We start from the raw sequence: 135,322 nt of genomic DNA, 5'->3' as shown, positions 1-135,322 counted from the left end.
TTGTTTAGACCAGGCAGCTGAGAGAGCACTCTAGCAGTGGGTCTGACCACCAGGTCCTGGAGCAGGGCGCCTGTCAAGCCAGGGCTTGAGTCAGGAGGGAACGAGGGTCGGGCACCCCCAGACTGCCCGAGCAGAGTCCAGGTGGGTCGGGGTGACAGCTCATCGTGGGGGAAGCTCACGGGCATGGAGGGAGCTCCTCCCCTGGAATGGCACAGGCTCCGGGCAGCCACCCTGGTCCCCGACCCTGACCCATACCTGCGGCCTCATGCAGCTGGAGCCCGGCCATCGCAGGGCCTCTGTGAGGTGGGCCAGCAGAGGACTGGGCCTCGACCGGAACTAGAGGGTTCTTTACTTCCCTGGTGGCCAAGCCGGAGCTGGGGTCCCACTGTGTGCGCCCCTCAGCCCGGCACTGAGTCACTGGACCCTCTCTGGGGCACATGTGAAGTCCTGGAGGAGCTCGTCCCTCCCGGAGCTGGTGGCGAGGAGCCCGGCATGCCAGGGTGCCCTGCAGGACTGGGGGTCCCTGTGCTTTGAGGGGTTGGGGGGCATGCGACGGGTCGGGGCCGCGGCAGGACCCTCAACCGAGGCCCGAAAGGGTCTGAGGCAAAGCTGAGGATGTCCCAGCTTGAGAGCTCCTAGGGTGCATGCGCTCCCTGCCGTGTGAGCCTCGGAGAACAACTCCTTGGGCCCTGTCCCAGCTCAGGCCTAAGCCTGGCTCCCCAGCTCCCATCCCCTGGGCCTTGCAGCTTCCTCCCCCTCTCCTCGGGGGGCCTCCCCTCCAGGGACACCACACACCCTCGCACATACACAGATACACGGACACCCCCACACCCACCTGTGGCTCCCAGAGCCCAGAGACCTGCACTGGGGGGGCTGGACCCGCCGCGCTGGCCCCGCTCTCAGCCGGGCTGCCGGGCCCAGGGTCCCCGGGGACACCCGTCAGACTGGGGCCCTCTGGACCCCTGCTGGCCTCCACCTTGTGATGAGGCCCAGACACCAGGTCTGGAAGGGCTCCTGCGAAATCTGGGACCGTGAGTGCAGAGACCTCACCTGGCCAGGGGCCTCTGTGGGTGAACCTCAGTCTGACCAGGTGAAGGCGCGGGGCAGCCATGGACACGCCCCGAGCTGACCAGCACCTTCGCCTCCCCCGGGCCTCAGCTGGGACTGTGGCTCTCAGGCTCCCGGCTCCCCACCCGTGTGCAGCACCCCTGGGAAGCAGGACCACACCCAGGACCGGGGGCTCTCCCTGGCCCCGAGGCCCCACAGTCCCTCGTGGGCTCTGCTGTGGGCGCAGCCCTGCCCTGTGCCCCCCGCCCTGCAAGGCCTCAGTCTGTCTTTTCTAAAATCGCACTCAGGCTCCTCCTTGCCTCGTGGGTTCCTGCCCCCTCCTCTGCCTGAGGTGCCTCAGCACACGGAGGGGCAGGAAGCAGGAAGCTGCTGCCACAAGGACCCCCCACTGGCTGCCCAGGAGGAAGTTCCAGACAGGGTGAGGGAGTTGGGTCAGCATCCTGTTGTTGCCTTGAAAACAGAGAGGAACTGAGTGGCTGGCTGGCTGCCGAGGTGTGAGCTCTCAAGATCAAGCAAGGGGGAGGCAGGGTTCCATGTGTTGGCACTTGTCTCCCCCACCGCCCCAGCCTGCTGTGCGGAGTTGGGGGCCTGCCCTCCCTCTGGGCTCTGGGCAGTGGGCCCGGCCAGGCACAGCTGAGCACAGAGCCGGCCACCAGCACCATTTCCAACCCCAGTCAGAGGCCCTTCCGCCTGCCCTCGCCTGAGGCTGCCGTCCGAGCTAGACCCTTCCTGGGGTTGTGGGCAGGCCCTGGCTAGAGGAGTGGGGACTGCAGGCCGCACTTGAGGCCTTCCCTGGGCCTGGGGCTGCACCTGGGGGTGGGCATAGTCCAGGTGTGGACACGGTTGACTCAGGGCAGAGGAGCCCGTCCGCTGGGAAGCTGACCTGAGCTTGGTTCTCCCACCCTCTTTTCCATCCCAAATACATCTGCAGCTTGGCAGGCTGGACACACGGGTGCCCACTGTGTCCACCTCCTGACCTTGCCGAGCAGGGCCAGTGAGCTGGGACACAGCACGTGTGATGGGGGCTGCGGGGGAGGTTGAGACTCCAGGGGTGCCTTACTCAGAGGCTCCCCTGAGATCTGGAAGCAAAGAGGGAAAGGGTGAGCAGAGGCGATGGAGGCTGGGTGTGGCTGGAACCCTGGGGCTAACCCAGGGGCCTGCAGGGTGTGGGAGCCGGTGTGGCACAGGGAGGGTCCCCCGGAGGAGACTGGCCAGCGTGCGAGGGCCCCAAAGAGGAGGCTCTGGGCCAGGGCCAGTGTGAGCAAGGGCATCAGGCAGGGGGGCCCTGACCTCGGGGGCCCCGCGACAGGCTCCGCCGCAGCCTCTCCCTGGCCCGTAGGTCCTGAAGCCCCTGCTCGGGCTGATGGGGGAGCAGCGTGGCCAGGAGGTGGCGATGGATGCTACCCAGAGGGGGCACGTCCTGTAAGCCCCGAGCTCTCTGAATGGCCTTGGTCCCAGAACATTCCAGGGGGACATGGTCCCGCCCACCACTGAGGGTCCCAACACCTGGCCTCTCGATGCTCAAGGCAAGGTCGCCTTTGGGCCTCACGTGGAGAAGGAACCTCAAGGAGCAGTGGAGGCTCCTGCTGCCTTCCAGGGACGCCCCCCCCCCACCCGGCTCTACTGAGTTCTCTGTCCCTGGCAAAGTCTCAGCACGTGTCCACCACACCAACTCCAGGCCAGAGCTGACTTCCAGATTACAAGGTGGCACCACAGTCCACCCTGGCTGCGCCTGACCCGCCCGAGGGTCCACTCAGTGCCCAGGCTGTCGGTGCCAGCGAGCATGAGCCCCGGGCGTAGAGCTGGGCAAACGGTTGCCCTTTCATGCCAGACTCCTGGTGGCAGCACTGGGAGCCGGGGCCAGGGCTGGGGGCGGGGCCTGAGGCCCCGCTGTGGGCAACACGCACACGTATGTGCGTGCACCCACAGGTGTGCACACCCGTGGCCCTGTGGCTCCTGATGGCAGCGGCATTCCTGCCCTGTAGTGCCAAGCCATGGCAGACAGGCAGAAAGCAGGGCAGTCTGCCACTTCAAAAGGCTGAGATTTTTCATCCTGAATTAGCAGATCTGTGCAACAAGAAAGGGAACACATTTAAACGAGCCATTCCACGGAACGGTCTCTCACAGGCGTGTGGGAAACCACAGCCACTTTTGGACTGTGTGTGGGGGCAGGTAGGCCCTGCCATAGCCAGCCCTGGGGGCTCTATGGGGCTCATGGGGCTTGGCCCCCACCCTTTTTGGGGCAGGGCAGCATCAAGGGTGGGGGTGCTAGGCCTGGAGGAGTGGTCCCTCGAGAGGGCCCCCGGTTTCCAAGGTGTTGAGGGCCCCCAGGATGGTCGACCTCCAACACAGCCCCCCACTCCAGGGGCCGCGTGACGCAGGCCTGCTGCTCCAGGGTACCAGGACCCCCACCCACCTTTCTGCAGCCTGGATCCAGGCCTGCCCAGGGTCACACTGCCTGCTCTGGTCTCTCAGCCTCACCACCAGCACCAGTGGCTAGAGGCTGGGGGGCACCCGGGAGTGGGGTCTTCACGGCGGAAGCAGGAGGAAAGGACCCCCAGTGCCCAGGACAGCACCCCAACCCCCACTCTGGGCAGGTGAGGGACCTTTGTGGGCAGATGTCCTGGGAAGCGCTTCCGCTGGGCCTGGGGCTAGCTCTCAGTGAGGCGACAGGCAGGGGGGCACTGAGGCTTTGCCCAGTGCTGGGAGCCCCTCACAAGGCTGCTGGTGACCAGTCCGGCATGCCACCCGCTGGGGTGCCCCCCGCGGACTCTGCAGAGGCCCCCACTTTGGCCCCGAGGTTTCCCATGAGACAAAAGAGGAAGGCAGTCACATCCTGTGACCCCCTTATCCCAGCTCAGGCCTGGACTCAGCAGGTGTGACCTGGGACTCAGTGATCAGCTCCCCAGGCTCCATAGGACCCTCCAGGGCCTTTTAGGACCCCTGATGTTCCCTAAGGTTTTCTAGGCCCCTCCACTGACCCTCCACCTGGCTGAACTCTGCCCTGTGGGTCAGGTGAGCCTTACCAGGGATGGTTGGGATGAACCAGAGCTGTCCTTGCCATAATCTTCACCCAAGGAGACAGGGAGGTGGGGTTTGGCCTGAGGTCAGCAGAGGGCTGTCCTGCACCTGCTCTGGGTGTCCCGGGCACTGTGTTGAGGCCATGAACTGGGGTCCTCTCCCCAGAGGCCCATCCCAGGGGGGAGACTTGGGTGGGGCCTGGAGGCATCAGGCAAAGCTGGGGCAGAGGGCAGATCCCAGCTCTTTCTAGACGATCCCTACGGGTCTTAGGGTCCAGCCGTAGCTGAGAGACATCTTGGCAAAAAAGACAGCTGGGCTGGCTGGCGCTGCGGGGGTCCACACAGGTGACTGGGCTGCTGTGAGGACAAGCTGCAGCGGGGGCGGGGGGTCCCCTGCAGGATGCCCTTGGCTGAGGCGGTGTGCAAAAGGCACCCTGGAGCTGGGAGCTGGCAGGGTGACCCTAGGGGCTTGGGAAGCCTGGCTCCAGAGCGAGTGGCCCACATGCCTGGGCGGGCCCTGCTCCAGCACCCCAACTTGAGGGGCTTGCCCGGGTCCTAGTTTTATGGACAAGAAGACTGAGTTTCAGGGTGCTGGCCCCAGAGACTGCGCAGCTCCACACCACCATGGCAAGGCTGCAGTCAACTCCTGCTGGCCCAGGTCCCTGCCACATGGTCCTGGCTGTGGGGCGAGTGGCAGGAAACCCGAGGGGGGATATCCCACCTGCAGATGTGGCCACCGGCCGGCAGTTTGGGAGGCCCGTTCCGAAGGGAGTCCCTGTCCAACACCCAAGGCCGCTGACTCTCCGCCAACCCCTACCCTCTGCCCCAGCTGGGGAAGGAGGATGTGTGTGTGTGCGCGCGCGTGTGCGTGTGCATGTGCGTGTGTGCCTGTGTGCCTGTGTGTGTGCACGTGTGTGTGTGCGTGTGCGTGCGTGTGTGTGCACGCGTGTGCGCGTGTGTGTGCGCGTGTGCGTGTGCACGCGTGTGCGTGTGCGCGCGCGCGTGTGCGTGTGCGTGTGCGCGTGTGCGTGCGTGTGTGTGCACGCGTGTGCGTGTGCGTGCGCGCGCGTGTGCGTGTGCGCGCGTGTGCGTGTGTGTGTGCGTGTGTGTGTGCGTGTGCGTGCGTGTGCGCGCGTGTGCGCGCGCGTGTGCGTGCGTGCGTGTGTGTGCGCGCGTGTGCGTGTGCGTGCGTGTGTGCGCGCGTGTGCGTGTGCGTGTGCGTGTGGAGGGAGCTGCATTGTTGATGCCTGGAGGGGAGGTGGGAGTGCGTGTGTGCACACTGTTGGCATGTGAACGTGTGCCTGTGTACATGCGACTATGTACCCTTGGGCTCTGCATCCAAGGAGTCAACCAATTCCCCATCAGAAATACTAAAAAAAAAAAAAAAAAAAATTCCAGAACGTTCCAAAGAGGAAAACTTGAATTTGTCAAGCTGGCAACTATCTACAAAGTATTCACATGGTATTAGGTATTATAAGGAATCTAGAGATGATTTAAAGTAAGCGAGAGGATGTGTGTAGCTTACATGCCAATATTACACCATTTTCTGTAAAGGACTTGAGCATCCCTGAATTTTGGTGCCCACAGACTTCACTATCTGTGGGGGGGTCCTGGAACCAATCCCTGAAGTACCAAGGGACGACTGTGTGTGTGCATGTGAGTGCGTGCACACGTGTGCGGAGGGACCCTGGAAGGGTCACTACCACATCGTAGCGCAGGGGGCCGGGGGAGGCGGGGAGGAGGGGAGAGTCCTACTGCAGAGTCTGCCGCTGGGCCTTTCGCAGGGGGCCTGGCAGGCCACCCGGAGCCGGGTCCTGGGCCATGCCCTGACGCTGGCCAGAACCCACAGCCCTCTTGGTCTGAGTCCATCCTGGAAGCGTGTCCTGGAGCCAGCACGGTGCTGCCTGCCCCCTCGGGTGAGCCTGGTGGGCTGAGGGAGCCCGCAGGATGTGCAGGGAGGGTGGGGCCCTATCGTGTGTCTCTCTCAGCTTAGGTGCACCCAAGGGGGTGAGGGAAGCATCAGTTCACGAGGTTTGCTGCTGAAAACCCAGGAAGGCCTTATGAGGATGAACAGCACCGGTGAACTGTTTTAATTTGAAATGGTTTAAATTTCATCTCAACACCCTTGGGTTTTAATTCTAGGAGGTGAGGGAATTTCAGTTTAAGATCTGACTCTGACCTTGTGGTGATAAGCGGTGTCCTGAGAAGCAGGCTGTTAAAACGTTCCGAAGATTCCTGGGGTTTGAAATCCTTAGGAAATCTAATTAACGAAGTTTGTCTCTTTGGGGAGATGTCTTAAAAAGTTCAGAGGGATTAAATATACTAAACAGATAAGACTATAAGGAAGGCTGAACGCCAAAGAATTAATGTTCTTGAACTGTGGTGTTGGAGAAGACTCTTGAGTCCCTTGGACTGCAAGGAGATCCAACCAGTCTATCCTACAGGAAATCAGTCCTGAATATTCACTGGAAGGACTGATGTTGAAGCTGAAACTCCAAAACTTTGGCTTCCTGATTCGAACGAAGAGCCGACTCACTGGAAAAGACCCTGATGCTGGGAAAGATCGAAGGCAGGAGGAGAAGGGGAGGACAGAAGATGAGACGGTTGGATGGCATCACCGACTCAATGGACATGAATTTGAGCCAGCTCTAGGAGACGGTGATGGACAGGGAAGCCTGCCGGGCTGCAGTTCTCGGGGTCATAGTCGGACACACCTTAGCGACTGAACAGTGACAATGAAATACTAAGGAATAAGTGAGGGCATATACGAAGGTTGCTAGGTTAGTAGCCGTTTTTAAGCTGAGCTTTAAAGCTTTCTTCCTAAAGAAAACCCGGGGTAAAGGGGACACGAGGCAGGAGGGCGCCCAAACGGGGTGCGGGGCACGAAGCGGGAGCGCGCCCGAATCGGGGGCGGGGGGCGGCAGGAAAAAGGCCGAGGACGGAGGATGCTCAGGGGAAACCAGGTGGAATCTTTACTCAGAGAAAAGCGACAGAGCTAGCGGCTCACGCGGGGCAGGAGGGGCGGCTACAAGGAGGGGCCTGGGAGCAGGGGCGCGACCACAGCGACCACAGCGACCACAGCGGGGGCGGCTTCGGGCGAGGGCGGCCACAGGCGCTGCGAAGACAGAGCGAGGAGCGATGAGGGCGCGCGGGGCAGGGCGGCCGCAAGGGCAGCCCATCGCCCACCTGCGGGCGGGGACCGCCAGGCGGAGCTCCGCCCTCCCGCCTCCGGGTCACCTGACGCCCCGCCCCGCCCACAGCCCCGCCCCACGGCCCCGCCCCGCCCCAGCCCCGCCCGGCCCCGCCCAGCCCCGCCCCCGCGCCCCCGCCCCGCCCCCGGCCCCAGCCCGGCAGGCGGGTCTCCAGGGCGGAGAGCACTCCCGGGTAAGCCTCTAGCAGACTGGGCCGGAGTACCCCGGGGCCCCGGTCCCTAACCCGGGGCACACCTACGCGGAGCAGCTGCGACTCAGAGGCCCTCACTGGGGGGCTGGGGGCGGCGTGCTCCCCGCCACCTTCTGCGCCGCCTCCTTCTCTCCCTGCAGCGAGGCGTCCCCGGGGGGCTTCCCGGGGGGCTTCCTGGAGGGCTCGGTGACCGCCGCCGCGGCCGCCGCGCGGGCTTGCGCCCTGGACGCCTTCCTGGGCCCCTCCTTGAAGGCGTGGTAGCTCGCGGACAGCCAGGGGGTCTCCGTGCCGTGCTTGCGGCCCACCGGGTAGGCGCCGATGGCCGCCAGGAGGCTGCGGTGGTGCTCGGGGTCCAGCTCGGTGTAGTACATCTCCAGGGTCAGCGGGGTGCAGATCTTGTGCTGCGGGAAGGGCGGGTCAGGGGCGCGAGCGGGGCGCCGTGGCGGGCGGGGCCGGTGGGAAGCGCCGCGCCCCTGGGCTCGGGAGGCCAGGTCGGCCGGGGTGCGGGCGGCATGTTCCAGGGCCACCCGCGGTTGGGCGGTCACCTTCTGCTTTTAAGCAGTTCGATAATACTGGAGGCAGGGCCCCTAAATGCATTTATTTCTGCCGTGACTTCAAGTCACCAAGGGGCGGCCTCCGATTCAGAACTGAAGGCGCCACCAAGAGCCAGCCCCACACCGAAGGCGGGTGGCTGACCCGCCCGCATCCCGCGGGTCCCCAGGGTGTCCCAGCGAGTGCGGGGCGTTAGCAGCCTGGTGAACCCCTGGACGTGTAGTGAGGACTGGTGGCCACTGTGGGGTGCGTTTTCATCGTGGAAACCACGGGGAAAGGAGAAGGATTTAATTACTGAAAACTTCAGAGTCTCAGAAAAAATACACTGAAAAAAATCATTTCCTTATGAGGAAAGCTGATAGAGGAAGAGGAGGAAGGGGAGCCCCTTGCCAAGCGCAGGGAAAACTCTCCACCGCCACCTGCTTCCTTAGGCTTCACTGTTCAGAAAGAGAGAAAACTTCACTGTACAGGGAGAGAAAACTTCCTGCTGAAACACCTTTTCTTTGAATTTTTCTAAAGGTAAAACGTGACTGTTCCTGGGAGGTGATGTTCCCACAGAGCTAGGAACACCCATTGCCCTCTTGTTGGCAGTGGTGGGGAGGCCAGTCCTTCCCCTGGACTCCCCACGGAACCCTCCCTGGCACGGGGCTCCACGGCCCTTCCCAGGCCCAGTGCCCAGCACGCCGGACTTACCCGAAGCAGGAAGCCATCCGGGCAGCTGAACTGGTCGTACCAGATGGCCTTGTACATGATCAGGAGGCAGCCCATGAGCGCCATGGTGAAGGCGATCATCCGGCCCGTGGGCATCTGGGGGTGGACAGGTTGGAGGGAGAGGGGAGGGTGAGGCTGGGCTGGGGGCGGGGGGACGGGCAGTGGCCTCTCAGAGAGGAGGGCGAGGAGGGGCAGACCTGTCACTGCAACATGAGAGGCTCCAGAGATCACTCATCAGGCTGAGCGAACTCCAGGAGAGGGCAGAGGACAGAGGAGCCAGGCGGGCTCCAGTCCTCGGGGGCGCAGAGTCAGACACAACTCGGTGACCGAACAACAGATTATAAAAGCTGTCAGTAATAAAGAGCTAGAAACGGAAGGGAAAACACATTTGATAGATACACAGCAGGAAAAGTGGCTCTGCACCATACGCGGGAACCTGGGAGTCACGGAGGAAGAGACACAGGTGACCCAGGAGGGAGGGTCCGGGGCAGGAGCAGGTGGCACGTCTCAGGGCAGGACCTCCGCTGACGGCGGTGGCTCCCCCCGGCTTTACAGCAGCGGCCTCCCCGGCAGGAACCTGGTGCTGCCCAGAACTGACCGCACCTCTGATGGGGTGGCTCGCCGTCCAGCTCCTGAGAGCAGGACGCTAACCAGGGAGCCCCGCCCACCCACCCAGCCCCGAGTCTGGGTGCCCACAGCTGGCAGTGCCTGTCCAGGCCCCCTCCCCCAGCCCTGACCCCCAGGGACAGGCCGGGCGCTTACCCTGCTGTGCATGTCCTCTGGGCCCCCGCTCAGCTTCTGGCCCTCCAGGTCGGAGAACTTTGTCGATGGGTCCCCGGAGGACAGCTGGTATTCCGTCTGCGTCTTAATGACCACCTGTGGGAAGGGACGATGCAGGGGGCCCTGAACTAGGAGGGCTGAGAGGGAGGGGGCCAGAGGTCAGCGGGCTTGCAGTGTGGGTGCCAGTGGCGGGGCTCTGGTGGCTACCAGCTGAGGCCAAAGAGATGCTGGAAGTCTGCTGGGGCTGAGGCAGGCCAGGACCTGGCCAGACCATGGAAAGAGGCCCTCTGAGGAAAGGGTGGTTCTGGATGCTGGGGGAGCTGACCGGGTCACATGGCGGGCTCAGCCTGGCCCTTCCTCTTCTGGGTGCACTGTCTTGGAGGAGGCCATACCTAAAGCTGCCTGGCCCACCATCCTCTGTTTCAAGGGCAGGCTGGGAAGGAGCCCTTACCTGGTCAGCGAACGACGGCTGGAGCTGGCTGACGTCCAGGGGACTGATCAGAGGGACACTGTCCATGGTACCCCCGTCCCCAGAGCCTGTCTTCCCAGAGAAGCTGCAGTTCAGCTTCACCATGGTGGACGGCACTCCTTGTCCTGTCCAGAGGCAGACACAGAGTCACTGGCCACCCAGCAGAGGCCCACATCAGCTGGACATTGAGCGGGACCAGGTTAGCCTTGAGGCTCCTCACACCAGAGCTGGGACAGGTCGTGGGCGACCAGGCCAACCTCCTCAGGACGAACCGGGCGAGTCCAGCCACAAGATCATAGTCCCTTCTTGCCCACCCGACTCCTCTGAGCCCCACAGCCATGCAGGTGATAACGCTGCTGACTGGTGACTGCCCAGACACACACACCACAGTCTTCCACTGGCCCACGGCTCCAGGAACATTCTAAGAGTGGCAAGCAACAGAAAGCAATCCCAGACAGAAGCCCGGTGAGTCGGGTGGCCAGACGTAGCAAATAGAAGTACACGACACCAGGTCAGATCCGAATTTCAGATGAGCAGCGGATGCTTTTGCCTTTCGTAACATATCCATGTAATACATAGTACAGGACACACTTATACTAAAAAGTTATTCATTGTCTATCTGAAATTCAGATGTAACGGGGCATCCTTTATTTTATCTGGTGACCCTACTGGAGATGGGAAGTAACGAAGAGCTCCAGAAAGAGGCTGCTGGTGAATAAACCCGAGCTCTGGCCACATGGAGCGCGGGAATCACAGGGCACGTGGGGGTGGGCCTTCTGGGGGGCTGGGACCCCAAAAGGAGCAGGAGTGGCAGGCGGAGAGGACGGGAGGGCAGAGCTCCCCTGGGGAGGGCAAGTCAGCTCCGCCTCTGGGCTGACCGCTGAGGAAAGGAACACAAGAAATGACTGCTGACCGAGAAAGAGAAACACAAAGCATGCTGGGTCCATCAGAGAAGAGAGAAACGGCCCCATGTCCATCAGAAATTAGATCTGCTGCTAAAATCTTCTGACAACTCCAGGCCCAAGGAGCATCACCCCTGAATTCTTCCAATCACTTAAGCAGGAAACAATGCAAATTTCATATGAAACTCATCCAGAGGAAACAAGGGCACCTACCCCAGCTTGTGAGGCCAACAGCCTTGATCTCAGCGTTTGGCAAGGACGCGCGAGAGAGGAGGCTGAAAGCTGTGCCACCCACCAACGCCAGTGACAAGGTCCCAGATAAAAGGCAAGCACAGGGGATCGAGCAAGACAGACAAAGCCTGGGTATAGTTTGGAATTTAGCATCTGAAAAGCAATCAATAGTTTTACCACATGAACAGAATAAAAAAGAAAATTCATCTGGTCAATTTCAATAGTAGCTGAAAATGTATTTGATAAGATTCAACATTTGTTTACTATTTTAAACATTATTGGAATCCCCTGTGGTCCAGTGGTTAGTGCTTTGTGCTCTCACTGCCGAGGACCTGGGTTCAATCCCTGGTCGGGGAACTAAGATCCCTAAGATCCCACAAGCAGTGTGGAAAAACGTCTATTAGCACACTAAGAAAACTTCCTTAATCTGATCAAGATTATCCACAAAAACCCTACAGCACCCCTTACTGAATGTGATCAGAGAAAGCTCTGCTTTTAAAATTGGGTTGGGGACTTCTCTGGACCACTGCTTGGGTCCAGTGGTTAAGAGGCCATGCTTCCATGCAGGAGTTTGATTCCTGGTCAGGAAACTAAGCAGCCAAAAAAAAAACAAAACAAAATAAACAAAAATTGGGAGGGAGATACAAGGCCCTTTATTATCAGTTGTATAAATCATGCTGGTAGAGGTCTCATCCAAACAGTAGGGTAGGAAAAAGAAATAAGAGGTACAAGGCCCGGAGGAGATTAGGTAATACTCTCATTAGTCACAGAAAGCATCTTGTGTGTGTAGAAAATCCAAAAGAATCTGCAGAAAGTTATATGGATTAAAAGTGAGTTAAGCAGAGTTGAGTTTAAGACATTCAGAAATCAATTCTGTTTTTATGTATCAGTGACAAAAAAATTAGAATATAACTTGTTGAAAAATTCCATTAAAACAGTATTGGAAATAATGAGATGTTCATGAGTAGGTCTAAGAAGGCATTAGAAGGACCTCCCTGTGGAAAAACAGGAAACCTTCATCAAAACATTATTGACTAGGACCTAATAACTCCTAAATTCCTTGAACGGGAAGGACATGGTCATGGATTTTGGAAGGCTCCATGTTTACAAATGTCATTTCCCCTCAAAGTGTATAGAGTCAAGAAATCGGAATCAAAAGTCCAAGATGAATGTATTTTTGTGTGTGAATTCAACAGGCTTTGTGATTTTATATGGAAGGTAGAGGGACAAAGACACTCACGACAGCTTGGGAAAGTCCGAGGGGGTCGGGTCTGCCAGGCGGCCAGCTCATCACACAGCCGTGTGGTGTCGCCGCATAGAAGGCCCGCAGACACACCCCACACACGGGTCAGGAGGCGTCCCTGCAAAGCGAGGGCACAGCCACCTTTCAATAAACAGCGTCCACGTGGCAAACGGTGGACCCAAGCCCCACCTCACAACCACAGAAAAATCTACTCCAGGTTGAAAAGCCGAGGTGGACAAGCACCATGGAGACAGCTCAGAACACTTGCCTGGCCTTAGGGAGGGGAAGCCTTTCAGTGTCATGGATAAGCACTAGCCACAAAAGGAAACATCGAGAATAGAGCTACATTAAAATTAAGAGCAGAGGACGAGATGGCTGGATGGCATCACCCACTTGATGGCCATGAGTCTGAGTGAACTCCGGGAGTTGGTGATGGACAGGGAGGCCTGGCGTGCTGTGATTCATGGGGTCGCAAAGAGTTGGACACGACTGAGCGACTGAACTGAACTGAAAATTAAGAGCTCCTTATAACAAACTTATAGTTACCAAACTTGCTTATAGCGGGGGTAGGGGGAGATAAATTAGGATTTGGGATTAACATATACACTATCCATAAACTTTGGCCACCTGATGCGAAGAACTGACTCATTGGAAAAGACCCTGATGCTGGGAAAGACTGAAGGTGGGAGGAGAAGGGGACGTAAGAGGACGAGATGGCTGGATGGCATCACCCACTCAATGGCCATGAGTCTGAGTGAACTCCAGGAGTTGGTGATGGACAGGGAGGCCTGGTGTGCCACTGTCCATGGGGTTGCAGAGTCGGGCACGACTGAGCGCCTGGACTGAACTGATACCTGAACCAGGTGAATGGCAAGGGGCTTCCCTGGTGACTCAGTGGTGAAGAACCCGTTTGCAAGGATGCAGGAGACGTGGGCTTGATCCCTGGGTGGGAAGATTCCCCCAGAGGAGGGCATGGCAACTCACTCCAGTATTCTGGCCTGGAGAACCCCACGGACAGAGGAGCCTGGTGGGCTACGTCCATAGGGTCTCAAAGAGTGGGACGCAGCTGAGTGACTGGGCATGCAGGCACGCGAACAGCAAGGCCCACTGTGGCCAGGGAGCTCGACTCAGGGCCTGTAACGACCTATAATGGGAGAGAGTCCAGACAAGAACAGTCAGATACGTGTACAACCGAACCACTGCGCTGTGCGCCTGAAACTGACACCACTGTCAATTAGCTACACTGAGCTTCTGCCCAAAAGAACACCGCCTTCAGGGGGCAGAGATGGAAACTGGGACTAGGAGCAGATATCTCCAGCTCCTCAGACGGGCAAAGGCTCGTTTGTCCAAGTCCTTACTCTGGGCACATGTGGACGTGAGCTTATTTTGGAAATAGGGTCTCTGCAGATGTAATCAAGATCAGATGAGCTCACACTGGATTAGGGTGGACCCTGATCCAGGGACTGGCATCTTTATAAGCAGGGGGAAATCTGGCCACAGACACGCAGGCAGGAGGCCATGTGAAGATGGAGGCAGCTATTGGAGGGAGGCGGCCACAAGCCAAGAGATCCCCGGGGCTCCTGGGGGCTGGATGAGACGAGGAGGGGTGGGGGGCGCCTCCCGTGGAGCCTGGGAGGGAGCGCTGCCCTGCCAACACCTTGACATCCGCCTCCAGAGCTGTGAGTGAGTGCAGGCTGTGGTGATTTGTTACAGCAGCCCAAGGAAGCCAGTAAGCCTCAGACATCTAAAATGCAGAGAGCGTCTCAATGTGGTCAAGAAACACAGGTAACCCAAGAGAAAAACGGACAGAGGAGGATTTCAGAGGGCCCTGAGTCGAAGTGGGGCTCTGCCTAGGCTGTTGGCTCTGCGCCGGCCTCCCTCCTGCGTGCACACCCAGCAGGACACCCCAACCATGGGACGGCCTGTAAATAGAGCTCTGTTCCTGCGGTGGAGTGAAGGGAAGGAGCCGTGCAGCCTGCAGGAACAGCCCTGAATCACAAAAGAGCACTATGCCAAGCACAAGGGAGGTCGGAGAATAAGCAAGCCACCGCCTGGCTCAGGCCCCATCGGCGCTCAGGCGCTCGGGGGTGCAGCCGGCTCCTGGGTCAGCAGAGCCCCAGGGGCTGCTCAGGGGACCGCGCGCGCTTCTCGTCCCCAGCGGGATGCTGGGTGCCGGGGGCTCACTCATGACCATTAGGCTGCACCCTTGTTTCACGTCCTCTTCTGAGTTTGTTATATTTCAGGACAGAAAAAGTTAAAAACAAAACCAGGGGACAGCGGGCTGGCCACAGAAGTGCCCACACTGTGCCCTCGTCTAGGACTGGGCCCCCACCCTCCCGTAAAGGATGGACTGACTGGCTGTGCCCTCCTCACGAGGACCCTGTGGGGGTAAAGGGTACAACCAAGGGCTGCTGTCCACCCTGAACTCTGAATGTGGCTCCCCGTCCCCACTGCGGAGGATTTCAGAGGGCCCTGAGCGCCGAAGTGGGGCTCTGCGCCACAAAGACTGCCCGGCCTCCGAACGCCCACACTCGTGTCCTGCGAGACCCTTCTCAGGTAACGGCACCACCAGCGCCGTGGTCCTGGGCACAGGCGTCGGCTCTCACTCCACCGTCCAGGCCTTGCTGTGGGCTCCCATGCTGGTGGACCGGCGGGAACGAAGAGGTGGAGCCCCTGCCGGTGGCAGAGACAGACCTGCAGGGTGGTGAGTGGGAGATGCTGGACAGGGAGGCTCAGGCGGCCACTGTGGGGTGGGCAGGAAGCCCCCGGCCTGGGCTGGGAGAGGGGTCGCCCTGCCGTGGACTCCCCAGGCGCCCAAAGAGGAGGGTTTTCTTAGGGTCTTGAAACAGGGCCCTTCCCTGAGCGCCTCGCCTGGGCGGTACAGACCAGCAAAGCGCCCCCACTGCCACCCACCCCAGGCAGGGGGTGAGTGCTCTTCCTGATGTGTGTCGAGGTCTGGCCGGGGCTGGCCTGCGGATGACATGGGGGCATCTGGGCACCTGCCGCAGGGGGGCGGGCCATCTGTCCATCATTCTCCACCAGGACAGCGCTTACGTGATGTCCACTCTCCAGGAGGCAGAGAGGGCCAAGGAGCACCCAGTGCTAAGGGATGAGAAGCCCTGAGAGGGGCGGGGGGACAACCGGGGTGGCAGGGGAGGGAGGTGCGAGGTGAGGTCAGGGCGCCCAGGGCTTGAGGGGAGCGTGGCGGGGGCGGGAAGGGCAGCATCCAGGGGGGCCAGACTGTGGGCCTGCGCAGCAGACGCCCGGCCACTCTCACACCCAGCCCGCGGTTGAGGAGCGCTGTGCTGCGCAGAACGGCAGAGGTGCACCCCGACGCCTGCAGACTGCCGATTGCAGGTTGGTGGCCTCGCCCTCTGGGCAGGGGATGGCCGAGGTCTCCCCCTCGCCCCACCGGAGGTCCCTCCCCCCGGGAGACCCGCCCCTGGGTTCCCTTTCAGCCCCAACTCCTTTGATCGGCGTGACGTCATGTTACATCATCTGGCGTTTCCACGGCAATAGAGACAGGCAGGCCACAGCACGTCTTCTCGAAGAAAGGAAGCTTTGGGGACCCATGTACCCTCTGCGCCTGGTCCCAGGCAGAATGCTGGGGTAGGGCTGGGCGGCACGGGGAAGGCCGGGTCTCCATCATTCCTTTCCCAGGCGGAATCACGTGGACCCTCTGGGCTGGCTGGCTGGGCGCGTTCAGGCGACAGACAGAGCTCGGGGGAGCGGGAGGGCTCTTCCCTCTCCCACCCGCCCCTCCCTCCACCTTGCGGCGTCACTGTGCTTTCTGCAGCGGATCAGCTGCTCCCCGCTCTCTGCAGTGCTCGTCTCCTCTGTGAGACGCGGGGAGCGGGCACAGGATGAGCAGAGAGGCCGGGATCGCGCTCCGACGGGTGGGAGGGCACAGACCCTGAGCTGCCAGCCCCCAGGCAGCTCGGCTGCAGGCCGCGTCACAGACTCGCTCACACGCGCCACCCTGGGATGCTGCGTCACCCGGAGGCGCGCGCCGGTGCGCACCGCGCGGGCACGAGCGTCCTGTGCGCACGGGGCGCGCGTGTGCCGGCGGGGCGCGGGGGCTGCGCGCTCTGCTGGAGCCCCGCGGAGCCCCCCGCACCCGCCCGCCGCGGCCCCGGCCCAGGTGCTCTCCCGCCCGCTGGCCTGCAGGCCAGTGGTGAGCTCGGCTGCCCATTCAAGGGCTGGGGTCTGCGGGCGCCAGTCCAGCCCGAGGCCCGGGCGAGGCGGGGCAGGGAGCGGAGCCTTCCCAAGTAGCCGACACCTGTGGACCCCGAACCTGTGGCAGGTGGTTCAGAGAACTGCCCCTCGGCTTCTTGGCCACTGCCAGCCTTCCCGCAGCCTGCCTCACCACCGCAACCCCGTGCCGCTGCTGGCGGCTCTCCTCTGTGCCCTCGTGGGTCTGAAGCCCCTCCTGCGCCCCCCACCCCAGACCAAGCTGAACCGGCCCTGGAACCGGCGCCCCCTCCTCACTTTCGGACGCCGGCTCCCACTGGCTCTCTCAGACCCGCAGAGGTGGAGCTGGCTGGTGGGGAGGGGGCTGCAGTCACCAAGCGGTGGGGAGAGCTGATGTCCCAGCGGTCCAAGATGCCCCCCTCTACTGAGGAATCCGGCAGCACGTCGCGTCTGTGCCGGACACCCACGGCCCTTCCGAATGTCCAGGCAGGGACCTGCTTCCCCCCCGGGGGCTCCCGGATCCTCCCGGAGGCCTGACAACATCCTGCCCTGGGGTCAGCCGGGCCCCTAAGTGGAGGACCCCTGCTTGGCCAGCTGCCAGCGGGTCCGCCGCAGTGCCCCCCACCCCCACCCCGCACACACACCTCGCACATCCATGCACACACACAGTATACCTGCGACCCCTGCACATACATCACACTCCCCGCACACACACACCACGCATACCTGCGCCACGCACTTGCACACCCCTGCACACACTTGGCTCCACACCCCCACACCCAGACCCTGCTCCACAAGAAACGGAAAAGGCTCACAGGCGTCTCCAAGGGGCAGCTGCGCAGGATGCGGCGGCAGGACAAGGATGCGAAGGAAGGATGCGGTTCCAGACGCTTCTTCGCTGGGGCGGGGCGGGGGAGGGGCCGGGCCCCAGACCGAGGCTGCGGTTGCCCAGGAGACGCAGGCTGGGGGAGGGGGCACCGCGGTCTGCAGCCGCCGGAACCGGCCCGCGCGTGCCCGTCAGAGCCTGCAACGCGTCCCCAACCTGTCACAGACACACACCCACATCCAGCCATGCACACACCTCACATGAATGCATATGCCTCACACACACATCACACACACGCCGTTCACACACATTGCACACACGTATACCTCACATACTCGCACTCCAGGCAGGGTGGGAGGTGGGGTGGGGGGGTGCATACAGAGACCCTGGCCAGCCTCCCACACCGCAGGACGTCAGGCACTCGGGCACCACCTGGTGGCTGGCGCAGACTCGCCCTCTTGCTCCCTTTGGGCAGCTTGGTTCAGACACAGCTAGTTTGGGCCCCGGCTGCCCAGAGGGTCTCCTCCTCAGGTTTCAGTGTCTGAAGCCCCTGGGTGCCGGGAGCCAGCGTGAGGAACTCCGCCCATGGCAAAGGGCATGAGGAAGGGGGCCTGGCATACGCACAGGTGTGATCAAGCCTAAGGAAACCCCCTGTTCCTGAGCATCTACCCCAAATCCAGAGTCTGTTTCATGCTCTCACCTATACCTCTGACTTCCGGGGGGCTCTCCCCCATAACCATTTCTCTCGGAGAAGGAGTTAACTTGCAGCCCCAGTTAATAAAAGTTCCTGGGTGTGACAAGAGTGTTTCAACTTACAAACTCCTCTGAAGGTTCTCCAGCCTGCCTGAGCGGGTTCGTCCGGCCACATGTGATTGTTTACAGCCTCCCAACCGTGAGAGGCACGAGATGCTTTAAAACTTTCTAAATACAGACTCTTTTGAGAAGTTACAAAATTATTAGTATAGTATAGTGGGTTGATTAGGAATTATATTGGTGAAGGGTTTTTTCATTTGTCGTGCCAATAATTGCTGCTAATTCCCTGCCCTGGGTGTGACAAGGATGTCTCAGGTCAAACCTCTCTGCTGACAGACTAGCTTGTGTGACAACCTCTCAACCATAAACAGCACAGAGAGTTTGGAGTACTTTGAAAGTGGCTCAGAGGTTAAAGCGTCTGCCTTCGATGCGGGAGACCAGGGTTCAATCCCTGGGTCGGGAAGATCCCCTGGAGAAGGAAGTGGCAACCCACTCCAGTACTCTTGCCTGGAGAATCCCATGGACAGAGAAGCCTTGTAGGTTACAGTCCACGGGGTCGCAGTGACTTCACCTTCACCTTTCTCATTGTTGAGTCCATGATTGCCGCCAGGCCTCCATATCCTTAGGCACCTGGGAATATATTAATCAATGTATTTGGAATATAGAAAAGGAAATATAGTAGTTTTAAGGTTAGCAATACTAGGCTTTTTGAGTTAATGAATTTTCTCTTTTGTTATAGATCACTGTACTTTGTTATAAATCACTGTGTCCTTGCTAGGTAAAAATGTAACTTTATCACTATCTTAAGACTAAATAGATCTTAAGGGGAGCACTGGTGAAGGGTTTTCATTTGTTGGGCTGATGTTTGCTGCTAAATCTCCATATTCCCTGCCCTTATAATGAATACAACTAGCATATAGGAAAAATAAGTATTAACCGTTAAGATTAATCATGTTAAACCTTAGGCTAAGTAAGTTCCTTTCTTGACTGTAGCCCGCTGCACCCTCACAGTATTAACCGTTAAGATTAATCATGTTAAACCTTAGGCTAAGTAAGTTCCTTTCTTGACTGTAGCCCGCTGCACCCTCACCCTACAGGAATGCAGCTTTATCTGGTGCCTTCAGAGGGTGGCGCCTGGTTTAAGAAAAACACCCTTGGAAAAAATAAGTTTTTTGGTTATCAGAAAGAAAGGATCATAAAATGTCAGCAGGCCTCATGGCCAGAAGATGATGTAAAACCCATAAGACCTTTGTATAATTTTATATGAAGCACCTGATTGTGACAAGGGTCAGGTCTGCTGACCCCTGCGTGACTCTGTATTCATCCTTGTGTATAACAAAAGGTATATAAACAAACCTAAAAAATAAAGAAATGGGATCAGTTTCTGGAAAGGCTGATTCCCCCGTGTCGTTTTCTTCCCTTCTGGCTGAATTCCCATCTGTTATGTGGGGTACTCACCAAGCCTGCTAATTCTGCCTGGGCTTCTAAGATCGGACCGGGGAGGCCTCAGTGCCTCCTCTCCTTCGGGAAAACGGAAAGACGCCTGTGGCCTACGTAGGTGGTGATTGGTATTCCACGTAAACCAAGTTATTCAGCCTCCTTTTCTCCACTAATTTTCCTACTACACTATCTGTTTCTAATCTCTCTCTATATCTGTAATTAAATAAGTATTTTCCTAGGACGCCTACTCCGTCTCCCCTTCGAATTACCCTGGATCCACCGGGGCTGGACCCCGGCACCTGGGCTGCTTTGCAAGGACAAGCCTGTGGCCCTTGGTGGCTGTTGTGGCCCAGGGCCTGCACAGGGCCAGCCGTAGAGGGGACGCACTGTCTGGCTGGCTGAGTGAGCTGGCGAGCAAGGGCTGTGGTCCCGGGGCCCCCGGCCAGGGCCCAGGGCACCCTCGCACCAGGGTCGGGGCCCCACGCTCAGGCTCACAGCTGCTGAGCAGCGGCGGCCGTCTCTGCCGTGTCAGCCATTCTGTTGTGGGCACGCGCCCCAGGGCGTGTGCCCGCTTTATCTGACCAGTCTTTCTGGACTCGGGGACACACAATAGTTCCCAGGTGTGTCCGCTGTTGACAGCGTGGCTGTGGAGGCTCTTGGTGTTGGTGTGGACTTTCATTTCTCTCGGGCGGGTATCACGGAGTGGAACTGCTGGGTTGGGTGGCAGTTCCCATGAAGCTTTTTGAGAAAAAGGTAACCTTCTTCCCAAAGCGGCTGCACACTGCGTGTCTCTGCCAGGGACACGGGCTGAGGGTGGGGTCTCGGCTCCCGGCTCCCTCCAGGCCTGTCGCTGCCTCTCCTTTTTATCGCCGCCGCCCGTGTTCAGTTGCTGGAAGTGTTTGACTGTTAGCTGCTCAGCTGCATCCGACTTTGTGATCCTGTGGACTGTAGTCATCACTGAGCCCCGTAGACTGAGCGCCTTATACAGCAGGACTTGTCTCCTGGTGCCTCTGGAGGCTGCATGTCAGACACCAAGGTGCTGGCGGGGCCGGCTTCCCCGAGGCCTTTCTCCTCGCCTTGCCGGCTTCTCGCTTGTCGACAGGTTGCCTTCCCTCCATCTGATAGTGTGTTCTACACTCAGGATGGGTTGGGGCCCACCCATATGACTCCACTTCACCTTGAATACCTCTTAAAGACTGTGTTTCCACATACAGTCCCATTCTGAGGTCCTGGGGGTTAGGGCTGCTGCATGTGAGCTGGGAGAGGACACAGTCCTGCTCATGTCACTGGCCTCATACCCACGAGGAGGGGGACTGATGTCTCACTGGGGTTCAGTCTGCACCCTTAATAGCTCACGACGCTAACAACAACAAAAATTAATCAACAGTGGCTCTAAAGAAAAAATAGAGAATTTTATTCAAGCTGGCCTGAGGCTTATAACTCAGAAGATTCTGAGGGCTGTTCTGCTTGTTAAAGTGGAAGGGACAGCTATATTAATACAGTTTCAAAACAAGGGATTGTTCATCGAAACGACACTGACGTTTTATGCAAAGTTCACCGAAGATACGCATTCCAGGTCTATCAACACAGGTATGAATCGAGAGACTTCCCTGGTGGTCCAGTGGGTAAGAATCCGCCTGCCAACGCACGGGACACAGGTTCAGTCCCTGGTGCGGGAAGATGCCTCATGCTTCAGAGCAGCGAAGCTCGTTCTCCACAACTACTGAGCCGGTGCGCTGCAACTGCTGAAGCCCCCAGGCCGGGGGCCTGCGCCCCACAACGAGAGGGGCCGCCGCAGCAGGAAGCCCGAGTGCCGCAGTGCGGAGTGGACCCCCCTCTCTGCAACCAGAGGAAGCCCGCGGGCAGCACCAGACCCAGCACAGGAAAAGTACATAAATACGTGTGAAAAAAAAACCACGTATGAATCGAGCTGCAGGTCAGCTTGGCCCCTACAGAACTAGGAAGGGAAGGGAGAAGGGAAACAATTTGGTCTCCGTGGTGAGGCAGATGCTCTCGCTCTCGAGGGGTCTGGTGGACGCACGAGGCGGGCGGACGCGAGCAGGCCCAGGGCCGGGGGCGTTCCGCGTGCCCTGTCTCGTCCTGTCTCCAAACACCGCCTCTGCTTTATCAGTAGCTACACATCTCTCCGTGGGTTTCTTTGCCACCTGTATACGTTTGGTGAAATGTTGGCTTAAATGTTCTGGACTTTTTCCAGTTGTTTGTCTCCTTGTTACTGAGTTGTAAAACTCTTCATATATTCTGGCCTCAGAAGATTTGCAAATAGTCTCTCCCAGTCTGTGACTTAACTTTTCACTTTCTTGAGTCTCTTTTGAAGTGAAGTTTGTAATTTTGCTGAAGCCCCAGAAATCAATTTTCTCTGTTATCTGTCATGCTTTTGGTGTTGTGCTTAAGAACTGTTTCCTTAATCCAAGTCTATGAATATTATCTCATTTTTTTCTTCCAGTGGTTTTGTAATTTTAAATTTCGCATTTAAGCCTATGATGCATTTTGAGGTAACTTTTGTGTACAGTGTAAGTTATAGGTCTAATTTTTTTTTGCACATGACTATGCAGTTGTCTCAGGCTTCCCTGATGGCCCAGGGGTAAAGAATTAGGAGACACAGGTTCCATTCCTGGGTCGGGAAGATCCCCAAGAGGAGGAAACGGCAGCCCATTCCAGTACTCTTGCCTGGGAAATCCCATGGACAGAGGAGCCTGGTGGCTACAGTCCATGGGGTCGAAAAGAGTCAGACGTGACTTAGTAACTAAACAGCAACAACATTTTTCAAATATCTTGTTCACCACAGGCTATAAGTAAGAGCTGTGGAGCGTGCACTGTACGGGCTGGCGGCATGCCAAGCTGGTTGGTTAGTCTTGGTAGTTAGTGCTACGTGGCCTGGTTGGTTTGAGTGGAGCGCAGACACTGAGGTGGTGAGGAACGTACTGACTCCTGTTAGGCTGGTAGTGATGTCAGCTACTGGAAAGATGACATCACTGCAGCCCAGGAAGGGCTCCTGTCCCTCAAGGTAGAAAGCAAGTTCTGACAACAAGTATTTCCCATCTGAATGCAGAGTTCCAAAGAATAGCAAGGAGCAATAAAGCCTTCTTAAGTGAACAATGCAAAGAAATAGAGGAGAACAATAGCAGGGAAACACTAGAGACCTCTTCAAGAAAATTAGGGACACCAAGGGAACGTTTCATGCCAAGATCGGCACAATAAGGGACACGGGCCTAACAGAAGCAGAAGAAATTAAGAAGAGGTGGCAAGAATACACAGAAGAACTATGCAAAAAAGGTCTGAATGACCCAGATAACCACGATGGTGTGATCACTCACCTAGAGCCAGACATCCTGGGCGTGAAGTCAAGTGGGCTTTAGGAGGAATTATTAGGAACAAAGCTAGCGGAGGTGATGGAATTCCAGCTGAGCTGTTTCAAATCCTAAAAAATGATGCTGTTCAAGTGCTGCACTCAATATGCCAGGAAATTTGGAAACTTCAGCAGTGGCCACAGGTGGAGTCGTCTCTTCTGTTGTTGGAAGAGAGTGTTTGCTGTGACCAGTGTGTTCTTGTGGCGAAGCTCTGTTAGCCTTTGCTCTGCTCCATTTTGTACCCCAAGACCAAACTTGCCTGTTACTCCAGGTATCTCCTGACTTCCTACTTTTGCATTCCGATCTCCTATGATGAAAAGGACATCGTTTTTTGGTGTTAGTTCTAGAAGCTTTTGTAGGTCATCATAGAACCGTTCAACTTCAGCTCCTTTGGCATTCGTGGTTGGAGCATGGACTTGGATTACTGTGATAGTGAATGCTTTGCCTTGGAAACGAATAAAGATCCTTCTGTCATTTTTTAAAGAAAAACTCAGCAATGGCCACAGGACTGGAAAAGGTCAGTTTTCATTCCAATCCCAAAGAAAGGCAATACCAAAAAATGCTCAAACTACCACACAATTGCACTCATCTCACATGCTGCCAAAGTAATGCTCAAAATTCTCCAAGCTAGGTTTCAACAGTACATGAACCAAGAATTTCCATATTTACAATGGATTTAGAAAAGGCAGAGGAACCAGAGATCAAATTGCCAACATCCATTGTATCATAGATAAAGCAAGAGAGTTCTAGAAAGACATCGACTTCTGCTTTATTGACTATGCCAAAGCCTTTGACTGTGTGGATCACAACCAACTGTGGAAAATTCTTCAAGAAGTGGGAATAACAGACCACCTTACCGGTCTCCTAGGAAATCTGTATGCAGGTCAAGAAGCAACAGTTAGAACTGGACATGGAACAACAGACTGGTTCCAAATTGGAAAAGGATATGTCAAGGCTGTATTGTCACCTGCTTATTTAACTTCTATGCAGGGTACATCATGCGAAATGCCAGGCTGGATGAAGCACAAGCTGGAATCAAGACTGCTGACAGAAATAAGCTCAGATGTGCAGATGCACCAGCCTTATGGCAGAAAACGAGGAGGAACTAAAGAGCCTCTTGATGAAGGTGAAAGAGGAGAGTGAAAAAGCTGGCTTAAACTCAACATTCAAAAAACCAAGATCATGACATCCTATCCCATCTCTTCATGGCAAATAGTTGGGGAAAACGTGGAAACCGTGAAAAAGTTCATTACCTTGGGCTCCAAAATCACTGCAGATGGTGAGTGCAGCCATGCAATTAAAAGATGCCTGGTGCTTGGAAGAAAAGCTATGACAAAACTAGATAGAGTATTAAAAAGCAGAGACATCATTTTGCTGATGAAGGTCCATTAATCAAAGCTATGGTTTTTGCAGTAGTCATGCACAGATATGAGAGTTGGCCCATAAAGAAGGCTGAGTGCCAAAGAAGTGATGTTTTTGAACTGTGGTGTTAGAAAGGACTCTTGAGAGTTCTTTGGACTGCAAGGGGATGAAACCCATCAATCCTAAAGGAGATCAGTCCTGAATATTCATTGGAAGGACTGATGCTGAAGCTGAAGTTCCAACACTTTGGCCACCTGATTCGAAGAGCCAACTCTTCAGAAGAGACCCTGATGCTGGGGAAGATTGAAGGCAGGAGGAGAAGGGGACGGCAGAGGATGAGACGGCTGGATGGCATCATCAACTCAATGGACGTGAGTGTGAGGAAACTCCAAGAGAGAGTGAAGGGCAGGAAGCCTGGCTTGCTGAGGTCCAGGGGTCTCGCAAAGAGTCAGACACCACTGAGTGCCTGAACAACAGGGAAGGGTGGGGACACAGTCCTCAGATCCACTCAGACCAACTCAGGTAAGCCTTCAACATACTTGGTCTTTGAGTTAGGAGATTTATTTAAAAAGAGCACAAAGAAAGAGGCTGGGATCAGTCACCCTTTGTGACATTTTGGAACCTGGTTCCAGGAGTCCTGATGTCTCTGGTTCACACTCTCAGGCCAGGTGGCCCCTGGCTCCAGGATCTGTGAGCTCACCGTGCCTGGAGAAACAAGCTGTTCAGTTCAGTTCAGTTCAGTCGCTCAGTCGTGTCCAACTCTTTGCGACCCCATGAACCGCAGCACGCCAGGCCTCCCTGTTTATCACCAGCTCCCGGAGTTCACTCAGACTCACGTCCATCGAGTCCATGACGCCATCCAGCCATCTCATCCTCGGTTGTCCCCTTCTCCTCCTGCCCCTAATCCCTCCCAGCATCAGGGTCTTTTCCAATGAGTCAACTCTTCACATGAGGTGGCCAAAGTACTGGAGTTTCAGCTTTAGCATCATTCCTTCCAAAGAAATCCCAGGGCTGATCTCCTTCAGAAAGGACTGGTTGGATCTCCTTGCAGTCCAAGGGACCCTCAAGAGTCTTCTCCAACACCACAGTTCAAAAGCATCAATTCTTTGGCACTCAGCCTTCTTCACAGTCCAACTCTCACATCCAAAGCTGAATGGGTGGCTAATCTCCGACAGCAATTTAAGTCCATTAACGCTGTTATCAACTGTAGCAGTCAGTCACCTGATTCTGATTAATTGGCGTTCAGGGAGCACAGGTTGAGGTCAGAGGGAACAAGAAAGGGATAAAGTTCGGGGTGGAGAGATTAATCATGAGCTCAGGGAACTCAGCTTTAGGGGGACTCAGTGTCACTGCTAGGAGCAACTCTCCAATTAAGTTGATGGCTGTGGGCAGGGCTAGCTTTGCAAGTGCTGCTAATAGTCGACTATCTTTTGCCTTTTCATACAGTTCATGGGATTCTCACAGCAAGAATACTAGAGTGGTTTGCCATTCCCTCCTCGGGCAGCAGAGGATGAAGTGGTTGGATGGCATCATTGATTCAATGGACACGAGCTTGGGCAAACTCTGGGAGATGGTGAGGGACCGGGAGGCCTGGCGTGCTGCAGCCCATGGGGTTGCAAAGAGTCAGACACAACTTGGTGAGTGAACAATAACAGCAGTCACCATGTTGCCTTTAGTGGAGGAATGTTTATGCCCTGGGCTAAAATCCTGGGTCAGCTGTGAGTAGTTCAGGTCTTCCCTGGTGGTTCAGACAGTAAAGAACTGCCTGCCGTGCAGGAGACCCAGGTCAGAAAGATCCCCTGGAGGAGGAAATGGCAACCCACTCCAGTATTCTTGCCTGGGAAATCCCATGGACAGAGGAGCCTGGTGGGCTGCAGTCTGCGGGGTAGCAGAGTTGGACCCAACGGAGCATGCACAGAGTCCTTTCATGTGAGGCGAGGCAATGAGCAGCTCCAAGGGCCAAAGCCCATCTGCACCATCACAGCGTCCGGGTGAGGACAGCTACGGTGCGGTGTGGCCCGCAGAGGAGCAGCGATGAGCAGGCAGAGCTGTTATGACTACTCTCTGTGCGGAGAGTGAAAGGCCTGGGTCTGCTCTGCGTCTTGAAGGCTTGAGAGCTGCAGCTGCAGGAACCGTAGACCCTGCGTGGGGACGTCTACACGCACAGTCAGCAGTGTGACCCGCAGAGGAGCGCTTTCACTGGAAAAGCTCTCGTGCGATAACTGTGTGACAATATGGGATAGAGTCAGATATTGCTGACATTTCAGGAGTCCTGCAGCTGTGGCTGAGGGCCCAGTGGGCAGGGCGGGCTGGGATGCCGTCTGGCTTCCAGCCATAGTTGGCCCAGCTTGGGGTCGGAACCCCCCCCGCCCCCCGCCCCAGTGACAAGGCCTGCAGCATCAGAACACAGGCGGGTTGGGTGCAGGCGGTGCGGGTCCCAGCGTGTGGAGAGATGGGGCGGCAGGGCTGAGCCAGGTCTCAGGAGCAGGCTGAGAGCCACTCCTAGGGAGGGCCATGGGTGTGACCGACGGGTGGAGGGGGACCCAGTCACCTTGTCAGCACAGCCAGGATCCCTGGCCCCTGACCTGTGTCCAGTCACACCCACATGGGGGCCATAAAGCCTGAAGCGGCAAGAGCGGGAGGAGCGGGATCAGGCCTCTGGACACCCAGGCTGCCGGCTGCCTGGGTCTGAAACCGTAGGCCCCCAGAGCACCCTCTGCACCAGGAAGGCGGCCTGACATGAGAAGGTAACGCCCAGCGTCCTTAAACCCGGGTTCCCCCCCACACCCCGTCTAACCACAGCTTTGCTGGGCGGTCCCTTGGGTCCAGAGCCCCAGCACAGGGACAAGGCTCAGGGCACCTGTGTCCAGATCTCAGCTTGGTTCTGGACAGGGGTCCAGGCTCTGTCTGGCTGGCACCCCAGGCTCTGGCTCCTCCTGGGTGTTCCGGGCTTGGGGACAGAGCTCTGCCTCCTGAGTCACCAGAATGGTCGCTGTCCCCAGGGCTCCATCTCCAAAGGCCACCCCTGTGGTTCGGGAGCGAGAGCCCCTGTCCCTTGGGGCCCCTTGGCCCTGAGAAGCACCTGAGAGCCCCTGGAGGCAGGGGGGAGACACCAGGGTCAGAGGAGGCAGGTCTATGGCTGACAAAATGGAAACGGGGTTAAGAGGCTGAGGTAGGGCTGGAGGCCTGGGGGTTCCTAGGGGGGCGGCAGCTGGGACCCAAGGGCTCATCACCCTGGGAGCTGGGGTTGAGCCCGGGAAGTTCTGAGGCTCCTGCTGGATGCCCCCTCCTGTGGGCCCCTCCTCAAGTCAGAGCTCCCCTGGCTGTCCTGTCCTGGGGGCTCTTCCAGGAATCCCAGCTTGGACACGAGGTGGGCCCATCAGTGACTTGGGGACCTCCTGGTGTTCAGAGCCTCTGCCTAGGGCTCAGCGCCCAGGTCAGGCCAGCGCCCTGCAGACCAGGGCAGGTACCTGCCCTTTGCCCCCGTGATGTGCCTGGAAACCCCCACCTCGACGTGCTGAGTCACCGGAGGGGCGAAGGTCTCTGTGGGGCTGGAAGTGAAGCTGGGCATCAGGCAGGAAGCCTTGGGTCCCTCCCCAACCACGGCCCCCAGGCCTTTTCCAGGAGCGGAACGCTCCCTACACACGGACAGCTGAGCTGTGCTCGGCGGGTGAGACGGTCTGTTTATTGAAGTGAAACCCCACTGGAGTTTCCAGTCTGGGAAACTGCGCAGCATCCAGTCAGCAGACAAGGAGCTCGAGCGGCACAGAAGTGGAGGCCGTGCCGGGCAGCAACCCGAGCCCGGAACACGCAGCAGCTGCGGGCGGCCGGCGCGGCGGGCTGCTCTCCACCAGGCCTGGAAGGCAGGGGCTGCAGGCTGCCGCCCCCGCGGTGCTGGGCGATTCTGGACTGTCTGGTTCAGATTCTGTCCCGGGAGGGCCCAGACTGCAGTGAGGTCTCAATTCAGGGCCGGACACGACTGAAGTGGACACATGCAGCAGCAGCAACTCCACAGGCGCCTAGCGTCCTGAGGTTTAGTAACGTCCACGGGCGCCTAGCGTCCTGAGGTTTAGTAACGTCCACGGGCGCCTAGCGTCCTGAGGTTTAGTAACGTGAGATACCGGGGCACACACACAGCACACACGTGCACACGTGTGCACCCTAACACGCCTCACGCCCCTGCCGTCAGCCCAGCCCCCTTGAGTGCTCCGGCCAACTCATGTCCCCCGCACCGCCCGCGCCCAGCCTCGGCCGCGCTCCCCAGAAGCCCTGCTCGGGCTTGGTCTTTGAGCTCCTCAAGGTCAGGCTGCAGGTGTCCATGCAGAGCACCCCATCTTTCCTGCCCATGTCTCCGGGGCGGAGGGAAGTGCTGTCTGCCTCTGAGGAGCCACAGGGTATTGCCTTGGGGTGCCGTGGGCCCCGAGAGAGGAGCCCTGAGCTTGCACCTCACCTGTCCCTTGGCCCCAGGCCGAGTACGCGGTTCCAGAGCCGCAGGCAAGGCCCGTGGGAAACCAGGGCCTGCAGGGTGGGGATCAGGCGTGAGCCTGGCCTGCGTGTCTTGGTCTGTGACGCTAGCTGTGAACCTGAGCAGAACCCGCCCTGGCTTCCCTGGTTGGACCACTGCCGGCCAGGCCACGAGTCCTGCCTGGAGGCCACAGGGCAGGAGCAGCCCGCCCCTCACCCTCCCCTCTGTCCCCAGGCTCCTGCTGCTCGCCAGCCTGATGGCTGTGTTGCTGCTGGAGGCAGGCTCAGCCCGGACCCTCCAGGTACGTGTGGGCTCCTCACCCAGCCGCCCCCGGGGCTGGGCCTGTGGGCACTGGGGGCCTCAGCAGGGTCTGCTGGACAAGTCTCGATGACCCCAGGTGAGCCAGGTGGAGGAGGGGGCCTGGCGAGGCGCCCCTGTGCTGTGAAGCCCAGGACCCCTCCACGTGTGGGGTTGTCCAGGGGGCCACGACTGCTCGGACCATGTCCTCCTGCAGCCCCGGGTCCAGGCCACCCCGCCCCACAGCCTGGGAGTGTCCAGGTCAAGGGGGGGCTGCAGGAGGACAGGCACAGCTGTCCCGCAGCTGCTGGGCCCAGTCACTGCAGCGGGTCGCCGTTTCACCGGCTCCCCGTCCCCGTCGGCCCTGCAGGAAGCACAGGCAGAGGAACTAGCCCCCGTGCTCAGGCCGCAGCCCCTGTGCTGTCCCCAAGGGTCCCCAGAAACCGCAGGGCTTCCAGCCAGAGACCCGGGGCAGGATGGAGCCGGCAGTGCCTCGGGGGCCTCTGTGCAGCCCCTCCCAGCCGCCCCCCACCCCCGCACCCTCAGAGCGCTGCACTGTGCCTCACCTGCGGCCTCACTCTCCCAGGTCCACGTCCAGACCAAAGGCAAAGTCGGCGCTGAGCAGGACACACAGGAGTGAGTGCCCCTGGCAGTCCTTCCCATCCCCCAGGCACCTTGGTGGAAGGGGGGTCGTGTCCAGCTTTGGGGAGAGGAGGTACGGGAGCCCCTGAGAGCTGACCAACGGCGCAGAGCGCAGGCCTGGGGGGCTGAGCGGTCCCCTCACCGCCCCACCCAGGGGATCAGGCCCCTCAGCCCCCAGCTCCCTGGCACCCTCTAGGCTGGCGCCCGCTGGGCGGCCAAGGCGGCAGGCGGATGGCCGTGTGGGCCGGGCGGCCAGGCGGGAGGCCGAAGCCGTCTGCAAGTCCCGGGCTCCACTGACCTGCCCTGGCCAAGCCCCCGAGCCTCCTCCAGGGCCCACCCACAGGAGGGGCGTGGTGGCGACCCTGGCCTGGGGCTCTGGGCCAGGGACGGGCCTCCTGCTGTGCACGGGATGGGAACCTGCGCTCTGGCTCACAGGGTCTGGGACGCCCGCGCGGTTGAGTCTCCAAAGGATGACCAGCTCATCTGGCTGCTCATGGCACCCAAGCTCATGGCCCCCAGCGAGGAGCAGAAAGGTGGGGGCAGGCACTGCCCGCTGGGCTGGGGGCCATGGGGTCGGCTTGGATGGAAGGATGGCGCCTCGGGAGGGAGATGGAGGCCACAGCCGCTCTGTCTGTCCCCAGGTGCCAAAGCCCTGGCAGAGACCGATGACGCCCTGGGCTGCGTCCTGGGCCCGAGGGAGGGTCCTGAGCCCGACCAGGACAGCCTGTTCCATGCTGGGCCTGAGGAGGCCCTGGAGGAGGTGAGGCCCTGGGCCCGGGTGCTGCCCTCTCTCCAGGTGCTTCACGGGCCTGAGGAGGACCGAGACCACATCTACCACCCCAGGGAGCCCTGAGCGCCCTGGCCGGAGAGAAATAAAGCCTGCAGAGGTGGCTGTGTGTCTTCAAGAACAGTGATCGCGGCGTGCCCGCTGTCTGGGAGAAAGGGGCTGCAGGCTGGCCCCACACACGCAGGGTCCCCGCAGTGCAAGCTGAGACTGGGCCCCGCCCAGTGCCCTCTTGCCTGGCACTAGCTGCTCCCCTGGCCTCCCCGGGCGCTGGGATGGGCGGGGATGGAGCAGCATTGGAAAGTGGGAGGACTGGGAGGAGGGGACCCGGCACTGCTGGCTCAGGGGACCGGGCACGGGCGAGTGGGGCAGACAGGCCTAGGCTCCGCGTCGGCGGCTCAGCAGGCCCGCTGTTGGCCGTGGGCGCAGGTCACTGGAGCGCACTTGGCATCCACACGCAGGTGCAGAGGGCTCTCGCTGTGGCAGTCACGTTCAGGGTGTAGAGGGGCACACTTGGTGCCTGGACCCTCCCCACACCTGGACGGAGCCTGCTCAGGGCTAAGACACACTGAGGTGCCCCGCGGGGTCCTCACGTGCCCTAGAGCCAGCATGTCTCTCCCCCAGTTCCGAGCTCCTCAAGGACCCAAATGGTAGCCTCACCCCCAAATGCACTGCTCAGCAGCGTACAAGCCTCCCAGCCCCAGACGGGAGCTGTCGCACCCACATCACCGATGAAACCACGGCCTGGCAGTGCTCTGCTCAAAGTGAGAAAGTGAAAGTCGTTCAGTCACATCCGACCCTGCGACCCATGGGCTGACTGTACACTCCATGGGATTCTCCAGGCCAGAATACTGGAGTGGGCAGCCTTTCCCTTCTCCAGGGGATCTTCCCGACCCAGGGATCGAACCCAGGTCTCCTTATAACAGGTGGATTCTTTACCAGCTGAGCTATCAGGGAAGACCTGCTCAAGGTTCGGTCCTAACTGGGGCGGAGCGGTGCTGGTCCCCACCAGGCGCCTCACCACCCTCCAGTGGAGTACAGGGGCAGTGCCAACTCGGCGCCCTGCTCCTGCCCCAGAATCACCCAGGCCTCAGGTGGCCCTGAACCTCACACGGCCCCTCCAGATCACGCTGTCAGCGAGGGGACAGCCATCTCCAGTGAGAATACAGGCGATTGGGCACCACTGTCCCGAGGAGGGCAGACCCGGGTCCACACTGAGCATGGCCTTGGGCAGCCCAGGGGGTGTTTGTGGCCAAAGCTGCCTCCAGCCCTGCGGGAGCCTGGTCACCTTGGGCCCTTCCTGCACCGAAGGCCCAGGCGGAGAGGCAGCGGGCGCCGGGGGCCTCAGGGTGAGCAGGGGACACTGGCGGAGGCCGCGGGCTACTCAGCCCCGACTGAGATCCCGGGGAGGTCTGTCACCTGAAACGGCCGTGCCCTTTCTCCCTCATGGCAGTCGGGGTGGAGGGAGTCAGAGGAGCCCCCCCGGCTGGCTTCCCCTGCAACCCCCTAAACTCCCAGGGGCATTCGGGCTGCTCGACCGCCTGCGGGTGCCAAGTCCTTTGACTCTGAGCATGGTCACCTCCCTCTGCCCCCAGTCACGAGGCAACGCTTCTGCAGTGACCGTTGGTGGGGGAGGCACCCGGACACGGAGGGGACAACTGAGGCCAGCCCTCCTGGGAGCCACAGCCTCCTGCCACGATGCAGTGGCCCTGGGCACAGCACCCCCATCTAGGGACGCAGGCTCTTAGCCAGGCGGTGCCCTCCGACCCGCACCTCCACACACCTGCGCTGCCCCGAGTGGGGTGGCTGTGACCCGCGGTGTCACGGGGCATTGCTCCCCCGGAGGCTGTGCTCTTCCCCGAGTCTGAGCATTTGGTTGAACCCAAGAGTGGAAGCGACAAACAGATTCAAGGGACTAGGTCTGATAGAGAGAGCGCCCGAAGAGCTGTGGATGGAGGCTCGCGACACTGTGCAGGAGGTGGCGACCAAAACCATCCCCAAGAAAAAGAAATGCAAAAAGGCAAAATGGCTGTCTGAGGAGGCCTTACAAATAGCTGAGAAAAGAAGAGAAGTGAAAGGAAAGGAGAAAAGGAAAGAGATACCCGTCTGAATGCAGAGTTCCAAAGTACAGCGAGGAGAGATAAGAAAGCCTTCCTCAGCGATCAGTGCAAAGAAATAGAGGAAACCAGCAGAATGGGAAAGACTAGAGATCTCTTCAAGAAAATCAGAGATACCAAGGGAACATTTCATGCAAAGATGGGCTCAATAAAGGACAGAAATGGTATGGACCTAACAGAGTCAGAAGATATTAAGAAAAGGTGGCAAGAATACACGGAAGAACTGTACAAAAAAGATCTTCATGACCCAGATAACCACGATGGTGTGATCACTCACCTAGAGCCAGACATCCTGGAATGTGAAGTCAAGTAGGCCTTAGAAAGCATCACTACGAACAAAGCTAGTGGAGGTGATGGAATTCCAGTTGAGCTGTTTCAAATCCTGAAAGATGATGCTGTGAAAGTGCTGCACTCAATATGCCAGCAAATTTGGAAAACTCAGCAGTGGCCACAGGACTGGAAAAGGTCAGTTTTCATTCCAATCCCAAAGAAAGGCAATGCCAAGGAATGCTCAAACTATTGCACAATTGCACTCATCTCACATGCTAGCGAAGTAATGCTCAAAATGAGCTTCCAACGTACAAGCTGTATTTTGAAAAAGGCAGAGGAACCAGAGATCAAATTGCCAACATCTGTTGGAGCATAGAAAAAGCAAGAGAATTCCAGGAAAACATCTACTTCTGCTTCACTGACTATGCTAAAGCCTTTGACTGTGGATCACAACTGTGGAAAATTCTTAAAGAGATGTGAATACTAGACTACCTGACCTGCCTCCTGAGAAACCTGTATGCAGGTCAGGAAGCAACAGTTAGAACTGGACATGGAACAACAGACTGGCTCAAAATTGGGAAAGGAGTACATCAATGCTGTATATTGTCACCTTGCTTATTTAACTTATATGCAGAGTACATCATGCGAAATGCCAGGCTGGATGAAGCACATTCTGGGGGAAATATCAATAACGTCAGACATGCAGATGATACCGCTCTTATGGCAGAAAGTGAAGAGGAACTAAAGAGCCTCTTGGTGAAGGTGAAAGAGGAGAGTGAAAAATGTTGGCTTAAAGCTCAACATTCAAAAAACTAAGATCATGACATCCGGTCCCATCACTCCATGGCAGATACACGGGTAAACAATGGAAACAGTGAGAGACTTTATTTCCTCGGGGTCCCAAATCACTGCAAGTGGTAACTGCAACCATGAAATTAAAAGACACTTGCTCCTTGGCAGAAAAGATATGACCAACCTAGACAGCCTATTAAAAAGCAGAGACATAACTTTGCCAACAGAAGTCTGTCTACTCAAAGCTTTGGTTTTTCCTGTAGTCCTGTATGGATGTGAGAGTTGGAACAAAAAGAAGGCTGAGCCTTGAAGAATTGATGCTTTTGAACTGTGGTGTTGGAGAAGACTCTCGTGAGTCCCTTTAACTGCAAGTAGATGAAACCAGTCAATCCTAAAGGAAATGAGTCCTGAATATTCATTGAAAGGACTGATGGTGAAGCTGAAGCTCCCGTACTTTGGCCACCTGATGCAAAGAACTGACTCATTAGAAAAAACCCTGATGCTGGGAAAGATGGATGGCAGGAGAAGGGGACGACTCGGGAACCACCGAGTCGAGGATGAGATGGTTGATGGTATCACCGACTCAATGGATGCGAGTTGGAGCAAGCTCCAGATCATGTAGGACAGGGAAGCCTGGCATCCATGGGGTTGCAAAGAGTGGGACACGACCGAACGAGACCCTTCTGGTGGGCACAGGGGATCCCCAGCAAGAGCCTGGACTAACTGAAAAATGCTGTGATACGGCAATCTGTCATCAGAAACACGTTTGGTCTTCATCCCTAATCCTGGCACGGACGTCCTAAAACCCTTGGGACTTGCTGTGATGAGTGTGACCCTTCACTGTGCGAAAGAGGTGACTCTGGGAAGGTCCCTAAGGATGGGGCCAGTTACCCACCAGGAATCGAGGGTTGGAACTTCCAGCCCCACACCCAGTCCTGAGGGAGGGGAGGGGGCTGGGGGTTGGATCCATCGCCAGTGGCCACTGCATGTCATGAAGCCTCCAGAGAAAATCAGAAGGCTGGGTCTAGAGAGCTCTAGGGCTGCTGAGCCCGTGAGGAGGTGGGGAGAGTGGCAGGCAGGAGGGCAGGGAGGCACCGCCCCCAGGACCCACTCACCTGGTGGTTCCCGGGCCCTGTCCTTTTAGGGTGAACAGTGATCCAGGGAGTGGCTTTTTCCCTCAGTTCTGTGAGCTGCCTGAGGAAAGCAATCAAGCCCAAGGAGGGGTGGTAGGAGCCCCGAGTCTACAGCCAGTCAGCTAGAGGCACTTCGGAGTGGCATCTGGAGAAGGGAGTCGTCGGGGCGGTCCTTAGCCCGGGCCTGCGGGACCTGACGCAGCCTGGGCAGGCGGTGCCGGGGCCCAGCTGGACAGCAGGTCAGCCGCTGGGGCCCCAGGAGAGGTGGGGACCAGGATCGTTAAAGGCCGTGGTCCAGAACCGGCAAGAGCCTGACCACTCGTGTCAGCAAAGACAGCAGACAGAAGGCCACACCCCTCCAGGGGACGCTCGGCGTCATCAGCCGTCGGGGAAGGAGAATGAGGGCTGCAGGCGACGCCAGGCGAGTCCTGCCAGGGGGAACAGGCCCCGGGCCGGAAGGCGCATTCGCTGGGGCTGGGGAGGTCAACCTGCTCGGCGGCCTGAAACAGCCTGGGGGCTTCTTACAAAGTCACACACACACGTGCCCTACAGCCAAGCCTTCAACAGAGGTGCTTACCCCACTCATGTTCACAGCAAGCTTATCTGTAACAGCTAAGAGCTGGAAGCAACCCAGAGCCCCCCAAGAGGTGCCGGGGAGTGGCGGAACTCCGCTCAGCAGCAAAGAGGAATCATGGACTCACACGGCAAGCGCCCCACACAAGCATGCTGGGCACAAGTGGCCTTCCGCTTGAACGAAACTCTGCAAAGTGCACACCATCCTGGGGGGTAGGGATGGAGGTGCTGATTCAACACCCAAAGGAGTTTACCTGAACACGTTAAATGTGATCAGCCACTGCATGAGAATCCACCTCAATAAAGCTGTTTCAAGAGAGGCCCTTCTGTGGCTGGAAGTGGCTGGCTGTGGGAGATTAAGCCCCAGCGGTAGCGGGCCAGAGGTCTGAGATTAAGCCCCAGCGGTAGCGGGCCAGAACACAGTCCCTTCCCCAGGCTGAGTCCCAGATCTGCCCAGTGTGCCTGTCTGCCCTCCAGATCTACCAGCCCCGGGTCCAGACCACGGGAGCCTCCCCCGAGCCCTGGGGATCCCCGGTCACCCCAGCTCCCGCATCTAGTCCTGTAGTCTGGAGGAGGAAGGAGGGAACCCTCAGGGAGGGACCCTGTGCAGTGGCCAGTGGGACCCCTGCCCACCGTAGCTTGAGACTCAGTTTGAGAAGATGCCAGGAGGCTGTCGCAGCCTCACAGGCCCCCTTCCCCTCTGCCACCACCCCAGCCATCCCCAGACGCACTCAGGTTTGTGTGCGCCCAGTCAGTAGGTGCTTGACCACTGGAGCGGGAGCACGGCACTGCCCCCCACCAGCTGACGGTCTGGTCGGTCCCGAGAGCTTCCGGGCCAGCGCCTGACACCTTCCCTCCTACCTTTCGGGCTGAAGGAATGGCCCCAGCCCCCTCTTCAAGGACCACCTTAGTGCTTGCAGCCGAGCAGGGCTAGCGCAAGCCCACGCCCACTCAGGGCTGCCCGGGAGGCTGGCGCACCCCCTGCAGGCCCCCTGCCCTGCGCTGCATCACCAAGGACCCCCACCCAGACCCCCTGTGTGCTCTCCCCACTCACGGGTCTCTCTACCTGTGTGCACTCTCGTTCCACATCCAGGGACCTGCCAAGCAGGTGACCCAAACCTGCCGGGAGGAAGGCCTTACCTCCCCGCTGAGGATTCGCCGGGAGTGGGGGGGGTTCTGCTCTCTGGGGAGCCAACAGCCTCCCTTGCACTCAGCACCAAACAGGCCTCTGTGAGTCAGGAAACTGCTACTGTTTAAAGCTTTGGATCCAACGCTGGGCACACCACCGCCCTTCTGCATCATTTTCATAAATGGGATGACCCCGGCCCTGGTCAGCAGAGGCCCACGCAGGGTCCCGGTGGGGCGAGCTTTGGGTGCTGCTGGGGAGGGCCAGGCTGGCTCATCTGGCCACCGGACGGACGTGTCTGCTGGTGGCCTCGGCAGGCTCGGGGGGTGTAGATTCCTCTCTGGGTGGGTGGTCTTCAACAGGCTTAGCACAGGTCTTCAGGAGCCAGCACCCCCTTCTTGAGGATGAGATTCCCGTAGAGGGCTGTCTCCCTGCACAAGGAGCAGGCTGAGGGGCAGGCGGGGATGGAGAGGCCCCAGCTGCCCGGACCACCGCTCTGGTGCCCGCCCGGGCACACCCAGCAAACCCCTTGCCTCTCTCATTCCCTGTGGGGTGTTTAGTCCAGGGGCAGAGGCTGCATGGAGGGTGGAGAGAGCTCTGAGGTGGGGAGGGGTAGGGACCCTGCTTGGCAGAAGTAGCGCAACCCAGTGGACCCAGTGGATCCAGCCAGAACTCACCCTGTTGCCACAACAGCAAAAGCCTTTTTCGCCCGCTCATAAAACGCAAACCTCTCCACCATCCCCAGGGAGAACTGGAAGGCAGAGCGGGAGGGTTGAAGCTCAGGCCCGAGGGCAATGGGAAACTGCAGGCAGGGGCCCCAAGGACACTGGCCTTCTGACCTGTGCGGACTGGGCAGGCAGGGACACAGGGGGCCGTGGTGGCCACCTGCTTGGGGCCCCTGAATCACCTGAGCTGCAAAATCCCATCGGCAGAGGAGCCTGGTAGGCTGCTGTCTATGGGGTCGCTAAGAGTCGGACACGACTGAGCAATTTCACTTTCACTTTTCACTTTCATGCATTGGAGAAGGAAATGGCAACCCACTCCAGTGTTCTTGCCTGGAGAATCCCAGGGACAGTGGAGCCTGGTGGGCTGCCATCTGTGGGGTCGCACAGAGTCGGACACGACTGAAGTGACTTAGCAGCAGCAGCAGCCCCCAGGGTGGTGGGTGGTGGGGCTACTGTCCAGACCAGGAGCCCCGGGTCCTTTCAGGAAGGACCTGCCCGGCCCTTTGCAGGACAAGGGGTGACAGGCAGCATCGGGCCAGGCCTCTGGCCACAAGTGGGAGCCAGGAGTACCCTGCTGTTCTCAGGATGGGGTGTGTGAGGACCCCCAGGCAGAGTTAGATGAGGGTCCCGGGAGGGAGGGGGTTGGCCAGGGCAGGAGCTCGCATAACCGTGGGCCATAGTTCCGGGGCCGTCTTTCACTTCTCCTGGGCCTCCAAGGCACAGAGGGTCACTGGGCCCTTTCCCAGTGGGGATCTTAGGCTCACCTCATAGCCAGCCCTGGAAAGGACGGACTGGTAGCTCGTCCACACTGGGGCCAGCAGGCCATTCTTCCTGTCGCTGGGCACCGGCTCCATGACCACAGCCTAGAGACGGAGAGGCTCGGCTCTGTGGCCACCCCCCACACCCTGGGCGCCCTCAGGGCTCCTCTGGTTGGCTCAGCGCCTCGGGAACACGCGTCCTCCCCACCCCCATCAGGGCAAGTGGTCCCTGCGCTCTGGCAGAGGGTAAGCCGAGGCCCGGAGCAGCCTTACCGGGCTCTGCACGTAGGTGTCCAGGGGTAGCAGCTGCAGCACGGCCTCTAGGAGCTGGGGGATGCCCAGGCCTGCGGGCAGAGGATGGCCTCAGACACAGGCGCGAGTGGCCCGCCTGGGGACACTGACGAGGTCACACCGAGTCTCCCCGCCGGAGCTGTGGCCCCTGTCTCTGTCTGCCCCTGCCCATCCCACCTTCACTCTTCCACACAGGCCGTTGGTGGTGACCCCAAACACGTGTCCACCATGAGGGGCAGCCAGGCCACTTTCTTGATCCCAGGAGGCCCTGGAAATGACCCCCTGAGATGATAGTGGGGTCTGGAAAGAGGCCTCTCTTGGCTGCCGTCAGACCTGCCCGGCTTGGCTCCAAGGCCCTCTGCTCTCCTGAAAGTTGGTTTCTGATTGTTAAACTAGCGTGCGTTCACGTACAAAACTGGGAAATACAGAAGCCCGTGAAAAGAAAGGACTGTCCCACCCTCAGAACATCACTGGGGGTGGGAAGCACCAGGCACATCCAAGCCCAGCCCACCTCCATTACCGTCAGGACTGCAAACCCCTCTCTTTCGTGTCCCCTCCAGGACCTGGTCCCGACCCCCAGTCTCACCTCTCACTGTCCCCTTGCGCGACCTGCCCTCCCCCCCACCCCCCACGAGAAGGTGAGAAGGCCGTTAGAGGCGTGTGACTGTGCGGACACCTGGAACATTTGGGGCCAGGGCGCCAGTGCTGGGTGGAGAAGGAAATGGCAGCCCACTCCAGTGTTCTTGCCTGGAGAATCCCAGGGACAGGGGAGCCTGGTGGGCCGCCGTCTATGGGGTCGCACAGAGTCGGACACGAATGAAGAGACTTAGCAGCAGCAGTGCTGGGATTCCACAGCAGAGCACAAGCTGAGCTCCTGTACTGGGCTGGGCACCACCGCTCGGTCAGGCCTGTTTCCCCATTTGTAAGAGGCCACCAAGTGCTGCGTGAGATGGGGCAGGAGGCCCAGGCTCCCGTCTGGGGGCGGGGGCTGCGGGGAGAATCTGCTGAGACCTCTTGGGTCCCTGGGGCAGTTCCTGCGGGCTTGGTGGAGGCGGGGCAGAGCCGCAGCACCCGGCGGCCCAGAGCCCCGCGCACCCCCCGACCCACGCTGCGGCAGGCGGGGCTCACCGTCGGCGCGGATCTCCTCCGGGCCGCCTCTACAGATGGAGCTGCTGGGGAAGTTCGCGTCTGCAAGAACTGGAGGGCCCGCACGGCCAGACATCAGCGCTGGGTCGGCTCACGTTCCTCGCGCCGCGCGGGGGGCACAGACCCGGAGCCGCAGGGCCGACGCCTGAGGACTCGCCCCGCCCCGCCCGGGTCTGCGAGCGCGAGGGACCGGAGCCTGCGCGCCCGAGGACTTGCGGGGTAGCCGAAGGCTGGGCGGGCTCCGGGCGCGCGGCCGCGGTCCCAGGAAGAGCGACCGACGCACACGTCCCAGACCAGCCCGGGCGCCGGCGGTGCGGGCCCGAGGGCCGCGAGCGGACGGGGCTGGAGCGCGGGCTGCGGCGGGGCGTGCCCGGGGGCGCTCGGCCCGGACGCCGGGCTGGAGAGGGAACCGGACCTGCCCGCCCCCGCCCAGGCCCGGCGCCCTGCCCGCCTGCGGCTCGCGGGGCCGGCTCTCCCGGAGGCCCGGACCCCGCGCTCACCGATCTCATCTCCGTGCCCCATCCGCGCCAGGGCGAAGAGCAGCTCCGGGGACAGGAGCGCGGGGATGCCCTTGAGCACCACCATGGTCGCGGGCCGCGGGCTGGCGGCCGGGGGGCGGGGCTGCGCGGGGCGGGGCGGGGCGGGGCTGCGCGAGGGGCGGGACCTGGGGTGGGCGGGGTCTGGACGGAGGGTTCCCCAACCAAGTGCTGCGGACCAGGGGTCGTTTGGGGAGCGGTGGGCACCAGCCCGTCCCAGTGTTGCCAGAACCAGTTCTAGAGAAACTAAGAACCACACTCGGAGAGCTGGAGAACTCAGATTTATCATGTCAGGGGGCCCGGAGGAGTTAACAGTCCAAGCTCTAAGCCCCGAGCAAAGGGGTTACAGAGTTTTTGGAGACAGACTATAGTAGGCTTTCTGGTGGCTCAGACGGTAAAGCGTCTGTTTACAATGCGGGAGGCCTGGGTCCGATCCCTGGGCCGGGAAGATCCCCTGGAGAAGGAAATGGCAGTCCACTCGAGTGCTGCTGCTGCTGCTAAGTCGCTTCAGTCGTGTCCGACTCTGTGCGATCCCATAGATGGCAGCCCACCAGGCTCCCCCATCCCTGAGATTCTCCAGGCAATCCACTCCAGTACTATTGCCTGGAAAATCCCATGGACAGAGGACAGAGGTCTCAAAGACCGAGCGACTTCACTTGCCTACAGTGGGCTTTCCTCATGGCTCAGTTGGTAAAGAACCCACCTGCGACGCAGGAGACCTCGTTTGGTTCCTGGGTCGGAAAGATTCCCTGGAGAAGGGATAGGCTACCCACTCCAGTATTCTTGGGCTTGCTTCCCTTGTGGCTCAGCTGGTGAAGAATCCCCCTGCAATGTGGGAGACCTGGGTTCGATCCCTGGGTTGGGAAGATCTACCCACTCCAGTATTCTGGCCTGGAGAATTCCATGGATTGTGTAGTTGCAAAGAGTCAGACACGACTGACCGACTTGCACTCTTTTTTTTTTTTCACTTGATAGTGGGCAACACTAGCTGTTATACGCTGGTTTAAACTAAGGGAACATCAGTCAAGATAGGGAGGGAGAAGCCTGACCTTTACGCTGACAGGCATGATTCAGCAGGTTTGCAGGGGCTGGGCGATTGCAAAGAGCAGGACAAGGGTGAGTGAGACAGCTCCAGTTCCTAGCGTTGTGAGTCCCCGCTTTCTGAGACTGCCTGATCCAGACCTTGCGAGGAGCAAGCTGAGTCACAGAGGCAGAATGAGCAGGAGGCTATGTAAGATTCTAACTTTTCCGCTTTACCAGCAGCTGCCGGTTTTGGGGGCTTTGGGACCCCACTGGGTCCAGGATCCGGAACCCCACATTTGTGCTCAGAGCCCCCCAGTGCCTTCCTTGCTCCAGGCCTCTGTTCTGCCCCCAGGCCTTGCTGACTTGCTCCCCACCCCTTCCAGCCCACAGGTCTGTGACGCCCTGGGGTGGAGAGGAGGGGGTGGCGGCATAGGGCTGACTTCTTTGGCCAACCCCTTCACACTGGAAAGACCCTGAGGACAGGTGGAGGCGACCTCCTCCCAAGTGCAGAGAGCACCCCTCCTGTCCCCCAGGTCAGCCTGCTGAGACCCCTCAGGGGCCTGGCTTGGGGCAGCACCCCTGCTCTGGACAATAGCTCTCTGACTCCACTCTTTGGCCTGGAATCCTGGATGCCAGCTCTGGGGTCACCCCTTTAGGTTCAGTCCTTCAGAGCTGGGAGCACCTACCACTCCGCTTCCGCGTACGGTGTCTCCACCTCCTGTGCACCGTGCTCAGAGGCTGGGAGAAGACACCCATCACCCCAAAGGGGAGGCCACAGCCTCAGCCTCCAGGGCTGAGTCAGGACTATGGTCCTGAGGACTGATCTTGGCTGCTGTGTGTGGACAAAGAATGTCCCTGCCATGTTCCCAGGTGGCCCTGTTGCCAATGCAGGAGACGCAAGAGACACGGGTTCGATCCCTGGGTCGGGAAGACCCCCTGGAGGAGCGCATGGCACCCCACTCCAGTGTTCTTGTCTGGAGAGTCCCATGGACAGAGGAGGCCGGCGAGGTCCAGTCCATAGGGTCGCAAACAGACAAGGCTGAAACGACTTAGCACGCGTGCACACCGTGTCATTGAGAGGGTACCGAGGCCACCGAGCCTTCAGCCACTGCAGCTGCACCCGAGTTGCGCCCTGAGGGGGTTTACTGCGGAGAAGAAAAAGTGATCCTGGCCCTAGATAGCTGAAGTGAAGTGAGTGAAGCCGCTCAGTCGTGTCCGACTCTTTGCGACCCCATACACTGTAGCCTACAGGGCTCCTCTGTCCATGGAATTTTCCAAGCAAGAGTACTGGAGTGGGTTGCCATTTCCTTCTCCAGGGCACCTTCTCAGACTGAGGATCGAACCCAGGTCTCCTGGATCGCAGGCAGACGCTTTACTGTCTCAGCCACCAGGGAAGCCCCTAGACGGCTGAGGTGCATCTTAAAGGCATGATTCCGAGGAGCCCAAACGCTGGCATCTGCCCATACAGAGGCACTGAATGCATTGAGACGTCTGCTTTTCTTTATTAGCAATGACCTGCTGCTGCTCCAACTATAACCGGTTTTTTGTTTTGTTTGCAAAAACTCCCTATATACACTGGCTCCTCTTGTTACCTGAAAACTGGGTTCGCCTCTCAGTGAGGTCGAAAAGGCCCCACCAAGCTGGCAAAGACGATGAAAAGAAGAATTTATCACTCACAGCAAGTAAGGAAAGCACGAGGGATTTTTCCCACTAGCAAAACTGGGGAAGTTTTAAGCTAAGGGCACCACCAGAGGGGCTTGAGCAGAGAATTCAACATAAAACTGGAGCAAAGGTCAGGTCAACAGAGCCCAAGCCTTTGTTGTCTTAAGTCAGGAGGGTCAGCATCACGAGCCCACCCTCCACCTGGGCGGGAGCCCTAGTTCCTGCAGAACTCAGAGCATTGTCGCGTTCATCCCTTGAGAAGGAGTCCTGCATTTTCTCCGTTCCTGTGTCCCCTTGTGCCTTCAGGGTCACTGATGGCTGACCTGTTCAAGGGCCAGCACCATGACCAGGCCTAGATCACAAGGCGGCTTAGACCAAAACGGGCTGTCTTACACCAAGAATGCCTCTTATGCTGTGAAAGTGCTGCACTCAATATGCCAGCAAATTTGGAAAACTCAGCAGTGGCCATAGGACTGGAAAAGGTCAGTTTTCATTCCCATCTCAAAGGCAATGCCAACGAATGTTCAAACTACCGCACAATTGCACTCATTTTACATGCTAGCAAGGTCATGCTCAAAATCCTCCAAGGTAGGCTTCAATATTATGTGAATCAAGAACTTCCAGGGTACAAGCTGGATTTAGAAAAGGCAGAGGAACCAGAGACCTGATTGTCAACATCCATTGGATCTTAGAAAAAGCGAGAGAGTTCCAGAAAAACATCTACTTCTGCTTTATTGACTATGCCAAAGCCTTTGACTGTGTGGATCACAACAAACTGTGGAAAATTCTTCAGGAGATGAAAATGCCATACCACCTTACCTGCCTCCTGAGAAATCTATATGAAGGTCAAGAAGCAACAGTTAGAACTGGACATGGAACAACAGACTGGTTCTATATTGGGAAAGGAGTACGTCCAGGCTGTATATTGTCACTTAGCTTATTTAACTTCTATGCAGAGCACATCATGAGAAACGCTGGAGTGGAAGAAGCACAAGCTGGAATCAAGACTGCCGGGAGAAATATCAATAACTTCAGATATGCAGATGACACCACTCTTACAACAGAAAGAGAAGCTAAAGAGCCTCTTGGTGAAGGTGAAAGAGGAGAGTAAAAAAGCTGGCTTAAAACTCAACATTCAGAAAACTAAGATCATGGCATCTGGTCCCATCACTTCATGGCAAATAGATGGGGAAACAATGGAAATAGTTAGAGACTATATTCTTGGGCTCCAAAATCACTGTAGATTTGACTGCAGCCATGAAATTAAAAGATGCTTGCTCCTTGAAAGAAAAACTATGACAAACCTAGACAGCATATTCAAAAGCAGAGACGTTACTTTACTGACAAAGGTCTGTCTAGTCAAAGCTATGGTTTTTCCAGTGGTCATGTATGGATGTGAGAGCTGGACCATAAAGAAAGCTGAGCGCCAAAGAATTGATGCTTTTGAACTGTGGTGTTGGAGAAGACTCTTGAGAGTTCCTTGGACTGCAAGGAGATCACATCAGTCAACCCTAAAGGAAATCAGTCCTGAATATTCGTTGGAAGGCCTGATGCTGAAGCTCCACTCCTTTGGCCACCTGGTGTGAAGAACTGACTGACTGGAAAAGACCCTATGCAGGGAAAGACTGAAGGCAGGAGAAGGGGACGACAGAGGATGAGATGGTTGGATGGCATCACTGACTTGATGGACAAGAGTTTGAGAAAACTCGGTTTGGTGGTGGACAGGGAAGCATGGCGTGCTGCAGGCCGTGGGGTCACAAAGAGTCGGACACGACTGAGCAACTGAACTGAACATGGTATCAGTCAAGAAAGCCATTCCTGCTTCTTTCTCTGGGGACCCCCTGCCCCATCTACTTACACTCCCTCAGCTCTGTGGAGCAGGCCCCTCACAGCACTCTGAGAGGATGTGTCCAGGGCTGCAGTCTTCAGCAAGGCCACTGCATAAGGCACGATCCTCAGCTTCGGGCTGTGCACTCTCTTTCATGGACGCGCGTAACTGTCCTCCCCAAGTGGCAGCACCGCCACCGTGCTGTGCGTGATGTGCCTCCCGAGAAGCGGGTCTGCCTCCTTTCTTGAGCCAGGTGGGCCTCTGTGACTGCCTCCAATAGAATATGCTCTACAAGCTGCTGCCTGGCTTCTGGGGGCATGTCGTAAAAGGCAGTGTGGTATCTCCCTGCAGAACACTTGCTTTGGTGTTAAAATCTAATAAACTTGGCAATAATTTGTTAGGCAGCAGTAGCTGACTAATGCAGATGGCTCCTGTGCCAAGACGTCAACAAAAATCCTGCTACGCCAGCCTCGGCCTTCCTACCCCCCTGCCCCCCAATCCATGCGCTCAGGATAGAGGGCAGACCCCAGTTCAGATGCCCATGCCTGCACCAGCTGGGTCATACCCCCATTTTAGAACCCAGCACCTAACCTCACTGCCAGCCTGCAGACCAGCTTTTGCTCAGGCCAGCCAGCTCTCAGCCTTCCATGCTCGGGCCCCTCCTTACAGGGCTGGCTGCCTTGCTCACCTGAGGACTTACTGCTGTTGGCCCTGCAGGAAAGCCCAACTCAGAGCCTGGACAGGCCAGGCTCTCTCCCCTTGGGCCCCGCCCCTTCCACCTCATCCCTCAGTGGACCTCAGCCCCGCCTGTGGTGACGTGCCCAGAGGCCTGGCAGGTTCCGGGGAAGTAACCTAGAGACAACAGACACCCCACACCCACTGCCCATCCCTGAGGAGCCTTGGTGGCCAAAGCTGCCCACACACCAGCCACCCACAGTGGCCGACTGCACCAGCATGAGCAGTGCCTACTCCGAGGCCCGAGTGGAGACTCGTAGTTAACGTTCCCTGAAGCTTATTTTTTTTAGTAGAGATATAGGAAGGAAAAACCAAGTTTATGGATACATGAGAAGGAAGTTCTCAGCTTCAAAAACCAATCACAACCCAAAACCAATATGGGGCGGGAGGCCAATTAACTCAAGAGGGAGTGGAGGGCTCTCTGGGCCTGTGGTCCCTGCCATCCGCCTAGGGTTTGCCTGCTGCCTTCTCACATACAGCAAAGCACATGGTCACACGTGGACAGTCCCATCTCTGCCAAGCCCGGGGCCAGCACACAGCCCAAAGAGAAAGTTCTGTTCCCTGGGCCTGAGGGTAGGACCCATCCCTGCCACATTCTGAAACCCACACAGCCCTGTGGGTGCGGAACTTTGAGACACACACGGACACTCACGTGTGGGCCTCACGTCCAGCCCTTAGCTTCCAGCTGAGCCACTAGGACAAGGGTGCCTATGGGCCTTGGAAGGGCTCCTTCCACCTGGCCCCCAGCACTCAGGACTCCATTAGTCACAGTCAAATTTATTATTTGTTTGGCTGTGCTGGGTCTTAGTGGTGGCTTGCAGGATCTTCTGTGCAGCTTTTTGTTTTTCAGTTGCAGCATGTGGGATCTAGCTGTCCGATCAGGGGCTGGACTCAGACCCCTGCACTGGGAGCTCAGTCTTGGTAACTGGGCCACCAGCGTAGTCCCTCTAGGAAGCAATCATGAGGCCAGGTGCGACACGTGTGGAAAGTTAAACTAATGCATTTACTTCCTCAACGTGAAGCTCCCCCTGCAGATGCCTCTGCTGGTGCATTCTAGATGGCGCGTGACTCGCAGCTTTAGCACGTGAGTCCCCACGTCTGTCACGGTGAGGACCACCCAGCCGGGCCTGGCCTTCCAGCCCCAGCGGAGCCTGATCTCATCGTCCCTTTGCGCCTGCTTCCTCGCTCTCCATGCGAGGGCGACCCCATCATCCAGCACCTTCAATGACTTGCCCTGGCGTTCTGGCCCCATGCGAGCCGCTCTGCGACCCTCTGCCGAGGGGGACGAGGCTGCACCCCGGCCTGCCTGCTGCGTGTACTGTGAGGGGCTGGAGAGGAGGTAGCGGTTCTGATACATGACAAGACCCTCACAGACGCGCCTGAGCTGAAGTGCCAGGGTTCACGCAGAGAACGTGTGCCGCACTGTCACGACGGCGCTGACACGGGAACCTGGGCACGGTCTCAACACCCTACGCCACCTGAGCAAGCAGATCACAATGGACACACGCCATGAAAGACGTCAGGGCCACTGAAGAGAATGCGAGTAGGAATCATGTTCAGCCATGGAAAGAAATGGACTGTTACTGTTACAACCTGGGTGGACTTTGGAAATATTATATTCAATTTGCAACAGAAAGAAAGTGCAGTAAAGGTCCCCAGGACCCGGGGGGCAGGCGGGGGGCCAGGCAGGGAGTCAGTGTTGTGGCGTAGTTTCTGTTTGGGGCGATGAAGCTGCACGGAGGCAGATGAGAACGCTGAGCGCACCGCTGCCAGGCGTACATTTAAAAACGGATAAACAGCAAGCTTTCTGTTATCTATTTTAGAACGAAAAAGAATCACAGTCATGAAAGAACAGGGTGCGTTTGTGCGAAAGCAGCAGAAATGTTCATTTTCATACAAAGAAAACCGAGTTTCACACATGAGCGCATGGGCACAGAAAATCCTAAGAGCCAGGCAGTCCCCCTCAGACGAGGATGCGGCCTTCGCGAACCCTGTTCTGTTTGAATGCTGTTGCTTAGAATGACAGACGAAAGTGTTTAAAAAGTGATGGAACACTGAAGAATAGAAACGACCAACAAAAGGCCTAATGTGACCTGAGGTCTGTCAGTCAAGAGCATGTCTCTCTAGAGACCCAGCAACAAGGCCTTCACTCTGAGTGGCCATGTCCACCGCTGCAAACGACACAGTGGCCGAGCCGGGGTCCTGTGACCACTGGGTGAAGGCCACCTGCCCCCCGCAGGCTGTGAGCCCACACCACCCCGCAGAGCTGGAGGGAAGCCACGTGTCACCGACACTGCGCACAAGACAGAAGCATTGATCAGCTTCTGAAGCTGCTCGTCCTCTCGGATGCGGGGCCGAGGCAGAGGCCGCCGGCTGTCACTGGTCTTTGAAGTTGGCCTTTCTCTTCTCCACAAATGCGGCCATCCCTTCCTTCTGGTCTTCCTGTGAGGAGGAGAAGCAGGGGTGGACAGTGACTATTCCCGAGGCTAGGCCTGCTCACTGCCTGCCGGCTCCTCCCGCCCTCAGCCGTCCTCACCCCCAGGCTTTGTGGGGCGGTCACCTCAAGGGTGAATGACCCAAGTCCTTGACCAGCGAGGGCGGGCCCGGGAATGGGTATTTTCACAGTAAACACCCCTGCCCTGCCGTGGTGACCGTCCTTCGGGGGCCACTAACCTTCGAGTGGAATACACCCTCATCTAGAGAGCCTCAGGTCCACGCGCTTGGTCACTCAAATCATGACCTGGGTCTAGTCGTGGCCTGTGCCACGTGGTGTCCCAAGGGTTAGGGAACAGGACACAAGGAAAGGCTTTGCCTCGGCCCTCCTTCCTCACCCACGCACACACACGCACTCGCAACACAGGAATCCTCACACACATGCATGCACGCACACAGAAGTGTACACACGCAATACTCACACACATGCACACACACACCACACGCATGCACTCACACCACACGACTACTCACACACGCATGCACGCACACCACACGTGTGCACTCACACCACACTACTCACACACATGCACTCACACCACACGCGTGCACTCACACCACACGACTACTCACACATGCATGCACTCACACCACACGCGTGCACTCACACCACACGACTACTCACACACGCATGCATGCACACCACACGTGTGCACTCACACCACACTACTCACACACACATGCACTCACACCACACGCGTGTACTCACACCACACGACTACTCACACATGCATGCACGCACACAGAAGCGTACACAGGCAATACTCACACACATGCACACACACACCACACGACTACTCACACACACATGCACTCACACCACACGCATGCACTCACACCACACGACTACTCACACATGCATGCACGCACACAGAAGCATACACAGGCAATACTCACACATGCACACACACACGCATGCACTCACACCACACGTGTGCACTCACACCACACGACTACTCACACACGCATGCACGCACACCACACGTGTGCACTCACACCACACTACTCACACACACATGCACTCACACCACACGCGTGCACTCACACCACACGACTACTCACACATGCATGCGCTCACACCACACGTGTGCACTCACACACTACTCACACACGCATGCATGCACACCACACGTGTGCACTCACACCACACTACTCACACACACATGCACTCACACCACACGTGTGCACTCACACCACACTACTCACACACATGCACACACCACACGTGTGCACTCACACCACACTACTCACACACATGCACACACCACACGTGTGCACTCACACCACACGTGTGCACTCACACCACATGACTACTCACACATGCATGCACGCACACAGAAGCATACACAGGCAATACACACATGCACACACACACGCATGCACTCACACCACACGCATGCACTCACACCACACGACTACTCACACACGCATGCACTCACACCACACGCATGCACTCACACCACACGACTACTCACACACGCATGCAGTCACACCACACGCGTGCACTCACACCACACGACTACTCACACCACACGTGTGCACTCACACACTACTCACACATGCATGCACTCACACCACACGTGTGCACTCACACCACACGACTACTCACACATGCATGCACTCACACCACACGTGTGCACTCACACACATGCACTCACACCACACGTGTGCACTCACACCACACGACTACTCACACATGCATGCACTCACACCACACGTGTGCACTCACACGACTACTCACACACACATGCACTCACACCACACGTGTGCACTCACCACACGACTACTCACACATGCATGCACTCGCACCACACGCATGCACTCACACCACACGACTACTCACACACACATGCACTCACACCACATGTGTGCACTCACACATGTGTGCACTCACACCACACGACTACTCACACATGCATGCACGCACAGAAGCATACACAGGCAATACACACATGCACACACACACACATGCACTCACAACACGACTCACACACGCATGCACTCACACCACACGTATGCACTCACAGTACACGCATGCACTCACACACAAGTATACACACGCAATACTCACAACACACGACTGCTCACACACAGGCATGCACTCACACGTGTGTACACTCAGTACACGCATGCACTCACACACACGTGCACACACACGTGCACACAAGGCAGTCACAGTACATACATGCACACCACACACATGGACACACACCACACATGCACGCACACCACACAAATCCTCATACATGTACACACTCACACATGTGCACACACATGCATGTACTCAGACCACAACATGCACTCACATACAAGTGCACACACATGGACTCACACGACACACATGCACCCCCACACACGTGCACACAATGCACTTAGTACGTGCACGCACTCACACCACACGCATGCACTCAGTACACGCACACTCACATGTGCACACACACATGCACACACACAAATCTGCGCCTCAAGAACCAAAGTCACTTTAATCTCTTTCATGAAACACCTATTTATGACTTCCTAATAGTAAGAGATGAATTTTAGTGACTATTCAAAGAATGACTTCCTTCGAGTTACCAGCAGATACCCTAGGAAATAATGTGCCAAGGTTTCAGATTATGGTGTTAGAGTGCATTCGATCCCCACGCCAAGCAACTGGGACGATCTAGGAAGACCGTGGGTAAATAGGCTGCCTTTTAAACACAGGACTGCTATTCAAGTGTGCAACTCCTAAGACCTTTTGTTGTCAGGAAGCATTTAACAGGAGGCTTGCTATGCGCTGTTTTGGATCTGTCAGGAATTCTCTGTTCCTCAGGAATTAAGAGGAGAGGCAAGCCTCTCCTGGGGGCTGAGGAATCCAGGCATTTCCTTCGTTAGTTTTTCTATATGGTGATAAGCACCCTCTTCCTCCTTGTGAACCATTCAGTAAAAGTGATTGTTTACAACCCTCTCTCTCTTTAACATGGATCACCTATGTTTTGTAAGTCTGGAATTTAATCTTTATCTTTGCTGAGAATAACCACCTTGTAAGACGGTATATATGCCCACAGCATGTTGATTGAAACACCTTTGCCCATCAGAGCTCTGGTCCCCATGTCTTTCTCTCTCTCTCAGGCTATTTCTTTGGAGCGCAGAGGCCCTCTGAGCTCACTTTCCTGCCCGGGCTTCTAAGACCCTCTCGAGAAGGCGCTCTGCGCCTTCACCCCATCGAGAGGGCGCCTGAGGCCTCCATGAACAGAGCAAGCCCCGTGCCAGGGGCTTTATTGGCTTTCCGTGTAAACCAAGGAATATCAGCCTTTCTCTCCCTTACTTTCTTATCATCGACTCTGGACCACCAGGTTCCGGTCCATTAAAGGATCTCAACATTTTGTAATAAGAAATAAGTGTAAACAATTTTGTACTTTGAACTTCTACGTGCTGCGCCGTGTTATTTGCTCGGTCGTGTTCAGCTCTGTGCGACCCCATGGACTGTAGCCCGCCAGGCTCCTCTGTCCCTGGGATTCTCCAGGCAAGAATACTGGAGTGGGCTGCCATTCCCTTCTCCAGGGGATATTACTGACTCAGGGACTGAACCCAGGTCTCCCGCACTGCAGGTGGATTCTTTATGGTCTGAGCCACCAGGGAAGCCCCATTTATTTGCAAACATCACTGCCCAGCTACAGGGAGGCTATGAGCTCTGACCAGAGAGAAATGGTGATAAAATCTACAAGCAAATTCCAGAACTTTCACGGCTGGACCATGTGATTTCCCGCATGAACGAGGCTACTCACGGTGGCAAAAGTTGAGTAGAAGAGCTTCTTCTCCAATTTAACGCCCTCTGCTAATGTCATTTCAAAAGCTGAAAAAGGAAACCCTGCAGTGAGGAGCTGAGACACAGACTTGGGAGTGCAGCACTTTCTCCAGAGGCAGGAACCAGCCTGGGGACCGACATGCACTCTGATGTCATGGGATTAAAGTGTAGCCTCCTTCTCCAGGGTGTCGCCTCGGCTGCAGCCCAGTGAACACCTGCTCCCGGGCTCCCCTGTGTCCTGTGTGGGGACCGGCCTGGAAGGTGGGATGGAAAACTGTCCAGTCACGAGGGGGCTGAGGAAGCCCAGGAATGTGGACTCTAGAAGCACGACAAGTAAGTACGGACGACACCGAAAACGGAGGTGTGGGCAGAACGGAGCCAGGCCCAGGTTAAGTCTGCAGCAGAGGCGAGGGGGCGCGAGGCTCATGGAAGATTTTGCGGCAGCACCTGCAGCCAGGTCCCGTGACAGGCGCCAGGCGCTGACAGGTGCCCCGGGCCTCACCACACGCTCCATGCACTTAAGGGTGAGCCCAGGGAGCAGAGACAGGGTCGGGGCAGCGTGGCCCTCCAGGGACACTCACTGCCCTCACAGGTGGAACAAGCAAAGGGACAGCCTCACTCCAATGCTGAGATGAAATCACCGTGTTAACACGCAAGCGATTCTCAAGAGGGGTGGTCAGAGCTGCTCTGCTGGTCAAGAGTGGCTGCTGAGCCCAGACCCTCAGCCAGGAGGGCAGAGCTGCCCCTGGCTCACCCCTGGACGGTCAGGCGCAGCTGCAGCAGAGAGGAACTTCTTCCTCCCAGGTTCTGCAGGGGACTCTCCCAGGCTGCCTTGCTCGCCAGCACTGGCCCCCAGGCTGGCCCAGTTCTCAGGTCCTGCTTCCAAGAGGAGCTCAGACCAGTTCAACAGAATTTGTGAGCAAGCAGCTAGAGACTAGAACGCAACAAAGAGCCAAAATCGAAATACTGAGAACCCTAACAATTTCTGTCCAGATCAATTGAGACGCACAGTTCAGACCCCAACTGTCAAGTCCCACAACTGCCCCATGCGGCCTCCCCTCCCTCCCCTCCCCGCTACCTGCGTTCACCGACTCTTTGGCCATCGCTGTCACAATCTTAGAGTTGCTGGCAATTTTTTCTGCACATTGGATGGCTTCTTCAACCACTGTCTCAACAGGAAAAACTTTGCTTACAAGACCTACAACACAAAAAGGTAAACAGCATGTGGAAACAGCCGGCCCTAGTTCTCTGTCACAGCGCAGGCCTCCACCAGACACAGGCAAGGGTCCTCAGCGAGCCCTGGTGGGGCTGCCACCCTTGGCTGTCAAGGTTACGGGGCTCTTACAGTCAAAGGTCACTGAGGGGCCCGGAGCGGGCCTGCCTGCAGGGTCTTGGAGACCCCCCACCGTTCACGTAGGTTCTGAGAAGTGCGACAGTCTCACTGTTAGTCTTTAATCCACGTGGACATCTGAGCCACTCTGCTGTGCGTGGTGGTATTTCAAACAGACACAGGCAGTGAGTATCCTGGACTCGCAGGACGCCAGAAAGCTCTGTGCTGATCACTGTGGGAGTTCCTGGGTGAGGCCCTCCCCTCTCCACTCAGCTCCCAAGGGGGCAACTCCATGGGGCGGCCCCAGCCTATACCTGCTTGCTTGGCATCCTGGGCTGAGATCCGGTCACCAGTGAGGACCATCTCCATGGCCAGTGACTTTCCGACGGCACGGGTCAGTCTCTGGGTGCCCCCTGCACCTGCAGGGGCAGAGGGCTGCTGGGCATGCCGCACTGTGGCCAAGAAGCCATAGACAGGCTGCTGGCAAGTGTTTAGGGCCTGAAGACCTATAGCACTCGGCTGGGGGTGGGCAGAACTGGGGGAGACCCAGACATCACAGGGGAACCTCCTTCCCACACTCAGGCCTCTGCCTTGTGCCCTGGGCCCCTTGTACCAGCGCCTCTCGTGCAGGAGTCAGACTCTGGACGGATGCCTGGAGCTCACAGACCCTGACCTGACCCACCCTGGGGGGCAGCTGGGGGCAGCCTCCGATCACAACTGGCTCTGCTCCCAGAGTGGGACGGGGGCAAGGCTCCTGCCTCGCGGGCCTGGGGATGTGCTCCTCTCCCAGGCTCTTCGGGTGTCTAGCCCTACGTGGACTTCGCCTCCACGGGGCCTGCCCCCGCCCACGCAACGGCCTCTGACTGGAAAGATTGGTCTGCCCGTTCACCTGCCCACAGTGAACCCCAGGGCTGCCAGGGCGAGGTGAGTGGCCACCTGAGGGAGGCACCCACGGTCCAGCAGTCTCGAGCGCTACCTCAGCACGGTGGGGACCTTGGGCATTGGGACAGGGAGAGCCTGGTGGTCCCCTCAGCTGACCCCACCCTGCCCACTGCCTGGCCCGCTGGCCTGGGAGAGACGCTGGGCTCCCGGCTCTACACCCGAGGTAGAGACTTTGTGGGGACACAGCCTGTAGCTCTCGTCAGGGGGGCCGAGGGGCAGAGGCATCACTGTTGGCCTGCTGCTCCCGTCGCCCTCCCGCGGGGGATGTGCTTCCCTGCTCTGAACCTGCCGAGGCCACGGGTCTCGCTCTGGCCACTGGAACAGGAGCCCTCAGTGCTGGCCCGTGGTCTCCGTGTTTCCTTCTCCGAGCTGCTGACCTACAAGGACCCACCCCGGACGCTCAGCAGCAAGAGTCACTGCGGCTGGAAGCCAGCGTGCGGCCAGTCCAGAGGGGCTGGCAGGGCCCCAGGCCCCCAGGCCCCGCCCGCCCCACGGGGAAGGTAGCGCAGCCGGGCTCACACGACAGTCCCACTGTTTCTGTCTGACGCAGAGACAGCCCAGATGCCTGGCAGAGGGCAGATTTGGGCTGATGACTTGAAGAGCTGACTCGAGAGCCTTTACCTGGGATGGTTCCTATTAGAATCTCCGGCTGCCCAAACTGGGCTTTCTCCCCAGCATAAATGATGTCACACATCATAGCAAGTTCACAACCGCCCCCGAGCTGCAAAACAAGAGGCACCGCAAGAGGACCCCAGTTACGATCACTCTGTTTGCTCATTAAATTTTCTATAAAAAGGAACGGGGTCTGGGGTACAGCAGACGTCCACACAGAGATGGCAAGTCAGGTAACCGCTTCCATAAGCTACATGCACAGTCGATGCTGCGAGGCTTTCTGGCAAGGGCCAGACAGCAAATGCCTTTGGCCTTGCACGTCCTACAGTGTCTGTTGTGGCTACTCCACTCAGCTGAGGGAGCTGAAAGGCAGCCAAGAGCGGGGAGAACTGAGAGGCTGCTGCGTTCCACTACACTCTGCCCGCTGACCCGCTCACCCCAAGGAAGCTTTACTAAGGAACTGTGAGTTGAAAGGTCCTTCTCACTTCTGTACAAGCCACAACCAGCCCCAGGGCCTCTGAGTCATCCAGGTGCCTGCAGGAGACCCCGACACCAAATGGGGCACCCAGCGCTTTCAAGGGCAGCAGAAGGAGCTAATTTATAAGGCAGTGCAGGTTGGAAAGTCATCAAACTGCACAGAAAGCCAACACATGTGCCCTTAACCTTGCAGAGGGGAGACAGCTCCTGGGGAGCCTTAGGGACCATGCTAAAGACTAGGGGCTTTACTAACAGGGGAATCCAAAGGCCAGGAGCTGAACCCCCTCCCACAGAGCAGATGCCAAACGCTTTACAGGTCTTGCCTCTCTCGTTATCACCGAGAACGAGACACAGCCTCCTCCGCAAAAAAACTGGTGCTACTGTACACACACAGTTCCTTGGGGCGCGCTGAGTGCAAGGAGGTGGCGGGGGGTGGGGGGGGGGGGACACTCACGGCATAGCCATTGACAGCAGCTATGATTGGCTTCTTGACACGTGTGAGCTGGTCCCAGTGGCTCAAAAAGCCGCCAGAGTAACAGTCCTGGAACGTGTGGCTCTGCATTTCCTTGATGTCGGCTCCGGCTGGGTGGTGGGAAATGACGCTCCAGTTACCAGAGGCAACTGCTGAGTGTCCAGGGGTAAGCACTGGGCTCTGGGGGAGGCCACATGGACACACAGCTGGGCCGGGGGCACGGTGACGGCAGCGACGCAGAGGGACGTGGCCAGGAAACAGCAGGAGGGGCTCAGGGGAAGCGGGCTCACTCGCATCCCTCTCGCCCGAGACCTGCCTGCCTCTGAGCAGGCTGATTGTGCTGGCAGGGCACGCTCAACATTAATCAGAGAGGCTCCTCCAAGCAGCTCAGGGTTTGGTCTACCTTATGTAAATAAATCCTCAAGTTGCACAACCTGCCTGATGCCTTCATGGAGGTATAAGGCTGCCTGCCACGCCACAGGTGGGATCACATACCTCATGCTGAGCAGCTCACCTGCAAATGCCTTCTCCCCGCCTGTGAGGACAACGGCCCCCACGGCCGGGTCTTCCTCGAAGGCCTGCAGTGCCTGGTTGAGCTCCGCGATCAGGCCATTGCAGAGCGCGTTGAGGGCCTTGGGGCGGTTCAGCTGGATCAACCCCACGTTGCTGCTCTTTCCCTTCTTTGCTGTGATGATGTACTCAAAGGCTGCCCCTGGGAAGAAACGGGAAACCGGATTTCCACTAACAGAGGCATCAAACTGGGGGATGCATTCCGCCACGGCACAGGGCGAGCCCGAAGCCCGAGGGCCCCGCCCAGTCCCTGGTGCTGCAGCTCGCGCTGCGTGGGGGCTTCTGCAGGGCCCTCTGCTTTCACAGAAGCTGGAACGTTTCCCTAAGTTAAGACAGCCCCAGCAATGACCAGCAGCCTTCCTTCTGAATGCTTTGGTTGGCATCGCCCTGAACCTGTGCTGCAGATGCCTGGCATCCTGTAGAAACAAGAGATGAGGAAACTCTCTCTTTAAACAGATGCCAACTGGGTGACGTGCACACAGGCAAAGGGCCACTGCCAGACAGCAGGGGCAGCCTGCTCAGGCCTGGGAGCCAGAATGACCTGGTGGGGGAAGCTTAACCAAGGCGGCTGCCTCCTTGAACGGGGTACCTACCCGGTGGGCTTGCTGGGGAGTGGCTGAAATCACCCATGTGTGGGCAGCATCCCCCACACCCCACATACAAGCCCAAAAAAAGACGGCTGGGGACAGGCCAGGGTGCAGAAGCAGGTGGTCAGAAGGGACTCGGGGAGCATCAACACCAGGTAACAGCTAGGGTAAGCGGACACATAGGTGAAGGAAGAGGCTGCAGAGATTCGCTCCCAGAGATGTGGCCAGAGTTCCTGGGAAATTCGGGGTGGTGGAGGGGCGGTGGGGGGGGGGTGCCCGGCTGCCGGGGGTGGGGCAGGCAGACTCTGAAGGGAGGAGAAGTGGACCCGGGGAGGCTGGGCAGGAGGCACCACAGGACAGCACGCGCGACCCCTTCCGACGGCAGGTGCGCGGGCCGCTCGTCCGAAGTCTGAGGGCTTTCACAGAGGTCTTGCTGAAGTGGTCAGAGGTCTTGGCACTCAGCCCCGAGTCCCCGGGGTCGAGACGCTAGTGACCCCAGGGCTCCGCGCGCTCAGGAAGGAGGTGCTGGGCGGGGGAGTCAGGCCGGACGCTCCCCGGCAGGGGCGCGGTGCGGCCCAGGGGCCCCGGCCCAGGAAGAGGCCCGGGGACCCCAACCACAGCCCGCCCCCGCGGCCCCGCACTCACTCGAGGCGAAGGAGCGCTGCACCGGGCAGAAGAGCCAGGGCCGCAGCGGGGCGCGGACGCAGGCCAGCAGGGCACGTAAGGCGGCCATGGCGCTCGCGTGGACGACTGTGCCCTCCGCCCGCTCGCGCGGAGGGCCCGCCCCGCGGAGCCGCCCCCCGGCAGCGCCAGTCAGGGCCCGCCCCGCCCACCGGCCCGAGTCGCGAGACCACGCAGGTGTCGCGAGACCACGCAGGCGGCGGAAGTGGGCGGGGCGACGGCCCGGCGGTTTAGGGAGGAGGGGGCGGAAGAAGGGTCCAGGAGGAGGGGCGGAGGCGGCACAGGGCTGGGAGGCGGCTTTGGAGTTCAGGTCCTGGTCTTTCTCCCGCCTGTGCCGCCCCAACCTGTAGGAACTGTTGACTAAAAAGATGCACGATGTGAGAGTGTCAAGTTAAGTTTATTTGCGGCAAAATGAAGACTGCAGCTGGGGAGACTACCTCAGAGAGCTCTGAGGGATTGTTCCGGAGAGGCAGCGGGCGAAGGCCAATATCTGAGATTTTGGTGAACGGGGAGGTCCCTGCGATCAAGTGCTTACTTTACAAAAGGTTTTCTGTTAGTCATGAAGAGCTGATGTCAGGGTGAAGGGATTTAGTGCTTTTCTAGATATGAAGAGATGGAAGGACTGGGGTCATGAAATCAGTGTCTGAAAATATCTGTCTAAAGACCTGTTAGACCAGTTTCCCTGGAGCACAGAGTACTTCACTCTCCACCCTGAATGAAGGCGGGCAGCTGCAGTAGCACAGGGTTGGATCTCCGCAGACCCAGATGGAAAATGCCCTTGGCAAGTGCCCACTGGCAGCTGACAGAAGTAGCCCGGAAGATCTGAGAGCAGTTGCTCCGGAGCTAGCTGAGCCGTGCGGGTGGAAACTTGCGTGGCCTGCTATCCTCTGCCCCCCAAGGCCGGGGCCTGACGACGCACAGCTGGTTGGGACACCGGAGTGCCAAGAGGGACCGCCAGGGGCTTGTGCGAGTGCACCGGTCCACTCGTGCATGGTGCTGGCCCGCAGGGCTCTTAGCGGAGCTGTCCGCTGGTCTACACTACCTCGGTCTTCTCTATTCTAGGCGCAGCTGTGCCCTTAACCTTTGTCCCTTCCTTCTGTGTCTCAGGCTGCGGGACAGGCAGGGTGTGCCCACTCCTGAGTGACAGGACCTCGAGCCACAGCTGGGTCCTGGACTCTGAGCTGGAGGCAGTGGCTTTCTAGCCAAACCTGCCTGTGGACTTCCTGGAGCTGGGCGGACCTACTTGTGACCTAAAGTCAGATCTCAGGGCAATGTTCAGGTGTAACCAGAGAAAGCCAAACTCCCCGACAGTGGGTGTTTGCAGGACGTCAAGCAAAGGAGTTAGGGACAATCTCAGATCCACTCAGACCAACTCTGATAACCCTCTGACCAACTTGGTCTTTGAGTTAGGGGATTAAAAAATTAAGATTTTTTTTAAAAAGAAAGGTTGAGATTCATTTTGTGACATTTCTGAACCTAGTTTTAGGAGTCAGGATGTCTCCGGTTTACGTTCTTAGGCCAGATGGTCCATGGTTTAGGGGTCTGTGAGCTCATCTTGCCCTGGAGAAATAACCTGAGTTTGTACATGAATGATGTCAACAGCAGCAACTTTAGTACGTTAACCCCTTTATCGACAGCATCCATCTTAGTCATCTGACTTACCTGGTTAGTGTTCAGTTAGCACAGTACTGAGGTCAGAGGGCACAAGAAAGGGAAGTTTGGGGTGGAGAGATTAATCATGAACTCAGTAAGAGCATTTGGTTTTAGGGGGACTTGATTTAAATGTCATGGAGAATTCAGAGTTAATACTATTTTGCAGTGTGGAGGAGTTGAGAGGCAGATGTGCTTAGACAAGGGAAAGATAATTTATTAACAACATGCTTCCTTTTAGAGGCATCACGTAACTGAGTTTTCCCCTGCTGAGCACTGTGACAAACATCCACTAATACTTTCTGCTTTCCTTCCTCCCACTTCATGGGCCGGAGGCGCTCACGAAGCGTGTGCAGCATTAGTCGCAGCAGCTGCACTAAGTGGCTGAGGGAAGACTTGCAACATCATGAACAGTTCGTGTCACTCTGAAGTTCATGTATTTATAGGTCTAGACATAACACAAGTGAAGTGGAAGACTGACTCTTTACATTGGTAACTGGATACCTATTGAATGCTAGATGAGAATAGTTTTATTTTTATAAAATAAGATGTAACTGGTGGTGCTAGTGGTACTCTTGCCTGGAAAATCCCTTGGACGGAGGAGCCTGGTGGACTGCAGTCCATGGAGTCTCTAAGAGTCGGACACGACTGTGCAACTTCCCTTTCACTTTTCACTTTCATGCATTGGAGAAGGCAATGGCACCCCACTCCAGTACTCTTGCCTGGAAAATCCCGTGGACGGAGGAGCCTGGTGGGCTGCAGTCCATGGGGTCTCTAAGAGTCGGACACGACTGAGCCACTTCCCTTTCACTTTTCACTTTCATGCATTGGAGAAGGAAACGGCAACCCACTCCAGTGTTCTTGCCTGGAGAATCCCAGGGACGGGGGAGCCTGGTGGGCTGCCGTCTATGGGGTCACACAGAGTCGGACACGACTGACGCGACTCAGCAGCAGCAGCGGCAGCAGCAGGGGCGGCAGCAGGGGCGGCAGCAAGGGTAAAGAATCTGCCTGCCAGTGCTGGAGACAGAAGAAATGTGAGTTTGATCCCTGGATTAGGAAGCTCCCCTGGAGGAGGGTATGGCAACCTACGTCAGTATTCTTGCCTGGAGAATCCCATGGACAGAGGAGCCTGGCAGGCTACCTTTCATGGGGTCAAAAAGCTTTGGACACAACTGAAGAAACTTAGCATGAACACACGCAAATTTTAACAATGAAATAATGTCATGTCTTTGATTTATAAATTTCAAATGTTTGGACACCTATTATTGGCCTCCATTTGTATTCTTGCCCAAATTCTGCAAAGTTGAGGGTGAAGATAAATTAGCCTACATGGCACTACCTGCTGGCCTAGTGGTTAGGGCTCAGAGCTCTCACTGCTGGGGGCTTCGGCTTCACTCCTGGTCCATGACCAGGAGAACTATGCCCCCGCAAGTTGGGTGGGGAAGCCAAAAATAGAAGAAAAAATCGCCTACAAATGAAAAGCGAATGGATGTTTTCAAGTGAATAATACAATCCAAATCAGAATTTAATGCTCAGCAAAACTTTATTTCCAGGCTAATGGAAAAAGCAAGAGAGTTCCAGAAAAATATCTATTTCTGCTTTATTGACTATGCCAAAGCCTTTGACTGTGTGGATCACAATAAACTGCGGAAAATTCTGAAAGAGATGGGAACACCAGAACACCTCACCTGCCTCTTGAGACATCCGTATGCAGGTCAGGAAGTAACAGTTAGAACTGGACATGGAACAACAGACTGTTTCTAAATAGGAAAAGGAGTACATCAAGGCTGTATATTGTCACCCTGCTTATTGAACTTATATGCAGAGTACATCATGAGAAACGCTGGGCTGGAGGAAGCACAAGCTGGAATCAAGATTGCCGGGAGAAATATCAATAACCTCAGATATGCAGATGACACCACCCTTATGGCAGAAAGTGAAGAAGAGCTAAAAAGCCTCTTGATGAAAGTGAAAGAGGAGAGTGAAAAAGTTGGCTTAAAGCTCAACATTCAGAAAACGAAGATCATGGCATCTGGTCCCATCACTTCATGGCAAATAGATGGGGAAACAGTGGAAACAGTGTCAGACTTTATTTTTGGGAGCTCCAAAATCACTGCAGATGGTGACTGCAGCCATGAAATTAAAAGACGCTTACTGCTTGGAAGAAAAGTTATGGCCAACCTAGATAGCATATTCAAAAGCAGAGACATTACTTTGCCGACTAAGGTCCATCTAGTCAAGGCTATGGTTTTTCCTGTGGTCATGCATGGATGTGAGAGTTGGACTGTGAAGAAAGCTGAGCGCTGAAGAATTGATGCTTTTGAACTGTGGTGTTGGAGAAGACTCTTGAGAGTCCCTTGGACTGCAAGGAGATCCAACCAGTCCTTTCTGAAGGAGCTCAGCCCTGGGATTTCTTTGGAAGGACTGATGCTAAAGCTGAAACTCCAGTACTTTGGCCACCTCATGCGAAGAGTTGACTCATTGGAAAAGACTCTGATGCTGGGAGGGATTGGGGGCAGGAGGAGAAGGGGACAACCGAGGATGAGATGGCTGGATGGCATCACGGACTCGATGGACGTGAGTCTGAGTGAACTGCGGGAGTTGGTGATGGACAGGGAGGCCTGGCGTGCTGCGATTCATGGGGTCGCAAAGAGTTGGACACGACTGAGCGACTGAACTGAACTGAAGGACAGAATAAAGACATTTTCCTACAAAGAGATGACAAGAGCTTTTACCACAGTAGGCTCTGTCTTAGCGTGGGCTACGGTGCTGTGACCAGCATCCAAACGGGAATGGCGCCAACATGAAAGAATTTTTTTCTAACACTCCCGGGCTAGTATTGAAGTAGGTGGCTGCTATCCTTCATGAAATAATTTATGGGCAAAAGCACAAAAGACAAAAGAAAAAAAAATATATAGACTTCACCCAAATTAAAAACTTTTATGTTTCAGAGGGAAACCTAGAGAGTGAAAAGCTATCTCACAGAATGAGAGAAAAAGTCTCATCAGTCATGTGTCTGAGAAAGGTCTTGTGTCTAGAAGATATAAAGAATACTTTCTACTTGCTAACCAAAAAAACAGTCATTTTACCATTTTTGCCTATTTTAGAGACTCATGACTCAATGGACATGAGTTTGAGTAAACTTCGGGAGTTGGTGATGGACAGGGAGGCCTGGCGTGCTGCAGTCCATGGGGTTGCAGAGTCAGACACGACTGAGTGACTGAACTGAATTTACAGAGAAAAAGAGGAAGTTGGGAGGAGTTCTGAAGAAAAGTCAGTCGGAGGCAAACGAGAGTTCAGGGCGATGACAGGTTCTCATTGGCCTAGTAGCTGGAGTCCTCACTTTCCTGCAAGAGATGCAGTGAACGTCTTTCCTGCCGGAACCTGTCTTGGAGGATTTTTTCCTGTTGGTGATCCTTCTCTCTGGGTCTGTAATTGACAATGCTTCCTGTAATTGTCTGAAAGCTCCCTCTTCTGGCCTTCCAACTCCATTTTAAATGGTTTCCCTTTATTAACGTTCGACATTCTAGGAATCAGTGAACTAAAATGGACTGGAATGGGTGAATTTAACTCAGATGACCATTATATCTACTACTGCGGGCAGGAATCCCTCAGAAGAAATGCAGTAGCCATCATGGTCAACAGAAGAGTCCGAAATGCAGTACTTGGATGCAATCTCAAAAACGACAGAATGATCTCTGTTCATTTCCAAGGCAAACCATTCAATATCACAGTAATCCAAGTTTATGCCCCAACCAGTAACGCTGAAGAAGCTGAAGTTGAACAGTTTTATGAAGACCTACAAGACCTTGTAGAACTAACACCCCCAAAAACATGTCCTTTTCATTATAGGAGACTGGAATGCAAAAGTAGGAAGTCAAGAAACACCTGGAGTAACAGGCAAATTTGGCCTTGGAATGCGGAATGAAGCAGGGCAAAGACTAATAGAGTTTTGCCAAGAAAATGCGCTGGTCATAGCAAACACCCTCTTCCAACAACACAAGAGAAGACTCTACACATGGACATCACCAGATGGTCAACACTGAAATCAGATTGATTATATTCTCTGCATCAAAAGATGGGACAAGACCAGGAGCTGACTGTGGCTCAGATCATGAACCCCTTATTACCAAATTCAGACTGAAATTGAAGAAAGTAGGGAAAACCGCTAGACCATTCAGGTATGACCTCAATCAAATCCCTTATGATTATACACTGGAAGTGAGAAATAGATTTAAGGGCCTAGATCTGATAGATAGACTGCCTGATGAACTATGGAATGAGGTTCGTGACATTGTACAGGAGACAGGGATCAAGACCATCCCCATGGACAAGAAATGCAAAAAAGCAAAATGGCTGTCTGGGGAAGGCTTACAAATAGCTGTGAAAAGAAGAGAAGTGAAAAGCAAAGGAGAAAAGGAAAGATATAAGCATCTGAATGCAGAGTTCCAAAGAATAGCAAGAAGAGATAAGAAAGCCTTCTTCAGCGATCAAGTCAAAGAAACAGAGGAAAACAACAGAACGGGAAAGACTAGCGATCTCTTCAAGAAAATTAGAGATACCAAGGCAATATTTCATGCAAAGATAGGCTCGATAAAGGACAGAAATGGTCTGGACCTAACTGAAGCAGAAGATATTAAGAAGAGGTGGCAAGAATACACAGAAGAACTGTACAAAAAGGATCTTCACGACCCGGATAATCACGATGGTGTGATCACTCACCTAGAGCCAGACATCCTGGAATGTGAAGTCAAGTGGGCGTTAGAAAGCGTCACTATGAACAAAGCTAGTGGAGGTGATGGAATTCCAGTAGAGCTATTTCAAATCCTGAAAGATGATGCTGTGAAAGTGCTGCACTCAATATGCCAGCAAATTTGGAAAACTCAGCAGTGGCCACAGGACTGGAAAAGGTCAGTTTTCATTCCAATTCCAAAGAAAGGCAATGCCAAGGAATGCTCAAACTACCGCACAATTGCACTCATCTCACACGCTAGTAAAGTAATGCTCAAAATTCTCCAAGCCAGGCTTCAGCAATACGTGAACCGTGAACTTCCTGATATTCAAGCTGGTTTTAGAAAAGGCAGAGGAACCAGAGATCAAATCGCCAACATCTGCTGGATCATGGAAAAAGCAAGAGAGTTCCAGAAAAACATCTATTTCTGCTTTATTGACTATGCCAAAGCCTTTGACTGTGTGGATCACAATAAACTGTGGAAAATTCTGAAAGAGATGGGAACACCAGACCACCTAACCTGCCTCTTGAGAAATCTGTATGCAGGCCAGGAAGCAACAGTTAGAACTGGACGTGAAACAACAGACTGGTTCCAAATAGGAAAAGGAGTACGTCAAGACTGTATATTGTCACCCTGCTTATTGAACTTATCTGCAGAGTACATCATGAGAAACGCTGGACTGGAAGAAACACAAGCTGGAATCAAGATTGCTGGGAGATATATCAATAACCTCAGATATGCAGATGACACCACCCTTATGGCAGAAAGTGAAGAGGAGCTAAAAAGCCTCTTGATGAAAGTGAAAGAGGAGAGTGAAAAAGTTGGCTTAAAGCTCAACATTCAGAAAACGAAGATCATGGCATCCAGTCCTATCACTCCATGGGAAATAGATGGGGAAACACTGGAAACAGTGTCAGACTTTATTTTCTTGGGCTCCAAGATCACTGCAGATGGTGATTGCAGCGATGAAATTAAAAGATGCTTACTCCTAGGAAGAAAAGTTATGACCAACCTAGATAGTATATTCAAAAGCAGAGACATTACTCTGCCGACTAAGGTCCGTCTAGTCAGTTCAGTTCAGTTCAGTTCAGTTCAGTCGCTCAGTCGTGTCCGACTCTTTGCAACCCCATGAATCGCAGCACGCCAGGCCTCCCTGTCCGTCACCAACTCCCGGAGTTCACTCAGACTCACTTCCATCGAGTCCGTGATGCCATCCAGCCATCTCATCCTCTGTCGTCCCCTTCTCCTCCTGCCCCCAATCCTCCCAGCATCAAAGTCTTTTCCAATGAGTCACCTCTTCGCATGAGGTGGCCAAAGTACTGGAGTTTCAGCTTTAGCATCATTCCTTCCAAAGAAATCCCAGGGCTGAGCTCCTTCAGATGGACTGATTGGTTCTCCTTGCAGTCCAAGGGACTCTCAAGAGCCTTCTCCAACACCACAGTTCAAAAGCATCAATTCTTCGGCGCTCAGTCTTTTTTTACAGTCCAACTCTCACATCCGTACATGACTACTGAAAAACCATTGGTTTAACTATACACACCTTTGTCAGCAAAGTGATATCTCTGTTCTTGAATACACTGTTTAGGTTTGTCATAACTTTCCTTCCAAGAACCTTTTTACTTCCAAGCATCTTTTAATTTCATGGCTGCAGTCACTGTCCGCAGTGATTTTGGAGCCCAAGAAAATGAAGTTTGTCACTGCTTCCACTTTCCCCCCTTCTATTTGCCATGAAGTGAGGGGACCGGATGCCATGATCTTAATTTTTTGAATGTTGAGTTTTATGTCAGCTTTTTCACTCTCCTCTTTCACTTTCATCAAGAAGCTCTCTGGTTCCTCTTTGCTTTCTGCCATAAGTGTGGTGTCATCTGCACATCTGATGTTGTTTCTCCTGGCAATCCTGATTCTAGCCTGTGATTCATCCAGCCTGGCATTTTACATGATTTACTCTGCATATAAGTCAAACAATCAGAGTGACAATATACAGCCTTGTCTTACTCCTTTCCCAATTTTGAACCAGTCCGTTGTTCCATGTCTGGTTCTATTTCTTCTTGACCTGCATACATGTTTCTCAAGAAACAGGTAAGGTGGTCTGGTACTCCATCTCTTGAAGAATTTTTCCACAGTTTGTTGTGATCCACACAGTCAAAGGCTTTAGCATAGCTAACAAAGCAGAAGTAGATGTTTTTCTGGAATTCCCTTGCTTACCGTATGATCCAGCCAGTGTTGGCAATTTGATCTCTGGTTCCTCAGCCTCTTCAAAACCCAGCTGGTACATCTGGAAGTTCTCAGTTTATGTACTGCTGAAGCTTAACTTGAAGAATTTTGAGCATTACTTTACTAGCGTGTGAGATGAATGCCATTGTGTGGTAGTTTGAGCATTCTTTGGCATTGCCTTTCTTTAGGATTGGAATGAAAACTGACCTTTTCCAGTCCTGTGGCCACTGCTGAGTCTTCCAAATTTGCTGGCATATTGAGTGCAGCACTTTCACAGCATCATCTTTCAGGAATTTAAATAGCTCAATTCCATCACCTCCACTAGCTTTGTTCACAGTAATGCTTCCTAAGACCCACTTGACTTCACACTCTAGCCTGTCTGGCTCTAGGTGAGCCATCATAGTTATCTGGGAAATTAAGACTTAAAAAAAAAAGTTCTTCTTGATCTCTTCTGCTTCCATTAGGTCCTTACTGTCTCTGTCCTTTATCCTGCCCATACTTGCATGAAATGTTCCCTTGATCTCTCCAATTTTCCTGAAGAGATCTCTAGTCTTTCCCATTCTTGTTTTCCTCTAAGTTTTTTTCATTGTCCTTTTAAGAAGGCCTTCTTATCTCTATTTGCTATTCTCTGGAACTCTGCATTCAGTTGGGTATGTCTTTCCACTTCTCCCTTGCTTTTCGCTTCTCTTCTTTCCTCAGCTATTTGTAAGGCCTCCTCAGAGAGCCACTTTGCCTTCTTGCCTTCCTTCTTCTTTGCGATGGTTTTGGTCACTGCCTCCTGTACAGTGTTATGAGCCTCTGTCCATAGTTCTTCAGGCACTCTGTCTACCAGACCTAGTTCCTTGAATGTATTCATCACCTCCACTACATAATCACAAGGGATTTGATTTAGGTCATACCTGAATGGCCTAGTGGTTTTCTCTACTTTCTTCAATTTAAGCCTGAATTTTGGAAAAAGGAGCTCCTGATCTGAGCCAGTCAGCTCCAGGTCTTGCTTTTCCTGACTGTATAAAGCTGTTCCAATCTTCAGCTGCAAAGAAAATAGTCTGATTTGTGTTGTCCATTTGGTGATGTTCACGCGTAGAGTTGTCTCTTGTGTTGTTGGAAGAGGTTGTCTGCTATGACCAGTGTGTTCTCTTGGCAAAACTCTTTTAACCTTTGCCCTGCTTCATTTTGTATTCCAAGGCCAAACTTGCCTGTGACTCCAGGTATCTCATCTTCCTACTTTTGCATTCTAATGCCCTATGATGAAAAGGACATCTTTTTTGGGGGGGCGGGGGTGGTGGTGGTGTGGTGTTAGAAGGTCTTGTAGGTCTTCACAGAACTGGTCAACTTCAGCTTCTCTGGCATCACTGGTTGGGGCACAGACTTGGGTTACTGTGATACTGAATGTTTGCCTTGGGAATGAACTGAGATCATTCTGTCATTCTTGAGATTGCACCAAAGTACTGTATTTTGGAGTCTTTTGTTGACAATGAGGGCTATTCCTTTTCTTCTGAAGGATTCTTGACCACAGTAGTAGATACAATGGGCAACTGAACTAAATTCATCCATTCCTGTCCCTTTAGTTCACTGATTCCTAAGATGTCGATATTCATTCTTGCCATCTCCTGCTTGACCACATCCCACTTACCTTGATTCATGGATCAAATATTCTAGGTTCCTATACAATGCTGTTCTTTGCAGCACAGGATTTCACTTTCATCCCCAGACACATCCACAGCTGAGTGTTGTTTCGTGTTGCCGCGGCTGCTTCATTCTTTCTGGAGCTGTTAGTAACTGTCCTCCACTCTTTCCCAGTAGCGTATCGGACAACTTCTGACCTGAGGGGCTCATCTTCTGGTGTCATATCTTTTTGCCCTTTTCATACTGTTCATGAGGTTCTCACAGCAAAAACAGTGGAGTGGTTTGCCATTTCCTCCTCCAGTGAACCATGTCTTGTGAGAACGCTCCACTGTGACCACCCACGTTAGGTTGGCATGGCATGGCTCACAGCTTTATGGAGTTACTCAAGCCCCTTCCCCATGACAAAGCTGTGATCTATGAAAGGGCACGATTCTGTGCACAGTAAATGTCGAGAACGGGGGCATGATTCTGTGCAGTAAATGTCGAGAACGGGGGCACGATTCTGTGCACAGTACAGGTCGAGAACGGGGGCACGATTCTGTGCGCAGTAAATGTCGAGAACGGGGGCACGATTCTGTGCACAGTAAATGTCGAGAATGGGGGCACGATTCTGTGCAGTAAATGTCGAGAACGGGGGCACGATTCTGTGCACAGTACAGGTCGAGAACGGGGGCACGATTCTGTGCACAGTAAACGTCGAGAACGGGGGCATGATTCTGTGCACAGTACAGGTCGAGAACGGGGGCACGATTCTGTGCACAGTAAATGTCGAGAACGGGGGCACGATTCTGTGCACAGTAAATGTCGAGAACGGGGGCACGATTCTGTGCACAGTAAATGTCGAGAACGGGGGCACGATTCTGTGCACAGTAAATGTCGAGAATGGGGGCACGATTCTGTGCAGTAAATGTCGAGAACGGGGGCACGATTCTGTGCACAGTAAATGTCGAGAACGGGGGCACGATTCTGTGCACAGTAAATGTCGAGAACGGGGGCACGATTCTGTGCAGTAAATGTTGAGAACGGGGGCACGATTCTGTGCAGTAACTGTCCAGAACGGGGGCACGATTCTGTGCGCAGTAAATGTCCAGAATGGGGGCACGATTCTGTGCAGTAAATGTCGAGAATGGGGGCACGATTCTGTGCGCAGTAAATGTCCAGAACAGGGGCACGATTCTGTGCAGTAACTGTCCAGAACGGGTGAAGCCATAGAGGCAGAGAGTAGGGTGGTGGTTGCCAGAAGCTGCAGAGGGGGTGGGGGGCACGCTAGAGGGCAGGTGTTTATGCAGTGATGATAGTGTTCTAACTCAGCGAGGTGATGCTGGCACGACTCTGTCAATGTCTGGTAAACCAGTGAACTGTTCACCCTAAATGGGTGAAGTGTACGGCACGTGAATTATAATCATAGAATCTGTTTATGGAAATGAACAGCCTGATTTAGGTAAACCACAGATGTCACTGGGTAGTTACAGCCTCTGTTGTTATGGGTGGCCCTTGGGCACAAGAAGAAGCCTGTGACTTTGTACGAGGCAGACTGAAACGAGGTGTGTGTGTCAGAGCTGCTGCAGGTGACCTGAGACCCAGCAGAACAGTCCAGCACCTGGCCACGGCCACAGGAGCACGGGGGCCAGTGATGACAGAGCAGCTGCAGGTCAGAGGGTTGGCTGAAAGCATGAAGGCCTTGCCTCCCGCCACACCCCTGCATCTCCTGGGGCCCAAGATGCTCCCTTCCGGGGAGTCGGAGTGCTGCCCTCGCTCCCTGGCCATGACGTCAGTGTCGCAGCTCTGTAACTGCCTCTCCTCCCACCACCAGGCCTTCGGTCCAGACGCCGTCAGGTATGAGTGGGGTGAGGGCATTTTTACACCTTGGCCACGTAGTCCCTGCCTCCATGGTGCAGAGTCCTGCCAATCAACAAAAGGCTCTAAGAGGCTGAGCCAGAATTAAGTTTGAGCCCCCCAGACTCCTTCTGGCTGTTCCCACCCAGGGATGGTCAGGGCCGAATCTTGAATTTCTAAATAGGCCTAAGTAAGCCCTTGTCATCCTGACCGTTACTAGAGAAAGGCTGACTGGCAGAGAAGAGGGAGGAGGTGAGGAGGGCAGTGTGGAGAGATTCTGCTCTGACCATCCCTGGGTGGGAACAGCCAAAACAGGGTCTGGGACCATTCACCCTGCTGGGCTTCAGCTTAGCTGACCCTTGGGGGAACATCTCAGGAGGGAGCTCCGCTTGTCAGGCGGCAGAATGGGGGGTCAAGTTCCCCCTGCAGACAGGGACACCAGGGCCAGGGTGGGGGGCACCCCAGACGGGCTGTTTCATTGGAATTGCAGGGTCACCTGGCCCGTTCCTCTTTAGTCACAGGATGTCAGGCTGAGCGGCAGGCCAGAGGTGCGGGCAGCATTATGGGTTGGGCTCGGGCCCGGCGCTTTAGCCAGGAGGTGGCACCGCTGAGCCTGGGCCGCCTCTGGGTTCCTGAGGTCACTGCCACCTCTAAAGGCACCAAGCTCGGCTCCCTTGCAGGCTTCGTGCTGAGCCTGCGCTGCAGGGACAAAAGAGGTGAGCCCCGCCCAGGACCAGCACGAAGGTGGCCCCCCACACTCACCGCGAGCGGGGCACTTCAACCGGGAGCTTTCCCTGAGAGACAAGCATGAGGTGTGCCTGGAGGGCACCAGCTGGCTCTCGTGGTCCCTGTAGGGGAGTGGTGCGGGGATGCAGAGCGGCTTGGAGAGGTGGGACTTGAGGAAGGAAGGGCAGGGGGTGCTCGGCAGGGCGGGGTGGGACGGGGTGTGGAGAGTCTTGAATGAAGAGCCCTTGATGACACACGTGCAGCAAACTCGCAGCAGACAAGTTATCAAGCCTCTCCAGAGCCGCCCTCTGCCCCTGCTGTCCGTCCCACGGGCAGCGGGCTGTTACTGGCAGTCACGGCTTGATCTGCTTGGCAGCTTGTAAGACCAGCCACAGAAACTGTTCAGTATCAGGAGCCGGTCAGCCGCCTGCACACAGGGGCCCAGCTTTCAGAGCTGGCTGCCCGTCCACAGTGACAGCTCTCCTCAGTGCAGTCCAGCTGCTCAGCTGTGTCCCATTCTTTACGACCCTATGGACTGCAGCATGGCAGGTTTCTCTGTTCATCACCAACTCCCAGAGCTTGCAAACTCATGTCCATCGAGTCAGTGCTGCCATCCAACCATCTCATCCTCTGTTGTCCCCTTCTCCTCCTGCCTTCAATCTTTCCCAGCATGAGGGGCTTTTCCAATGAGTTGGCTCTTCACATTGGGTGGCCAAAGTACTGGAGCTTCAGCTTCACACCTCTCCTAGATAGTTCTTTTAAAAGGGAGGTAAATGGCAACCCAATCCTATGGACCGAGGAGTCTGTCAGGCTACAGTCCGTAGTGTTGCAAAGAGTAGGACATGACATGGCTTATCAATTGGACAGCAGTAGCCGCATCCCTTGTATGCACATCTCACTGGAGGAAAGGACCACATTCAGTTCAGTTCAGTTGCTCAGTCGCGTCCGACTCTTTGCGACCCCATGAACCGCAGCACACCAAGCCTCCCTGTCCATTACCAACTCCCGGAGTCCACCCAAACCATGTCCATCGAGTCGGTTATGGCATCCAACCATCTCATCCTCTGTCGTCCCCTTCTCCTTCTGCTCTCAATCTTTCCCAGCATCAGGGTCTTTTCAAATGAGTCAGTTCTTTGCATCAGGTGGCCAAAGTATTGGAGTTTCCACTTCAACATCAGTCCTTCCAATGAACACCCAGGACTGATCTCTCTTAGGATGGACTGGTTGGATCTCCTTGCAGTCCAAGGGACACTCAAGAGTCTTCTCCAACACCACAGTTCAAAAGCTTCAATTCTTCGGCACTCGGCTTTCTTTATAGTCCAACTCTCACATCCATACATGACCACTGGAGAAACCACAGCCTTGACTAGACAGACCTTAGTCGGCAAAGTAATGTCTCTGCTTTTGAATATGCTATGTAGGGTGGTCATAACTTTCCTTCCCAAGAGTAAGCGTCTTTTAATTTCATCGCTGCAGTCACCATCTGCAGTGATTTTGGAGCCCAGAAAAATAAAGTCAGCCACTGTTTCCACCATTCCCCTATCTATTTGCCATGAAGTGATGGGACCAGATGCCATGATCTTAGTTTTCTGAATGTTGAGCTTTAAGCCAACTTTTTTACTCTCTTCTTTCACTTTTGTCAAGAGGCTTTTTAGTTCTTCTTTACTTTCTGCCATAAGGGTGGTGTCATCTGCATATCTGAGGTTATTGATATTTCTCCTGGCAATCTTGATTCCAGCTTGTGCTTCCTCCAGCCCGGCGTTTCTCATGATGTACTCTGCATATAAGTTCAATAAGCAGGGTGACAATATACAGCTATGTATACTCCTTTTCCTATACGGAACCAGTCTGTTGTTCCATGTCCAGTTCTAACTGTTGCTTCCTGACCTGCATACAGGTTTCTCAAGAGGCAGTTCAGGTTATTAATTATTAATACCAGAGGTGGTCTGGTATTCCCATCTTTTTCAGAATTTTCCACAGTTTATTGTGATCCACACAGTCAAAGGCTTTGGCATAGTCAATAAAGCAGAAATAGATGTTTTTCTGGAACTCTCTTGCTTTTTCCATGATCCAGCGGATGTTGGCAATTTGATCTCTGGTTCCTCTGCCTTTTCTAAAACCAGCTTGAATATCAGGAAGTTCACGGTTCACGTATTGCTGAAGCCTGGCTTGGAGAATTTTACTCTTTGGCTCCCATAATACGGCAGCAAGGCTTATACGCTCCAGGCAGGAGACTGAAGACCCTTCCCAGGGAGCCTGACCAACCCAAGAGGAAGGACTTAGAGACATGGATGATGGGGTTCCCCAACTAAAGCCCCTCCCAAGGAACACCCCAGAGTCAAGCTCATATTTGACAAGCCCCACTCACAAACAGCCATCTGGTCTATCGTTCCTGTCACCAGAAGACAAACATCACCTGACAACTCAGAAAGCCGAAAGAAACAGGAAGAAGGACCCAAAGCACAGCGACTGAGCAGGACACAGCACTCACATCCCCAGTCTCCCGAGAAGATGGCGCACGAAGAGACCCTTCTGTTCTCCAGAAAGAAACATCTGTACAAGAAGAAAGGGCTCCTGGAAATGAACACTGTGGTAGCAGAAATGAAAGCCTCAAGTACCACAGAAGCAGAGCAGTAAAGATGGGAAACAAGAGGACGTGTGAGCTTTCACGGTCCAGGCTCGACCTCTGACAGCCTAAATTAGGGACTTAGAAAGAGCTAAGAGCAGACCGGTAGGGAGTTTGCTCAGGGATGAGTCATCAACAGAAACGACTGGTGAAGTGATGACAGCATCTGCTAGGACTGAAGTACAGGACTCTCCAGATTGAGGCCCTCTGAGTGTGGGACACAATAAACACAACAGATAAAAACCAAGGGACATGGAAGCACCACCCTGTGAAACTTCAGATCCGAATTCTTAAAGTTTTTAGTTTTTTTGGCCACGAAGCACAGCATATGGAATCTTAGTTCCCCAACCAGGGATTGAACCCTTGCACCCTGCACTGGACACTTTTTTGGAGTCTTTTTTGTTTAACTAACTGTTTTTGACTGTGCTGGGTCTTCGTTGCTGCACGCGGGCTTTTCCTAGTTGCAGCGAATAGGGTCTACTCTTAGTTACAGTGTGTGGGATTCTCAGGGTGGTAGGTCCTCTTCTTGCTGAGAACAGCTCTAGGGTGCCTGGGCTTCAGTAGCTGCAGCGCTGGGGCTCAGGAGAGGCCCACGCGCTTTGTGGCTCCATGGCATGGGAGATCTTCCCGGACCAGGGATCAAACTCGTGTCCCCAGCATTGGCAGGCGGATTCTTCACCACTGGGCCACCAGGGATGTCCCCAGAACATCTTAAAAACTTCAGGGAGGGAAACACCCCCATTGCTTGTAAAGGATTAGAAATTAGAATGGCATGGATTTCTTCACAGCACCCCTAGGAGGGAGGAGAAAGGGAGCAGTGCCTTCAGAGTCCGAAGGAAGAGGCTTCAGACCTAGAATTCTATGCCCAGGCAAACTACAGAGCAAGTGTGAGGGCAAAGTGAAGATATTTTCAGCTTCGCAATGTCCTTTAAAGAATGACCTCCCAGACACCTCTTCTGGGCTTCACTAAAACCGGAGAGTGGATGCAAGGAGAATAAGGCTATATATTACTGAGGAGGGCAACACAGGGAGAGAGGAGGGGCGCCTGGAAATGGAGGAAGACGCCAGACAGAAGGACCACCTGCCCAGACTGGAGCTAACTTCCCTCCCGGCCCACCCCCACTCACGGCGGCACGGGGGGCAGCGGTGGGAGCCGCAGGGCCAGGGGTGGAAGGATGATGTGCTTACACAGCAGCCCGATGGCCCTTGTAGCAGAAAGCAGGCGCTTTCTAATCGTTGCAAGGCTGTAGGGGGAGACTTGCCCGAACCAGAATAATTCTCCAGAAATGCCTGCAGGCTAGAACGTGTTTCCTGGGTCAGAGAGGCGGGCCGGGGCGGGGCGAGGCGGGGCTCGTGCTCCACTCACTGTTTATCTTGCACTTTGTACTTCACGTGTGTTGTACCCTGTGCATGTAGACACGTAACTGTGGACACACTCACACCAGGGTCGTCGTCTCTCCCCATCCGCCCTGACGCCTCGGCACGGGCTCTGGAGGTGAAGGCGCTCGCCCGCGCATCGGAGGCAGAAAAGAGGCTCCTCCTCCGCCTCCTGGCCGCCGTTCCCACGTCTCCTGAGGACCAGGACACGACCCGAACAGGCCAGTCGGCCGCCCCGATTCTCCCTCGGTGGGGACGCTCGCCCACATCGCCGGCACCGGTGGATAACACACCCACTCCTCCGCGCTGGCCCTCGCACTCCCGGGCGGCCCTCCGCCACCTTCCCGCGCGGTGGGCCAGACCTTGCGTCCAAACCCACCGGGCGCGCGCGCAGCGGAGCCAGGCCCACGCGGGGGCGGGCCGGGCTGGAACTCCTGGCCCCACCTCGCCCCGCCCCTCGCCCCTTTCACCTCTGGCCCCGCCCCTCGCCCCTTTCACCTCCCGCCCCGCCCCTCGCCCCCTTCTTCCTCCGGCCCCGCCCCTCGCCCCTTTCACCTCTGGCCCTTCTTCTTCCCGCCCCGCCCCTCGCCCCTTTCACCTCCGGCCCCGCCCCTCGCCCCTTTCCTCCTCTGGCCCCGCCCCTCGCCGGTCCTCCTCCGGCTCTGCCACGCCCCTCGCCCCTCCCCGAATCCCCGCCCCTGCTCTCGTCTCTTCCCGGCTCCACGAACCTCCTAGCGGCGGGGGACTCTCCGGAACCGCCCGGGACGGCGGCGATGCAGTCGGGTGGTCGTCAGGCGGAGGCCCCGGGCCGCGGCCCGCGGGTGCTGGTGGTGGGCGGCGGCATCGCGGGGCTGGGGGCGGCGCAGAGGCTCTGCCACCACCCGGCCTTCTCACACCTTCGGGTTCTGGAGGCCACGGCCCGCGCCGGTGGCCGCATCCGCTCGGAGCACAGCTTCGGTAACAGCCTTTCCCGGAACCCCTTCCCGGAGCCCCGCCGGTGCCTCCGGAGCCCTGCTCCTGGCTCGGCCTACGTCCAGGGTTAGGCGTCCCGGAACCCTTATTTGGTCCCTTGAGCGAATGCCCGCTCCGCCCCACGTAATTACCGAAGTTCACTGCTCCCCGAAACTCAGCTGCCCGCAGTGAGCAGGGTCGGCCGCTGCGGTGGAGGGGAACCCGTGACTACACAGTGGCCCTGGTTCTGACCGCCGCAGGTAGCCCCCCACACCACCACCCCCCGCCTCCAGGTTGCTCCCTGGTGCCTCTTCTGCCCCCAGGCCTTCCTCCAAGTATCCTTCCCAGGCAAGTGCAGGCCAGCACCCCCTTGGGGGTGTTCCCCTAAGCCAGGTCTGACGGGTCCTGCAGCCAGAGCGTGTGGTCCCCTGGGACCATGTGGGCCTCTGGCTGATTTTCAGAGCGTATCTGGGAAGGGCAGGGCTGCGGGTGGCAAGGGGAGGGACTCAGGGCAGGGAACCTCAAGGTGGCCTCTCCTACTGCTCCAGGTGGCGTGGTGGAGGTGGGCGCCCACTGGATCCATGGGCCCTCCGAGGGCAACCCCGTCTTCCGGCTGGCTGCCAAATACGGGCTGCTCGGGGAGAAGGCCCTGTCCCAGGAGAACCAGCTGATCGAGACTGGGGGTCACGTGGGCCTGCCGTCTGTGTCTTATGCCAGCTCTGGGGTGAGTGTGAGCCTTGAGCTGGTGGCGGAGATGGCCAGGCTGTTCCACGGTCTCATCGACCAGACCAGGGAGTTCCTGCAGGCGGCTGAGACCGCCCCACCCAGTGTTGGGGAGTACCTCAAGGAGAAGATCCGCCAGCACATGGCCAGCTGGACAGAGGATGAGGAGACCAAAAAGCTCAAACTGGCCATCCTGAAGAACTTGTTCAACGTGGAGTGCTGTGTGAGCGGCACCCACAGCCTGGACCTGGTGGCCCTCGCGCCTTTCGGGGAGTACACTGTGCTGCCGGGCCTGGACTGCACCTTTCCTGAGTATGTGCCTGCCCCTCCCACCCAGACAGGCCCCCCTGCGCTTCCCCAGGCCCTCTCCCTGCACCCCCGGGGGTCCCTACCTGTGCCTCAGGCCCAGCGTTGGGAGGCAGGGGATGGGTGAGAGGGACAGGGGCTCTTTGTCTTCCTGTGTTAGGGAGATTGGTCATTTATTTCCATAGTTTTGATCACTTATGAAAAAGAAAAGAATTCTTCTCAAGAAAAAGGGATTAAAAGAAGGGAATGCATCTTGTAATGCCTTGCTTCCCCCAGGTTTAGGAGGCCTCCTGCCTGTAAGCACTGTGGGGGCTTGGACCTCAGAGATGGGCAGACAGGCCTGCTCTGTGTTGGGGTGGCTGTCCCCTCACGGGGCCCTCACGAGACCCTCCAGGACTGCCCTGTACAGGGAGGGCGCTATGACGGGGAAAATGCCCAGAAGGGAGCCCTGGGCCGGGTGAGGAGGGACCTGCTCGAAAACCTGGGGAGCTCTGCTCCTGTAATCCTCCCGTGAGACCCCCTCCCTTCCTGCCCTCCTCCCTGGCTGAGCTGGGACCAGAGCCCCCTGCAGCTCCCTGGTCTGGCGCCTGGTCCTGACCACGGGACACCTCTGTCTCCCCCAGGGGCTACCAAGGACTCACAGACTGCATCATGGCCTCCTTGCCCAAGGACGTGATGGTTTTTGACAAACCCGTGAAGACCATTCACTGGAATGGGTCCTTCCAGGAAGCTTCTGCTCCTGGGGAGACTTTTCCTGTGCTGGTGGAATGTGAGGATGGAGACTGCTTCCCAGCCCATCACGTGGTCGTCACCGTGCCCTTAGGTAAAGCCTGCTGTTCTGGTCGGTTCCTCCAGTTCCCATTCAGGTGCCCCGGCCTCTGGCTTTCTCCAGCCTCATTCACTCCGGGGCACTCGTTGGCTGCTGAGCTCACGTTTTCATTCTGAGTTTGGGATAGAGCTACTCCACTGTGCTTTGTAGCAACTGTTCGCTTTGAAGTGAGGTTTCACAGGAAGAGAAAGGTCGGGGGGGTGCTGCTCCTTTGGGAGGTAATTCACAGAAGGGTTGGGACGGCCTCCTGAGGCTCACCACACTTAGCGAGGTGGAGAGGGCGGAGAGCCAGGTCTTTCGTTTCGGTCCCGGTGGCAGTCGAGGAAGGAGTTGTGAGCATAATCCTGTTCAATCCCAGACCTTCCGCTTTAGATCTGGCAGCAGGAGCTGGCAATCTGGTGGAAGGTGGAGATAACCGAGAGCAAGTTGGCCTGTCTATCTCATCCGCTTCTCTGGCAGCTTGGGAAGTCTCTGCCCCACCCCCTATTTGACAGATGACAGCACAGAGAAGTCACTTAACTGCCCAAGTTCACAAAGCTAACGGGTGCCAGCATGGCTGGAAGGTGAAGGGCAGGAGTCTGGCCCGCCCCGCCCGCACCCATGGGCCACGGCTTCTCCTGTCCCCTCGGGGAGGGCTGGGCATGGATTGGCTTGCTCAGCACCGGCTCCTTCTCCCACGGGGGACTCTGCTGCACGTTATTAGCAGTGTTCTGCTTCTCCTCCCTTTCCAAGTCAGCACACAGGTCTGCACAGGCTCTGTTCTTTTACAGGGATGGCCTGGCTCATGCACAGTTGTGGTGTGGGCGCTGAGCCTGCTGCAGTCAGCGGGTGCATCATTATGGCGGTGTCGTCACCGTCCACAGGGGGCCAGGCACCTGTCCCGTTTGTTCTTTATAGCTACACCGTATTTTCTCATGTGTAGGTACCATTAATTTGGAGAAGGAAATGGCAACCCACTCCAGTGTTCTTGCCTAGAGAATCCTGTGGACAGAGGAGCCTGGTGGGCTGCTGTCCATAGGGTCACACAGAGTCAGACACGACTGAAGTGACTTAGCATGCATGCCTGTATTAGAGAAGGAAATGGCAACCCACTCCAGTGTTCTTGCCTGTAGAATCCCAGGGATTCTCCAGGGGAGCCTGGTGGGCTGCCGTCTATGGGGTCGCACAGAGTCAGACGCTGAAGCGACTTAGTAGCAGCAGCAGCAGCAGGTGCCGCTAATTATACCGTTTTGAACTGTGGTGTTGGAGAAGACTCTTGAGAGTCCCTTGGACTGCAAGGAGATCCAACCAGTCCATTCTGAAGGAGATCAACTCTGGGATTTCTTTGGAAGGAATGATGCTAAAGCTGAAACTCCAGTACTTTGGCCACCTCATGTGAAGAAAAGACTTTGATGCTGGGAGGGATTGGGGGCAGAAGAAGAAGGGGACGACCGAGGATGAGATGGCTGGATGGCATCACTGACTCGATGGACGCGAGTCTGAGTGAACTCTGGGAGTTGGTGATGGACAGGGAGGCCTGGCGTGCTGCGATTCATGGGGTCACAAAGAGTCGGACACGACTGAGTGACTGAACTGAGCTGAAAGTTACTTTTCACGTGTCCTGTTGCACACAGCGTTGTACACGTGTGTTTGGGTACATGTGTGTGGGACCAAGGCCAGTCCTGCAGGACCTGGTGTGCTGAAGCTCTGCAGCGAGAGGCTGGCTGGGGAGGTGCCCCCCCACCGCCCGCAGCGGTCACGGCTGAGCCTTGTTCCCTGTCAGATGGTTGGTCTTTTTCTCGTGAACTAGCGAGGTTGGCTTGTGCTGCGAATGTTTCCTCTCCTTGTGGTCTGACTTCGGGCTAAATGCTTATCAGTTTCCCTGGGGTGAAGCCTGTGTATTTCACCATTCCTGCAAACTAACCCTGGGCAGCCTGAGAAGCAGCAGGCTCAGGCCTGTCCCGCAGAGCGGTCCAGGGCTGGGCCACCTCATCCTGCGTGGCCAGAGGTTCTCGGGGCCTGCCTGTCCCTCCACTGAGCGCTGGCTGTTGGGGCCCCGGCCTGCAAGGCGCCTGCGTGGCTCCCAGACGCCTGTCTCTGACTCCTCTGATGGGCTCGGGGCCCATTCCTGTGGCTGTTGATTCCCATTTAAGAGACTGACATGGCGTAAGGTGTCCAATTTTGAATTTCAGGTTTTTTAAAGAAACATCTGGACACCTTCTTTGAGCCACCACTGCCCACTGAGAAGGTGGAAGCGATCAGGAAAATAGGCTTTGGGACCAACAACAAAATCTTCCTGGAGTTTAAGGAGCCCTTCTGGGAGCCGGACTGCCAGCACATCCAGGTGGTGTGGGAGGACACGTCGCCCCTGGAGGACGCCGCCCCCGCGCTGCACGACGCCTGGTTCAAGAAGCTTATTGGCTTTTGGGTCCTGCCTCCCTTCCAGTGCGTGTTCTTTCCAGGTTTCTCTGAGGAGGCCTGGGTGTGAGCTCTCCGGGGTTCCGGCACTGTGTTGATTCTCCTCGAGGCGTTTCTGGAGGGTTTAAATGCAGGGGGACGCCAGGGGCACCCTAAAGTGGTGAGACAGACCCCCTGAGCCCACTCCTTGCAGGGACAGACAGAGGCCCACCGTGTGCAGCTCGTTGGCCCTCCTGGGACCTGGAATGTGCAGTGAATACTTGCAGTTGTTTCCCTCCTAAGAGACACTCTCTGCTCATTTATGAGACGTGTTCGCTGAGGACCCAGGGGTGCTCACCCCAGCGGCCAAGCCAGGGTCCACATGGTACGCCCGGTTCCCTCCGGCCCATCTTGTGGGTTTTTTTTTTTTTTTCCATGCAGGGTTTTATAAAGAGGAGTAGAAGGGTCAGGACTTGATACAGAGTCCCCGACTGTGCTAGGGACAGCTGTCCCCACCAGCCTTCGACGGTGGAGACAGCAGGAACCATCTTGGTGCCCTGAGAGTTCTGACCTTGCAGACCCCGTGTTAAGGGGCCCAGGGCTTTGAGTCCACACTGGTGCAGCCACTGGCCACAGCACAGCCGGTCTGGGTGTGGCGGGCCTGGTCCAGCTCCACTTCTCTCCAGCAGGGCCAGCCACGTGCTCTGTGGCTTCATCGCGGGGCTTGAGTCCGAGTTCATGGAGACACTGTCGGACGAGGACGTGCTCAGGTCTCTGACGAAGGTGCTCCGCAGGGTGACAGGTACTGACCACAGGGGCCACGCTGCTGCCTCCCACCCGAGTGGCTGGTCTGTGACAGGGACCAAACCTCCCCCGGAGAGGAACTGGGTTCGGCCCTGGGTCTCTGGGGACAGGCCTTCCCATGTCAGCTGGCGCTGAGGGTTCTCCTTTCCGGGAGACTGAAATGGCTTTGCAAGCACTTCCCACTTCTCTTTTCCAAAAGTCTGCCACCAAGATGGACGTGAATGTCCGCAATCAGAGCTTTGCAGGCAAGACGCCGAGGCTCAGAAAGGCAGCGGAGCGTGTCAGGACGCTGCTTCAGGGGCCTCCTGAGGGGAGCCCTGCACTCGCACCCCCTGGGCTTGGCTCCCCAGCAGTGGTCTCACTGTCAACTGCTTGGTCTTAACGGTGGGAGGCTCCTTGTGGATGGGTGGGCGGGCTGCTGGCTAACGTGAGCGTCTCTTGGCCCAGGGAACCCCCGGCTCCCCGCGCCTAGGAGTGTGCTGCGGTCCTGCTGGCATAGCACCCCGTACACCCGGGGCTCCTACAGCTACGTGGCTGTGGGCAGCTCTGGGGACGACATGGACCGGCTGGCCCAGCCCCTCCCTTCAGACGGCAAGGGGGCGCAGGTAGGAGGAAGCCGCCGGGCGAGGGCACCGGGGTCCCACAGAGGGCCTGGGGACAGGACAGGCCCCGCAAAGCCTGGGGCTGCTGCTGCAGTCAGCGGGCGAGGACCCTGCGACTCAGAGTCCACTTTCTTTTTGAAACGTGTTATTTTAATCAGAATTATACATACCTGTGGCTTGAAGTGTCAGAGCATTCTATAGAGATGGCTAACAGAATAAAACCAAAATATAGCCTTCTGGCGGGGGCACACTGCTGACCCTTCCCAGGCTGTGCTTCAGGCTGGTTCTGATTGCTAAATACCACATTAAGCTGCTGCCTTGTTAGAGCAGTTTTTTAGAATTGAAGTTTAGTTGCTTCACGATGTTGTGTTAGTTTCAAGCGTCCAGCGAAGTGATTCAGCCATGTGCGTGCATGTACCCTCCCTCAGACTCTTTCCCATTATGGTTCTGCTGCTGTTTACAAAGGGGCCTCCCTGGTGGCTCAGTGGTAAAGAGCCTGCCTGCAGTGCAGGAGACGCGGGTCCAGTCCCTGGGTCAGGAAGATCCCCCGGACAAGGAAATAGCTACGCACTCCAGTATTCCTGCCTGGAGAATCCCATGGACAGAGGAGCCTAGTGGGTTACAGTCCGTGGGGTCACAAAGAGTCAGACAGAACTGAGTGACTAACACTTTCAGTTTTTACAAAGCACTGAATTGTGGAAAACTTTCAACGCCATAAAGGTTGGCGGAACCTTTGGGTTCCTGTCTCCAGCTTCACACCTGTCTGCCCCTGGCGTCTCCCTGCCCTCCTAACTCCCTTGCTGGTGAGCACGTCCCACAGGCAAGGCTTTGTTTGCGGGTGTTCCAGGGCGCATCTCTAAAGACCGAGGTCATGCCTTAGAGCGCCCAGCTACAGCACTGTCACCACCCTCAGCAGTCACATGCCACCCAGCACTCTGTTCAGCCCCCACGTGCCTCCCCCTCCCACGGCCGCCTGATGCAGAGAGCTGGCTCACTGGGAAAGACCCTGATGCTGGGAGGGATTGGGGGCAGGAGAAGGGGCTGACAGGATGGGATGGCTGGATGGCATCACCCACTCGATGGACATGGATTTGGGTGGACTCCGGGAGTTGGTGATGGACAGGGAGGCCTGGCGTGCTGTGGTTCATGGGGTTGCAAAGAATCGGACACGACTGAGCGACTGAACTGACTGACTCCCTCCCATGCCTCACAGCATGTGGGATCTTAGTTCCCAGACCAGGAATGGAACCCGGGCCCCCTGCATTGGAAGCACAGTCCTAACCTCTCTACCTCCAGGGAAGTCCTAAGTGCTTCCTGACGCTTCACTTTCAGGAATTGCTGACGGGATTCTGGCCACAGCACAGAAAGTTCTCGCTTTCTTCCGCGCCTCTGCGCACCCAGCCCTCAGGCCTCTCCCCACCCTCCCAGGCATGATGATGTGGTTTTGTTACGAGCTGTCTGCACACACCTTGTTCGCTGTGGGCACTGTCCACACCTGAGCTGCAAGGGTGCCTTCCTTTTCGTGGTGGAAGCAACCACTTCCCTGGGCTGCTAAATTCTGTAGGTGGGCATGGTGGGACAGCTGTTTCTGCCCATGATGTCCAGGGCCTCAGCTGGGGGTGATTCAGGGCCGGGTTGGGTCACGCGAGGCTGCTTCTCTTTCATGTCTGCCCCGAGCACAGCTGGCATGTTGGCCAGAGGGCTTGCCCGAGGCCTCGCGGAGCGGCTTGGGCTTCCTCACCTTGTGGTGGCCTTGGTGTGGTCATGCTGCCCTGTGGTTGTGCGGGGCGTCCGCGAGGGCCTTCTGTGAGGGCAGCTGCCTTGCTCCAGTGAAGCTTGGAGAAGAGGTCCCGCACTCAGGGCCTCAGAGCCCAGACGTGCTGCCCTCCGGAGTGTATTCAGTCATCTGGGATTCTCCTGAACTATATCATCATGATTTTTTCCCCCTTTTTCTTTTTTCTGGATTTCTAGTTGGATGGTGTACTTCTGAGCTGGCCCTAGAATTTTCTCATCTTTTCCCTGCTAATTTCCCTCTCTGGTGTTTTGCTCTGTGTTTTGGGCGATGTTCAGATTCTCTCCAGAACCGCCTGATGGGTCTTCCACTCTGAGACCGTGCTGGATTCCGGGTGTGCTGGCTCCGAGGGGTCCTCACTGTTGCTGCTCCTTCCTGCAGCAGCGGCCGGGTGCCGGTCCTTGTTGCCCAACCGCATCAGGGTGCTGGGTTAAGGCAGCAGCAAGGCACCACATTTGCCATCGCTTCTGCAGCCCAGGCGACAGGTGTGGGGCTGGCGGCCGAGGCCTGGCACCCAGCTGACCACCCCCTTCTCTCCAGCTCCAGGTGCTGTTCGCAGGGGAAGCCACACACCGGGCGTTTTACTCCACCACGCACGGGGCTCTGCTGTCTGGCTGGAGGGAGGCTGACCGGCTCGTGACGCTGTGGGACCCCCAGGCCCAGTGGCCCGAGCCCAGGCTCTGAGCTCCCAGTGCTGGGGTGCGGGAGGCTGGCCCTACCCTGTCCTGTGATGGACGAGGTTCAGGCGGGCTTGGGATGTGGCCACCCGGGGTCAGCTCCCTCATTTCTCAAGCTGCTGGATCCTGGTCAGGGCTCAGCCTGAGCTGAGCGCAGTCTTCCTGGAGGAGGGAGACGTGGGATGCTGCCGCTGCCGCTGTCGGTGGCACATAAAAGTGTGTAAAACAGCCTGTGTCGAGTCGTACTTACGCCTCCGAGTTGCAGCCTGGGCCGTCTGTTCTCGTCTTGCCCCGGCCCTGTCACTGAAGGGCTCTGTGCCCCCAGCATGTGACCCGCCTCGGACACCTGGGACCCTGGCTGTGCTCCCCAGTCCCCGCGTTCTCACTGCAGTGGCAGCGGAGCTGGCAGGCCTCCCCGGTGTGAGTCCACAGACCCTTCGCCAGGCACCAGCTGCCCTGTGGGCCAGGTGAGGGCCAGCAAGTGGGAGATGGGAGTTCACCGGGGATGGGGCACCCTGTTCTGATCTGCTGGCCCAGGGTTTTCTGGAGGAAGCGAACAGTGAGGCCTGAAGGGTAGAGAGGAACAGGGTGCCCTGGGAAGTGCTGGCATAAATGTGGGGAGCCCTTGGGGGGCCTGGTGGTGTGCTCAGCTGCCCCCATCTCATTTCACTGCATCCTCGAAGTGTCCCAGGGAAGTGGCTGCGTGGCCCCCATCTCACAGCCAAGGAAAGGTCAGAGGCCTCGGGTGGGGTTGGCAGTGGCGTCTCACAGCTGCCATAGCAGAGTGTGGGCATCTTTCCAGGACTGTCCCCGGAGGCCGTGCAGCTGGAGGCTGGCCTGCAGAGGGCAGCAGGGAGCTGCAGAGGCTGGGACTCCACACAGCACGCCTGGGGCCCCCTGGCCTGGTGCCCACCTCAAGGTCAGTGGCTCCTGATCCTCCTGGGACCTCGGGCTGCATGGTGTGTCCTGCTTCGCGTGTGGGCCCTGGAGGAGTGTGTGCATGCCCGAAGAACTGCCACTGGGCTCCTTTCCAGCCCCAAGTGGCCAGACTGTCAGCTGTGGTGCTGGCCATGCCCTCAGCCCAGCACCTTCTCAGCACCTTCTCGTCTTAGGTCAAACTGCCCTCCCGGGGATCTCTGCCCCCAAAGGTCTGTCTGTGTATCCGCTCCCTTGTGTCCCTGGAGCTGCTTTGCTTGGGGCACCTGCCAGTAAGACAGCTGAAGAGAAATCCAGGATTTGGCAGGTTTTATTTTAGTTCTTTGGTCCTAGCGCTGTGGAAGGGCAGCGTTTGTCAGGCACACAGCTCTCTGTTGCCTCAGCTTTTGTGAGTCCGCGTGCAGGCCTGAGGCCGTCTGGGTGGGGAGGGCAGCTCAGTGAGGAAGGTCTGGGAGTTTGCGCAGGGGGCCCAGGTGGTCTCACTCAGCCACGGGAGGGCCTGTCTCAGCCCTAGGAACAGCTCGCCCTGAGTATCAGGCTTAGGGCCATCCAGATGACAGTAATGGTATCTTTGAGCTGAGAATCTGAGCATGTTTGGAGTTTCAGGAGCTTGTTTAAAGACTCCCATGAGCTTCACACTCTTACAACACAGCACAGTGAGCAGCAGCCCAGGCTTCTGGTTTAAAGGTAGAATCTGGGGACTTCCCTGTGGCCTAGTGTGTTCACCGCCATGGTCTGGGTTCAACCCTTGGTTACGAAACAGCTCCTGCAAGCCCTGCAGCACAGCAAAAAAAAGAAAGAAAAAAAAAAAGCTAAAATCTGACTATACTTACACCGAATATTGCTGCAATGAAGATAATGTCAGGCTTATTGTGTTCAAGATATTTAATGTGGAAAACTCAGCAGCAGCCACAGGACTGGAAAAGGTCAGTGTTCATTCCAATCCCACAGAAGGCAATGCCAAAGAATGCTCAAACTACCGCACAGTTGCACTCATCTCACATGCTAGCAAAGTAATGCTCAAAATTCTCCAAGCCAGGCTTCAGCAATACGTGAACCGTGAACTCCCTGATGTTCAAGCTGGTTTTAGAAAAGGCAGAGGAACCAGAGATCAAGTTGCCAACATCCTCTGGATCATGGAAAAAGCAAGAGAGTTCCAGAAAAACATCTATTTCTGCTTTATTGACTATGCCAAAGCCTTTGACTGTGTGGATCACAAGAAACTGTGGAAAATTCTGAAAGAGATGGGAATACCAGACCACCTGACCTGCCTCTTGAGAAATCTGTATGCAGGCCAGGAAGCAACAGTTAGAACTGGACATGGAACAACAGACTGGTTCCAAATAGGAAAAGGAGTACGTCAAGGCTGTATATTGTCACCCTGCTTATTGAACTTATCTGCAGAGTACATCATGAGAAATGCTGGACTGGAAGAAACACAAGCTGGAATCAAGATTGCCGGGAGAAATATCAACCTCAGATATGCAGATGACACCACCCTTATGGCAGAAAGTGAAGAAGAGCTAAAAAGCCTCTTGATGAAAGTAAAAGAGGAGAGTGAAAAAGTTGGCTTAAAGCTCAACATTCAGAAAATGAAGATCATGGCATCCGGTCCCATCATTTCATGGGAAATAGATGGGGAAACAGCGGAAACAGTGTCAGACTTTATTTTTCTGGGCTCCAAAATCACTGCAGATGGTGATTGCAGCCATGAAATTAAAAGATGCTTACTCCTTGGAAGAAAAGTTATGGCCAACCTAGATAGCATATTCAAAAGCAGAGACATTACTTTGCTGACTACGGTCTGTCTAGTCAGGGCTATGGTTTTTCCAGTAGTCACATATGGATGTGAGAGTTGGACTGTGAAGAAGGCTGAGTGCCGAAGAATTGATGCTTTTGAACTGTGGTGTTGGAGAAGACTCTTGAGTGTCCCTTGGACTGCAAGGAGATCCAACCAGTCCATTCTGAAGGAGACAACCCTGGGATTTCTTTGGAAGGAATGATGCTGAAGCTGAAACTCCAGTACTTTGGCCACCTCATGCGAAGAGTTGACTCATTAGAGAAGACTTTGATGCTGGGAGGGATTGGGGGCAGGAGGAGAAGGGGACGACAGAGGATGAGATGGCTCGATGGCATCATGGACTCGATGGATGCGAGTCTGAGTGAACTGCGGGAGTTGGTGATGGACAGGGAGGCCTGGCGTGCTGCGATTCATGGGGTCGCAGAGTTGGACACGACTGAGCGACTGAACTGAACTGAACTGAAATGTAGCAGAACTGCAGCGTTTGCAAAGAGTTTGTTTGCACATTAAACCCAGAGTACTTGAAACAGAGGATCTCACACTTGTCAGTTCAATTTAAAATATCTGAAAAAATTTAACCAAGTTTGTAAAAAGGACCAAATTGACAGTGGACTACTAAATTTTGTCACTCAGAATATGGTTAAGGAAGAACCAGTATTTTTTAATTTAATGAAGACTGGACCCTTGAGAACTCCCAGAGCTGCGCGGGTGAGGCCCTGGCTAGCAGCCCTCCCCTAAGCCCGCCCGAGGGACCCAGCCCGGCCCCCAGCCCCGTCCCCTGCTCCGTCCCCGGTCCCTAGCCCCGGTCCCCGGCCCCGCCCCGTCCCCAGTCCCGGTCCCCGGCCCAGCCCCAGGCCCAGCCCCAGGCCCAGCCCCGGCCCCGCCCCGTCCCCAGTCCCGGTCCCCGGCCCAGCCCCAGGCCCAGCCCCAGTCCCCGGTCCCTAGCCCTGGTCCCCGGCCCCGCCCCGCCCCAGCCCCGCCCCCTCCCCAGCCCCGCCCCGCCCCAGCCCCGCCCCCTCCCCAGCCCCGCCCCGTCCCCAGCCCCGGTCCCCGGCCCAGCCCCAGCACCGGCCGCTAAACGCCTGCGGGCCGAGGCAGCGTCGTGCGCATGCGCGGGTCGCGCCGGCCGCGTGGAGGGCCGGAACCCTTGTGCAGGGTCGCGAGCCCGGCGGACAGGTCCGTGGGCGGAGCGGTCCGTAGTGCAGCGCGGAGCCCGGGACGCGGAGCTATGAGGCTGTCTCCGCGGACTCTATGCGCCGCTGCGCGGGCTGCGTGGCGGGAGAGCTTCCCTCTGGAAGGTCGCGACGTGGCGCGCTGGTTTCCGGGCCACATGGCCAAGGGTGAGGCGCGGCGGGGCGCGCTGCTTCCCCGGCTCCTCGCGGCTCCAGCGCCGGGCGGGCTCGTGAGCTGACCCCGGCAGGCCCTGTTACTCGGCTCGAAGCCGGTGTCCCCACCTGCTTGGAAAAGGACACAATTTCCTGCACGCTATTTGGGGACGGAATGAGGCAGGGCTAGGAAAGCACTTTCCAGGTTGAAGTCGGCTGTTTAATTACCTGAGCACCTTGAGGCGTAGATCGAGCTGGCGGTCTCTCGCCTGCACCCTCCGAGGTTCTTACTTTTCTCGGAGCTTGGCTCCGAGAGCGCCTGCAAGCCCAGCGCCGCCCGGTGTGAGGATGGCGGCCCTCGGCCCGCGCCGCCCCTCGGCCCCTGCGCAGGGGCGCGGGGCGCCCGCGGGCGAGAAGCAGGCCGTGGCGGCGAGATGTTTGAAAAGAGAGAAAGAAAATGAAGTCGCTCAGTCCTGTCCGACTCTTTGAAACCCCATGCAGTGTAACCCGCCAGGCTCCTCCGTCCATGAAATTCTCCAGATGAGAATGGAGTGGGTTGCCTTTACCTTCTCCAGGGGATCTTCCTGACCCAGGGATCGAACCTGGGTCCCCCGCATTGCGGGCAGACTCTACTCTCTGAACCACAGGGGGTGTTTGCAGGTGTGCCCTGCAGGTGTGCCCGAAAGACTGGGCTTGGCTGAGTGAGGGGCCGTGAGGGGCCGTGCTTTGATTCACTTTGCTCTGCCGGAGGAACTTAACACGACCTTGTGAAGCAACCACTTGTGCTCCGGTATTACTTTATTAAAGGCTCGGAACCCGCCCTGCCCTGAGGCGTCCCTCTTCTGTTTTCCAGGGCTGAAGAAGATGCAGGGCAGCCTGCGGCTGGTGGACTGCATAATCGAGGTCCATGACGCCCGGATATCCTTAAGTGGTGGTGACCTGGTCGCTTAGAGTAAGCAGGACCTATGTGAAGAGTGTGATAGGTGTCTCTTGCTGTGTTAATGTGGCTGGTGGACTGCATAATCGAGGTCCATGACGCCCGGATATCCTTCAGTGGTGGTGACCTGGTCGCTTAGAGTAAGCAGGACCTATGTGAAGAGTGTGATAGGTGTCTCTTGCTGTGTTAATGTGGCTGGTGGACTGCATAATCGAGGTCCGTGATGCCCGGATATCCTTCAGTGGTGGTGACCTGGTCGCTTAGAGTAAGCAGGACCTATGTGAAGAGTGTGATAGGGTGTCTCTTGCTGTGTTAATGAGGTGATTTTGGAAAAGACCCTTGGTCGCTTAAGGGGGGAGCTGGTTGCTGGGGGAACCAGCCTTGCTTTGGGAGGGTTAGAACTTTCAGTCCTACCCCTGGCACCCCACCTTAGGGCCTGGAGGTTGAGTTCACTCACCAAGGCCAGTGGTTCACTCTGTCCCGCCTGTGTAATGAAGCTGCTGTAAAGCCCCAGACTGTAGAGGGGTGGGGAGAGCGTCCTGGTTGCTGAGAATGTGGAGATGCAGGCAGAAAGGCACCTGCAGGGGGGAAGCTCCACGTCTTTTCCCAGCCTTCGCCCTGCACATGTCTTCCATCTGGCTGCTCCAGAGTTGGGTCCTTTATGTTGTTTAGTCATTAAGTTGTGTCCGACTCTTTGTGACCTCATGGACTGTAGCCCTCCAGGCTTCTCTGTCCATGGGATTTTCCAGGCAAGAATACTGGAGTGGGTTACCATTTCCTTCTCCAAGGGATCTTCCCCGCCTAGGGACTGAACCTGTGCGTCCTGCACACAGCTCCTACATTGCAGCCGATTTTTTTTTTAACCTCTGAGCCACTAGGGAAGCCAGATCATAAGTCTAATCCAATAAGTAAAATGTTTCTCTCAATTTCTTGAGCCGCTGTCCAGACTAGTTTTGCTAGAACCCAGGGAAGGGTCTTGGGAGCCCCCGATTCAGGCCCGTTGGTCAGAAGTGACAGGTGATGACCTGGACTTGGAGTTGCTATTTGTTTTTAATAAATTTACTTTTTATTGAAGGATAGTTGCTTTACAGAAGTTTGCTGTTCTCTGTCAAACCTCAACTGCAGTTGCTATCTGAAGTGAGGGGTGGCGGCATTCCTGAGCCCAGACCGTGGGGTCTGATGCCGTCTCCAGGTAGACGGAGTCAGAGTTGCGCTGGACAGAAGACCCCAGGTGGTGGTGAGAACTGCTTGGTGAGGGGAGCCCTCCCCCAGCCCCGCTGGGATTGGGTGCAGAGCTGCATGGGAGACCTTCTGGAGTTAGGCGGTGCACAGGGCCCGAGGAGCATTCCTGGCCGTTAGCTTGCTTCCATCTGCCTTCTCCTCTGGGCTTGCTCTGGCCCAGTCAGCACCACAGTGCCCAACAGGGCCGCCTGTCATAGTTCAGTTCAGTTCAGTCACTCAGTCGTGTCTGACCTTTGCGACCCCAAATTGCTGACATTTAAAGCAGTGGTTCTCAATCCTTGTTACATATTAGAATTCCCCCGGGAGGCTTTTGAAAATACTGGTATCTAGGCCACTTCCAGGCCAGTGAGTCAGAATCCCTGGTGTGGGGCTCAGAAGTTCCCCTCTGACACAGGGTAGCTCGTCCGTCTCAGGTTTCCACCTGGCACACCCGTGCCTTCCAACTCTCTGCAGCAATAGCAGGCTCCAGGTGGGACATGAAACCTCCATTGGAAAGTAGCTGCCAATTGGGCTTCCTTCCTGTACAAAAGGACGCATCAGAAGAGGGAACGATCTCCCTCAGTGATGAGCGTGCTTTGCACACCCTGTTTCTGCTGTATTTACCCGAGCTGTGTTTAGAGGCTCCCTGTAAGACGCAGGTGTTGGTCTGAGAGTCATCACCATCTCTACTTGGAGTTTATGAGGAAGCTCTCCAGCTTCTCTACCGTAGGCTAAATGTTTCAGTTCGTACAAAATCTCACGCCAGTCAGAAGGGTTTGCTGGCAGTTGCATGTCTGATTTCTGAACGAGGACGCCTGCCGTTGCTGCCCATGTGCTGGGGAGTGGGGCGGGGGGGGGGGGCGCCTCCGCCCCGCCCTCCTCTGCTCGCTGGGTGTGCTGACTTCTCCTCCAGGACGGCCCCTTGAGGGAGCCTCCGTGTTCTGAGTTAGCTCGGGCTTGGCTAACCTCTGAGGGCATCGTGCTGTCCATGGAGGAAGTAAGTTGCTGTTGCCATTCCTGTGTCGTGTGGGTGGGGACACAGCGGCTTAACTGGTGCCTGGAATGTGGGCAGGCTGAGGCTTCGGGACTCCTGGGGACAGGCACCAGGGAAGGGCTGAGCACCCTGACCTGCAGACACACCTCCCCTCCCGATGTGCTGGTGTCCCAGTGAGTGCCGGGGGCGCCTGGCGGAGACAGGGCCCGCCCTGGCGTGAGGAGGTGGGCTCACTGGAGGTCTCCGTGGGGACGCCTGGGTGGCTGTGGTGGCACGAGGTACATTGGTTAGGGCTCGTGCAGGCACTTATCCTGAGTGACCAGACCTTTTGGCAGCTAAACAGCGATCTGGTCACAGAGCCTTCCGCCGAGCTTGTTTTTGCTGCCATCATTCCTGTTTGAGGAGCCACAAGAGGGCCGCTGCCCTGCCTCTGGTCTGCAGGAGGCGTCGGGGGCCCTCAGGGCGGTGAGTGCAGGACTTGCGGTCGGCTCGGTCTCTGGGTTGGGCTGGCTGGAGCTCGCCTGCTTCCAGACAGGCTTCTACACTGTCCTTTCCTTCCGAGGGCGTCCTGTTGTAGGCGATCCAGTCTGCATAACAAGACAAGGGAAAGTGTGTCAGTTGGCTGGTCAGTTTGATTGAATTTTGCCTTAATTTTGCCACATTCCACTGTCAGGCCGAAACCCTCTGTTTCAGGAAACCCTTGGGCTTAAGCCTCACTTGCTCGTCCTCAACAAAATGGACCTGGCAGATCTGAAGGAGCAGCAGGTACGGCTCAAATCTGACTGGATCTCTGCGTGGACGTGGTGCCCATCTGCCCAGGCCTGCGTGCTTTAGCAAACTAGCCTTTGACTAACCTGTCATCCAGGTGACCAGAGAATCTGTATCCTTCAGCGGGGGTCCAGCCGTGGGCAAGGGGAGGAGCTGTGCTCCCACAGAGCGGCCACAGGGCCCTCGAGGCTGTGAGCACGCGGCATGTGGCTGCAGCTGCAGTGCGGGCGCCTGCCTCTTGCTTGCCTCTCGCCTGCTCACGTTCCGGTTGCCTCCTGGGGCAAGCGGCCGTCACCCGGCTCTCCAGCCCAGAGGCCTCTCGGTGCGGCAGCGCTGGCTCCCACTGTCCTCCCAGACCCCTGGTCTGAGCCACGGGCTGCCTGCTGCCCCCTGAGTGATCTGGAAGGTGGGGGACTCAAAGCAACTGGGGGTGTCCCCAAGCCCTGCTGGATGGGGACACTGTCCAGGGGTGATGCTCCTATTGTCCCGGAATAAGAGAAGCATAGAGAGCAGGTGTCAGGATCTTGAAATCGATCCAGCTTCTGCGTGTGTGTAGCTTTTCCTTCTGCAGCAGCAGGAACGCGTTCTGGTTTCTTAGTTGGCTGTGGCACACTGAGTTCTTTAAACTCCACCCATAGGCCTGTAGCTCAAGGTTTGCAGGGAAACCCAGGCACTCCAGCCCCAGGGCTCTTTGTTCATTGAGTGCCCAAGGGGAAGGCATTTCCCATCCGAACCCACCTCCCCGCAGGCTTCTGGTTGAATCCCTCCTGCCCCGAGGACAGAACCCCCGGCTGGCTTTCACTCCGGGGGCAGCTGTAGTTACTTGTCATCACAAGCTTTCAGTTGCTTTTCTTAGCTGAGACTTGGGTCTTAGCATCCAGCAGTTGCTTCTGCTCCAAAATGCTCATCTTTGTGGAGTGATGGGCACATCCGGTGGCCTGATGGGGGTGTCCGGTCTCAGCTGCAGGAGGCAGCTGGGTCTGGGAAGGACAGGAGGTAGCAGCCCCCGGGGAGGGGGGGCTGTGTCTGCCTCTGCAGGTTGGGAGGGGGCGTCCCATGCAGATTTGTACGCAGCCTGCAGTGTGACTTCACGAAGGCTTTGTGGGCCTGACCTACATCAGCATCATCATAGCAAACAATAAATCAGCAAAACTAACTGAATCAATGAGTGGCTTTTTTTATTCCTTTAAGTAAATCAGTAGCTGATCAAACAATGCAGTTCAGTTCAGTTCAGTCACTCAGTCGTGTCGGACTCTGTGACCCCATGGACTGCAGCACGCCAGTCTTCCCTGTCCATCACCAACTCCTGGAGCTTGCTCAGACTCATGCCGTCCAACCGTCTCATCCTCTGTCGTCCTCCTCTCCTCCTACCTTCAATCTTTCCCAGCATCAGGGTCTTTTCCAGTGAGTCAGTTCTTCGAATCAGGTGGATAAAGTATTGGAGCTTCAGCTTCAGCATCAGTCCTTCCAGTGAATATTCAGAACTGATTTCCTTTAGGATGGCCTGGTTGGATCTCCTTGAGGTGGCCTGGTTGGATCTCCTTTAGGTGGCCTGGTTGGACCTCCTTGAGGTGGCCTGGTTGGATCTCCTTTAGGATGGCCTGGTTGGACCTCCTTGAGGTGGCCTGGTTGGACCTCCTTTAGGTGGCCTGGTTGGGTGGCCTGGTTGGACCTCCTTGAGGTGGCTTGGTTGGACCTCCTTTTGGTGGTCTGGTTGGATCTCCTTTAGGTGGCCTGCTTGGACCTCCTTGAGGTGGCCTGGTTGGATCTCCTTTAGGTGGCCTGGTTGGATCTCCTTGAGGTGGCCTGGTTGGACCTCCTTGAGGTGGCCTGGTTGGACCTCCTTTAGGTGGCCTGGTTGGGTGGCCTGGTTGGACCTCCTTGAGGTGGCTTGGTCGGACCTCCTTTTGGTGGCCTGGTTGGACCTCCTTTAGGTGGCCGGGTTGGACCTCCTTGAGGTGGCCTGGTTGGATCTCCTTTAGGTGGCCTGGTTGGACCTCCTTGAGGTGGCTTGGTTGGACCTCCTTTTGGTGGCCTGGTTGGATCTCCTTGAGGAGGCCTGGTTGGACCTCCTTGAGGTGGCCTGGTTGGATCTCCTTGAGGTGGCCTGGTTGGACCTCCTTGAGGTGGCCTGGTTGGACCTCCTTTCGGTGGCCTGGTTGGGTGGGCTGGTTGGACCTCCTTGAGGTGGCTTGGTTGGACCTCCTTTTGGTGGCCTGGTTGGACCTCCTTTAGGTGGCCTGCTTGGACCTCCTTGAGGTGGCCTGGTTGGATCTCCTTTAGGTGGCCTGGTTGGATCTCCCTGAGGTGGCCTGGTTGGACCTCCTTGAGGTGGCCTGGTTGGACCTCCTTTAGGTGGCCTGGTTGGACCTCCTTGAGGTGGCCTGGTTGGATCTCCTTTAGGTGGCCTGGTTGGATCTCCTTGAGGTGGCCTGGTTGGACCTCCTTGAGGTGGCCTGGTTGGATCTCCTTGAGGTGGCCTGGTTGGATCTCCTTGAGGTGGCCTGGTCGGACCTCCTTTTGGTGGCCTGGTTGGACCTCCTTTAGGTGGCCTGGTTGGACCTCCTTGAGGTGGCCTGGTTGGATCTCCTTTAGGTGGCCTGGTTGGACCTCCTTGAGGTGGCCTGGTTGGATCTCCTTGAGGTGGCCTGGTTGGACCTCCTTTCGGTGGCCTGGTTGGGTGGCCTGGTTGGACCTCCTTGAGGTGGCCTGGTTGGACCTCCTTTAGGTGGCCTGGTAGGGTGGCCTGGTTGGACCTCCTTGAGGTGGCTTGGTCGGACCTCCTTTTGGTGGCCTGGTTGGACCTCCTTTAGGTGGCCTGGTTGGACCTCCTTGAGGTGGCCTGGTTGGATCTCCTTTAGGTGGCCTGGTTGGATCTCCTTGAGGTGGCTTGGTTGGACCTCCTTGAGGTGGCCTGGTTGGATCTCCTTTAGGTGGCCTGGTTGGATCTTCTTTAGGTGGCCTCGTTGGGTGGCCTGGTTGGACCTCCTTTAGGTGGCCTGGTTGGGTGGCCTGGTTGGACCTCCTTGAGGTGGCCTGGTTGGGTGGCTTGGTTGGACCTCCTTTAGGTGGCCTGGTTGGACCTCCTTGTGGTGGCCTGGTTGGACCTCCTTTAGGTGGCCTGGTTGGGTGGCCTGGTTGGACCTCCTTTAGGTGGCCTGGTTGGGTGGCCTGGTTGCATCTCCTTTAGGTGGCCTGTTGGACCTCCTTGAGGTGGCCTGGTTGGGTGGCCTTGTTGGACCTCCTTGAGGTGGCCTGGTTGGACCTCCTTGAGGTGGCCTGGTTGGGTGGCCTGGTTGGACCTCCTTGAGGTGGCCTGGTTGGATCTCCTTTAGGTGGCCTGGTTGGGTGGCCTGGTTGGACCTCCTTTAGGAGGCCTGGTTGGACCTCCTTGAGGTGGCCTGGTTGGGTGGCCTGGTTGGACCTCCTTTAGGAGGCCTGGTTGGACCTCGTTGAGGTGGCCTGGTTGGGTGGCCTGGTTGGACCTCCTTTAGGGGGCCTGTTTGGACCTCCTTGAGGTGGCCTGGTTGGACCTCCTTGAGGTGGCCTGGTTGGGTGGCCTGGTCGGGGGGCCTGGTTGGACCTCCTTGCAGCCCAAGGCCCCTCAGCAGTGCAGTACTGGCTGTAAAATGAGAGTCACCCGGTGATTCTGCTTCACGTTAAGGCCAGTAAGTTCATGTTAATGTCAGTTTACTTTGGGGCTTTTAAAGTATTCCGTGTACTTTGTAGCTGGGTTCAAACCTTAGTTTTAAGTGGGGCTTGTTTTGTGGAAGCTGGTTGGGAGGAAAGGAGGGATGACGTGGCTGAGTGGAGACCAGCGCCGAGCGTCTCCAGGGCTGCAGGTGGTTTTGGATGGCCCCGTCCCGTGTCCTCCCACAGAGCCCGCGGCAGGGGCGCCCCGGGGCCGGCCTGCCCTCCCCTGACGTGCCCTCAGGCCACCTGCCCCGGTGGCCCAGCCTTCTCTTGAGTCCCCAGCCCTTGAGCAGATCCCCAGACTCTTGCCTATGACGCTGCCCATGTCTTCATTGAGTGTTTGAAATGGAAATGTCTTGTCTCTTTTAGAAAATTATGCAACACTTAGAAAGAGAAGGCCTGAAACATGTTGTTTTTACCAACTGTGTGAAGGACGAAAACGTCAAGCAGGTGGGTCTCTTCCGTTTTGTGCTCTGAGGCTTCTGATTAAAATGTTAAACACCACAGATCACTCTGTGCTTCTGCAGGAAGCAGAGTGTTGTTGGGTTCGGGGCACAGTCACCTCCCAGGCCGGGCAGACTGGGGGTGGGAACAGCAGGGTCGGGCCGAGAGATGCCCTTGGTCCCAAGTGGGAGGCGGCCATGGATGGTCTGTGCCTGTTTCCCGGTCAAGGTGGAGCATTCCGCTGCTGTCATGCGTCTTTGGAAGGCGTGGCAGTGCCCGCTGTCCCCCTTGGGCTCTCCTCTTTCCTGGAGAAGGACGGGGCAGGGCCCCGGCCACCCTCACCCCTCCCCAGAGCACAGCCTGCATCTGACGTGTGCGGAACCACGCCGGCCGCTGGTGGGACGCCGCTGGGAGTGCCGCCTCCAGGGGCCGAGGGCGGCCAGGCTCCCACCGGAAGGTGCCTGGTGGTTGTTGGTTGCAGGTCATCCCGACGGTCATGGAGCTGGTTGGGAGCAGCTACCGCTATCACCGAGGAGAGGTTGGTGGGCCAGGACCGGCCGAGGGCCTGCCCCTTCTGCTGGGAAACCCAGGCCCAGTGCTGAGCCCACCCCGGGGCCCCGCCTTGGGTCTCAGCAGGTGGGGTGGGACGCCCCACCCCGGTGGGCACGCTGGGGGTGTGGGGGTGCGGGGGCGCGGGCTGGGTGGCGCCCAACCCCTGCCCTTGCGCTTGCAGCACGCAGAGCACTGCGTCATGGTGACTGGGGTCCCCAACGTGGGCAAGTCCTCGCTCATCAACTCCCTGCGGAGGCAGCACCTCAGGAAAGGTACTTCCTGCAGTTGGGGGCGCGGGCACTGGTTCTCGTGCTGGGATGGCCCTCCAGGGCCTGAGAGCTCAGCTCCCCGAGGGGGCTGTTGGCACCAGGAGGCCCAGCTGACAGCTTGGGGTGAGTCAGCTGGTGAGACAGGCATTCCCTTTCACATTTCACACTTCACTCGCTGTCTGTCTCTAAATGTCTAGTATATGCAGTTTCCAGACGGGCGATTCTGTCCTCCCGTTACTTTGTCTCTGTGTCCCGCTGTGCTCAGGGCGTGTGGGAAGCGTGGGTGCGACGTCAGGCCGGGACCTGGGGAGGGCTCTCCCGGCCTGTGTCTCATACCTGCTGGTGTTTGACACCAAGTCCGTGCTGACTCGTGTTCTGCACGAGTGTGTCCTTTGGGAACTTCCCCGAGACACACCTGTGCTGGACCGTCACCTCAGGCTGCTTCTGCTGCCAGCTGGAGCGCTGTTACCGGCAGCTGTTGCTTATTTTTCTGTAATTGTGGCTTTAAGGACATGAGTACATTACGTGCTGTGCAAGCCTCACACTGTCAGCCTCCAGACACAAGTGGGCCTGCCCTCTGGAGCCCCTGGAACCTCTGGTCTGCTTCCTGTCGTATGAATTTGGTCCTCTGGTGCCTCGTACCTGGACTCACAGGATCTGAACTGTGCTGGGCTCATCCCATGGAGCCTAACTCTTCAGGGTCCAGCCACGTCGTAGCGTGAGCCACAATTCCCTCCTTTTTAAGGCTGAATAACGCTCCTCTGTGTGGACGAAGCACATTTTGTTTACCTGTCCGCGCGCTGATGGATGCGTGTTGCACAGCACAGGGGGACGGTCTGCCTGGGACACTCCCTGAGCTGGGACCTGGGGCGGCCAGTGTCAGGAGCAGCCCCATGGATGGGCCGTTGTGGGCACTCCCGAGGCGGTGCCGGCCTTGCAGGGAGGAAGGCGTTGCCGACAGGCAGCCCTGGCCAGCTGTCACGGCCATGCCTCAGCGGATCGTGGCGCCTGGGAGGCGGTTCTCTCCCTGCTGTGGCCTCGCTGGGCCCCACTAGGCTCCCATGTGCATCGCTGCTCACCTAGCGTATCTGCCTGAGGGTTTGACAGACTGACGTCTCCCTTTCATCCTGCAGGAAAAGCCACCAGGGTGGGCGGAGAGCCTGGGATCACCAGAGCTGTGATGTCCAGGATTCAGGTAGGGCCTTGTCCTCACACCATGCCTGGGCCAGGGCTCAGGTGTCTCCCATCCCAGGGGCATGCAGGGTCAGGGCAGAGCCTGTCCTCCTGGGGCAAGGTGGCTGCTGGGTTCCTTCTCCACATCATTAAGCAGTGGCATCCTGTGGGGATGCTGAGAGCTTGGTGGCAGTGACTCTGGGAGGCAGGTTCCAGGGCCTCCTCCAGCCTCAGGCAGAAGGCCAGCTGACCACCCTCTGCCCACAGGTGTGTGAGCGGCCGCTGATGTTCCTGCTCGACACCCCCGGGGTGCTGGCTCCTCGGATTCCAAGCATGGAGACAGGCCTGAAGCTGGCCCTGTGTGGTGAGCCCGACCCCCACCACCCACAGCAGGCTCCTAGGCCCTGAGGCTCCCAGGCTGGGCAGCTTGTGCTTGGCCTGGCTGCTCACAGCTGACACCCCTGGCACCCTCTGAGCTCGTCGGGCCTCCTGGCCCACCCTGGAGGGGGCGCCCTCCTCCCACTTGACTGCGGGGGTAGGGAGGGCAGGGAGCAAGCTGAAGCACTCGCCGTTCGCTGCCTGTTCCCAGGAACTGTGCTGGACCACCTCGTGGGCGAGGAGACCCTGGCTGACTACCTTCTCTACACCCTCAACAAGCACCAGCTCTTGGGGTGAGTGCAGGGGGCAGGCCCTCTTCCCCGGCCTCACTAAGTGTAACTGGAGGACCAGCCCTGTCAGGGTGCTGTAGACAGTCTGTGGCCATTTAATGTGTACAGTCCACTACGCTGTGACATGTGGGTGCACCTGTGAAGCCGTTCAGTTCAGTCCCTCAGTCGTGTCTGACTCTTTGCAACCCCATGAACTGCAGCACGCCAGGCCTCCCTGCCCATCACCCACTGCCGGAGTTTACTCAAACTCATGTCCATCACGTCAGTGATGCCATCCAACCGTCTCATCCTTTGTCGTCCCCTTCTCCTCCCGCCTTCAATCCTTCCCAGCATCAGGGGCTTTTCCAATGAGCCAGTTCTTCGCATCAGGTGGCCAAAGTATTGGAGCTTCAGCTTCAGCATCAGTCCTTCCCATGAATATTCAGGACTGATTTCCTTTAGGATGGACTGGTTGGATCTCCTTGCAGTCCAAGGGACTCTCAAGAGTCTTCTCCAACACTACAGCTCAAAAGCATCAATTGTTTGGCACTCAGCTTTCTCTATAGTCCAACTCTCACATCCATACATGACCGCTGGAAAAACCATAGGCTTGACTAGACGGACCTTTGTTGGCAAAGTGATGGGAAGCTGTTCCACTGTCCAGGAAACCCTGTTTCTTGTGCTGCTGTGTAACCCCCTCCCTGCCCCACCTGCTTCCTGCCACCTTTTAGAGTCTCACAGGTGGAGCCGCGTGTGCAGCCTCCCTGCCTGGCAGTGGCCGCCTGGCTGGGCATTCATCCCTGGGTTCGTCCGTGTTCTCACACTGGGGCGTGCAGGTGGCCACTGTGCACATGTCCAGTTGGTTTGCCCTCACCAGCGAGGACGGTGAGAGTGCCCGTGTCCTGCAGGGCCCCAGAGATGACCTTTAGGACCCTGAGGACGCCAGGCCAGGTTTTTGGTTTTCCCCACAGAACCAGCTTCTGGTTCCCACTCTCTGACCTCTGGGTTTTGTTCTGTTGGTTGCTGTCCAGTCCGTGCTCCTCCCTTGTTTCCGCGTTGCTGACTGTCCTCTTGTTACTGCTGGGGGCAGGAGATGGGCTCGCCCCCGGCTGCTGGTCCTGCTCACGTTTCCCGGCTCCGCGTCCCGGGGAGGTCGTGTTCTCCTGGGGACTTGAGGACGTGGCCTCCTGTATCCTGGACAGGAGAGTCTCTGCTCTGAAGTCTCCCTCGTGTGTCCTCCCCCTGTCTCCTTAGTGGAGCTGGTGTGTCTCTACATTTAAAATACGTTTATTGCTGCATGCAGTTGGCCCTCGCTTCCTGCCCAGTCTGACCGTTTCTGCTTTCATGTCAGGGGTCGAGGCCACTCGCGTCTGACTGGTCACTGATGTCAGGCTGCGTCTTTATCTTGCCTTCGACACAGCTATCGTTTGCGCGTTTTCTCGTCTCTCTTCGGCCTTTTTCAGATTAGTCGGATGCCTTCTCTTTAGCTTGCTTGGCTGCGCCGCGTCTCAGTTGCAGCGTGCAGGATCTTTAGTCACAGCAGCGGGCTCTTGTGGGATCTGGTCCCTGCCCAGGGGTTGACCCCGGCCGCTTGCACTGGGAGCGCGGCGTCTGAGGCCCTGGACCACCAGGGATGTCCCTCAGACGCTCTTCATGCTTCCCTCTTGTCAGCTTGTTACCTAGAACCTGGGCGGAGGCGGCTCCAGGGTTTGCAGGACATCGGGGTGGCGTTAGTGCCGTGAGGCCTGAGGGCCTTTCCCGTCTGCGGGCCTCACCTCTGGGCCAGTGTCGTGACACGTGTTGCTCTCTGCGGCCGACGTGCTGCTGCGCTTTCCTGAAACTTGGGTGTAAAGTGAAGACAGTCCCGTCTGCCCTGAGCCTCGCGGGCCGCGGCCTGCCCCCGTCTGCTCTGGGGCCCCCGCCCTCTGGGGCCATCTCCCTGCCGAGGATTCCCTGGTTTGCCAGTGGCCGTGCAGCTGCTGTTTGAGGATGTGTTCATTTCACCTTCCGTTTTGAAGGGAGTTTGCCCTGTGGGCGGAGCCCTAGGTGGACGGCCTGTCCGCAGAGGAGCGGCTTCTGACGAGGGTCCGCCCTCTGTCCCTCTGCTCTGTCCATGTGGCGCTCTGGCTGCTGTGAAGGCTTCTCTCTGTCGAGCGTTCGGGCGGTTTGTGACTCTGGGCCCCGGCATGGTTTCTTCTCGTTTCTTAGCTTGTGCTCAGCCCTTGACTCTCACCCCCGAGGCTGTGCAGCTTGCGTCGCGTGTGGGCGGCTCCGGCCGCTGTCCCCGTCCCGCAGGGCTGTCCCCAGGCTCTGACCGCGGGTGCAGGGCTCCGTCACCCACTCTGGCTCCGGGAGCGCCGGCTCAGGCCGCTGGGCCCCCAGCTCCCTCCCCCTCCCCCCTGCGGAGTCCGAGCTGCTTTGATTCCCTCAGGGTGTGTTCCATAGTGTTATCTTCTAGGTGTTAGATTCGGATTATTTCTTTTTATTGTCTCCTTTGTGGGTTCTTTGCTTTGTAACCACAGGGAATGCAGTTCTAATAACTGATTCAGGGTCTCTGTGGATTCTGGCGTCTGGGTCGGTTCCAGCTGACCGGTTTTCTGCTCTGATGGATCTGTTTTCCCGCTGTGTGCGCCTGGCAGCTCTTGCCCCTGACCTTTGGGTGGCAGGTGTCTTGGTATTCCTGCCCTGGGACTGTCATCGGGAACACGCTGGTCCTTTTGGTTAGGGTCTGCAGGGAGACCCCCTCGGACGGTCAGCTGTCCTGGCAGGTGTACCCAGGGTCCCGGTGTGGGGCTGGGTCTTGGGGCAGCTGGCTGTGGCCACGTGGAAGGTGGGTGTCGGTGAGGCCCTCAGCTCTGCAAGGCGGTCACTGGCACCCATGAAGGGGAAATCGGAGAGCCAATGACCGCCGCCTGCCCGCAGGTATGTGCACCACTACGGCCTGGGCGAGGCCTGTGACGACATCGCCAGTGTGCTGAAGCGGGTGGCTGTGAAGCTGAGGAAGACCCAGAAGGTGAAGGTGCTAACTGGCACGGGTGAGACGGGCAGCCCTGGGCTGGGTGGGGGTTGGGCCCAGAGCAGAGTCAGGGGCGGGGTTTCTGCCTTGGCTGCAGGGGAGGGGCCAGGCCTGCAGGGCGGGTCATGCCTCCTCTGGAAGCTCCAGGCCATCACTCTTGTGAATTCAGGTGTTTTTCCTGAATGTGCTGTGCAGACACCCACCTGCGTGGGCCTGAGGGGGTTGGACTGGGCCCCACGTGGGGCTCCCTCCTCACCAGAGCCTCCTGCCTTCCCAGGGAACGTGAACGTCATCCAGCCCGACTACCCTGCAGCCGCCCGAGACTTCCTGCGGGCCTTCCGCAGTGGGCTGCTGGGCCCCGTGATGCTGGACTGTGACCTCCTGCAGGGCCGCTCCACGGAGGAGGAGGAGCCGTGAGCTGGGCTGGCCGGAGGGCCTGGCCCCTGCCCTCAGCCCTGTGGCTGGGGTTGGACTCCCAGAGTCCCCACGCTGCTCACCACACTGGGTCTCTGTTCCAGGGAGGAGGCTGAGCCCTCCTGCCCCATAGCCGGCCCCTGGTCCCAGCGGACAGGCCTGAGTGTGGGCGTCAGGGCGGTAGGCGTCCCATTTGCCAGGCCTGGGGGGGACACTCTCTCGTGTTCAGTGTCTCTCAGCTCCTTTCCTAAGGAGAAGCTGGCATTTTCTCAGGAGTTGAAACCATCATCTGTAACTTTAAAATTTTAAATTAAAAGGCCTGTCTCTGAGCACAGCTCGGCCGGGCCCATCAGGGAGGACTGAGTCGCCAGGGTGCTGCCCTGCTGGGACCTCCTGTTTAAGACTTTCAAACGGTCACAGTGCCTCTGCGGCCCTGGCTCGGGCTCGGCCACCCCCGTCTGGTCTCGCGGAGCCCGGAGCTCAGTCTGGGAGGATGAGGGCATCTGGGGGCCGCACCCAAGAATGCAGGCAGTGTGGACACAGGAGGCTCTGGGTTGGCCCTCTCACTGTGCAGCCCCGTGAGCCCCTGCTCAGCACCCAAGGGCTCGCGTGACAGGTTCCTGAGCGTCCTGGTCCTGCAATAAGGAATGGTCTGGTTGGCAGCAGAGTTTATTTCACCACTGAAGCGTGCACACACACACACACACACACACACACACACACAGGAGGTCCCGAGGAGCCGTGGCAGAAGCCAGCAGCCCCGTCCCCTTGGTGCCCAGGGCCGCTCTGCTCACAGCCTGGCTTGAGCACAAGCCAGGGCGGTCAGTGGAGACCCCAGGCTTTCCCGCCGCCTCCGAGCACCTTCCAACAGATGAGACGGCGCCCAGCGTTGCTGTGCTCACACCTGAAGGGCAGGAAGGTCACCACCACAGCCTGCACATTCTGGAAGCGGGCGGGGAGGGAAGGGTGGTGGGTGTGGGTACTGCATCTGGTCACAGCTCCGGCTCTCTGTGGCCAGTGGTGTTGCGACCCTCCCGGGCCTCCGCCAGGGCCCCTCATCCTGTAGGCGGCGGCCCTCTAGGTCCTGCTGCCCCTGCCCAGCACACTCACCAGTTCGCCTGGGGCTGCCCACCCCGAGCGCCGCGTGCTTCCTGCCGGAGCCCTGCCCCGTGGGGTGGGAAGTGTTTAGGGATGTGTGGCTGCAGACGCCAAACGCTCCTGAAGTCGGGTTGCTGAGTGGAATCAATTAACATGAGTGGTGTTTCCGGCACGTCCAGTGTGCTGGTGGTGCACGCTGCAGAGGCGTGAGAGGGTCTGGCCCAGCCGTAGCCCGTGTCCTCGTGGGCACCTGAGGCTGAGCACAGCTCGGCCGGGCCCATCAGGGAGGACGATGGGACCTCCTGTTTAAGACTCTCAGACATTACCTCTGAGGCTTGGGCTTGGCCACCCCCTGCTGGTTTTGCGGAGCCCGGAGCTCAGTCTGGGAGGATGGAGGGCATCTGGGGGCCGTACCCAGGAATGCTGGCAGTGTGGACACAGGAGGCTCCAGGGAGCTGAGTCCTGCAGCTTGGCGCCTGGGCCTTTGGACAGAAATGCTTGGTCCAGGCCCCGTGGATAATTTGAGACCCTGACCGCAACCAGAGCCAAGGGCCAGCTGGGAAGGCAGCAGCACCAGGGCTCCTGGAGATGATGGTCTGGACATGAATCCGTCAGCTGAGTCCACAGGCCCTGCGGCGCGGGGCAGGCAAGGGTGGGTTCTGGAGGCAGGCCTGTGGCACGAGAGGCTCTAGCACAGCAGAGCCTGGCCGACCAGGAGCCGGGCCGCAGCCGTCCTGCAAGGCCCGGGGGCTCCTCTAGCCAGAGGACGTGCGGGCGAGCCTGGGCCCAGGCTGGGTTCACGCTCGTGGGGCAGGCCGGCAGCTGGAGGGAAAAGCACCTGAGAGGCAGGGCTGCCTTGCCCTGGGCGTCGGGAGCTAGAGGCAAACCTCGTGTCTTCTGAGGCTGCTCTGGGCCGTGTTCCCCCGGTTCCCCCAGCAGTGGGTCTCGCAGTGTCTGCCCAGAGAGGGCTGCGGCCCCTGGGTCCACAGGCAGGGCAAGGTTCCGGGCAGGCCCTGGGTGAGGGTGTTCTGGGAGTGTCCTTAGAACATGGCCCATGCTGGGCTCACAGGTCCACAGACGCGCCCCCTTCTTTCTGGATGGACGACCAGCCCTTTTCCTCAAGTCCTTCAGTCCCTGGGGCTGCCTCTGTGGGGAGCAGGGGGCACCATGTCCTCTGGGCTGTGGCAGAACCAGCCCAGCCTGAGGACCTGCCTCCCCGCCCGGTGGTCAGCACCGTCCACAGCACTCAAGTGTCCAGGGTGGGCTCAGAGGAGCTGGGGTGGCCTGAACAGCCTGTGGAGTGGTGGGCGCCCGGCCAGCATGGACCAGGGTGGGAACCGCAGGACCCCTGCCGTCCTGGCTTGGGGAACTAACCCCAGCAGGAGACAGGGTATCCTGGAGCTGCGGGGCCGCGGGCCCCCTGGGAGGATGTGAGATGGGGAGGGGCTCGGGCAGGAGGTGTCACAGCTTCAGGGAGAGAGGCCAGCGCTGCCCACGTTGCTCTAGGCTCCTGGCTGCGGGGAGGGGAAGGGAGGGGAGGGGAGGGGAGGGCGATCGGGGCTGCGAGGCCTGGGAGGAGGGCACAGGCCTAGGGCCGCAGCGGCCGCAGCAGCCGCAGGGCGCCCAGGGCCCCGCCCAGCAGCGGGCAGAGGTGCCTGTGGCCTGTGGGCCCTGCGCCTGAGGTCCACGCCCAGTAGCTGTAGACGCCTCGCCCTGTTCCGTTGCTGCCAGGCGCCCCGTCCTCCGCATCCTCCAGGCCAAGCTCCGTCGGCCCCGCGGCCCTCCTCCAGCTCGAGCCCGCAGCCAGGCCCGCGGCTGCCCCTGCCGCGGCCCCCGCCGCCGCCCCCGCGGCCGCGCGCACGGAGGAGCCCGCGTAGCGGGGTGCCGGCCTCACACGCACCCTCGCAGCGCCGCGCCCGCCTCGGGCGCTGCCTCGGGCCCCACCGCGGCCGCCCTTGGCCGCACTGCCGTCGCAGAGGAAGGTGGCCGCTAGCAGCAGAGCCCAGCACACGGCGGCCGCCCAGTTCATGTTCCTGGAGCAGAACCTGCAGGACGGAGGAGGGGACCTCAGCTTCTGTGAGGACGGGGCGCTCAGGAGCTGGGGACAGAGGACGTGGGGAGGCAGGGAGGTGCTCAGGGCCCAGGCACAGGGGGGTCAGGGCTCAGGGGCGGGCTGGGCATTGGGTGGTAACGGGGGCCTCGCCTGCTGGAGGAGTGGGGAGTGGGCTGGGGTGGGCTGGGGGCAGGCCTGCCTGAGGATGAGGGCCTGGAGCCTGGGGCGGGGATGGGGGTCTTGTTCAATAGCCCGGAAGGGGCGGGTGGAGGTGAGGGTTCTGCAGCCTGGTTATTCTGTGTGGGGCGTGGAGTAGGGACAGAGGATGCGGCTTGCGAGCCCCCTGCGGTTGAGGGCGCTCAGGCCTGGGGAGGGGGCTCCATGTGTGGGCCGCTCCAGGGCCCGCAGGCCCACCGGCCACCGTGGGGTGAGGGTGCGTCTCCAGGTCCGAGGGCCCAAAGGAAGCGGGTGAGGGTCTGGAGAGGGGCCAGCAGGGAGCCTCGGTCGGCTCTCCCAGGCCCCTTCCGGGGCTCCGGGGCTGGAGCCGGGGTGCGAGCCCCACCCCGGGCAGGGTCCAGCCTGGCGTCCCCTCCCGCCCGCTCTGCTTCGCGCTCCGCCCCTCCCGCTACCGCCTGGCTCGCAGCTGGGCCGGGGACCAGAGGCGACCCCAGGGCGGCGGCTCCACCCGCCTCCCGGCCCCAGACGCCCCCCTCCACCGCCCGGTCTTACCAGCCGCGGGCCTCGGGTAAAACCGCGGCGGCTCCGAGTACCGCGGCCGGAGCGGAAGGGGGGCTGTGTTGGAGACCCGGCGGGCGCCGAGCGGAGCGGGGACGTGCGTGCGGCCTCCGCCCTCGGCGTGGGGCGGGCAGACGCGGCGGCTCATCCCCGGGACGGGCGGGAGGGGACAGGGGCGGGCCTTCGCAGGCGCAGCGCCCCTCTGCCCAGCACCGCCCCCGCGCCCACTCGCTGCCCGGTCCTCCATCCCTTGCGCACCCTCATCCTGCCTGGGCCCCCGATACCAGTCAGCCCCACTGTCTTCAGCACCTCGCACCCCCAGCTCCACCGCCTCCGTCCTCACCCCAACTCCGCACACTCCGCCGCCTGCCCCACCCGGACCCCAAGCCCCATCCTCCCTCACACCCTCTCCAGTTCCTCTTTCCCTCCGTTTCCCGGGGGTGTGTCCACACGGGCTCCTGACCGCGGGCCGGAGAGGAGAGGACGGCGCGCCGGGGCGCCAGGGCGCCAGGGCGTCCCAGGCCCAGAGCAGCACCGGCCCTCGCAGGCCCCCTTCCAGGCGGGAAAGGGGAGCCGGGACCCCTCTTCCCGCCTCCAGGGCTGCTGCTCAGGTTCCTCCAGGGCCTGCAGGCGGCCTCGCCACCTGTAACCCGACTGCCCCAGCTAGCGGCCCTCCAGGTCCCCGCCGGACTGGACCCCTGGGCCTGGCTCCATCTTGCTTCCCAAGGTTTGTCTGTCCTCGAGTCTCCTCCCGGCCCCCTGCCAACCCCAGACTCTAGGCCTCGCCGGAGCCGCTCCCCCCGGGGACACCGGCTCTCTCGCGGTGTCAGGAGTGCACTGGCCGCAGAACGCCTCTGTGACGCCCTCTCTCTCCGCTTCCGTCCGGTCCTGTGGTCCCTGAAGGCTCAGCGCTGCCGCGTCCCACGCTGTCCTGGGCACACTCAGGCCCTGCTGGTTTCAAACGCCACCTGGGCGAGAGGGGCCATGGCTGAGAGCCGCCTGCTGGCCCCAGGCCTCGCGCTGGTGTGGCCATGCGCAACGGGAGAGGCGGGACTCGTCCAAGGCTCGCGTCCTCTGGTGGACTCCCTGGTCCCACGCACAGAACAGCCCCAGTGAGTTGCTCACCTCCAGGAAACAAGGGCGCTTCTCTGACGAGATCAGGATGCTGCGTGGGGCCTGCGGGGACGGTCACTGCTGTGGCCGCTCAGCACCCTTCCCCTGCTCCGGGGTGTCCCCTGGGAGCCCACCTTCTCTTATTTTCGCCCATGGGGTCTGACTGTGACTGCCCCCTCCCTGGCCCTGGGAGGGGATGTGGCATGCCTTCCTGGCCACGCGGACCTGCTTCCCAGGGCAGGGCCGGGCCTGGCCCCTCTCCTGGGGCACCCCGAGTCGGGAGCAGCCGCACCTGTGACTCCACTGCCCGGAGCCCGGAGCCGGAGCTGGAGGGCAGGCCAGGGGGCAGTGAGGGGCGTGCCCCCTCGGCCTCCCGGTCGGGCAGCGCCCCAGCTGACACCGGGCATCTTCTCTGTCACCTGCACTCAGAGGGCCCCAGCCCAGGGACATCCCTGCTCCCTCGTTCTCAAGGGTCCTGCCTGACAGCTCCCAGACAGCCTTCGTGTTAAAGTGTAAACAGCAGCCGGCGTTCATCAGACATTTGAGGAAAGTCTGGAAAGTCTGCAACACAGTAAAGACCACAGCAAAGAAAAGGGGAAAAAGGCTCAAGAAGTTTGAGGAAATTAGAGAAAAACCCCAAAAAGCAAAAATAATCCACAGGCTCAGAAAGACTGGGGGAGATACTGCGTTTGTATAAGAGCGAGATGCCGTGACAGGGGCCGAGACTAAGCAGGAACTTCTGAAAACAAGGTTGCAGAAAGCCAACAGAACTGAGCTAGAAAGCGAAGGGCATTTTTTTAGATGAACAGCAACAAGACGGCAGATATGAGAGAAAGGGCGCGGTTTTGGACTCTGAGTCTGATGGACTCGCCCTTCAGAGGCGGAGGGTCAAGGGCACTCCGCAGGAGGGCCATGGAGGGTGGCTAATGAGCCCTTTCACGAGGCACTAAGCCTTTCCTGTCAAGAGACGTGAGGGAAGCGCAGGAAGCAACTCAGACTATTTTATGTTTAATTATTACCATGAAAAATTCAAATGAAATACTAGCCACTGGGACTTCCCTGGTGGGAAGACCTGGCGTTTCAATGCAGGGGTGAAGTTTCAACCCTTAGTTGGGGACCTGGGATCCCACATGCCTCATGGCCAAAAAACCAAAACATAAAAACAAATATTGGCCATTGGGCCCAACAGCACGTAGAAAGCAGGTCACCACTGCTCAGGCCCAGGTGGCTTCGAGCCTATGGACACGCTTTACTCATTGCTGCACAAAGGGAGGAAGACACTCATGATTTTCTCAGAAAAAGAAGACGGCACATTTCATTTCTTTTTTTGGTTGGTTTTTGGGTTTTTGATTATGAAGATGTATTACTACCGTGCCTTCACTACCAACACACGATCCTGGTCCTTCTTCTTCCCTCTGTTTTTGCTGTTCAGCCACTCAGTCGTGTCTGACCGCCATGCCACGGACCGCAACACTCCAGGCCTCCCTGTCCTTCACCATCACCAGAACTTGTTCGAACCCGTGTCCGTTGAATCGATGCTACCCAGCCCTCTCCTCCTCTGTCGCCCCCTTCTCCTCCTGCCGTCAGTCTTTCCCAGCATCAGGGTCTTTTCCAGTGAGTCAGTTCTTTGCATCAGGTGGCCAAAGTATTGGAGCTTCAGCATCAGTCCTTCTAATGAATATTCAGGATTGATTTCTTTTAGGATTGACTGGTTTGATCTCCTTGCAGTCCAAGGGACTCCCAAGAATCTTTTCCAACGCCACAGCTCAAAAGCATGAATTCTTCAGCGTTCAGCCTTCTTTATGGTCCAACTCACTCATGCATACGTGATCACTGGAAAAACCATAGCTGTGACTATATGCACCTTTGTCAGCAAAATAATGTCTCTGCTTTTTAATATGCCATCTAGGTTTGTCATAGCTTTTCTTCCAAGGAGCAAGCATCTTTTAATTTCATGGCTTCAGTCACCATCTGCAGTGATTTTTAGAGCCCAAGAAAATAAAGTCTCTCACTGTTTCCATTGTTTCCCCATCTATTTGCCATGAAGTGATGGAACCGGATGCCATGAATTTAGTTTTTTGAATGTTGAATTAAGGCCAAGAGAGAGACGTTGGCTATTCGACGACCTTCCAGCTGACTCAAGGAATGTTGCCAACAGCATGACCTTTCTGACAGAATCTAGTGACCAGCCCTTCATCGTTTCCCCAATAGAATCAAACAGCCACCACCAGGGACGGAAGCTCAGAGTGTTTGCCATTCTTCATTAACTGAACCCTGACACGCATCCTGAAGGCCGAATCTGGCTCTTCGACTTCAGCCCCCACTTTCCGGAGCGCAGTCCCCTTGTCGAGGAGAGCTATGCCCTGTGTGTTTTCTCGTCCTGTTTATCAGGCCCCTTCTGGTCTCATCGGTGGCTACGGAGCTTCCCGGCAGGATGAAGATATGCCACAGGCCTGAGCAAAAAAGAGCCATTTCTTAATTTTTAAATGTCTTTTTAAAAAAATTGAAATGTATTTGACATGTAAAAAAGTGAAGAACTAAAAAGCCTCTTGATGAAAGTGAAAGAGGAGAGTGAAAAAGCTGGCTTAAAGCTCAACATTCAGAAAACGAAGATCATGGCATCCAGTCCCATCACTTCATGGCAAATAGATGGGGAAACAGTGGAAACAGTGGCTGACTTTATTTTTTGGGGGCTCCAAAATCACTGCAGATGGTGATTGCAGCCATGAAATTAAAAGATGCTTATTCCTTGGAAGGAAAGTTATGATCAACCTAGACAGCATATTCAAAAGCAGAGACATTACTTTGGCAAAAAAGGTCTGTCTAGTCAAGGCTATGGTTTTTCCAGTAGTCATGTATGGATGTGAGTGTTGGACTATAAAGAAAGCTGAGCACTGAAGAATTGATGCTTTTGTACTGTGGTTTTGGAGAAAACTCTTGAGAGTCCCATGGACTGCAAGGAGATCCAACCAGTCCATTCTAAAGGAGATCAGTCCTGGGTGTTCATTGGAAGCACTGATGTTAAAGTCGAAGCTCCAATGCTTTGGCCACTTGATGCAAAGAACTGACTCATTTTAAAAGACCCTGATGCTGGGAAAGACTGACGGCAGGAGGAGAAGGGGTCGACAGAGGATGATACGGTTGGATGGCATCACTGACTCAATGGACATGAGTTTGGGTAGACTCAAGCAGTTGGTGATGGACAGGGAGGCCTGGCGTGCTGCAGTTCATGGGGTAGCAAAGAGTCGGACATGACTGAGCGACTGAACTGAACTGAACTGACAGGTAACATTTTGTAAATTTAAGATGTCCACCATATTGATCTGATACACTCACATATTGTTATGTGATTTGATTTGATTTCCATCAACATTCATTTGTGGGGAAAAATGCCAAGAAAGCTAGCCATAGAAATGACTTTTAAAACTTGATTAAATCTATATTTCAGACAAACCCTCAGTAGATATCATGTTTCGTGGAGAGCCTTTAAATATGTCCCATCAAAAAACATGAGCAAGGAACGCTTCCTACTCTCACCACTTCCATTGATCACAGTCCTGGGCCCAGAAGACAGTTGTGCCCTGAAGAAGCCGTGGACTCTGTGGTCGACCACTCACCCCCAACGCCTGGACCCGGGGAGCCCTCGCCTCAGCAGGGCCAGGGACACAGAGGGTGCTCTGAGGGTGCTGGGCAGGGCTCTGCTCCCCTGGGAGGGGCTGGCAGAGCCTGCACATCTCCCCTCCCCTTCCTCCACTCAGGACTGCGGCCTTGGTGCTGGAAGCTGCTGCCGCCTTCTGAGGACTGCAGGCTGGACACGCAGGCCAGAGGGTGGGTGGAAGGTGGGGAGGGGCCTTCTGGGTCCAAGATGCTCAGTGGGGCTGCTCCGCTGGCCGTGCCCTGCTCACAGCCTGACTGCTTGTCCCTGTTGGTGCGAGAGGTTGCTACCTGCGTATTCTGTGACTGCATGAGCATCCGCATGAGTGTCTTACGGCAGAGAAAACAGAACGTCTCTACCAGAGCAAGAAATAGCGGGCGATGAGACGCCATTCACAGTAACAGTGGACTCTATGAATGACCTCCCAGAGCGCAAAGGATCTTTATGGCCGAAATAAACAGAGCATTGAGGAACATGGAGGAAGACCTGCGTGACCGGGAGAAGCAGGCGGCGCCGCTGGGAGCCACGCCTGGGCCTCCTCCACGCTCGCCCTTAGGGGAGTGTGCGACTCCAGGAGACTCTCAGCAGAGCTCTTACGGGACCTGCTGCTGACTGAACCGTGGCCCAGCATTCATACTTTGGAATCCTGCCCCCAGCGCCTGAGAATGTGGTTATGTTTGGAGACGGGTCTTTACAGAGGTCAAAAAAGTTAAAGTGAAGTCATCAGGGTGGTCCTGACCCAATGTGACTAGTGTCCTTATAGGAGGAGATAGGAGGAGACTGGGTCACAGACTTGCACCCGGGGATGACCACATGAGGATGGCTGGTTACAAGCTGTGGATACGGGCCTCAGGGGAAGCTAACGCCGCTGCTGCTGCTGCTGCTCAGTCGCGTCAGTCGTGTCCGACTCTGTGCGACCCCACAGACGGCAGCCCACCAGGCTCCCCCGTCCCTGGGACTCTCCAGGCAAGAACACTGGAGTGGGTTGCCATTTCCTTCTCCAATGCATGAGAGTGAAAAGTGAAAGTGAAGTCGCTCAGTCGTGTCTGACTCAGCGACCCCATGGACTGCAGCCCACCAGGCCCCTCCGTCCATGGGATTTTCCAGGCAAAAGTACTGGAGTGAGGTGCCATTGCCTTCTCCGGAACCAATGCTGCTGAGACCTTATCTCAGATTCCAGGCTCCAGAACTGTGAGAAAATGAATTCCTGGTGTATAAGCCAGCCTCTCCGTGGCACTATTTTCCCCTGTGCCTTATAGCTTGTGGGATCTTAGCTCCCCAACCAAGGACTGAGGCACAGAGCCCAACCACTGTGCTGCCAGAGCTTTCCCTGCAGTGCTTTGTTACGGCAGCCCAGGCAGACTGAGGAGCTCAGGGGCTCATACAAAAAGATAAAAGTCAGATTTAAACAAATTTTGAAAAAGCAGTTCAGAGAAGAGGGATTCACCACGCCAGCTATTAAGAGCCTGCAGACACCATGGTGACAACGCAGTCTGGACAGAAGGCAGCCCAGGACAGAAGGCAGGTGTGGACAGAAGGCAGCCCAGGACAGAAGGCAGGTGTGGACAGAAGGCAGCCCAGGACAGAAGGCAGGTGTGGACAGAAGGCAGCCCAGGACAGAAGGCAGGTGTCATGGACAGAAGGCAGGACAGAAGGCAGCCCAGGGCAGAAACAAGACTGGGAATTTGACAGAGAAAAGGGAAACTGAGAAGAACCAGACAGAAATTCTAAAACTAAAGTATGTCAGAGAGCCGAGCCCAGCTCATCCCGGGCTGAGGAGCTGTCCCCTGCTCTGGTGCTGAAGTTCCCTGAAAGTGGCTGCTGGCGCCTTTGGAGTTTGCTGCTGCTACTGTGTCTCAGGGTGACGGGGGAGGAGAGGAGCTTGCTGGCTGGGCTGCTGGGAGAGAGCTGTGGCCCACCTGATGCATGGGCTGGTGGCAGTGAGCAGATGACAGGGTGGGAGGGTTTGAAGTTCCTCCTTCTGCTGCTGGTGCTAGGAGGGGCCGGGAGCCCGGTGGAGTTTGGCCAGGGCCTCATGGATGTCATGGTTCCGGAGGCAGTAGATGATGGGGTTGAGCAGTGGGGTCACAACGGAGTAGACCACGGACACCAGTTTGTTGAGGTCAAAGGAGCTGATGGCATGAGGCCGGGCGTACATGAAGATGGTGGTGGTGTAGAAGAGGGCCACCACGACCAGGTGGGAAGCGCAGGTGGAGAAGGCCTTCTGGCCGCCAGCCCCTCCTGGGACCCTCAGCACCGTGGCCACGATGTGGGTGTAGGAGATCACGGTTGCCAGCAGGGAGGTGGTGAGCACAGCGAGGGCCGCCACGAAGTCCAGCACCTCGATGGTGGCGGTGTCAGAGCAGGAGAGCTGCAGCAGGGGTGAGATGTCACAGAAAAAGTGGTTGAGGACGTTGGGGCCACAGAACCTGAGGCGGGAGATGAGAGCCGTGGACACGCAGGAGGCCAGGAAGCCGCCCAGCCAGGCGCCGAGGGCCAGGCGCAGGCAGAGCCTGGAGTCCATGATGGCTGGGTAGTGCAGGGGGCGACAGATGGCCAGGTACCGGTCATAGGCCATGGTGGCCAGGAGGAAGCACTCAGACGAGCCAAGGGAGAGGAAGAGGAAGAGTTGGGTGAGGCAGCCTGAGAAGGAGATCGTCCTCGCTGAGGCCAAGAGGCCAGCCAGCAGCTTGGGGATGGTGACTGAGGTGTAGAGGGTCTCCAGCACTGACAGGTTGGCCAGGAAGAAGTACATGGGCGTGTGCAGTTGACGGCTGGCTCTGATGGTCGCCATAACAACCAGGTTCTCCAGGATGGTCACCATGTAGATGGTGAGGAATGACCCGAACAGCAGCCCCTGCACGTGGCACAGCTCTGGGAAGCCCAGCAGGATGAACTCTGTCACCGACGTCTCCGTGGAATTGCTCATAGCCCTCTTGGCAGGGAGGCCACTTCTGAGCGCCTTGGAAGAGTGGAGAGAGGCAGATGTGATGTGTGCTGGGCAGGGGACTGGGTCCTGAGAGCTGGGTGGGGGCACCATAACCCCTTCTCAAAGTTGCTGTAGCACTGACCCCCCCAGTCCTTAACCCAACACACACCTCGCCCTGCAAACCCCTGGCAGGGGGGCCCCGCCTGCACACAAGTGAGCACAAGCATACCTCTCACGTCCACTCTCACATGGAAGCTCTCGGTTGTGCACTGCTGCCTGTCCCAGCACCACGCACACAGCCACATGTGGAAGTGTGCATGCCCATGCACACACACACACACACACCCCTAAGTGCACACCAGTGCACACATACCCAGGCACAGGCACACACGCACACACCCCCAGGTGCACACATATGCACACCTAAGTGCACACTGGTGCACACACCCCCAGGCACAGGCACACACACACCCCCCTAAGTGCACGCTGGTGCACACACCCCCAGGCACAGGCACACACACGCACACCCCCCCCAGGTGCACACATATGCACACCTAAGTGCACGCTGGTGCACACACCCCCAGGCACAGGCACACACACACACACACCTAAGTGCACGCCAGTGCACACATACCCAGGCACAGGCGCACACACATGCACACACCCAGGCGCGCTCCTGCGCACACCCCCAGGCGCACGCACACACACACATTCAGGTGCACTCCTGCACACACCCCCAGGCACAGGCACTCACACACACCCCTAAGTGCAGGCTGGTGCACACACCCCCAGACATAGGCACACACGCACACACCCCCAGGTGCACATGCACACTCCCAGGTGCACTCCTGCACACCCCCCAGGCACATGCACACACACACACCCAGGTGCACTCCTGTGCACACCCCCAGGCACAGGCACACATGCACACCCCCAGGCGCACTCCTGCACACACCCCCAGGCACAGGCACACACACACACACCCCCAGGTGCACACACATGCACACACCCAGGTGCGCTCCTGCACACCCCCCAGGCACGCGCACACACACACATTCAGGTGCACTCCTGCACACACCCCAGCACAGCACTCACACACACCCCTAAGTGCAGGCTGGTGCACACACCCCCAGACATAGGCACACACGCACACACCCCCAGGTGCACATGCACACTCCCAGGTGCACTCCTGCACACCCCCCAGGCACATGCACACACACACACCCAGGTGCACTCCTGTGCACACCCCCAGGCACAGGCACACATGCACACCCCCAGGAGCGCTCCTGTGCACAACCCCAGGTGCACGCACATGCACACACCCAGGTGCACACACACACCCATGTGTGTGCACTCACACAGGCGCGCGTGTGCACACTGCAGGGGAGCAGGCCTGCTCTGCGTGCTTGCTGTGCGGTCCTGGCTCTGTGTCCGGGCGCTCCTGGCCTCCACGTGGGCCCCAGCACCGCTGCTCCGCACTGCTCTCTGGCCAGGGCCGCTCACCCTCAGGAAGGACAGCGCTTCCATCAGAAGGCCAGCTGGATCTCCAGGGCTGAGCAAAATCGGGGCCTGGGATTTGTGGGCCTGGGGCTGGGGGTGGGGAGGGTTCATCCCCACCTTTGGTTTCCCCACGTGGACCCGTCTTGAGCTGGCCTGAGGTCTGTATCCTGTGTTTTCTGAGCTTGAAAGCGGCCTTTGGGAGACGGTGGAAGCAGTCCACTCAGAGCCTTTCAGAGGCTGAGTGGTTTGGGACTTTTGGGCCAGGACACCCAGGAGCTGGGTGTCTGAAGGATGGCTGGGCAGCAGGGAGGCGGCAGGCTGAGGCAGAGCTGGTTCCTGGCCAGCAGGCCCGGCCTCCGGGGCGTCCACGCCTCCTCAGACCCTCCCCTCACCGGCACGACCAGGGAGCCCCATGGGAGGTGGAGGGGATTCCTGCGGGCAGGTGGAATTCTTGGGCGACCCTCAGCCTCTTCCTCCTATGTTTACCTGTGCGGCACAGAGGCTGAACTGGGGTGCTCCTGTCTCACCTCGAAGGGGCTCGGAGACCCCCACTGGTAGCAGTGGTGCTCAGCCCTGTGGGGAGGGGCTGTAGGAAGGCCCAGGGGGTGCAGGGGGAGCAGAGCGAATGGAGGGTGCCCCAGTCTCTGGGGATATGAGACCGTCAGCGACGCAGCAGAGGAGGCTGCAGAACCTGGGCTGGTGCTGGCCTGGACCCAGGGCATCAGGGCTGGGGCTCCAGGAGCCCTGCTCTCTGGGCCGAGTGGCTTGGCGGCGTGTGCTGGGGGAACTCGGAAAGTCTGCCCTCCTAGCACCCCCAGGCCCTTTGCCTCGAGACCAGGCTGTCACCTCCAGCCTCCCCTCCGCTCTCCTTGCTGAAGGTGCGCCTCCACGTCTCTGCAGGCCTCCAGCCAGGGCCTGGAGAAGCATGCTGAATGTCCCCCCTTGCCTCATGGCCTCGTGGCTTTTATGGCGCTCATTAGTGGCCTTGCCACCCCCCTGGCTTTCTAGAGGACTTTAATTGAGATTTCTCACCCCTGTGGGACTCTCAGAGAAGCTGCAGGGTCCCCAGGGGGAATGTAAGAAGGGAATATGAAGTAAAGGGCGGGGGCTTCCTTCCTTCCCCTCGGGACAAACAAAGCCTGGCCTCCTGCCTGCCTTCCAGGTGGCCTGGCCCTGGTGAGGCCCATCCTGAGATGGCTCTCAGCCTCAAGGCCCTTCCCTGAGGTTCGAAGGCGAGTGGATGCTACACAATAGCATTCATTTTATTTCCTTCCCATGCTTGGCATTCATTTATTCATTTAGTTGTAAAATAATGGAACTACTGTAAACCTATTCTCAACTCGAGACCTAGAAAGTGGCTACTAAGTGGCCCCCGCTTCCCCCTCCCTCTCCAGGGGCCACTCGTGGGGCTCCCCTGCTGCCTAAAGCGTTTTAATTATAGACGTTGCTTGGTCTTGCTTGTATTCAAACGTTGCGACAAGGGGGATTATGCTACATGCCGTCTTCTGGGTCTTGCTTTTTCGTACTAAGATTCTTTCTCTTCTTGGGAGCTGCTCTGCGTTCATTCTGACACCTGAGCAGTGGCGTTCTGCCACGTCCGCCTCTGCGCCACAGCTGGTGGCCTCGTCCTTCGCGCACAGCCCCTGAGCGCCACGCACCAGCGTTTCTCTTGGAGCTGCACGGACGAGCAGCAGCGCTGGGGGACAGCTTCACATGCAACGTGCCAAGAAGATGCCAAGTCCTCTCCCCAGAGGGGCTGTGTGGCTTACATCCTGCAACCGAGCCGCACCCTTCCCAACAGATGGTGTGGTGGGTTTCCTAATCTCTGCCAATGTAGAGGGTAGAAATAGTGCTATGAACTGGCTTTCTCCGCTGCGCTCGGTGTGGTTAGTTCAATGGGCATTCCTGCTTCTGTGAGATGCCTGTGAGTGTGTGCGTGTGTCTTTTGCCCCTTTGTCTCCACATTTCGCTCGTTGATTGACAGAGTTCTTGATACACTCTTGTCTAAATTTCTTTATTGAGGTTTAATTTACACAGTGAAGTGCACAGGTCTTAGATGGCAAATCTGATGAGTTTGATGACTGCACAGATGCGTGAGCCTGCACCTCCTCAAGATACAAACTTCCTTCACCTCAGAAGCGCCCTGCACGCTCCTTCCCAGCCAACCCTTCACCCCCACTTCGAGGCAACGCTGTTCTGAGTCTTCTCTTGGTAGACTGCTTGTCGGCTAGACTGTAACAGAGCGGGACCACCCACTACCCCGTCTCCGTCTGGCTCTGTCGGCATGCTTCTGAGGATCTGTGTTCCATTATACGGGCAGAACATGGTTATCCGGAAGAGTGTTCTAAAATTTTCAAACGTTTGGAGATTTTCTGGACGTATTTTTGTTATTGGTTTACTTTAACGTCATTGTAATCAGAGAGCACACTTGGCATAAGCCTGAATCCTGTGAGTGCGCGGTTCGGGTTGTGCTCGAGACTACGGGCCGTGCTGGTGAGCGATCTGTGCTCGCAGGCCCGCTTCCAGGCTCCGTTCGGCGCCGTTCGCCTCCGCATTTGCCCTCCCTCTGACTGGGCACTGCCTCCGTTGCGACAGCTTTGTAGGTTTGAAACCAGCTGGTGTGGCTGCTCTGACTATTCTTGCCTTTCGAAGTAGTTTTGGGTCTTTTAGTTCCTTAGCCTTTCCATAAATTTTAGATCCAGCTTGTTGATTTTATGAAGTATTCTGTCGTAATTCCTATTGGAGTGAATGTAACCTGGATCACTTTGGGGGGAATCAGCATCTTTACGATACTGAGTGTCCAATCCACGAACGCGGCCTGTCTCTTCATCTCCTGGGCCATCTTTGATCCCTTTCATCAGCATGTCATGATTTTTATGATGTTTTGAAAATATATTTTTTTCCAGTTTGTATCTTTTCTCGTTTCTTTAAGATGACTTTTGATGAACAGAAGTCCTTAGTTTTTCAAAATTATTTTAGAACAGTTTTAGACTTATAGAAAAGTTGCAAAGACAGTAAGACAGTTCCCATACATTCCATACAGAGTTTCTCCTAACGCTAATATCTTACATTAGTGTGGGGGTACATTTGTTACAGTTTGTGAGCCAGTATGATACATTATTGTCAGCTGAAGCCCAAGCCTTACTTGGGTCTCCTCAGTTTGCGCCCAGTGTCTTCTTTTCCGTGCCAGGGTCCCATAGAGAACCACGTCACGCTCACTTGGCGCGCTTCCTTAGGTCCCACTTGGCTGTGGGCTCCTCACACTTTTTTTTTTGACAGTTTTGAGGAGTTTGGTCATCTGTTTGATAGGATGCCCCCAACTGGGGCTTGTCTCATGTTTTCTCATGATTAAACCGAGGCTATGGGTCTTTGGGAGGAGGACCGCGGGGATAAAGTGCCCGTCCCAACCCGTCGTGCCCAGATCCACAGCATCAGCAGGGCCGTCGCTGCTGTTGACCGCGACCACGGGGCTGAGCCACGCGTCCTCTCCTGCCACGTCACCCTCCCGCACGCACAGCGTCCTCTCTGGAAGGAGGTCATCACATCAGCCCGCATTTGAGGGTCGCACTCTCCCTCCTTGAGAGAGACGCAGAGGTAAATGACTTCAGTTCTGCACGGAAACTGTGCCTTTTCTACCCGTTTCTTTGCTTATCCAGCCATTCATCCACATCAGTCGAGACTCATGGGCATTCATTTCATATTTCGGTTTATACTCTGATACTGCTCCGATTATTTGTTGCTTGAAACGTGACAGGGAGCATTTTGTGTCTGGCTTCCTTCGTGTAGCCTGATGTTCTCAAGGGTCGTCCGTGCTGTGGCCTGAGTCGCTTCACTCCTTATTGTGCCTGAATCATACGCTGTTGTGACCGTGCCCCGCCTCCGCTTTCTCTCCCCATCTCTTAGGGTTGTTTGTACCTGTCGGCTATTGTAAACAGTGCTACTGTGGACGTTTGTGTACAAACACTGTTTTCAGTTCTCCTGGACATGTATCTAGGAGTGGGATTGCTAGGTCATGTGAGAATTTTATGTTTAACTTTTTGAGGAAATGCTGAATTATTTTCCATAGAGGCTGCAACATTTTATGTTCTTATCAGAAAGGTACAAGCATTCCAATTTCTCTACATTCTCACCAACACTTGATTTTTTCTGTTTTTTAAAAATATGTAGCTACCCTAGTGGGGGTGAAGTGGTGTCTCATTGTGGTTTTTATTTGCATTTCCTTGACGACTGATGGCGCGAAACGTCTTTCCACATGGGCATCTGTGCATCTTCTTTGGAGCAATGTCTGTTGCAGTCCTGGCTCATTTTAGATTGGACTGTTTGTCTTTTAGCTTCTGAGTTGTAAGAGTTTTTATGTAGTTTACATACAAGACCCTTATTAGATATACGATCTGCAATATTTATCCCATTTTGTATGTTTTCACTTTCTTGATAGTGTTCTTTGATGCACAAAGTTCTTGATTTTTATGAATTCCAATTCATCTGTTTTTTTTTTTCTTTTGCTGTTCTTGCTTTTGGTGTTTTATCTAAGAATCCTTTGCCAAATCCAAGGTCCTAAAGATTTACTCATGTGTTTTCTTTTGAGGGTTTATGGTTTTAACTCTCCTATTTCCATTCTTGATCCATTTTGAGTTCAGTTTTGTATCTCGTAAGAGGTGGGAGCTGGACTGCGTTCTCCTGCAGATGACTTGTTGAGAGGCTCCTCTCTCCTCATTGCGTGGTCTTGGTTCCCTTGTCAGAATCCGTTGACCGCAAATGCGCGCGTTTACTTCCCAACCATCAAGTCTCTCTAGTCTGTCCTTGTGGGAATCCCAGAGTTTTGGGTAATAGCTTTGTAAGTTTTGGAATCAGAAAGTGTGAGTCATATAGTTTTGTTCTTTTTAAAGATTGTTTTGGCTTTTGGGGTCCATTGCTACTCCGTATGAATTTAGAATCAGTTTTTCCAGTTTTGAAAGGAAGGCCGTTAGAGGTTTGATGGGTGTTTCACTGAGTCTGTAGCTCATTTGATGCCATGTTACCATGTTAACAATATTAAATAATTTAATCCATGAACATGTTTTTCCATTTATTTAGGTTTTTGTTAGTTTTCCCACAATGTTTTGTAGTCTTCAGTAAGCCTTTCCCTCCTTTGTTAAATTTATTTCTACATATTGTATTCTTTTGGATGCTGTTATAAATGGAATTATTTTCCTAATGTCCACTTTGAACTGCTCATTGCTGTTTCAGGAACACAGCAGATTCTGCATGTTGATTTTTCACTCTGAAACTTTGCCGAATTTCTTTATTAATCCTGGTAAGTGTTGGGGTATAGACTCTGGGATTTTCTAATAACGAGTTTTGCCGTCTGGAGACGAGGGTGCTGTCACTTCCTCCTTCCAGGTCGGGCGCCTCTCTGTTGGCTGGCGCCCTTGCTCTGGCTGGAGCTGCGGCGCAGGCGCGCACAGCGGGGCGTGGCGCGGGGGCTGCTGTCTCACTTGGTCCTGCCCCTCGCAGCGTTTCGCCCTCAGTGCTGATGTCAACTGCCGTTGTTTCCTAACTGTCCTTTATCATGTTGATGAAGTTCCTATCACTAGTTTTCTGAGTATTTTTATCATGAAAAGATGTTGAATTTTGTCAAATATTTTCCTGCATTGAGTTGGTTATGTGTCCTTACCCCTTCATTCTATCAATGTGGTATGAATATTGACTCTTATGTTGGATCGCCCTTGCATCCCTGGGATAACCCCTCTGGCCACAGTGCTGACCTTTAGCCTGCCGTTGGATTTGGTTTTCTTGTGTTGTGGATTTTGCGTCTGTATTTGCAGGTATTGGTGTGGAGTTTTCTTGTGGTGTTTTTGTCTGGCCGTCTTATCATGGTCATGCTGGCCTCCCAGAACGCATTAGGAAGTGCCCCCCTTTCTGTTTTTGGAGCATTTTGAGAAGGGCCGGTGCTGTCCGGTGGAACTCGTGAGCCGTCTGTCTGGTCCTGGGCTTCCTCTGTTAGGAGGGGCTGAGCTGCTGATTCAGTTTCTTTACCTGTTGGAAGTCTATTCATCTTTCATATTTCGTTTTGAGTCGGGGTTGGCATTTGTGTGTCCAGGAATCTGCCCCTCTCTTCCAGGTCCTCTACCCCCTGGCACAGGGCTGCTCACAGTGCCCCGTCTCGTGTGTCCTGTGGGGTCAGCAGTGATGCCCCCACAGTGCCCCGTTTCCTGTGTCCTGTGGGGTCAGCAGTGATGCCCCCACAGTGCCCCGTCTCCTGTGTCCTGTGGGGTCAGCAGTGATGCCCCCACAGTGCCCCGTCTCCTGTGTCCTGTGGGGTCAGCAGTGATGCCCCCACAGTGCCCCGTCTCCTGTGTCCTGTGGGGTCAGCAGTGATGCCCCCACAGTGCCCCGTCTCCTGTGTCCTGTGGGGTCAGCAGTGATGCCCCCACAGTGCCCCGTCTCCTGTGTCCTGTGGGGTCAGCAGTGATGCCCCCACAGTGCCCCGTTTCCTGTGTCCTGTGGGGTCAGCAGTGATGTCCACACTCATTTCTTACTGTGCTGGCTGCATCTCTCTTCCCTGTAGGGAAGGGTTTAAAGGTTTGTCGACTTTGCTGATCTCCTTGAGCACTGACCTCTGGTTTCATCGGTTCTCTCTGCTCTCTACTCTCTGTCTCCCTCATCAGCTCGAGTCTGACTATTTTCTCCTTTCCACTGACTTTGAGTTAGGGTTGCTCTTCTTCTTCTGGTTCCTCACTGTTTTAACTTTACTGGTTTGAGATTTTTCTCCTTTTAAGCTGCAGATGTTTCCGCCCGTGTATTTCCCTTCAGGCGCGCCGCTTCCTGTGCGTCCCACAAACTGGTATGCTGCATTTTCATTTTCAGGGACTTCCATCTTTCACAAAACTTTATATCTGGACTTTATCGTTGAGCATGGTTTGAGGCAGGCACGCATCCCACGTCAGTGTTCTAGTATCTGAAGAGTGCTTTCTGTTCTCCGTCATCTGCGCAGCTGCCTCTGTTCTATGCAGCAGTCCCTGAACGACTGCCTGTGTTTCCCAGGCTCCGTGTTTAAGCCACACCTGTGGATGCGTGGTTAAGGCGTGGGTGCCCTCTGTGCCCGGGCACGTCTTCTGTACCAAGTCTAATCAGTTTCTGTTTCGAGTCTTTCACGTCTTTGTAAAACTCACAGTTTCCAGGCTCCATCTTCTCCACCAGCTGGAGCCTGCCTGACCCCGGATTTTGTCCTTAATACACTGCTGTCCACAAAGGCAACGGGCCTCCCTCCTGTCCTTCTGCCTCTGTCCCTTCCTCCCCATCCTTACCTGGAAGTCCCAGGGGAGAGGCTGGGCTCAGGGAGGGGAGGCCCAGGACCACCCAGTCTGGAAGAAACCCAGCTTCCTCACCCCCGGCCATTGCTTGGTAAGCCACACAGCATCTTGACGGAGATGTCTGGCTTTAGGCAGCTGGAGGTCATAGAGTGAGGTTCAGATTCTTTGAGGTTCTCAGGCAGAAGATCAGCAGAGTAAGGTGGGGCTGGACCAGAGTTTGGTTCTGTCAGAACCAGGCTCAGAAACTGAGGAGGAATCCAGGTGTGGGACAACCATGGTGTGGGCTCCCAGGTGTGAGCTAAGCCGCAGGAGCCCAGGTGTACCCCAAGGCGAGGTGGAAGCCTTGTTGTCCTGGGCCCTGAGGGGGGCCTTGAAGGTGGCTGAGAGGTGCTCGGTCAGCGCTGGTTATCAGAGCCACCAGCACCACGGACAGCGTCCCCCTGCCTGGGCAGAGGGTTTTCCTGGCAGGTCCCTGAGTAGCCAGGGGACGGCAGATCCCCGGACGACTGATGCTGTGAGATGTGCACACACAGCCACACACAGACACTCACACCTGTGACTCAAGTACCGCGTGGGGACAGTCAGGACACACACGTGCCATCTGCACGGTCGGGGTGGGCTGGACCAGACACAGTCACGGCCGGACCGCCTTACACACACACGTGCACGTCCGCCCCAGTGCACCGTGGGTCACTGCACTTAAAATGAACTTCCCTGACACTAGACTGAAGCTGAAGCGCACGCGTACACAGACACGCTCACGTGGGTGCCGTCTGCCCACTCCAGGTTCCTACCGATTACCCTCGTGATCAATAGGCCCAGTGGTTAATGACCTAAAGGACACAGTCAAAAGCAATATCGTCACAAGTTACACGTGGTTTCTGCACCTTTGAGTCTGAAACTTCGATTGTGTGTGTTCACATTCTGCCTACTTCAGGCGTATTCGGGGCTCCCACTTCCACGGAGGGAGTTCTGTCTGAAGTTCGTGTGTCTGGTGAGCACACTCACAAGGCGCTGACTTTATTTCTGGCGTCTTTTTAACAGCTGCTTTCCAGCTTTATCTACTTTCCAGCCCCTCCAGGGAGTGGGCACACCTGTCCCAGGGGACCGCCACCCCCTCCCGGTGCGCCTCCCGCTGTGTCGCGCTTTGCTCTCACTGCGCACTCAGCGGTGACTCCTCTTAGAGGAGAGTGAATCTGACCGAACAGGCGGGCTTGATCGGAATGTGGTTTATCCAGCAGCTTTATCAGGATGTCAGCATCGGAAAGAAGTGCTGCAGAATCTTTCAAAGGGCAGATGGTGGCATCATTATTTTTGACCCAGGAGTCCATGTCTTACATGACTTTAGGAGGAGACACACGCAGGACTTCACGTTTGCAATCAGATGAATTGGAGGCAGCCCACACACCTGCTGATGGGATCCAGGCCTCCGGAGGGCGCTTGCCTGGGCAGGGATGCAGACGGGCAAGTCACGAGCAGGGCCTGGAAACGTGTCCTAGGTGGTGTGAGCACATCGTGTTAAAACAAAACTTCCATGGAAAATGTCAGGCAAGTTCCTCACGAGACTATTTTAAGCAGTGACTTCCGGGAATACAGTGGGACTTAGACTCTGTATATACTTCTGTGCAGTTAAAATTCCCTAAAAAGCATAAACTCATGTATCACTTTGAAAAATAAAACCAATGATCATACAGTAATATGGAAACATGTAATAGCAATTATGATGCAGAATTATTTTTTGGATGACTGCTTAAAGATTTTCATTACAACTGCCTGTCACAAGTAAAACATGGCTCTCCTTTGTCCCCAACTGTTCCTTAAAGTGGATTCAGACGGAGACATTCCCAACTTGTTGACTTTGCTGACGACTGTCAGATAAGGAGAGGCCTCCTGTCACTTTGAGCTGCAGAGCAGACCGTCCTGGGAGGCAGACTGTCTGGACAGGACAGCCACGCGGGGCGGGGGGCAGGTGGGCCTTCTCTGGTCAGCACAGAAGCGCACCCCCTCCCCGATGGCGTCCACACTGTCCTCCCGGAACCTGTGAGAGTGCTGCAGCCCTTGGACAAGGGCAGTTAGAGCCGGGAGCCCCTGGACAGCCCGAGCGGGCCCAGTGTCATCACAGGGCCCTTCAAGGCAGAAGAGGGGCTGCAGGAGACAGGCCTAGAGAGGAGTGCCAGTGAGGTGCTGAGAGGCGGGCTTTGGAACAAGGAGGAGGGGCCCCGCGCCCAGGCACGCAGCGGCCTTCAGGGAAGAGGTGAGGAAAGCACTCTCCCCCAGAGCCTCCAGAAGGCACCAGTCTGGTCCCTGGAATTTAGCCCAGAGAGGCCTGCCTGGAACTTCTAAGGTGTGGAGCACAGGACAACACATTTGTGCTGCTCTGGTCCACTTGTGTGTATATGTGTGCTGAGTCCCTGCAGTCGTGTCTGACTCTTTGCGACCTTATGGACTGCAGCCCTCCAGGCTCCTCTGTCCGTGGGACTCTCGAGGCAAGAATGCTGGAGTGGCTGCTAGGCCCTCCTGCAGGAGCCTTCCAGCCTGGGGACGGCACGCGCCTCTCGCGCGTCCTGCATGGACAGGCAGCTTCTTCGCTGCTGCTCTCCCTCTAGCCCGCTCCTAGTGGTAGTTTTTGGAGCCACAGGAAACTTATGCAGGATCCGATTTCTTCTTCCTCGACTCAGGATGCAGTGGGTGGTGGGGCCGTCGGGGGGGCGGCACCTGGGAGCCAGCTTGGTGCTGCTTTTGGGTCTGGCAGTGGGATGGGGCTCTTGGGCCCCTTCCTGGTCTTCCCAGGCTCCTCTGTGGACCCTGATGCATCCCCAGGATGTCCTGGGGTGTCTTCTTGGGGGTTCTGGTGCCCCCCGGGGGCTACATCAGCCCAGAGGAGCTGCCACCTCCCTTCCCTGGTGAACTCGAGGCCACCCTCCCCCCACCTCCTTGCTACCGGGCCCTCCCTGCCCTCCATTCCAGGGTTCCAACCGTACTGGCAGACCCTCCCCCCATAAAAGAAGAGTGTCCGCACAAACTCCTCCTCTCTCGGCTCTTCACTAACCATTACCATCCCCCTCACCCCCACTGGGTGAGAAGTCCAGACCCCAGACCAGGTTCTGACACCGTGAAAGATCCGCGGTCTTCTGGTGCCCCGGGTGGCGTCCGATTTCCGTCACGCCAGCGACACGGCTGGAAAGCGGTCAGGACAAGCCCTATTCTAACACTAAGTCAGCGCTTTCACTTCTCTTCTTTAAACACGTCGCTGCAGGAGCATTCGTTTGCATTGTTGCAGGTCACTAGAATGAAGCACGTTCATGGGCCCTCAGCTTCTTCCACACCTCCTCACATTCACCCCCAGTGCAGCGCCGGCGCTTCGAGAAGCCTTCTCCTGCGCCTGCAAGCTCGAGTGAGTAGATTTGCGGAAAGCTCGTTTTACTGGAGCAAACAGAAAGTCGCCCTCTTGTTCTCCTGGACGAGCAGCAGACCTGCATGGTGCCGGTTGCCGAGGCCACGCTCCCACCCTGGGGAGCCTGTGGCCAACTTTTAATGAGCTTCCAAGTAGGGACAGGCAGTCACCCGTGTGACGGACGCGGTGGGGCTGCAGCCCCCAGGGTGGACGCCGCTGGAGGCTGAGCGTGGGTGGCCGAGGTCAGTGGTCCCATCAGAGGCCTCTGGCTGCTGCCCACCTGCCAGGTGCTGAAGGCGGGGGCAGGCTGGGGGTGGGAGCACACTCCCGCCACCTCCTAGACTGCTGCCCCTGGAAGCGGTGTTCCTGCCTCCGGGGCTCAGGCCCCTGGTGACTGGCCGACCCCACACACCCCAGGTGCGCCCTGCACGTGCTCGCAGAGGGCGGTGGGCCCTCCCGCCTGGTCCATGGCGGCTCCTCCTTCCAGCCACAGCTTCCTCCTGTCCTCGGAGGGCTGGGGTCTCTGCCTCGGGGAGCAAGAAACAGTCACCAGCTGGGGTCTTGCTTGAGCGGCTATTCCTGGAAGGCTTGGGCAGTGGTGGAGGTGGGGCTGCCTGTGGGTTGCCTATCAAATTGTGGGGTGTCATCACCCATTTCCAGAGAGGAAACTGAGATACCAAGCACCTGCCAAGAGCACCCAGGGTCTACTGTGCCCCTCAAGGTGCTGGGCCTGCAGCAGACACAGTGGGGCTCCAGGCAAGAAGCGGCTCCCAGGAGGACCCCAAGAGCAGGAGGCCCCTAGGGCGCTGGGTGCCGCCGGGGACCACCCCCAGGCCCCACCCCAGTGCCTGGGGCCAGGATCTTGCTCCTGTGTAATTGGCAAGAGGGTCCTTGGAGGCCTGAGCCCCAGGGAGGTCAGAGGGAGGGCAGAAGCATCTGAGAGCAAGAGGGCTGCCTCTGGGCTTGGCTGTCCCTGCTGGTGGTGGCAGCCGGGGCGACATAGAGGACACCCTTCTCACCGCCCTGAAGCCGGTGCCTCCGCTGCCTGGGCCATAAGCTGGAGCGCCAGTGGCCCTGCCGATGCCCAGCGGGGCACAGGGGAGACACTGCCCTGGAAGAGCTGGGGCGGCAGGTGCCTGCGACTGCGATGACTCGAATCTGCCAGCCTGAGGAGCAGCACGATGGCAGGGGCACCTCTCCTTCCTTCCCCCAAGGCTGAGCCGGTGCTGGCCACCCTGAGTGACCGGAGTCAGCAGTGTGAGTGTCCAGTGTGGGTGGCAGGCCAGGGCACCTTCCCTGGCACCTGAGATCGCCTTCTGGCCACTGCCATGAAACTGCCGGGGCAGCATGAATGGTCTGGCTGCTCCCTGGGGGCCCAGAGCAGCCTGTGACCCCATTCCTCTGGCCTCATCTCCAGAGGAGGTGGGCAGCAGAGGCAGGTGGCTCAGCCAACAGGGGGCCTTCAGCCAGCAAGAGGCAGCCCTCATGGGCACAGCCCCACCCGGAAAGTCCTTGGGGGCCCATGCTCAGCCTTCTGGTCTCCAGGTGGCTTCCGGGGGATGTGTCCTGGAGCCTGCTCAGACCCCAGGTGAGTGACCCCCTCATCATGCCGTATCCCCACGAGCTGATCTGCAGGGAGATGCCCCCCTTCCCCGTGGTGGGCTCACAGTGGGGCCCCCATTTAGTCCCCCTCCCTCGTGGTGGACTCAGAGTGGGACTCTCATCTAGTCCCATCTTCTCAGCTTCAGGAGATCCCTGAAACGAGGAGGACTCTGAAGGCTCTTGGTGTCCTCACTGTGTGCACGCACACTCCCAGGCACACACACACACATGCGTGTCTGCATGTTCACACACACACGGGCGAGCAGCCCTGCTGTCTTCACCTCCAGGGCACAGCAGTAGCCACCCACGCGTCATGGGACATTCAGAAATTCAGGCTAGAGGATTCTTAGAGCTCCAGGAAGGGCAGGCTTGCCAACGCTGTGTGGTTCTGTGCTCCCTGTGGGTTGTGGGGCCTGGGCTTGTGAGCAGTGCAGGGGGTCCAGGCCCCGCTGCAGCCCACAGGGGTCTGTGCCCACCCAGGGGTCCAGCAGACAGCTGCAAGGAGCACTCTGGCCCCCAGGAGTCGGCGTCTGGGATGGGGTTGCTGTCTTGCCAGGACACGGCCCAAGGGGTCCCCTCCTGGGACCTGGTGGGTACGCCGGCCTCGTCCACACAGATGCAGAGCCTCTGAGGTTTGCCTTTGGACGCCACCACAGGGCTCTAGGGCATGTCTGTGGACGTCTCTGGAATGTGGGCCATCTTGCTGGGCTCTGATTAAGGTCAGCTGCCTGGGTTCACTGTGGGGCTGGGAGGGGGTCACAGCCAAGCGCGTCAGGGCCGTGGCACAGGGTTTCTTGCCCTCAGATCCCAGAATAGAGGCAGTGAGCGTCTTCCTGCCCAGGTCACCGGTGGCAGTAGACAGCAGGGAGCCAGGTGGCTGGGGTGGGCGCCCTTCCCCTGCTCAACCCCGAGGGGTTATTTTAAAGGTGCCCCAGGAAAGCAAAGGGGAACTTGGGCGGGACCCCTAGACCGGTTCCTGATCTATGCCCAGACTCTGGTGTGAGCAGGGCAGTCACTGTGAAACACCAAGGGACCCCAAGTCCATTTGGAACGGGGCTAGTGCTCCAGGAGCAGGAGGCTGGTCTGGGACCAGGCTTCTGAGAGTAAGCGGTGCCCACATGTGTGTGGGGCGAGTGTGTGCTGTGCAGGGGCGGGGACGGTGGGCACCACCTCAGGAGCCCTTGTGTCCAGCGGGCCAGCACGTGGACACGTAGACTTCGCCCTGCCCCGCCATGCCGGCCATGTGGTGGCTGCTGGTTCTGGACTCTGGGCTCTTGTCGGTGAGGTCGAGGCCCGCCAAAGGTTCTGAGAAGTGGTGGGTGGCACCGAGGGGCTGAGAGCTTCTCCAATCGGCCTCCTGCGCCACCCAGCGACCTCAGGAGGGGCGCTGGTGACAGCCGTCTGCCTCTGGCTTTCCCGCCTGGCGAGTAGAATGGCTCCCCCGGGGTGCCTCTGAGGTGGTCATCCTCAGGGACGGGGCGGTTTCATGGCACACCGCGATGGGAATGCTTTACTAGGAATCAATCCGCTTTGTTGGATAAAAATGCCCTAAATTGGGCCATATGTACTTTCATTTGTGAAAAGCTGACACTGTCCTTTTGCAGCTTCTAGAATAAGGAAACGCCCCCACCCCCATGAGGAGTCTAGAATAAGGACAGCCCCAAGGAAGGAATCTAGACCAAGGACCCTCCCCGGCCGGCAGGTGACAAGGAGTCCAGAACAAGAACTCCAGGTGGCAAACGGCCAGGTCCGAGCCCACGCAGCGCTCCGGGCCGCTCCCCTGCAGCCGGTGCTTCCCGCCCACTGTCCCAGGCCGGTCTGGGGCCCTGGGCTTAGAGGGCAAGGTGAGCAGATCGAGAGCGGGGAGGGGGCCTCTTCTCCTAAGCCCCCCGGAGGGCTTCTGGCTGGCGGTCCCTCTTGCTGGCCTCACGGGGCCTGTGTCCTGATGGGTGTCATGGCCTGGGGCTTGAGCCCCTGCTTGGTCTGGGCCTTGGGGCTGACGGCCCTTGTCAGGAAGGAGCGGGCCGCCTCACACTTTGGATTTCTCTCTGCTGCCAATGCCTGCACCCGGTGAGCTGTCCCTCAGTGGAGGCTGGGGAGGTGGTCCAGGAAGGGGAGAACCCAGAGAAACAGGTTGTAAATCTCCGCGGAAGCCTAGCAGCCTGTGGCGACTGTTGGGGCCAATGTGCGGTGCGCCTCACTTAGTTAAGCTTCAGAGCGCACCACCAGGTCTCACACCCTCCTGGGGGCCGGGTGGTGGAACCTGCGGGCCTCGGACGGAGGGGGCTTGGTGAGATCTCTGAGTGGATAAGCCACACAAGGTCCTCGGGGGCCCAGAGGCTCAGTGAGAGGCCTGGTCTGGCCCTGCAGCTCATCAGGAGGTATCTTGGGAGCATGTGTGGAATTAAAGCCGGCTCAGTACTCTCGCCTGGAAAATCCCATGGACGAAGGAGCCTGGTGGGCTGCAGTCCATGGGGTCGTGAAAAGTCCTACATGACTGAGCAACTTCACTTTCACTTTTCTCTTTCACGCATTGGAGAAGGAAATGGTAACCCACTCCAGAGTTCTTGCCCAGAGAATCCCAGGCACGGGGGAGCCTGGTGGGCTGCCGTCTGTGGGGTTGCACAGAGTCGGACACGACTGAAGCGACTTAGCAGCAGTAGCAGCTGAAGCTGGGAGTCTGGATGCAACTGTCTGTCAGTGTGACTTATGCAGGTCATGTGGCCACTCTGAACCTCTGTGTCTTCATCGCTGTGTGGGGATTGTGAGAGTGTGATCCCACGGAGCCCTTTGAGTGCTAAAGGAGTTGGTGTGTCTCCAGTGCTGAAAATAGGGCCTGACAGGGAGGCTGATGTTTCTCTTTCATTCAGGCAGCGTGATGGACTGGGCCCCCCAGGGGGCTCTAGTGGTGAAGAACCTGGCTGGCAATGCGGGAGACGCAAGAGACGCGGGTTAGATCCCTGGGTCGGGAAGACCCCCTGGAGAAGAAAATGGCAACCCACTCCAGTATTCTTGCCTGGGAAAGCCTATGGGCAGAGGAGCCTGGTGGGCTGCAGCGCATGCGGTCACAGAGAGTCAGACACGACTGAAGTGACTACACACACACACACACACACACACTCCCTGCCCCCCCCCACAGTCTCTCACACACACACTCACACACAGAAACACACACTCCCCACACACACACTCACACACAGTCTCACACACACACACACACACAGAAACACACCGTCCCCCCCCCACACACAGTCTCTCTCTCACACACACACACACACACACACTCACATGCACGGCCCACTACTGGTGCCCTCCACCAGCGTCCACGCTGATCGTCCAGCCGCAGGGCCCCCGAGAGGGCTGGATTCCTGTCAGCCAGGTGGAGAGTGAGGGAGCCCCAGCCCTGAGCTGCCCTGGGCCACGGGCGGCACAGCTGTCCCTCAGGGACGGGCGTGGGCCCAGGGCCACTGTGCAGGGCGCCCCAGGCCTGCCTGGTGCTGCTGATGTGCTCGGGGGCCTCTGGGGGTGCTGGAGCCCCCGCAGCTGGGGGGTCTTCTGACCCCTCAGCCTGGGCTGGAGTGTGACCTCTGGAGCTCATTGAAGACCCTCCACCCACTTAAAACTGCCCCTGGCCACCCACCTCGGCCTGAGGGTGCCGATCGGTGCCCCTGCCCTTCACCTGCTCGCTATCTGGTCTCCCCCCAGAAGGAACTGCAGGCGGGGCACTCCGACAGCTTCTCCTTGCTGTGCGCCAGGCCTGCGACGGGGGATCCCTGCGGGAGTGCGTGGCATCTGCCCAGCTGAAGAGCCACGCCCACTGCAGAGGAGAAGCCAGGGTCCTGGAGGCCCTTCCCGGAGGCCAGGGCAGGACACATTCGTCTGTCGTCTGTGGGTAATGATGCTTAGGTAGTCTTTGTGCTTTGTGAAGTTATTTTGCAAATAATGAATGAAAGTGTCCCAATGTCATCAGTTCCCATGTTTGTTAAGCTGATGGGGTAAGTTTGGAACACCCCAAGGTAGCTTGGCACCCTTCCCCGCAAGATCCGTTCTTCTCCCACCCGCCCCCTCTCCAGCCCACGCCCCTGCCCTTTTGCCCTCATTCTCAGCCAGTCGTGGAGGATTTCTCTGCTCAGGGCTGTGGGTTCCGGCCCTCCTGGTGCAGGTCAGGATGTGGACTGTTGCCTCTGTCTTCCTGCCTGGGGGAAGGCAGAGGTCGTTGCCTATGAAGGCCCGATCTGACCCAGCCTCCAGATGCTCCCAGGCCCCGAGGACGTTCCTTGGCAGAGGAAGGGAGGGGCCAGGCGCAGCCCTTGGCTCCTTTTGTCCCGAGGGCCTGCGAGTCCCTGGGGAGGACTTTGCGTCCTGGAGGCGCTGTCCTAGGCACCGCCTCAGGTTTGGGAATTAGGTGGTATTTAAAAGCCGAAAGGGATGCTCAGAACCATGCCTTTGCTCTCGCAGAGTCTGGAAGTGGGAAACACTTTAGAGATTCCCCGGGGAGTGTGGTCTGGGGACCAGGGAGGGGGGCCCTGGGCCGGCCTCTCTGGGAACTGCCTCCCTCCCCAGCCCCTCCTGCCTGCGTGTGGGGTGGTGGCCACACCACATTGGCAATGTTTTGGGTCTTAGACATTCTGCTGAGTGTGCAGTGGCGCCTCCTGGTCGTTTAATCGATAGCCCTTAATAAGCATCTTCTCACATGCCTGCTTGCCTTCTACGTAGCGTCCTTGGTGGGGTGTCTGTTCAGATCTCTTGCACATTTTAAAACTGAGGTGTTTTCTTGCTGTTGAAGTTTGTATATTTTGGATACAAGCCCTTCGTCAGATATCTCTTGGAAACATTTTCTAGCCTGTAGCTTGCCTTTTCCACTCTCTTGGCTGTGTCTTTTGCAGGGAAGAAGTATTTATTCTTAATACTGTTTGACATATCAACTTTTTATTTCATGGCTTGTGCTTTTGAGGTGTCTTAGAAAGTTACCACCAAACCCAAGGTCACCTTGATTTTTTCTTGTTACCGTCTGGAAGTTTCATAGTTTTGCATTTTAAATTTAGTTCTGAGATCTATTCTGGATTAACTTTCTGGTTGAAATGTGTAAGGCCACTGTCTAGATTCTTTCTTTCTTTTTGCGTTGGATTCCTGTTGTTCCAGGGCCATATTCAGTGAAGAGGTTGTCTTTACGTCGCTGTGTTTCCTTTCCCCGTGTATCAAAGAGCAGTTGACTACACTTGTGTGGACCTAGTTCTAGGCTCTCGGTTTCTGTTCCATCACTCTGCTTGCCTCCTCTTTACCAACAGTACCGCACCGTCTTGATTTCTGGAGCCTTGTAATAAGTCTGAGGTGACTGGTGTCAGTCCTCCAACTTTGCTGCCTCCACTGTTGTGATGCTAAACTTTACAATCAGTTTGTTGGTCTCTGCAAATTAACTTGCTAGAGTTCTGATTAGAACCACTCAGAATGTATAAATAAGACTGAGAAGAACTGGCATCTTAACAACTTGAGTCTTTCTATCCATGAACATAGACTATCTCTCCATTTATTTAGAGTCTCTTTGATTTTATTCATCAGAGTTTTCTAGTTTCCTCTCATATAGGTCTTATACACTTCATGTTACATTTATACCTAAGTATTTCCGTTTTTTTATGTTTGTGTAAATGGAATTGTTTTTAGTTTCACATTCTAATTGTTTGTTGCTGTTATATAGGCATATATAAAAGCAATTGATATTATATATTAACCTTATATCCTGCAACCTTGCTGTAATTATTAGTTACATACATCTTTAAAAATTTGTTTTTCTAAATTTTATTTGCAAAATAATTTTATTTCTTTCTTTTCAATTGATATACTTTTATTTCCTTTTCGTGTTTTATTACATTAGCTAGGACTTCCCGTATGATACTGACTATAATTGATGAGGTGGTACATTTTTGCCTTTTTTCCAGTCTCAGGGTGGAGGATATTTAGGTTTTCACAGTGAAGTGTGACATTTTTTTGCAGGTTTTTTTTTTTTTTTTTTATCAAGTTGAGGAGGTTCTCTTCCATTCCTAGTTTGCTGAGCATTTTTAGAAAAAAATTTGAATGGTTGTTGGATTTTGTCAAATGCTCTTTTTTTCCATCGAGTGGTATAATCAGATGATTTTTCATCTTTAGACTTTATATGGTAGATTACATTAGTTGATTTTCAGATTTCCAACCTGGAATAAATTTCACTTGGTTGTGGTATATAATTTTTTAAAAGGCATTGTTGGGTTTGATTTGCTGATATTTTGTTTATGCTTTTACATCTATGATCATGAGAGAGATTGATCTGTAGTTTCCCTCTCTGTGGCATCTTTGTCTGATTCTGGTATTAGGGTGATGCTGGCCTTGTAGAATGCGGTAAGAAGCAGAAACATGATGAGAAGGTGGCTGGGCAGGTGGGGAGGAGGCCTCAGGGTGCTGACACCCAGATGTGGGATGAAGAGCGGAGGGCGGGACCCTCTGGCTGCTGTCTAGGGGATGGTGGAGCCTCTGAGTATCTCTCATCACCCTGGCCACATCAGGACACACTCGTGCCATGCAGCAGCTGCCTGCAGTCTGGCCCCACTCTTGGGAACACCCTTCCCTCTTCTACTGGCACCGCACTCTTTTAAGCCTCAGCTCGTGGCTTGCCTCCTCCACCCTGTGTTCCCAGGGGCCCCACATCCATTCTCGGGGCGACTGAAGCCCCCGCGGAGCCACAGGGCCCGTCATGCGTGGGACCTGCCCACTGCCTCCCCAGTGGACAGCCTGTGGCTGAAGGACTCCACTGGCTTTTGAGGCACACCTTCGTCCTAAAATGGGCTTCCCTAGTTTCTTAGACAGTAAAGAATCTGCCTGCAATTCAGGAGACTAGGGTTTGATCCCTGGGTTGGAAAGATCCCCTGCAGAAGGGAGTAGCAACCCATCCAGCATTCTTGTCTGGAGAATTCCATGGGCAGAGGAGCCTGGCAGGCTACAGTCCATGGGGTCACAGAGAGTTGGACGCAGCTGTCTGACTAACACACTCTTCCCCTAAGTGAAAGCTGGTGCCCCAGGTCTTACCGTGGACTCCTTGGGTTTTGTGGACGTGGCTGTGTCTGATCTTGGTTTCTGTTTGGACCATCTGGTCTGAGGGTCGTCTCTGAGACTGTGAATAGGGCCCTCCATCCCCTAAGCTGTGTTGGGTGACTGCTGACTCTATCCTAAGTCACCTGTGGGATGGGAAGCAACACACAGTGTCTTCCTGGCAAGTGTCAGTTTCCCCGACTGTGAGCCTCTTGAGGGCAGGGGTCAGTGGCATTTACCCACGTCCCGCTGTCAGCACTGTCGTCCACCCCCCATGGGCCCGGTCATCCACCATCCATCCACCGGTCCACCTGCCCACTCTTTACCCGTCCGTCCATCCATGCATCCACTGTTCTGTCTGTCCACCCATCCGCCATCCACCATCCGTCCATCCCTCCGTCCATCCTCTGATCTGTCTGTCCTTCCATCTACTGTCCATCCATCCATCCACTGTTCATCCATCTGTCTACCCGCCCACCCATCCACTATTCATCTGTCTGTCTATCCATCCACCCAGGCATTCATTCCCTCCTCTTCTTCTTTCTGTTTCTTTCCCACTGCTTCCCCTCTCCCCTTTCCCCTCCACACAGGGCAGGAGTATTTCCAGAATGTGTGAGGAGCAGCAGTAGCTGTGAAGTCTCTGGAATGAGGTGACTCAGGGGTCCAGCAGGGGGAGATGAGGTCAGAGGGGACTCAGGTTATGTGGGGTCTTGCAGGCTGTGATGAGGCCTTAGCTGTGCTCTGAGTGGGCTGGAAGACTTTGGTGACTTCCAAGGTGAGTGGAGGGGCGATGTGATCTTTCTGTGCTGGCAAGGCTCCCTCTGGCAGCTGCACCGAGAAGACACTTGAATGGTGGCAGCCGTGGCGAAAATTCAAATGACCAGTAATGGTGATGGGGCAGGACCGCAGTGACGGAGGGAGAAGCCGCAGGGTGCTGAAGGTTCCGACAGCAGACCCGCCGGGCCTGCTGTGGCTGACAGTGGGGATGAGACAGAGCGAAGCGCCAAGGGCCATGTGGGCCCTGGGCAGCTGGAGGGACGGACGCCATTCACAGAGGAGAGACAGCTGGGGATAGAGCAGGTTTGGGGGATTCGAGGAGTCCATGCCCTCGTAGCTCAGTCGCTAAAGAATCTGCCTGCAATGCAGGAGACCCAGGTTTGATTCCTGAGTCAGGAAGAGCCCCTGGAGAAGGAAATGGCTATCCACTCCAGTACTGTCGCCTAGAAAATCCCATGGACGGAGGAATTTGCCGGGCTGCGGTCTGTGGGGTCACGAGAGTTGGACAGGACTGAGCATGCACGTGGACACACGTCAAGCCCGCGAGGCCAGCAGATGTCCGAATCCAAGTGGAGATGGTGACGGAGCAGCTGGACGCGGTTCTGGACTTCAGGGGCATTGGAGAATGTTCCAGAGAAAACCGCAGGACTGACTGGCAGCCCACAGAGGGTACGGAGAAAGAGGCCTTGCATGGGGGGCCTGGGCCCCTGATGCTGAGAGACTGGGACTGTGAGGCAGCAGCAGCTTGGGAGGCTGGGAGGAGCGGTCCCAGGGAGGGTTGCGCAGGGCTGAGGGAGGAGGTGCCCCCTGCAGCAGCCCTGCTTCTGCTCAGCCTGGCTGAGGCACTGGGGCTCATGTGGCGGAGACAGAGTGGTTTGGTGAGGCGCTGGGGCTGGGGCTTGTGA

At 56.8% G+C, this 135,322-nt stretch overlaps 8 protein-coding genes across 18 annotated transcripts; 3 read left to right on the top strand and 5 right to left on the bottom strand.

Moving 5' to 3' along the window:
• Positions 6,150 to 17,490, bottom strand: CALY (calcyon neuron specific vesicular protein). Of its 3 annotated transcripts, none has more exons than XM_018041715.1 (6): positions 17,385 to 17,490; positions 9,985 to 10,127; positions 9,516 to 9,629; positions 8,736 to 8,849; positions 7,535 to 7,891; positions 6,150 to 7,203 (listed from the first exon to the last, which is right to left on the bottom strand). In XM_018041715.1, the coding sequence occupies exons 2-5, from the start codon at positions 10,105 to 10,107 to the stop codon at positions 7,565 to 7,567; spliced, it is 678 nt and encodes a 225-aa protein (XP_017897204.1). In that variant the 5' UTR covers positions 10,108 to 10,127; positions 17,385 to 17,490; the 3' UTR covers positions 6,150 to 7,203; positions 7,535 to 7,564. The 3 variants fall into 3 exon arrangements, with proteins under 3 accessions (XP_017897204.1, XP_017897203.1, XP_017897205.1); XM_018041714.1 differs by having other exon boundaries at positions 7,539 to 7,891; XM_018041716.1 differs by lacking the exon at positions 17,385 to 17,490 and adding an exon at positions 11,118 to 11,382 and having other exon boundaries at positions 7,539 to 7,891.
• On the top strand, positions 25,902 to 30,614 carry PRAP1 (proline rich acidic protein 1). Of its 3 annotated transcripts, XM_018041706.1 has the most exons (5): positions 25,902 to 27,065; positions 29,018 to 29,084; positions 29,667 to 29,716; positions 30,158 to 30,255; positions 30,364 to 30,614. In XM_018041706.1, exons 1-5 carry the CDS (start codon positions 27,058 to 27,060, stop codon positions 30,573 to 30,575), a joined length of 435 nt encoding a protein of 144 aa, XP_017897195.1. In that variant the 5' UTR covers positions 25,902 to 27,057; the 3' UTR covers positions 30,576 to 30,614. The 3 variants fall into 3 exon arrangements, with proteins under 3 accessions (XP_017897195.1, XP_017897194.1, XP_017897193.1); XM_018041705.1 differs by having other exon boundaries at positions 30,158 to 30,614; XM_018041704.1 differs by lacking the exon at positions 25,902 to 27,065 and having other exon boundaries at positions 28,402 to 29,084; positions 30,158 to 30,614.
• On the bottom strand, positions 36,621 to 40,052 carry FUOM (fucose mutarotase). 2 transcript variants are annotated; one of them, XM_018041721.1, is made up of 6 exons: positions 39,938 to 40,052; positions 39,420 to 39,488; positions 38,274 to 38,344; positions 38,007 to 38,105; positions 37,195 to 37,268; positions 36,621 to 36,948 (listed from the first exon to the last, which is right to left on the bottom strand). In XM_018041721.1, exons 1-6 carry the CDS (start codon positions 40,020 to 40,022, stop codon positions 36,882 to 36,884), a joined length of 465 nt encoding a protein of 154 aa, XP_017897210.1. In that variant the 5' UTR covers positions 40,023 to 40,052; the 3' UTR covers positions 36,621 to 36,881. The 2 variants fall into 2 exon arrangements, with proteins under 2 accessions (XP_017897210.1, XP_017897211.1); XM_018041722.1 differs by lacking the exon at positions 39,420 to 39,488.
• Positions 46,761 to 57,294, bottom strand: ECHS1 (enoyl-CoA hydratase, short chain 1). Its single transcript, XM_018041274.1, has 8 exons — positions 57,137 to 57,294; positions 55,849 to 56,046; positions 55,317 to 55,444; positions 54,395 to 54,494; positions 53,146 to 53,250; positions 52,580 to 52,699; positions 51,482 to 51,549; positions 46,761 to 47,663 (listed from the first exon to the last, which is right to left on the bottom strand). Exons 1-8 carry the CDS (start codon positions 57,222 to 57,224, stop codon positions 47,598 to 47,600), a joined length of 873 nt encoding a protein of 290 aa, XP_017896763.1. The 5' UTR covers positions 57,225 to 57,294; the 3' UTR covers positions 46,761 to 47,597.
• Positions 74,637 to 83,251, top strand: PAOX (polyamine oxidase). Of its 2 annotated transcripts, XM_018041265.1 has the most exons (7): positions 74,639 to 74,917; positions 75,460 to 75,946; positions 76,564 to 76,763; positions 78,941 to 79,193; positions 79,835 to 79,947; positions 80,397 to 80,554; positions 82,884 to 83,249. In XM_018041265.1, exons 1-7 carry the CDS (start codon positions 74,734 to 74,736, stop codon positions 83,025 to 83,027), a joined length of 1,539 nt encoding a protein of 512 aa, XP_017896754.1. In that variant the 5' UTR covers positions 74,639 to 74,733; the 3' UTR covers positions 83,028 to 83,249. The 2 variants fall into 2 exon arrangements, with proteins under 2 accessions (XP_017896755.1, XP_017896754.1); XM_018041266.1 differs by lacking the exon at positions 80,397 to 80,554 and having other exon boundaries at positions 74,637 to 74,917; positions 82,884 to 83,251.
• On the top strand, positions 83,363 to 101,621 carry MTG1 (mitochondrial ribosome associated GTPase 1). 5 transcript variants are annotated; one of them, XM_018041268.1, is made up of 11 exons: positions 83,363 to 83,487; positions 83,823 to 83,939; positions 87,936 to 88,000; positions 90,895 to 90,999; positions 95,065 to 95,145; positions 95,621 to 95,963; positions 97,094 to 97,155; positions 97,401 to 97,497; positions 97,723 to 97,804; positions 100,703 to 100,815; positions 101,074 to 101,621. In XM_018041268.1, exons 3-11 carry the CDS (start codon positions 87,947 to 87,949, stop codon positions 101,211 to 101,213), a joined length of 1,077 nt encoding a protein of 358 aa, XP_017896757.1. In that variant the 5' UTR covers positions 83,363 to 83,487; positions 83,823 to 83,939; positions 87,936 to 87,946; the 3' UTR covers positions 101,214 to 101,621. The 5 variants fall into 5 exon arrangements, with proteins under 5 accessions (XP_017896757.1, XP_017896756.1, XP_017896759.1 ...); XM_018041270.1 differs by lacking the exons at positions 83,363 to 83,487; positions 83,823 to 83,939 and adding an exon at positions 86,890 to 87,097 and having other exon boundaries at positions 95,621 to 95,677; positions 95,873 to 95,963; XM_018041267.1 differs by lacking the exons at positions 83,363 to 83,487; positions 83,823 to 83,939 and adding an exon at positions 86,886 to 87,097.
• Positions 101,864 to 105,680, bottom strand: SPRN (shadow of prion protein homolog (zebrafish)). Its single transcript, XM_018041273.1, has 2 exons — positions 105,091 to 105,680; positions 101,864 to 104,353 (listed from the first exon to the last, which is right to left on the bottom strand). Exon 2 carries the CDS (start codon positions 104,335 to 104,337, stop codon positions 103,897 to 103,899), a length of 441 nt encoding a protein of 146 aa, XP_017896762.1. The 5' UTR covers positions 104,338 to 104,353; positions 105,091 to 105,680; the 3' UTR covers positions 101,864 to 103,896.
• LOC102185806 (olfactory receptor 6B1) lies at positions 110,996 to 113,208 on the bottom strand. Its single transcript, XM_005698672.3, has one exon. The coding sequence runs from the start codon at positions 112,902 to 112,904 to the stop codon at positions 111,858 to 111,860; it is 1,047 nt and encodes a 348-aa protein (XP_005698729.1). The 5' UTR covers positions 112,905 to 113,208; the 3' UTR covers positions 110,996 to 111,857.

Source organism: Capra hircus, chromosome 26, assembly GCF_001704415.2.
Source record: "Capra hircus breed San Clemente chromosome 26, ASM170441v1, whole genome shotgun sequence".
Taxonomy (NCBI): domain Eukaryota; kingdom Metazoa; phylum Chordata; class Mammalia; order Artiodactyla; family Bovidae; genus Capra; species Capra hircus.
The sequence above is the reverse complement of the archived record's forward strand: the minus strand, read 5'-3'. Positions and strand labels throughout refer to the sequence as shown.

What these genes read in the sequence shown, in the direction of transcription:
- PRAP1 (XM_018041705.1), top strand. An exon ending in GCTCAGCCCGGACCCTCCAG is followed by an intron (nt 29,085 to 29,666) that starts GTACGTGTGGGC and finishes TCACTCTCCCAG; the next exon opens with GTCCACGTCCAGACCAAAGG. An exon ending in GCTGAGCAGGACACACAGGA is followed by an intron (nt 29,717 to 30,157) that starts GTGAGTGCCCCT and finishes TCTGGCTCACAG; the next exon opens with GGTCTGGGACGCCCGCGCGG.
- MTG1 (XM_018041267.1), top strand. Translation starts at nt 86,986, where the DNA reads ATGAGGCTGTCTCCGCGGACTCTATGCGCCGCTGCGCGGGCTGCGTGG. An exon ending in CCTGAAGCTGGCCCTGTGTG is followed by an intron (nt 97,498 to 97,722) that starts GTGAGCCCGACC and finishes GCCTGTTCCCAG; the next exon opens with GAACTGTGCTGGACCACCTC. An exon ending in GAAGGTGCTAACTGGCACGG is followed by an intron (nt 100,816 to 101,073) that starts GTGAGACGGGCA and finishes CTGCCTTCCCAG; the next exon opens with GGAACGTGAACGTCATCCAG.
- PAOX (XM_018041265.1), top strand. Translation starts at nt 74,734, where the DNA reads ATGCAGTCGGGTGGTCGTCAGGCGGAGGCCCCGGGCCGCGGCCCGCGG. An exon ending in CCGCTCGGAGCACAGCTTCG is followed by an intron (nt 74,918 to 75,459) that starts GTAACAGCCTTT and finishes CTACTGCTCCAG; the next exon opens with GTGGCGTGGTGGAGGTGGGC. An exon ending in TGGGTCCTGCCTCCCTTCCA is followed by an intron (nt 79,194 to 79,834) that starts GTGCGTGTTCTT and finishes TCTCTCCAGCAG; the next exon opens with GGCCAGCCACGTGCTCTGTG.
- FUOM (XM_018041721.1), bottom strand. Translation starts at nt 40,022, where the DNA reads ATGGTGGTGCTCAAGGGCATCCCCGCGCTCCTGTCCCCGGAGCTGCTC. An exon ending in GGAGGAGATCCGCGCCGACG is followed by an intron (nt 38,345 to 39,419) that starts GTGAGCCCCGCC and finishes CTCTGCCCGCAG; the next exon opens with GCCTGGGCATCCCCCAGCTC. An exon ending in TTTCCAGGGCTGGCTATGAG is followed by an intron (nt 37,269 to 38,006) that starts GTGAGCCTAAGA and finishes TCTGCCTTCCAG; the next exon opens with TTCTCCCTGGGGATGGTGGA.
- SPRN (XM_018041273.1), bottom strand. Translation starts at nt 104,337, where the DNA reads ATGAACTGGGCGGCCGCCGTGTGCTGGGCTCTGCTGCTAGCGGCCACC.
- ECHS1 (XM_018041274.1), bottom strand. Translation starts at nt 57,224, where the DNA reads ATGGCCGCCTTACGTGCCCTGCTGGCCTGCGTCCGCGCCCCGCTGCGG. An exon ending in CGGGGAGAAGGCATTTGCAG is followed by an intron (nt 55,445 to 55,848) that starts GTGAGCTGCTCA and finishes CCCACCACCCAG; the next exon opens with CCGGAGCCGACATCAAGGAA. An exon ending in CAAAGAGTCGGTGAACGCAG is followed by an intron (nt 51,550 to 52,579) that starts GTAGCGGGGAGG and finishes TTCCTTTTTCAG; the next exon opens with CTTTTGAAATGACATTAGCA.
- LOC102185806 (XM_005698672.3), bottom strand. Translation starts at nt 112,904, where the DNA reads ATGGTGCCCCCACCCAGCTCTCAGGACCCAGTCCCCTGCCCAGCACAC.
- CALY (XM_018041715.1), bottom strand. Translation starts at nt 10,107, where the DNA reads ATGGTGAAGCTGAACTGCAGCTTCTCTGGGAAGACAGGCTCTGGGGAC. An exon ending in CAGAGGACATGCACAGCAGG is followed by an intron (nt 8,850 to 9,515) that starts GTAAGCGCCCGG and finishes GTCCACCCCCAG; the next exon opens with ATGCCCACGGGCCGGATGAT. An exon ending in CGGATGGCTTCCTGCTTCGG is followed by an intron (nt 7,892 to 8,735) that starts GTAAGTCCGGCG and finishes CCCTTCCCGCAG; the next exon opens with CACAAGATCTGCACCCCGCT.